This window comes from Quercus lobata, chromosome 4 (genome assembly GCF_001633185.2).
Source record: "Quercus lobata isolate SW786 chromosome 4, ValleyOak3.0 Primary Assembly, whole genome shotgun sequence".
NCBI lineage: Eukaryota > Viridiplantae > Streptophyta > Magnoliopsida > Fagales > Fagaceae > Quercus > Quercus lobata.
The window spans coordinates 49,504,265-49,648,443 of NC_044907.1; the positions used below are offsets into that span (position 1 = coordinate 49,504,265).

Sequence of the window (144,179 nt, forward strand, 5' to 3'; positions counted from 1 at the left end):
ACATTTACCTTGTATAATAGCAAATCAGACTTTGTAAAGCATGTTAGCCACTTTAACCAGAGAATGACTATTCACTCAAAGAATGAAACCCTAATGTGTAAGGTGTTCCCATCTAGCTTGGGGCCTTTGGCAATGAGGTGGTTCGATGGTCTGAGAGAGGGTTCTATTAACTTCTTTAAGGAACATACTAGAGCATTCGGTTCTCGCTTTGTTACTTACAGTAGGGTTCCTCAATCCTTAAACTCCCTATTGTCCATGACTATGCGAGAAAGGGAAACCTTAAAGACGTATTCTGATAAATACTAGGAGATGTTTAATGAGATAAATGAGAACTTTGATGATGTGGCTATAAGTGTATGTTAGCTCATGGACCGTATTGATGAGTATAAGTGGGTCGAGGAAGACCAACAGCAGGGGAAGGCTAAGGTGCTCCTTTAGGATAGAAGGGATTTTAGGTCAGACAGATACAACAGTAACCGGCTTCGGAGAGACTTTGCTGGACAATCTGGATCTACTGTTATTCAAGTGGTTAGCACGGTATTCTTAGAGCTAGTATATCAAGTCTTGGAAAAAATCAAGAATGAGTCATACTTTAAATGGCCAAATAAGATGGAAAGAGACCCCGCGAAGCGTAAGCAAAGTCTTCATTGCCAATATCACCAGGAGTGAGGACATACCACGGAGGATTGCAGAACTTTATGGAGTTATCTAGAATAGCTAGTCAGAAGTGGAAAGCTGAAGCAATTTCTATATCAGCCCAATAGGCAAGGGGGCTAGGCAGGATCGGGATCTTAGAGAGATACTTCTTCAAGGTCACCTTTGGGCACAATTAATGTTATTCTCGCTGCTCCAGGAAGGACCAGTTTTCATCCTTCTAGGGTAATGTCTGTAGCTCGGCCACCCGCCGAGGACTCTAACCCTGAGCCGAAGAGGGGTAGGATGAAAATTCGACCAGCATTGAGTTTTTTCAATGAACACAAAGTTGGAACCGTGCAGCCACATGATAATGCCCTAGTGGTCACCCTTAAGATAGGAGGGTATGATGTGAAGAGGATGTTGGTAGATCAGGGTAGCGGTGCAGAGGTCATGTACCCTGATTTGTATGAAGGACTAAGATTAAAACCTGAAGATTTAGCATGTTATGATTCACCCTTGGTGGGCTTCAATGGGAAAGTTGTTATTCCAAATGGCAAGATTAAACTACCCGTGCAAGCAGGTTTAAAAGTGGTGGAGGTGGACTTCATTGTGGTGGATGCTTATTTTCCCTACACGGCCATTGTGGCAAAACCTTGACTTTATACCCTGGGGGCTGTTTCCTCCACCCTACACTTGAAGGTGAAGTATCCGTTCGGGGACTAGGTCAAGGAGCTAGTTGGGAGCCAATTTATGGCTAGACAATGTTTGTTAGCTGCAATCAAAAAATCAGGGTAGAGTTAAGTCTTCGACCTTAGTTGAGCAAGGTCTATAGCAATCAAGGATCGCAGTGTCATCTGCGGATGTGGTGATGGAAAGGGCCAATTGTGAGGAATTAGGAAAAGTCATCATTGGTAGTGACGAGGAGAAGTTTTTCCAGATCAGAGATCAGTTGTCTCCTTAAAAGAAGGAAGAGCTGGTAGAGTTTCTCATGAGGAATGTTGATGTGTTTGCATGGAGCGCATACGAGGCTCATGGGTTGGATCCAAATTTCATTTTCCATCATTTGAATGTCAATCCATCTATCATCCCCAAAAAGCAATCACCTCAACGCTCGTCTGAGGACCATTCTAATGCCATCAAGGAGGAGGTGGTAAAGCTTAAATGGGCTGGGGCTATTAAAGAGGTGTTTTACCTTGAGTGGCTGGCCAATACTGTGGTGGTAAGGAAGAAGAGTGGAAAATGGTGAGTATGTGTGGTGTTCACAGATTTGAACAAGGCCTACCCGAAAAACCCTTTCCCTGTACCTCGGATAGATCAGTTAGTGGATGCAACTATAGGTCATCTTCAGATGAGCTTTTTGGATGCCTTTCAAGGGTACTATCAAATACCATTGGCTTAGGGTGATCAGGAGAAGACAATTTTTATTACTCCTACTGGAAATTACCACTACAAGGTAATGTTCTTTGGATTGAAGAATGCAGGGTCTACTTACCAGAGGATGATGACCAGAATGTTCGAGCCACAACTAGGCAAAAATATTGAGGTTTATATAGATGATATGGAGGTGAAAAGTAAGGTGGTGTCTGAGCATATGGGAGATATTGAGAATATTTTTGAAATACTAAGGAGGCACAAACTGTGCCTCAATGCTTCCAAATGTTCTTTTGGCATTGGCTCAGGTAAATTTCTAGGCTACATGGTCACTCACCGTGGAATTAAAGTCAATCCTGACCAGATTAAGGCAATTAACGATTTGCAACCTCCTCAGAATCCCAAAGAGGTCTAGAAGTTGACAGCGATGACTGTTGCTCTAAACCGATTCATCTCTCGGTCAATAGACAGGTGTAGGCCTTTCTTTCAGTTGTTGCATAAGTGGAAGGGGTTTGAGTTGATCAAGGAGTGTGCCCTAGCCTTCCAATAGCTGAAATAATACTTTTTTTGGCCACCTATTATGTCCCGGCCCGAGAAAGAGGAAGTCTTGTTTGCTTATATTGCTGTAGCCTCCCATGCAGTAAGCTTAGTACTGATATGAGTTGATAATGGAGTACAAAGGCTAGTTTATTATATGAGCAAGTCACTGCATGAGGCCGATGTTCGTTACCTACCACTGGAAAATGCCATTTTGGCAGTGGTGCATGCTACGCGTAAGCTCCCTCACTACTTCCAAGCTCTCATAGTCGTTGTTCTAACCTAACTCCTACTCCAATCACTACTTCGGAGAGCTGATTACACAGGAAGGATTGCCAAGTGAGGTACGATCCTAGGGGCTTTTGATATCAAGTATATGTCTCGCACCTCTATTAAGGGCCAGGTCCTCATTGGAAGAGGAAGGAGGAGATTAGAGCATGGATGAAAAATCAGTTGACGTGGTTTCCCTGTAAAAGCCTTTATCTTGGAGGGTATTTGTAGATTCTGTAGCAAATCAAAGAGGGTCTAGAGTGAGGCTAGTTGTAATATCTCCTGAAAAGATCATTACTGAAAAATCCTTAGGGTTGGGTTTATTAGCCACCAATAATGAGGCTGAGTATGAGGCTCTGTTGGTAGGGATGACTATGGTTCAAAAAATAGGAGGAAAAATAGTGGAGATGTTTTCAGATTCGAGGTTGGTTGTAGGCCAGGTAAAGGGGGAGTTGGAAGCCAGGAATGTGAGAATGCAAGGGTATTTGAATTAGGTTAGGTGCCTGCAGTCAAGGTTCGAGTCTTTCACCTTGCTGCAAATCCCTAGGAGCAAAAATACACATGTTGATTCTCTTGCTACCCTCACAACCTCCTCAGCGTAGAGCTTACCTCAGGTTATTCTTGTTAAGGACTTATGTAAACCTACTGAGATAAAGGGGGAGGAGGTCCATATTCATCAAATTAAGGTAGGATCTAGCTGGATGGATTCTATTGTGCTATTCCTTAAGGAGGATATCTTGTCTGGGGAGAGGGCCGAGGCTGATAAAGTGCGAAGAAAGGCTTCTCGGTTCAGGCTGTCCGAGGATCAAAAGTTGTACAAACACTTTTTTTGTGGGCCATATTTGCTATGCATACACCCTGAGACAGTAAAGCTACTCCTAGAAGAGTTACATGAAGAGATTTGTGGAAGCCACATAGGGGGCAGATCCTTGTCTCACAGAGCTCTCACTCAAGGATATTGATGGTCGAATATGCAAAAGGAAGTATAAGAGCACGTAAAGAAGTGTGACCAATGTCAAAAATTTGCCCCAAATATTCGTCAACCAGGGAGTGTCCTCAATCCTCTATCTAGCACTTAACCTTTTACTTAATGGGGTTTGGATATTGTAGGACATTTTCCTAGGGCAGCAGGGAATAAGAGATGGTTGCTGGTCAGCACGAATTACTTCACCAAGTGGGTTGAAGCTAAATCATTGGCAGATATCAGGGACATGGATGCCAAAAGATTTGTGTGGAAAAATATTGTCACTCGGTTTAAGATCTCTCATACCCTTATCTTAGACAATAGACTTTAGTTTGATAGTAGAGCTTTCAGTAGGTACTATTGTGACCTGGGCATTAAGAATAGGTATTCCACCCCGGCTTATCCATAGGGGAATGAACAGGCCAAGGTTGTCAATAAGGTCATAATGAATGGACTCAAAAAAAGGTTGGACAATGACAAGGATAAATGAGTAGAAGAGTTGCCACATGTTCTTTGGACATATCGTACTACCCCTCGTAGGTCAATAGGAGAAACCCATTTTTCAATGACTTATGGGGCCGAGGCAATAATTCCTCTAGAGATCGGATTCCCAACGCTGAGAACGAGTTCTTTCACTCCGAACAATAATGACAGGTCATTAGAGAAGAGCTTAGATTTGATTGAAGAGTGAAGATAAAATGCCATGATTCAATTGGCATATTATCAACAGAAGCTTAAGAAGGGGTACAACTCAAATGTGAGGCTAAGGCCATTAGCGCCTGGAGATTTAGTATTAAGAAAGGTTGTAGGTACTACAAAGAACCCAGCATGGGGAAAGTTAGGGCCCAACTCGGAAGGGTCGTATCATATAACCTCGATGGCTGGAATAGGTGCATATTACCTCGAAGATCTAGATGAAAATATTGTACCACATCCCTGGAATGTAAATAACCTGCGAATGTATTATTATCAATAAAAGTCATTTCTGCCATATATTTGTTTATGACATTATGCGTTACACCCATTATTTGTTTATATATTAAACAGAACTTTGGTAATGCCTGATTCCCCGAACCACTTACCTTGGGTTAATTAATACTTCTTATTATTTGTTTAAGTATTAAACAGAACCTTGGTCATGCTTGGTTTCTTGAACCACATACCTTGGGTAAATTAATAACTTTTATTATTTACTTAAGTATCAAACAGAACCTTGATCATGCCTGTCTCCTCGGACTACATACCTTGGGTAAATTGATATTTTCTCTTATTTGTTTAAGTATTATACAGAACTTTGGTCATGTCTAGCTCTTCAGACCACATACTTTGGGTAAATTAATACTTCTTATTGTTTGTTTAAGTATCAAACAAAACATTGGTCATGCATGGCTCCTCGAACCACATACCTTGGGTAAATTAATATTTCTTATTGTTTGTTTAAGTATCAAATAGAATATTGGTCATGCATGGCTCCTCGTACCACATATATTGGGTAAATTGATATTTTCTTTTATTTGTTTTTTAAGTATTAAACAGAACCTTAGTCATGCCTAACTCCTCGGACCACATACCTTGGATAAATTAATACTTTTTATTATTTGTTTAAGTATCAAACAGAACCTTGGTCATACCTGGCTCCTCGGACCACGTACTTTGAGAAAATTGATATTTTTTCTTATTTTGTTTAAGAATTAAACAGAACTTTGATCATGTCTGGCTCCTCGAACCACATACCTTGGGTAAATTAATACTTCTTATTGTTTGTTTAAGTATCAAACAGAATCTTGGTCATGTTTGGCTCCTCGGATCACATACCTTGGGTAAATTGATATTTTATCTTATTTGTTTAAGTATTAAACTGAACTTTGGTCATGTCGAGTAGACCATATACCTTGGGTAAATTAATACTTCTTATTGTTTGTTTAAGTATCAAACAGAATCTTGATCATGCCTAACTCCACGGACCACATACCTTGGATAAATTGATATTTTCTCTTATTTGTTTAAGTATTAAACAGAACCTTGGTCATGTCTGACTCTTCAGATTACATACCTTGGGTAAATTAAAACTTCTTATTATTTGTTTAAGTATCAAACAAAACATTGGTCATGTATGGCTCCTCGAATCACATACCTTGGGTAAATTAATACTTCTTATTGTTTGTTTAAGTATCAAACAGAATATTGGTCATGCATGACTCCTCGGACCACATACATTGGGTAAATTGATATTTTCTCTTATTTGTTTAAGTATTAAATAGAACCTTAGTCATGCCTGACTCCTTGGACCACATACCTAAATAAATTAATACTTTTTATTGTTTGTTTAAGTATCAAACAGAATCTTGGTCATGCTTGGCCCCTCGAACCACATACCTTGAGAAAATTGATATTTTTTCTTATTTGTTTAAGTATTAAACTGAACTTTGGTCATGTCGAGCTCCTTAGACCACATACCTTGGGTAAATTAATACTTCTTATTATTTGTTTAAGTATCAAACAGAACCTTGGTCATGTTTGGCTCCTCGGATCACATACCTTAGGTAAATTGATTTTATCTTATTTGTTTAAGTATTAAACTGAATTTTGATCATGTCGAGCTCCTTAGACCACATACTTTGGGTAAATTAATACTTCTTATTGTTTGTTTAAATATCAAACAGAATCTTGATCATGCCTAGCTCCTCGGACCACATACCTTGGGTAAATTGATATTTTCTCTTATTTGTTTAAGTATTAAACAGAACCTTGGTCATGTCTGACTCCTCAGATTACATACTTTGGGTAAATTAATACTTATTATTGTTTGTTTAAGTATCAAACAAAACATTGGTCATGCATGGCTCCTCGAATCACATATTTTGGGTAAATTAATACTTCTTATTATTTGTTTAAGTATCAAACAGAATATTGGTCATGCATGACTCCTCGGACCACATACATTAGGTAAATTGATATTTTCTCTTATTTGTTTAAGTATTAAACAGAACCTTAGTCATGCCTGACTCCTCGGACCACATACCTAAATAAATTAATACTTTTTATTGTTTGTTTAAGTATCAAACAGAATTTTGGTCATGCTTAGCTCCTCGAACCACATACCTTGAGAAAATTGATATTTTTTCTTATTTGTTTAGGTATTAAACTGAACTTTGGTCATGTCGAGCTCCTTAGACCACATACCTTGGGTAAATTAATACTTCTTATTGTTTGTTTAAGTATCAAACAAAACCTTGGTCATGTTTGGCTCCTCGGATCACATACCTTGGGTAAATTGATATTTTATCTTATTTGTTTAAGTATTAAACTGAACTTTGGTCATGTTGAGCTCCTTAGACCACATACCTTGGGTAAATTAATACTTCTTATTAAGGTTATGTTTGGCTCCTCGAATCACATACTTTGGGTAAATTGATATTTTATCTTATTTGTTTAAGTATTAAACTGAATTTTGGTCATGTCGTGCTCCTTAGACCACATACCTTGGGTAAATTAATACTTCTTATTGTTTGTTTAAGTATCAAACAGAATCTTGATCATGCCTAGCTCTTCGGACCACATACCTTCGGTAAATTGATAATTTCTCTTATTTGTTTAAGTATTAAACAGAACTTTGGTCATGTCTGACTCCTCAGATTACATACCTTGGGTAAATTAATACTTATTATTGTTTATTTAAGTATCAAACAAAACATTGGTCATGCATGGCTCCTTGAATCACATACCTTGGGTAAATTAATACTTCTTATTGTTTGTTTAAGTATCAGACAGAATATTGGTCATGCATGACTCCTCTAACCACATATATTGGGTAAATTGATATTTTCTCTTATTTGTTTAAGTATGAAACAGAACCTTAGTCATGCCTGACTCCTCGGACCATATACCTAAATAAATTAATAATTTTTATTGTTTGTTTAAGTATCAAACAGAATCTTGGTCATGCTTGACTCCTCGAACCACATACCTTGAGAAAATTGATATTTTTTCTTATTTGTTTAAGTATTAAACAGAATTTTGATCATATCTGACTCCTCGAACCACATACCTTGGGTAAATTAATACTTCTTATTGTTTGTTTAAGTATCAAACAAAACCTTGGTCATGTTTGGCTCCTCGGATCACATACTTTGGGTAAATTAATATTTTCTCTTATTTGTTTAAGTATTAAATAGAATTTTGGTCATGTCGAGCTCCTCAAACCAGATACCTTGAGTAAATTAATACTTCTTATTTTTTGTTTAAGTATCAAACAGAACCTTGATCACGCCTAACTCCTTGGACCACATACCTTGGGTAAATTGATATTTTCACTTATTTGTTTAAGTATTAAACAAAACCTTAGTCATGTCTGACTCCTCGAACTACATACCTTGAATAAATTAATACTTTTTATTATTTGTTTAAGTATCAAATAGAACTTTGGTCACGCATGACTCCTTGGACCACATACCTTGAGAAAATTGATATATTTTTTTATTTGTTTAAGTATTAAACAGAATTTTGGTCATGTCTGGCTTCTCGGACCACATACCTTGGGTAAATTAATACTTCTTATTGTTTGTTTAGGTATCAAACAAAACCTTGATCATGTTTGGCTCCTCGGACCACATACTTTGGGTAAATTGATATTTTCTCTTATTTGTTTAAGTATTAAATAGAACCTTAGTCATGTCAGGCTCTTCAAACCACATATCTTGAGTAAATTAATACTTCTTATTGTTTGTTTAAGTATGAAACAGAACCTTGATCATGCCTAACTCCTCGAATCACATACCTTGAGTAAATTGATATTTTCTTTTATTTGTTTAAGTATTAAATAGAATCTTGGTCATGTCTGGCTCCTCGGACCACATACCTTGGGTAAATTAATACTTCTTATTATTTGTTCAAGTATCAAACAGAACCTTGGCCATGCTTGACTCCTCGGATCACATACCTTGGGTAAATTGATATTTTCTCTTATTTGTTTAAGTATTAAACAGAACCTTGGTCATGCCTGGCTCCTTGGACCACATATCTTGGGTAAATTAATACATCTTATTGTTTATTTAAGTATTAAACTGAACCTTGATCATGCCTAACTCCTCGGACCACGTACCTTGGGTAAATTAATACTTCTTATTGTTAGATTACGTATTAAACAAAACCAGTCATGTTGAATGGCAAAGGCCTTCATTGTAGTAAGTTGATCAAATGGACACTCTTGAGCATCACTTAAAACATTTCCAAGTATATCTATGATCTGTTTGTGAACTAATTATCACCTACAATTCCTTAAACTTATTGATAAGTGGAGGGTTAGGTGGAGCCCGGTATGGATGGATGCTCTACCATTGTGTATGTTTTTAAAGTTAAGGGTATACTTTGTTGAGATTGTAGACTTAGAAGGTTTAGCCTGTCCTGTTGCTGATCATGTGGGATGTAGTAACTATGCTATCACTTATGCAGATAACTAAATAAGGCTATATCTCATTGTCACATTGATTAAGTGTGCAATAAAGTAGAAACTATGTTAGGATTTATACAAATGCCACAAATGTAAAAGAAAAGCTCATAATTATCATTAAGCTAAGCCTCAGAAAAAGGTAAATTGATTACAAAAGGGCTAGTTGATTACAAATTTTGGGAACAAAAACAACAATTCAAAAGAAAAAAAAAAAGATGAAGAAAGCTACTCTAAAGACTACTTTATTTTTATTACAAGCTTGTCTTTGGTTGGGGTATTGGTGGGTTAGGCAGTTGTTGCTGCTGAAGATGCTGGGCCTTTACCCTTGGATTCTTCCTTGGCAGAAATGGGGAAAGTTGCCAAAACCAGTTCATGGCTTTAGGAAACCACCCCTCCCTCGAAAGAATCCTTGGGTGTAGCTGGAGGTTTTGTAATTTCTGGAGCAACCTCCTTTGGATTTTCTTTTTCCTTCTCAATTGCGCCAGCTGGCTTTGCCCCTTTTGGAGGACTGCTGGGAAGAGGAAGGTTCTTGGCCGGTATCTCATCGATGGAGCTCGGATCTTTGGGGGCTGCATCATCCTAGGAGATTGAGGAGTCTGGTGCTCGGATTGTAGGGGGATAGTAAACATTCTCTGCTCTCCTAAGTGCCGAGAAGGCCTCAACCCAAACCAGGTTAAGGGCCTCATTCCACACCTAGAGGCAGTATGTTCTACATACCCCCAAGACCTCAGCCTTGAGGGCCTCCTCGGTCTCAGCTACCCCCACATTGTAGCCATCTTTGTTCGGCCTAGTCCCTAACTTTCTTAGCATCCTCCAGTTTTTTCTTTAGCACTTTTGTTTGGTCCTTGGCTACAACAAGCTCATCCTCGGCCTGACGAAGTTGCTTACACTGGGTCTCGGCTGGCCTTTTTGCCCCTTCCAGAGCAGCCTCAGTGCTTTTCTTCTCCCTGTCAGCCATGAGCTTGGTGTTCAGCTCCTTGATCCTTTTCTCGGCCACGTTAAAGGCCTCAACAATAGTAATATGCTTGCCTTCCTCATCCTTCATTTGTCGGTAAGTGATATTCACCAACTTCTCAGCCCTAAAAGTAGTTTGAATAGTTTGCAAAGGAAACGTAGCAGTGAGCAAAAGCATAAAAAAAAAAAAAAATACAACAAAGAGAAAGGGGACTTAGCTTAAAAGACTTATCATAGCGAGGTCTCTCTTTAGACCTAGAAACACCTCGTGTCTCTTCATGGTCCTTAGATCGGCCATGTCGTTAGGCAGTAGTAAGGCCTACTCTACAGTGTCCGCTACATACCTGGCCTTCCCTTGTTGGAAGTCCCTTATCAAGGAGTTCAAAGAGAGAGGGGATCCGTTTAACACTAGAGGGAGATTCCAGTTGGGAACCCTAGTGTAAAGGTCACGTCCCTTGTCCCTAGGTGCCCTATCACTTGAGGACCTCGTTTGGGTAGTCTTGGCTGCCTTGGCCCCTCTTTGAGGCTTATTCTCTTTATAAGGGGCACCTCGGCCCTCTTCCATCACATCCTTCCCATTTTGCTCTCGTTTCCTTTTCTTATCAGCAGGTTCGGGCTAGGGGTCATGAGGAGTAGAAAGAGAGGGGTGTTTAGCTTGACCGGCCACCTTGGGTGCCTTGCTTCTTACTTGAGACTCCATGATCTCTAGAAGGCTAGCCCTGGACTTGCGCTGTATCCCCATTGCTTCAAGAACACTTGTATCTTCTTAGATGCTGCTTACTTGGGCTAGAGAAAGGTGGTTAGAGTCGCTGACCTGAGGCTCTGGAGATTGGGGCTAGTTGAAAACCTCAAACTCGTCCTCAAAGTCTGAAACTTCAACTACTTGTTCCTTCTCCTTAATCGTTGGTTGGGAAGGGGTTGCCTCCTCCTCAGCAACGTGTTGAAATGGCAGCTCTACTTGCTGTATGCTTGTTGGGATAGGGTCGGGGACGAGGAAACTGGGGACTACTACGTTGATCCGGTGCAGGCGCGGGTCTCTCACCTTGATCACACACTTGGGTGCTTGGAAGCTAGATGAGAGTAGGTTATAGCCGAGGATAAGGTGGGTCGCTCTTAATTGCCCGTGGGTGTAGACAAAGATTTCTACCGTTAGTATCTTTGTCAAATTAGGTTTGTTGACAAGGTCGAAGTTCGGAGTAGTGGAATGCTTATCTGCAAATTCATCAAAAATCAAAAGTATTGTTAGAAAACAGCACATACAAAAGGAAAAGGTAAATTACGGGTACCAATGGAAAGGTTGAGTAGATAAAATGTTAGTATGGCAGGAAAGGGTACTATTATAGTAATGGACCTAAACCTAAGTACCCCACCTGGTGTACCCTCTCGTGTTGGGCAGTGGAGGCCATCATGCCACTCCCCTGAGACGATTAAATAATCCTTGTCCATTCCCTTGTTGGACTCAAGGAGGCATGATATGAGCTTGATTGCGGGTTCTCTTGTTTTTAAGTCTTATCCCTGCCCTGTTAGTTTATGGCGATTGTAAACCCAATTAACATTGTGATGGGTGAGATTCACACCCATCTTCTCATTGAGGGCGTCGACATTACCTAGGATCCTAAACATATTTGGGGCACATTGGGTGGGGGCTAATCTATGGGTTGTCAGGTAATCCTTAGTGACTCTGCCCATGAGGATTCTCATCCCTCCCTTTATGAAGGCAATCATGGGAATTACTACTTCTCCCTCCTGTCTCTTAGTGTGCCACTCCCCTTGTTTACAGTACCTAATGAAAACCCCCTGGGGAATTTGGTATTGAGACTTAAAGCTCTCTATACCTTCCGAGGAGTCTACCAGGTAAGCGAATCTACCCATATGAAATGAAGATGGGATGTAACAGAGAGACGAGGTGGAATTAGAGAAGCCGAGGAAGGAAGGGCTCTAAAATGAAAAGAGATGGAAGAAAAGGAGAAAATACTAGAGACTACTTACAGGAAAGAAGAAAGGCTCCTCGGACTAGATCTTTAGCTTTTAGAGTGCAAAAAGTGAGGTAGACGAAACTTTTGAGCAATATATATACGAAAGAGAAAAGCAAGCGGGAAAGTTCTCGCTTGCATTCCCCTAAAAATCTCTAGCCGTTGGATCCGCATCGCATCGTGGAATGTGGGGAACATGGAGCTACAAAAATTAATTGAGGGTGCATCCTGAATGCCAAAGCATCAGGAGCGTGCATTAGGTAGTTGAAAAGATGTCTGCGCAGACTGAGATGACTTATGGTAAGAGTAGGGTAATCGTGGTAGATATCGAAATCCTCCTTTCTTTTTGAGGAGCAAAAGAGGAGAATTTCGAGGGGCTATTGTAGAAATGATAGGCTCAGTAATGTATATTGGGTCATGGGCCTTGTTTAAGGACACTTAGTAGTTCGAGGACAAGGGAACATTAATGTAGAAGTGAGGGCTAGTAAATAGTGGAAAGTGACTATTCATAAGAGTTCAGGGAGGTGATCCAAGGACAAATTCCTCCTCTATTGTAACAGTGCAGAGGTCAAAAGGGTTGACTTGCCATCAAGAGCAATGTTCCGGGCAATTCCACTATTAAGGATGAGTATCAGGAAGGAAAGAGACATGGGGAAGGTAATAAAATATCTAAGGAAAGGTTGCTACCATCGCATTGAATGTTCTACAGCTAACTCTCTGGCTGCATTAATGTGGAAGTGATACCCGAACAGTGATTTTTAGCCTTACAGCTATTCCCAGAGATTTCAAGAAGGTGCTGATAGGACAAGGATCAGAGCCAACAACTTGATCTACACATAGAGGGTGGAGATGGAAGAAAGAGGATAGTATAAAAGAGAAAGAAGCCCCACAGTGGGAAGGGGGGAAAAACACTGTAACAACAGGAACTAGACTTGTAATCAAATCCAAAAGAAATATATATAAGAACTAATCTCCTCGGATTGTGCCGAGGACGATTTTCTTTGGATAAAACTAGTTTATCTTTGCTTTCTTGTCATTTGGATCCACTATAATTGTTATCCAACTCAGTAGAACCTAGTTTTCTAACTCACTCTCTACAAATTCATTGTATTGGGCTCGTTGAACCTAAATCCTTTTACCTTTTGGGCTTAGGAACCAAATTGTGTCCCTACACCTATAAATGACCTAATACACCCTAAACCTAAAAATTGACCAAAATACCTCCTATACCTATAAAATGACGAAATACCCCCGAAACCTTTATAATGACCGAAATTTCTCCGAAACCTAAAAATGACCAAAATTCCCCCTAAACCTAAAAAATGACCAAAATACCTCCGAAACCTATAAAATGATTGAAATACCCTTAAACCTACAAAATAATCAAAATACCCCTAAACCTTTAAAATGATCAAAATACCCCCTAAACCTTTAAAATGACCAAAATATACCAAAAACCTCTCAAATGACCACAAATAACCTGAAACCTCTAAAATTACCAAAAATACCCTAAAACCTCTAAAACGACCGAAATAGCTCTAAACCTCTAAAACAACCAAAATACCCCTTAAAATATCTAAAATGACCAAAATACCACTAAACCTATATGATGAACAAAATACACCCAAAGCCTCACAAATTACCAACATAGAGGTTTAGGGTATTTTGGATGTTTCAAGGGTATTTTTGTCAAATTAAAGGTTCTATGACTGGGCTTTGGAGTTTTGGGTCAGGAGGTTAATTCCTCTTATTGTAAGGAACTCGCATGCCTTCCTAGGGAGGCTATGTTTGTGGAGGATGCAGCTGATTTTTCTGTGGGCTTTGGTGAAACAGAACTGTCAGTTTATTTACCTCTGCAAACCATTGCTCTGAGTGCGTCGACAAATTCGAAAGAGTTGGAGTATGTCACTAAGGTATTGAGTATTGAGACTAAGTTAGATATTTCTGAGTGGGTGAAACACAGAATTCCTAGGTTTAGTAAATTGGTTAAGTTGTCAACGACTCGACATGAGAAGTTGTGCATTGTTCTCTTACAGAGGTTAGAAACTATGATGGAGGCAGCCAATGTATTACATAGGAAAGCAACGGGTAGCAAAAAAGTGGCTAAGTCAAAAAACAAGGGATGTAGAGAGTTGCAAAACTTGATTTGTTCGGTGAATTATGACAGGAGATAGAGGGTGGCCTTGTGCTGGTGTTAGTAGTTGGGGATATTGTTGTGTTTATGAAGATAAAAATGATTTCGTGGAATGTCAGAGGTTTAAATGATCCTCGAAAACGACTTGTGGTGAAGAATTTGTTGCGGGAGTGGAAGTGTGATGTTGTTTGTCTACAAGAGACAAAAATTGCTAGTATGAATAGATAGCTATTTTGTAGTTTGTGGAGCTGTCCTTATGTGGATTGGGCTGTTTTGGAGGCTGATCGAACTGCTAGTGGTATTTTGCTTATGTGGGATAAAAGGGTTTTGGATAAGGTAGAGGTTATGGTTGGTACTTTCTCTGTTTCGGTTAAGTGGAAAGGGGTGGGGGACGATTTTATATGGGCATGCTCAGGCATTTATGGTCCAAATGAGAATAACGAAAGGGGTCACATGTGGGATGAGTTGGTAGGTATTCAATAGTATTGGAGGATACCATGGTGCTGCTTGGGGGACTTTAATTTTGTTCACTTTCCTAGTGAGCGTAGGGGTGAGACACGTTTGACCCTGGTTATGGAAATTTTTTTTGAATTTGTTGAGGATCTTAACTTGGTTGATTTGCCTTTGGAAGGAGATAGATATACATGGTCAAGTGGTACTGATCAACCAGCGATGTTTAGGATTGATAGAGCTTTGGTCACTCCAGATTGGGAGGACCATTTCCCTGATGTTATTCAAAGGATCTTACCCTGTCCTATCTCAAATCACAGTCCAATTCTCTTGGAGGCAGGGGGAATGGCAAGGGGAAAAAGTTTGTTTAGATTTGAAAATATGTGGTTGAAGATGGAGGGATTTGTGGATAGAGTTCAATCCTAGTGGAATTGGCATTCCTTTGTAGGTACACCTAGTTTTGTGCTTGCAAAAAGATTAAAGGTTATGAAAGAGGACATTGTGTAATGGAATTGCCGAGAGTTTGGTAATGTAAAGCGACAAAAGAAGTAATTACTAGAGGAGCTGAAAACATTAGATGCTAAGGAAGGGGATTTTGGTCTCATTGATGGGGAGAAATGTCATAAGATAGATTTGAGGTCTCAAGTGGAGCATTTTCTTTCGTTGGAAGAAATTTCCTGGGGACAAAAATTTAGGATGTTATGTATCAAGGAAGGGGATAATAACTCCAAGTTTTTTCACAAAATGGCTAACTCCCATAGAAGGTTTAATAATCTGAGGACCTTGGAGGTGGATGGGGTGGTTTTTGAGGAGGAATCCGAGGTAAATAATCAAGTAGTACAATTTTATAAAAATTTGTACAAGGAGACTAAGGGGTGGAGGCCTTTTGTGAAGGGTTTGGAATTTGATCGTATTGGGGATATGGATAGGGTTTGGCTTGAAAGGAAGTTTGAGAGAAAGGAGATTCTTCAAGTTGTAAGTGACTTGGAAGGGGAAAAAGCTCCAGGTCCAGATGGGTTTACTATGGCATTTTATCATCATTGTTGGAGAGTAGTGGAGAAAGACGTCCTAGCAGTCTTTGAAGAGTTTTTCAACATTGTAAGTTTGAAAAATCCCTTAATGCTACCTACATTGCATTAATTCCTAAAAAGAATGATGCCTCTAATATTAGAGATTTCCGCCCTATTAGCTTGGTGGGGAGTGTGTATAAAATCTTGGCTAAGGTTTTAGCAAATTGTTTGAGAGTGGTTTTAGATCAGTTGATCTCTGAGACTCAGAATAGCTTTGTGGGTGGGAGACAAATCCTTAACTTAGTTCTTATCGTGAATGAGTGTGTGGATAGCCAAGGGAAGAGTAGGGTTCCTAGAGTCATTTGTAAACTTGATATTGAGAAAGCCTACGATCGTGTGAATTGGGAGGCTTTGCTATATTTGTTGAACATAATAGGCTTTGGAGTGAAGTGGTGTAAGTGGATCCGTACTTGTATATCCGCAGTTCAATTCTCTGTTTTGACTTATGGATCTCCAGCTGATTTCTTTGGTAGCTCAAGGGGTTTAAGACAAGGGGATCCACTATCTCCTATGCTGTTTTTGATCATGATGGAGGTGTTTAGTAGAATGTTGAGAAGAGTGGAGGGAGCTGGTTTGATCTGTAGTTTTAAAGTTGAGGGTAGTTGGTGTGGTGGGGAATGTGTTTCACATCTATTATTTGCAAACGATACTATCCTATTTTGTGATGCAGATGTGGAGCAAATTCTTCATATTCGGTTGTTGTTACTTAGTTTTCTGGCAGTAATAGGTTTGAAGGTCAATGTGCACAAGAGTGAAATGGTTCCACTAGGGGAGGTTGTTGATGTGCATGTATTGGCTGAAATTTTGGGCTGCAAAGTTGGATCTTTACCTATGTCTTATCTTGGCATGCCGTTGGGGGCTTCACATAACTCCCTTTCAATTTGGAACCCAATTTTGGAAAAAATTGAGTGGAAATTAGCTGGGTGGAAGAAGTTATACTTGTCTAAGGGGGGTCAATTGATGTTACTCAAGAGTGCGCTATCTAGTCTTCCTACTTATTTTCTATTGTTATTCACCATTCCTACTCATGTGGCTAATAAAATTGAAAATTTACAAAGGGACTTTCTATGGAGTGATAGCAAGACTCATCTGGTAGTTTGGGATAAAGTTTGTGCACCTATAGCCAATGGTGGCTTGGTTATAAGGAAACTTACTACTTTCAATAAGGCCTTTTTGGGGAAATGGTTGTGGCAGTTTGGAAAGGAGGAGGATCGGTTATGGAGGAGGGTGGTAGCTTCAAAATTTAGGGAAGATTGGGGGGGATGGACCTCAAAGTTAGGTAGGGGAGTTTATGGGTGTGGTTTGTGGAGAGGTATTCACATGAGATGGGAGGATTTAAGCAAAAATTGTCAGTTTGTTGTTGGGTTGGGGAATAGAGTGAGGTTTTGGCAGGATGGGTGGTATGGGGATCAATCTTTTCAATTGGCGTTCCGAAGGTTGTATGGTATTGCCATTGATAAGGAGGTTTCTGTAGAAGCTTCTTTGTCTAGGTAGGGGGCGAAGGAGAGAAGGATTTGGGATGTTCGTTTTATTAGATAATTTTATGATTGGGAGATGGATGAAGGGCTGCATTTCCTTCTTTTATTGGGAGCTAATACTTTTCCAATGGATGTTGGAGACCGTATGGGATGGAAGTTGAAGCCCAATGGGGAATTTGACATCCGGTCGTTTTATAATAAATTAAGGGATTCTCCCTCAATTGTCTTTCCTTGGAAAGCTATATGGAGAGCAAAGGCCCCTAGGCGAGTTTCTTTCTTTGTTTGGTGTGCAGCTTGGAATAAGATCCTAACAGGTGATAACTTGAGATTGAGGAGATTGGATTTTGTGGACTGGTGCATTATGTGCCATCACTGTGGAGAGACGGTCGACCACTTACTTCTTCATTGTGAGATGGCTTATTCGTTATGGAGCTTTGTCTTTATAACTTTTGGCTTGTCTTGGGTTATACCTAGATCGATACCAGATTTGCTTTTTGGCTAGTGGAATTGGTTGGGGAAGCACTCGTTTCAGATTTGGAATTTAGTTTTGTTGGGCATCTTATGGTGTGTTTGGAAGGAGCAGAATCGGCGGACTTTTAAGGACTTGTATAGCACCGGTAATTAGATGCTTGCTTCTTTTAGTGGGACTCTTTTTGATTGGTCTAGGGCATGGGGACTCACGACTAGTGACTCTCACCCTTCTTTTCTTAGCTCCCTTTCTCTTTTGTAATTTTTCTATTGTTTGGTTTTCTTTTTTGTTTTTGTTTTGTTTTCTTCTTCTTGTATTTTCTAGGTTTGCTCTATGTTCTTCATGCATAGAGTAGCCTTTCGTATATATATCATTCTTACTTATTAAAAAAAAAAAAAACGAGTATTTTGATCATTTTGTAGGTTTTAAGGGAATGTTGGTAATTTTTTAGGTTTTAGGAGTGTTTCGTTAATTTTTAGATTTTGGGGCTATTTTCAGTAATTTTCTAGGTTTAGGAGGTGTAGGGATATTTTTGCCCGTGGCCCAATTCGAGGACGAGGTTTTGTCTGAGGAGGAGATATCTTTGTCAAAAGAGACTGTGATAGTAAGTAGAGAGATCAGTCTTAGTCATAACAGCTTAAGGGGGTGGGCCAAGGATAAGCACATCCTTGGCTAACCAACGCCGAGGTTCGAAGGGGTTATCTGTCGTCCCATGTAACATTCCAGGAAGTTCCGTTGGTGCAGATATGTATTGCAGTGAGATCAGACTGGGGGAAGTCCTAAAAATATCTGAGGAGAAAGCTGCTGCCTCAGTATTAAATGTATTGCAGCTAACTCTGTGGAAGTGATGCCTGAACAGTGGATTTCGGCCTTACAGCTACTATATAAGGACTTATGGGGAGTGCTGATGGGACAAGTATCAACATCGACCGTCTGACATGCACGTGAAATGTGGAGATGAAAAGGAGAGACAGTATAAAAGAAGAGGACGACAATGAAATTGGGGGATCGATCAAGAGAGAGAGAATTACTGTAGCATCTAGAACTGACTTTGTAATCAAATCTGAAAGAAATACATAAGAATAGATCTCCTAGGACTTTGCTGGGGACGATTTTCTTCATTATAAACCTGTTCATTTACGTTCTCTTGTCATCAAAACCTATTTCCAAGTTAGTCTAATTCATTAAAGCCTAGTTTTCTAATCCATTTTCTACAAATTCATTGTTTTGGGCTTTTTGGGCCTCAGTCCATATACTTGTTGGGCGAGGAAACCCAACTTTGGTCCTTACAGGAGGTATTTCAGTCATTTTTTTAGGTTTTGGGGATATTTCGATCATTTTTTAGGTTTTAGGGGTATTTCAGTAATTTTCTAAGTTTTAGGGTATTTTGGTCTTTTTTAGATTTCGAGGTATTTTGGTTATTTTTAAAATTTTGGAGGTATTTCAGTCATTTTTTTGGTGTAGATTGTATTTTTATCATCTTATAGGTTTAAGGGGCATTTTTTTTTTCATTTTCTAGGTTTTGGGGGGTATTTTGGTCATTTTATAAGTTTCAGGGGTATTTTGGCCATTTTATAAGGTTTAGGAGGTATTTTGGTCAATTGTTTGGTTTCGGGGTTATTTTGATCTTTTATTTATTTTTATTTTTTTTATGTTTCGAGAGTATTTCAGTTATTTTTTAGGTTTTGAAGGTATTTTGGTCATTTTTTTAAGGTTTAGAGGATATTTTAGTAAATTTTTAGGTTTTGGGAGTATTTTAGTATTTTTTTAGATTTTGGGGGTATTGTGGTAATTTTTAGATTTTAGGAGTATTTTGGTCATTTTTTAGGATAATTTTGGTCAATTTTTAGGTTTCGGGATTTTTTTTTGTCATTTTTAGGTTTATGGGGTATTTTGGTCATTTTTTTAGGTTTAGGGGGGCATTTGTTAATTTTTAGGTTTCGGGGATATTTTGGTAATTATTTAAGTTTCAGGGGTATTTCAGCCATTTTTAAGTTATGGGGGTATTTTGGTAATTTTGTGGTTTTTGAGCATGTTTGGTCTTTTTTAGGTTTAGAGAGTATTTTGGCAATTTTAAATGATTTTAACAGTACGTTGGTCATTTTGAAGTTTTAAGGGCATTTTGGTAATTTTGATTATTGAGTAATTGGGTGGGTTGGGGTTTATCCAAAATTAATGGGTTGAGTTGGGTTTGGATTAGAAGTAATTAGTTAAATGGGTAAATGAGTTTTATGTATCCAACCCAATTAGGGTTATTGAATCATGCAGTAGTGAACTAATGAATGAGATTGAAAGTTGAAAATTCATTTCACTGTAAGCCCTTAAATTAGACAATTTCTTAATTTTTTTTAATTCTTTAACATTTTTACCTTTAAATTTTCACATCTCACGATTAGTATTACGTGGTAATTAAACCAAGTAATTATTGCAGACAATCCAAATCTTAAAAATTGTTTACTAGTTAGAATGGCGTGACATGGATGCAAATAGAATGTCAAGTTTGATGCTACCAGAGCAACAACAAATTTATGTAGTTCATTGAAACCATTATGGCTATCCCCCACCAACTCTAGTATAGTTTTTTTTAATAAAAAAATTCACATTTTTTTTTTGGGTGTAATAAGTAATAACTCTTGACATTATTTGGAAGTTAAGAAACCAAGTCTATTGTGACACTTTGCCACTAAATATATGGACGAAATAGTGCAGAAATTAGAGAGTGATGACTAATGACTAGAATTGAGTGAGTAAAATCGTGATGAGGCAAAATTGTGATGCAGCCATGTGCACAAACAAGGCTTGTCTAGCTATTATTACAACGAATTATAGAGGTTAGGGAATTAAAGCTTGGGCTAAAATCATTGGCAAATGTTCACTTAAAATGGTTGAAGCTCAAACTTTGAATTGAGTTGTGTATGACTGTATCTCTAGCTGGTCAAGAGGGATTGTCAAAGATTGTATTTGAAGGAGATGCTATATCACCATCTTGAAGTTTATGTCAAAATGCTCACAAATTTCTTGTTAGTCTTATGCCTTGGGAGATTGATGCTTAAGTAATTGGGCAGGCTCATAACCAAGGCTTTGTTTAGTAAGATTGTCTTAAAAGAACAACATGAGCTTAGCCAATATTGGGCCAATTATTTATCTTGTTGTGGGTTCTTAGGTTAGAGGAATCTCTCTCTCTCTCTCTCTCCAATTAGCTTATATCATGATATGAAATATGAATAGATGGGCCATGTTCTACATACTAATTTGAACTTATAAGCCACATAAACTATATGGCAAAAATGGCCCATTACCATCAATTTTGGAAATAATTTGCTCAGAAACACTGTTTCCGAACTATATAGCAATCTACCACTTTTTTGGGCCTATAGCGGCGTTTTCCTGAAAATTTTTTTTATAAGTCCCATAACAGGTTCAAGGGGCTCTATAGTGGCGTTTTTAAGCCCTATAGTGACGTTTTTGGGCCCTATAGCGGCGTTTTCCTGCAAAATTTTTTTGTAAGTCCCATAACAGTTTCAAGGGGCCCTATAGTGGCGTTTTTAAGCCCTATAGTGACGTTTTTAGGCCCTATAGCGGCGTTTTCCTGCAAAAATTTTTTTATAAGTCCCCATAACAGGTTCAAGGGCCCTATAGTGGCGTTTTTTAAGCCCTATAGTGACGTTTTCGGGCCCTATAGCGGCGTTTTCGGAAAAAGTGGTATTTCCCTAATTATTTCCGAAACAGTGATCTATTGCTAAATATTTCAAAAATTAATGCTAATGGGCCATTTTTGCCTAAACTATATACTAAAAGTTTCATTTCCAAAAAAAAAACTAATTGTCAGTTGGATGGGCCGTGTGTTTCTTCAAGGGGTTGGGTCTGGGCTAAAAAAAAAAAAAAGAGAGGCGGCCGACGCCCTTTTTTTATGCAATGCTTGGGTCCCACAGAATTGCAGAATTGCCCACAGTATTACAAATTCGACAAGCAAAAAAGAAAAAGTAATCAAGCTTATTGGTCCAGACTTCGGATGCACATTTTTTGCTAAGACTTTTACATATATATATAAAGTAGACTATTATTACGAATTCTACTTCTATTTTTGTTTTTTGGAAATGAAATGAACTACATTTACAAATTATTAGAGTTACCGGCTAAAGATTTGGTGAGTAAAACTAAAAAACTATGAGTCCTGAACTTGCAAAAAAAAAAAAAAAAATGCACTACAATATTCAATTATTCACAACAAATATTACGTGGCACATTTTATTACTGATTTTAATTTGAACTACTAAATTATTTATTTTTTTTAGAACAAAACTGGTAAATTATTTTTTATTAACTAATAACAACTTTTCTGGTAAAATCTACTTAAAATTTGTTGGGAAATTATTATAAATATATATCACATGTGAATATTTTTACTTTATCCCTCCTCTAACTCATAATAAAGTATAAAAAGGACAATTGCAAATTCTACTTGCTAGATTAGAACTGGCGAGTAAAAACCGAAAACTCGGAGTCCTGAACTTGCAAATTTCATATATAAAAATAAAAAAGATCGTCGATTAGTGGCCTTTTTTTGGATATTAAATTCCGAAAGTGTCCTCTGTTTTTTTTTTTTTTTTTTTTGGGTCTCGAACTAAAACCCAGAGAGTCAGTCGGCCTTTTCTTTTCTTCGTTCATCGCCCATTCCATTCCATCTTTTCCTTTCTTTTCTTTTGCATAACTTGTTGCAGACTCCTCTTTCTCTCTCTTTTTCACTCTCCTGATTCATCGATCGACCACCACTCATGACTCTGATGACTCCTCCACCCTTAGATGTAATTCCCAAATCCACAACTCTCCCTCTATACACACAATCTTTTCAATTCAATTCAATTCAATTCAATTGTGATCCATAAAGTCACAACTCTCTCTTTCGGAGCTCCGGATCCGAGTACTTGATATTGAATTCTTTTGTTTTTTATTATTTATTTTTTTGCAGCAGCAACAGCAGCCTCAGCCTCAGCCTCAGCCGCAGCCGCAGCCGCAACAGGAAGATGATGAGATGTTGGTTCCGAACACAGACTTGCTCGAAGGCCCTCAGCCCATGGAAGGTTCGATAACTTTCTGTTTTCTTCTGTTCTGCTTACGTTTTTCATTTTTTTCTCGCTCAATACGCGATTTTTGATTGATCCATTTTTTTTATTTTAGTGTATAAAGGGGATAGTGTTCACATTGAATTAATCTAATTGACTCGAATTTTGAATAAAAAAAAAATGTAATTTTACGATATGTTGTTCATTTTCCAATAATCCAAATCAATTTTATCTTTATCGTCGTCTTTAATTATAGTTTTTGAATAATCTTTTGACATTTAGTGTCACTTCCTAGACTTTACTTTTTTTTTTTTTTGATGAATACAATGAATCCTCCTCCAATCCATTAAATGATCGTAATACGGCGTGCCAGCCGCTCACACGGTTGTAAGTCACGTTTTTCATTTCTCACGATATAGTCCACAAAATGTGTAAAAGAGTCAAGCTTGCTTTTATAGACTTACACCCCCAAAGCAAATTGCACAAATATATTTGGCATAATTCAAGAACCTACAAATAGAACGAATGCAAAGGACCGCAACTCTGTAGCCGCAGATGATCCTTGTCTCTCTCCTCTAGACTTACGCATACAACACCAATCCAATATCATAATGCGTTGCTTTTGCGGTTATGGGTTCAAGACCTGTAGTGGTTGGAGGCTTTAGATGAGCTGTAGACCTAGACATCCTAGGTTCGATCCTCACTTGGAGTTCTCCTAGAATACTTGATGATACACAATTCTGGCGGGTGGGGTTTTGTATTCTTTTAAAATAAAATACCTATAAAAAAAAAAGAAAAAAGAGTGAAGACCTTACCCAAGGTTGTTTTCCATGTGAAAAAAGTGACCCTATGAGGCATTCTAGATCCTTCAATGCCTTGCATTGAACCTCTCAAGACATCATAACACGATTCAACTTCATATTTTCTACTTTAAGTTAAAGGCAGTGAAAAATTTGATCCTTTCCTTTAGTGGCTGTGAAATTTCATTAGAGTATAACAAATTAAAGAAATTCTCGATAGACTTCATTTTCCAATCCTGAACTCGTCTCATGAACTAAGGATTCCAGTACCTCACTCCATTGCCTCTTGTTCCTCTTAAGTACGATGTGACTAAGGCATTCTTGTTTGATGATAAAGCAAACAAATAAAGGAACAATCTTTAAGACAAGAATCTCCTCACCGTATGTCATACCAAAATTAGATTTGTGGGCCATTCTCCACCACACAATTAATATGCCTAGTGGAAGATTCCCACCCACCTCTAATACTCTTATTAAGGCTGACCTGATGAGAAACTCACACCATCTTCATTAACTAACTCGCCCCATCCTCCTTATTTCTCCACAAGCGAGCCTTTTCCATCCCAACCCTCCATGGCCATGTTCCAAGAAGAGGTTGATTAAAAGTGCCCCAACTTGTGAATACCCAAATCACCCTCCAATTCACCAAATGATACTTAGAAGTATCCCCTGCTCCTTCCCATAAATAGTCTCTTTGAAACTTTTCCAATCTATTGGCAACATGAATGTGCATTATAGCATACATTTGATTAAAGTAAGACTTCCTCCCTTTGAGAGGTATATCTTCTTCCATCTAGCAAGCCTTCTTTCTTCCTTCTCGATAATAGTATTCCAAACAACTTCGGACTTAAAATGAGAACCTAAAGGTAATCTCATATAGGTCATAAGAAGGCATCCCTAACTGTGAGATTAGATTTGACACATCACTTACACTACCGACCAGTACCATAACACTTTTGCTTAGATTTACTCATAGGTCTGAAATTGCCTCAAAACAAAGGACATACCGAACTTCAATATATATATATTTGGCTTTCTTTTAGGCATTCAAGTTTCTTGGAATTTAACAATAATAAAATAAAAAATAGTTATATTGTCATTTGGTGCCTTATTAACAACATGTAACACAAATTTGCAACTAGACAAATAGGATCATATGAGTCACCGTTCTCTTCTCTTTTGTAAAACCTAAAAACATGCAAACAAGTCGTGGTATGGTCCTTCACTGTAGAAGGCAGGGATGATGCCCAGGGTACACATTCAATCATACAAGGACTGCAATATATGATCTTTGGTTACAAAAGTAGGACACCCAATTCCATCAAATACCCTCTTGTTTCTTTCATTCATTAGATTTCACATAACACATAGAGGTATGGCTTGCCACAGGCTAGCTTAGCTGTTATGTAGCAATGAAATTGTCTTTGCTAACACCTCAAAAGCTCCACACAGATTTAGGCATCAGCCAAACTAGCCCAAACAATGCAAAGATTGACCAGATATCTGTTGCCTAAGAACAATGAAGTAGCTGGTGATTAATAGATCAAAGCTTCTTTTTCCCATATAACACCAATCAACAAATGCCTTTTGTGAAGGTTATCAATATTCAAGATTTTCCCTAGACCTGCACAAAGAGTGACGACACCTTTTGTGGTACCTTGGCTGTCCAAATGCTCTTCCATGGAAGGAAACCCATGGAACTCCTAAGGGTATTATAGTACAAATGAACCTCAAGCAACCTTTTTTTGTTTGGGATTTACAAGGCTCGGTACCTACCTGGCAAAGAAGAGCAGCTCAGAAAAAGAAGCAACTGATTCCAGTTCCCAATCTTGAAAAGTCTGAATAAAATGAGGATTCCGATGTTGAATCTTACCATTAGAAGGGTTACCTAGATAAGATGCTACTCATGCCTCCTCAAGCTCAAGTGTAATTATTGCTTGAGTGAATATTGGAGTTATCCAAATGAAAACTACCCAGCACAAACTCATAAAGACGTTAAACCATGTTTTAAGCTCCTGGATTATATTAAAAAACATATTGCTAGACATTTAGGAAAAAAAGCGGAACTGATGATTTTATTTATTTATTTTTTTGATAAGTAATAAGTTTATTGATATAAAAAAGGGGAACACCCAGTACACAATGTCTTCAAGAAGAAGTACAAAAGATTCAATATGTATTGTTTGATATGTGTTTATTGTCTGATACTAACAACTATGGTTGCTAAGTGAACTGATGAAATTGGAGAACTATATATTTGCAATGTAATCATTTAAGTTATTTTGGCTATTAGTCCCTTTTGTTGAGTACAAACTGCTACAAGATTGAGGATCTTATTCTTGTATTATAATTTCTAGGTTATCCCATGCTTTCTCCAGAAATAATTGGGCCTATGGTGTTGATATTTTAAGGGTTTATGTTTGACTTTCTATTTAAAAAAAAAAAAATTAATTTGATTGAAGTATACCCTTTGTTTAATTGATCCAAATACTCCACATGCATCAAATTTAAATCTTTGTACCAGGCTCAGCTAACACTAGTTATTGTAAAATACAATATTTGAGATGTATTATCTTAATTACTTTTGGCTTTGTACTTTTCTTTGTGTATGAATGGGAACTTTGTGTTTGACTATGATTTTTATGTGAATTATTTTAGTAGCTCAAGCAGAAACCACAAGCACAGTGGAAGCTCAGGCCGTGGATGATCCACCATCTGCGAGGTTCACTTGGACAATTGATAATTTCTCAAGGCTTAATACAAAGAAGCTCTACTCTGATGTTTTTTTTGTCGGAGGCTACAAATGGTATCTGGATCTCTCCATTTGTTACAGTAATTACATCCATATCCCTTGCGTTGGATTATGTTTGTTAACTGATTGTTGTGATCTGCGTTTAATTGCCCTTGGCAGGCGAATACTAGTCTTCCCAAAGGGGAACAATGTCGATCATTTGTCTATGTATCTAGATGTTGCAGATTCAACGAATTTGCCTTATGGCTGGAGTAGATATGCCCAGTTCAGCTTGTCTGTTATCAACCAAATCCATAATAAATACTCAATTAGAAAAGGTATACTCTCTCCACTGTTCTCATATAGAAAATTGATTTTTGTTTAGTATATTGATAAAATTGGACACTACTGTATTTTGTCCCTCTATGATCTTACTATCATATCCTGTGCTAGTGTAGAAGTACTTTGCATGCTTGTTTTGAACCTTGATGAACATTTTGGAGAGGATTTAGGATGGTATCGTACAAATTCATTTTCTGTGGTTGGTTGGGGCATCCACTCTTGTAAATGGGTCATCGTATACTAAAGAGAAGTTTTTGTGTGGGCGTGAGTGTTCATGAACTAGTGTGGCTTTATGCATCAAATATGGTAAGTGTATTAGTGGTAGAAAGAAAACCTCACCCAATTGCAACATTCTGTATAACAATGCCGCCCAACTGCTTAGGATGCATTGCTCCAATGTCAATGAACTGTGATTTGATCTGCATGCCTTTGTTTATTGTCTTTTCTACCAATTGCGAATGAAAAAGCATTGTGTCCTCTTGTCCACTTCTTTAGTGTACTTGGTCTCACCAATATTGCTTACAAGACCCACTCAGAAAATATCCCTAACCGAATATCAAAATCCTAAATTAACTTTGAAATGAAGTAATGCAACAAAAATAATAATTTTATTAAGGTGTTGGTGCATTTAACTTTCAAATTGCAAAGATTGAGGATTTCTCTACTTTAAAAAAAATTATGAATGTCGAGGTCTTTCTCATGTGTTCAATAGTAGACCGTTTGTTGTCGTTGATTTGAGTCTTTTGATGGTGAAGGTTGTTGGGCTACTAGGTTGAGGGCAGGCTTGTCTGAGTTTTTGCCTTGGTGGAAGCTTCATTGGAGGAGAGTGCTGGACATTTAGGAGCTGATGAGATTGACTAGATTTTTGAGAGTAGAGGTGGACAGTATTCTTTGATGTGCATCCTCTAGGGGAAACTGGTGGTTGTAGCTCTTTGTTTTTTTTTTTTTTTTTTGGGAGGGATAGATTTAAAAGATATGTAGTAATGAATTTATGCGACATTCCTAATGTCATTGATTTTACTAATTAACACCTGTGTGTGTGTGTGTGTGTGTGTGGATGGAGCTTAAGGATGTGTGTCCGCTTGCATGCACAATTGGATGGATTTGAACGATATGTAGTGTAAATAAATTTATGCTACATTCTTTTGTCATTGGTTTAAGTAATTGACACTTCTCTTTCTCTCTCTCTAGATGGACCTTAAGGATATGTGCGTGCATGTGCATGTGCATGTGTGTGCACAATTTTTATTTCTTTAGACCATTACTTTCTTCAAACAAAGCCTCGGCTAGTTTGTTGTTAGTGATTGGTTTTGGTGGGATGACTTCAAAGTAGTTGCCATAAATTTATATAAAGTTTAAAACTTCTTCCCTTTGGTGGCTTCATTTTGAGCATTCATATCACTAGCAGTTGTGAAGGTCATGGATATTCCAATGGAGGGAGGCAGCTTCACATTGTCTAATAATCTGTCAAGGTCCAGAATGGATAAATTACTGTTCTCCCCCATCTTTGGAGGATAATATCTCTCAGAAAGTGCAATGAATACTCCCATGCTTGCTTTCTGATCATTTTCCTATTATCTTGGAGTGTGGGTTTATACAGAAGGGTAGGAGTCCTTTTGGGTTCAAAAATATGTGGTTAAAAGCTGAGAGGTTTATAGACAAGGTAATGATGTGGTGGGATTCCCATAATGTTCATGGGTTGCCTAGTTTTGTACTTGTGAACAAACTGAAAGCAGTTAAAGTGGATCTAAAGAAGTGGAAAGACAAGGAGTTTGGTTATGTGGTAGGGAGGAAGAATTGTTTATTAGAGAGCATCCAGATGCTGAATGCGATCGAGGACAAAGACCCCTTTAAAATGCTGAAAGACTAGGCAATTGTAGAACTTGAGTAGAAGATCCTAATGGAGGAATTAAGTTTGAGGCAAAAATCTTGAGCACTATGGCTTAGGGATTCACACTTAGGAATTCATATGATACTGTGTTTATGACCTAACATCTACTCTCTGTGGATGATATGTTAATATTTTGAGGGGCTGAACCAGAAATGATGTGGCATTTGAAAAGTGTCTTTGTTATTTCAGGCTATTTTAGGTTTTAAAGATAATCAGAATTGGTCTTGGTGGGCAACGCAGAATGTAGAAGCATTGGTAGATATTTTGGGATGTAAAGTATCGGTGTTGCCTTTCACATACTTGGTTCTCCCGGCTTTCAATGAAGTTATATTACTTATCCAAAAAAAAGGGGTGGGGGAGGAGGTGCAATATTTCAAGGGTCAAAGAGCAACTTGGCCTGATATTATTTACATTGAGTTGTTAAAAAGAAAATTAAATGAAATAGAATAACATATTCTCATGCTAGCTGGATCCCTAATATGATAAATCCCCATCCACACTGATACTTAATGTGCCCAGCTGACTTTCAATGAGGTTATATTACTTATCAAAAAAAGGGGGAGGAGGTGTAATATTTCAAGTGTCAAAGAGCAACTTGGCCCGACATTATTTAAGTCGAGTTGTTAAAAAGAAAATTAAATGAAATAGAATAACATATTCTCATGCTAGCTGGATCCCTAATCTGATAAATCCCCATCCACACTGATACTTTATGTGCCAAGCTGACTTTCAATGAAGTTATATTACTAATAAAAAAAAAGGGGGGAGGAGGTGCAATATTTCAAGTTTCAAAGAGCAACTTGGCCCGACATTATTTACATCGGGTTGTTAAAAAGAAAAATAAATGAAATAGAATAACTTATTCTCATGCTAGCTGGATCCCTAATCTGATAAATCCCCATCCACTGCTCTCCAACCTCCTCACTTCAAATGCAGCAAGAAAAACCAACCCACCATTATCCTGCCTGCATGTTTCAAAGCCACCCCACTACCTGCCCCAAAGGCCAGGTCCTGCTCTTAAATGTCGCTTATGTCTGTTTCACCACTAATAGGACTTCTTGCAACCATGTTGCAACCACTCATCAAACACTGTTATTAATTCATGCTCTTTTTGTGGGAATTGTGGCTTAGAGGCTGTAGCAGTGTTGATGGGTGGTCTTCAATGAGAGTAGTGGTGGGCTTGGCACATTAAGGCAGTGATAAATTTCCTTTAATTTTGTCACAAAGATCTAAATGGGGGATGGGTGATTGGGTTAAATGCAATGGTGATTTATTTTGTAGAATGGATGGTGCTGATAGGTTTTGACAGTGGTTGAATTTTGATGGCACTGAGATGAGCTTGATAGTGTAGTAGGGTTGGTTCACCAACAATTTTTATAGGAAAGGCAAGACAGGCTTGCACCTTGATGGTCTTGGCTGACTTTTTGATTGAGGATCTAGTTTTGGCTTCTTCTCTGTGTTTCTTGCTACACATGTAATATGATTTTTATTTATCAGTATTCTATCTTTTCTTTTTGTATCTTCTATTTATTGCGTGGAAATTTAAATTTGAGATGTTTCTGTGGATAAAAGTGTCTATATTGAGCAATGAAGGTTTTGTCTTAGAGGTTAGTTGCAAGATTTGGTGCTGTCTGCTTTGTTTGACTTTTTTTTGCAAGAGCCTAATAATTAAGTGTTCAAAATTTTAAAGGTGTTGAATTCAACCAGAATTTACCCAAGTCTTTATTTTTAAGATCTGATGAGTGGATAAATGCACTTGGAAGCCCTCAATGTAATGCTTTTTAAAATTTCTCTATGTTTGAATCACTTAAAAGATTCTAATTTCTAAGTGAAGTATGTATAGATGGCGTATGTACTTGTTCTCTCTCTCTCTCTCTCTCTCTCTATATATATATATATATATATGTATGTATGTATGTGTGTATATAATTTCTATAATTATAAAAGAAGTAAAGCACCATAGAGACAGTGACTTGGTGGGTTACATAACTAATTTCAGTTTAGCTAATTAGTAAACCTATAATTAACTGAAAAAAACAGATATTGTTATATGGTAATTAACGCTGAGATCATGGCATGGTGACAAGGTTTGTGCTTGACAAATACGTTGAATGTAATACCAAGACATTTAGGATGCCAAGGACAAAAAATAATGATTATTTTGCGTGTGATGAATTTACCTAGGTTTTGAGAGCCCTCTCCTAGGGTAGGGTTGTGCTTTTTATTTCAAATTTTATACATGGTGATAGTTACCCTCCTTCTGCATCTTGCAGAAACACAGCACCAGTTCAATGCACGTGAGAGTGATTGGGGTTTCACTTCATTCATGCCTCTTGGTGAACTTTATGACCCTGGTAGAGGTTATCTTGTGAACGACACATGCATAGTTGAAGCTGATGTTGCCGTACGTAGAGTTGTTGATTATTGGTCACATGACTCGAAGAAGGAGACTGGTTTTGTTGGACTTAAAAACCAGGGAGCTACATGCTACATGAATTCTCTTCTTCAGACTCTCTATCATATACCTTACTTCAGAAAGGTTAGCATACTTGGTCTTGGTAACTTGCCTTATTGCTTTTATTTCACAATGATACTTCATATTTAATATAAATCTATAAATTTTAATTTCAGAATGTGTATCATATGCCAACCACTGAGAATGATATGCCGACGGGGAGCATCCCTCTGGCTTTGCAGAGTTTATTTTACAAGCTCCAATACAGTGACACTAGTGTAGCAACAAAAGAGCTGACAAAGTCTTTTGGATGGGACACATATGATTCATTTATGCAGCATGATGTGCAAGAACTTAATAGGGTTCTTTCTGAAAAGCTGGAAGATAAAATGAAGGTATACAGAGGTTCCATGGTATTGAACTTCTGCACTTTTTCTTATATGTTCGCTTTGGTGGTTATTTGAATTGGAAATTGTTTTGTTAACCCAGGGAACTGTTGTGGAGGGTACAATACAGCAGTTATTTGAAGGGCACCATATGAATTATATTGAATGCATCAATGTGGACTATAAGTCAACAAGAAAAGAATCATTTTATGGTAGATATTTGGGGTTACAGCGAAGTACCATATTATCATAGATGGATTTATGGGCCTTATGGAACCTTTTCATATATTAATTGTAGATCTTCAGCTTGATGTCAAAGGTTGTCGGGACGTTTATGCTTCTTTCGACAAGTATGTGGAAGTGGAACGTCTTGAGGGTGATAATAAGTATCATGCCGAACGGTATGGTTTACAGGTAAATTCCTCTGATATATTGTTGTTTCCTTGTGAATTTATGTTTTAACACATCTGCTTTTTCTTGCATTAACCTCTACTGTATAGTCTGTATTCATATCCTTCTTTTGGATTTCTCTAAATGTATCTGGGATTTGTTCTTCTTGAATTGGGTCACCTAATCCATAGATGTGTTTGCCTGATTGAAAAATCCTAGAGGAATGTTTTTAAAGAATGTTTCCAACTTTTTGACCTTTCAGGATGCTAGGAAAGGTGTTTTGTTCATTGATTTTCCGCCTGTCCTTCAACTTCAGCTAAAAAGGTTTGAGTATGATTTTATGCGGGATACCATGGTAAAGGTGAGTAATAGAGTGAATTCAAATTATTTTTAACTTTCATGGTATATTCGTTTGATTCCTGTTTATGCTTTGCAATTTTTTTTTCATGAGTAGTTTTGCATAAAAAAACTTTGGTGTCCAAATGCACAAAATAGAAAGAAGGAAAACAAGGGTATCCTCCTCCCCACCCCCTCCCCCTCCCCTGGGGAATTTCAGTTCCTACAGTTTGCTACTGGATGTGCATACTTGAATATTAGTTCACCATTATATTCACATGAAAATTAACTTGGCTTCTGTACTGTAGTTGGTATCATTGACAAAAGCATATTCTGGTTCATAATACTCAAGCCACATGTCTTCGGGGCCACATCATGTCATTTTATTTAAAAAGAAAAGCAGGTGGAAAAAAGTCATACTCACCATACTTTTTTTTTTTTTTTTTTTTTTTTTTTTTTTTTTTTAAATTTATCGGTAAGAATAATTTTACTGAGAAGAGACTTCATCATGAAAAAAACATGAAGTAGCCTAAAGAATTACAATTGAAGAATATTTGACCATGAAATTTTGAACCGAAGTACTATTTGTAAGACCCAAAGCAAAAGTCCACTCATAAAGAGAACTAATGAAAGATGCTAGCAATTGAGTTGCTGTGCACTCCACATCTTCAAAAGTACATCCATTTCTTTCCCACTAGATAGTCCATAGCAAACATAAGGGTACAAGGTTCCAAACAGCTAACCAACTATTAGAGCCTTCCCTTGGAATTTGATTCTAGGCTGTTTGATTTGGATTGTGTTGGACGGAACAAAATCGTTGTTCCTTTGAGGATACTGAGAAGACATTGGTAGAGGTAATAGATCTATGCTAGCGTAGTATTTTTGATTGGTCTTGGTGCCGGGGTTTTACGGATTGTTCCTCTCTTTTAGAGTTTATGTTTTCTCTTAGAATAGCCTCTTGATTTCTTTTTCTTTGTTGTCTGTCTTTGTTTTCCTGTGTTCATCATCATGAACACCATGTATTTTTTTTCTTTCGTTTTTTCATCAATAATATTAATCTTATTGCCTATCATATTTAAAAAAAAAAAAAAAAAAAAAAAAACTATTAGAGCCTTCAGTCCGCCATCCACTTAATAAATCATGCACCTTCTCCGGTAATACCCGCTGAATCCCAAACATCCAAAAAACATAACACCATAAACCTTAAGCCACACTGCACTGTATTAATAGTGGTCCACAGCCTCCCCATTGCATTGACACATGCAACACCAACTCACCATTGTATAACCTCTCTTCATAAGATTATCACAAGTAAGAATTTTCCCCAAAGCTGCTGTCCACACAAAAAACGCGACTTTGGAAGGAACCTTTTGCTTCCAAATACTTCTCCAAGGAAAGGACTGAGTACATACACCCAACAAAGTTTGATAATAAATGCTTACCTCAAAGCCCCTACTCTTAGCAGGTGTCCAACATATCTTATCCTCGCCAATACACCTTAGCGAGACTCCATATATAAAATCCCAAAAAACAGACAAAGGTTCTGATTCCCTATCATGAATTGCTCACAAGAATTCCAAGTCCCAAAAAAGAACCCCATTAGGAAACTGCATGAGATCAGACACATAAGCCTCCTTATCATTGCTTATTTTAAATAAATCCGGAAAACACACACTCAAAGGATTATCCCAACACCAAACATCATGCAAAAATTTCACTCTAGTCCCATCTCCAATTTGAAACTGAATGTAGCGAGAAAAAGTAGACCAACCACTACTAGTAGTTTTCCACAAACAAACCCCATAGGAGCTTGGAATAGACTTAGAGCACCAATCTCGTTCCTTAGTTCCATATTTAACCCTTATAACCTTTCTCCATAACGCTTCTTTCTCATACCGAAATCCCCACAACCATTTTCCCAAAAGCACTTCATTAAAGTATCTCAAATTTTGAAATGCTAGACCCCCAGAATAAGTTTCAGATTTTGCAAGATCATTAGAGCTTCTTGTCTTAGTATATAGGAGCTTAGAATATACAACCTCTTATAATTTTGGTCTCCATGGATGCTTTTTCTTTTGTCTCATATTTCTAATTACTTGCCTTTGAACACCTGTAATTGGAATTGCCTGTTCCACTTATTGGTGACAGATAAATGACCGCTATGAGTTCCCTTTGGAACTTGATCTTGATAGAGAGAATGGCAAATATCTATCGCCAGATGCAGATAAGACTGTTCGCAACCTCTACATTCTTCACAGGTATTAATATTCTTAGTTATTGGGTTTGATAATATGTCCTTTTCTTATCGGGAAAAATCTTTGCTTTATTTGGTAAAATTTTTCTAGACAGTTTCGTAGATGTAATGAAGTAATTCTTCTATTGGATGACATCTCGTGGGAATATAGTCTGGAATGCTGATGAACTGGATTAATGACATTCTTCAGTTTGTTTACTCATTAATTTGTTCTAATGAAATGAAAATTGCCCATCTTATTAGCATTGCTTCTTTCAAGCATTCTTCTGCCAGAAGTCCAAGAAGGGTATTGTTTAAAATTTGTTGATTCACTCAAAGTCCTTTAGACATTTGAATGTATGATCTAGATTGGTTAGCTGTTAGATGGAGAGTTTCATCTATATATTATGCTAAAATTGAAATACTAAAGTGGTGGTTACTATGTGTCTGTACTTATAATTTCTTTGCCTGTTCTAGTATATTATTAGGCAATTACTTGAACATTGCTACCATAATGCTATGCCCCGCACCAACTCTAATTAAACATTTTTCTCTCTATAAAAGCAAGTGAAGCCAATATGGATCTGGATCCATCTTTGTAGTAGTAGATCTATCTACATTCTTAGATAGTGACAGCTAAGAAGCATGTACACTCCAAACTATTTGTCATGTTTGTGTCAAACACTCAAGGGACACTATTCCCTTCGTGTCCTTAGTATGTTGGGAATATTTTTTTAATTTATAATAATTTCCTTTGAAAGATTTTAATAGTTATTTATTTTGAAAAATTATAATGAAATTGTACTTAAATATATTAATTAATTGTTGTATCCCCACCATGTTGTGTTCTAATTTTTCAAGAATTGCCGTGTCATTGTGTCTTGTGTTGTGTCCGTGTCCAGGTTTTTTTAGTGTGACAGTCATACTATAACAGGTTTTGGTGACTACTGTCTGTAGACTCTTTCTTCGTTGATGACCTTACCTATCTCTGTTGGAATGACATTTGTATAATTTTAAATTTTCTTTAGAGGGTACTCTTTTATTTCTGATTAGTTGTGTATTTTGTATTAGTAATACCTAGAGTTTCCCGAGACTAATGGATAAAACATACAAAGTGCACCAACGGCATATGATACTTTTGTGCTATTTCTTTCTTTGATTGCTTAAGATAATATTCATTGATGCATTTACAGATGGTAACATCCACTTTTCTTTCTTTACAGTGTTTTGGTTCACAGTGGTGGGGTGCATGGTGGACACTACTATGCATATATCAGGCCAACCCTATCTGATCAGTGGTAATGCATATCGAAAAATTTTAACTACTTTCAACACTTTCAATACTAATTGTTATCTCATTAAACTTTTGTTTTATATTTTTGTTTATGCAATTGACTTATTGACCTTATAAATGTTTACTCAAGCTTTGTTTGTTAAGTGGTTATGGAAATTCAATGAGGAGAGTCAACATTTTTGGAGACTTGCTTTTGATAAAAATTTTTGGAGAAGCATGTGGTGACTAGACCTTTGAAGTGGTAGTAAGACCTTATGGGTGTAGCCTGTGAAAAGGTGTAAGACCTGGATGGATAAATTTAATGTCAATATTTCTTCTACTGTAGGGTTTTGGCATTACTGGACCTCTGATTGCGAAGGACAGAGATGCATCTTCTATATTGAATTCAAGATGGGAGGATGGACCATGTAATTGGAATTTGAGATTCATTAGTGCTAAACTTACACATACAACTTCAATGGATTTTTTGTACTCGTCTCAATTTTGATAGTAGAGCAGGTCATATTAGATGGGATTTGAACAAAAAATGGTAAGTTTTGTCTGTTCTAACTATGAAAGGTTGAGGGGGGCAACTAGATGATGGTTTTTTTGAAAGAGCTTTGGGTGTAACTAGTTGCCTCAGAACGTAGATTTTTTATTTTATTTATAATTTAATTTTAAATTTTAAATTTTTTATGGACAACTACTTTGGTTAAAATTTAAACTGGGCAATCTTATTAGATGGAATGTGATTATGGTCCATTGAAGCTGTATGTGTAAGTTTAGCAGTCTGTGGATCACTTGTTGCTACATGGTTCATTTGCATATGAAATGTGGTCCTTTGTATTCCTTGCATTTGGGGTTCAATGGGTGATGCAAGAGAAGTTGATAGATGTCTATGCATGTTGGAGAGGGCTTTATGGATGCTAAGTCTGATTTGGAAGGTGATTCACTGCATTATGTGGACAATTTGGGGAGAGGAATAATTAATCTTTTGAAGGCGTAATGAGAGCTATTGTTGAGATGAAATCTATATTTTTACATTCTTTGTTCAGAGTATTATGGATCAAGGTTTGCATTAAGGAATACTTTAAGTTCATATCTCTTTGCACGAGTTAAGGATGAACTTACTAGACTGATTCAAGATGAAGGACCATTGGTGTATGCTTTTTGCAGATTGTAGTCTTAGTGGATGAAAGTGAAACTAGACATGGAGTTGATACCAAGCTGGAAATTTGGAGGGATGCTTTAGAATCTAAGTGTTTTTGTTTAAGTAGATAGAGTACATGGGGACAAGGATGGAGAGGTTGTAAAATTTGATGGTCAAGAGATACTAAAGAGTGAGTGTTTTCTATGTCTTTGATCAATGATTCGTAAGGATGGAGAGATCGAAGAGATGTGAATCATTAGATAAGAGCATGGTGGATGAATTGGAGAAGTGCATCAGGACTATTGTGTAATTGAAGAATACCTTCTAAGTTATAGGTAAAGTTTTACAAAAATGTTACAAGATCAGCTATGCTATATGGTATTGAATGTTGGGCTATCAAGAAGCCACATGTTCTAAAATGAGCATGTGCAAAAAAGAAAATATAAAAGTAAAATGAGCATAGTTGAAGTGAAAATGTTAAGATGGATAAGTAGAAATGCATAGAAAGATAAGATATGAAATAAAAAAAATTCATTAAAGATGGGTGGTTTATATTGATGAAAAGATGAGGGAGAGATATTGGAAATAGTTTGCTCATGTGCAAGGGAGGGGAATTAATGTACCGATAAGGAAGAGTGGTTTGATTCAAGTCGAGCTAACTAAAAGAGGTAATGGAAGGCCTAAAATAACACTAGTAGAAGTAGTATAAATAAAAAAAAATGTTAATTAAGTTGGCAATAGAGACTGTGATTTTGGATAAGAGAAAATGGCAGTGAACAATGTATGTGTAGACCTTGATTAGTCTATTGAGGATCTATAGTTGACCCCAAAGTTTTGGGACTATTTCTTTGTTGTTATTTGAATATTATACTATGTTTTGGTTGTCTTATAATTCTTTAGTATAGATTCCATGGATCTCTTTGATCTTGGATTGTATTTCTTTAGTAGATTCTTACCATCGTAGAGTTTTTTTTTTTTTTTTAATAAAATCATTCATTACTTATTAAAAAAATGGTTTAGGAAAGTTTTCAGCTACAGCCATTCTCATTCCTCCATAATGCTTTATCTGTGATTTACTTAAAATGAAAAAGTTCTTATTGATTTATTACACTGCTTGCTATGCGACTATACTAAGATGATAGCAGAGCAGATCCTCCCCCCCCCCCCCCCCCCCCCCTTTTTTTTCAAATGAAAGGGAAGATAATCTTTGCGGTGTTACTTCTTTTATCTTCATTTTTTCCTGGTGACTTCTTTCAGTGCTGGGTTTTAATTGGTTCAAGGTTTTTGTCATTGGTAAATGAAGTGAGCTGTGGATTCTTGGAACTGGAGTGATTGAAGATCATTCATGTTTTTTGATATGTAGTCAAGTAGCTTTGGTTTCCTTCTGTCAACGATCCTCCCAAATATTTCTTGATATTTCCATTGATTTGTTAGATGTAATACACTGTGATTTGTTGCTCTTAGGTTTAAATTTGATGATGAACGAGTGACAAAAGAAGATGTTAAGAGGGCACTAGAGGAGCAGTATGGTGGTGAGGAAGAGGTAATGTTTTTCTCCACATTGCTTCTATGTAATTTGTATGTTAGTGTATTCTAATTTTTTATTGATTTTTTAGTTGATGCATTTTCTATTATTTATTACATGCAACAGTTGCCACCAGCAAATCCTGGGTTCAACAACTCTCCATTTAAGTTTACCAAATATTCAAATGCATATATGCTTGTATATATACGCGAAAGTGACAAGGAGAAAATAATTTGTAATGTGGATGAGAAGGACATTGCAGAACACCTTAGGGTAAGGTGTTTGATACAGTTATTTTTGACTTGAAAGTTTTAATACTTCTTTGTCAACAAAATCTTGCTTTGAACATCACATACCAGATAAGGTTGAAGAAAGAACAAGAAGAAAAGGAACAAAAGAGAAAGGAAAAAGCTGAGGCGCACCTCTACACCATCATAAAGGTTACAGCTTCAGCTTTTGAAAACTCTTGCGTGTGTGTGTGTATACTACATACATACATACTGTCCTCTCTCACAGTTGCTGCTTTTTTCTGTTTATATGTATATACATCACTCATGCAACAGTATTCATTAGTTCCATTATTGCCTGTAGGTTGCACGTAATGAGGACCTACTTGAACAGATTGGAAGGGATATATATTTTGATCTTGTAGATCATGACAAAGTTCATAGTTTTCGTATTCAAAAGCAGAATTCGTTTAACCTTTTCAAGGTACTTTGCGATTTGTTATTTTTTATTTTCTATAAAAAATGTAATTCTTTTTGAATAGATGGAGTTGTGTCTGCTCTGTTTGGGTTATGATGTATTTTTGTTGACTTCTAACTGCATTTGACATCATATTTAAGTTGGCATGCCATGTTTACATGCAAACACACACACACACACACACGCGCGCGGGCGCATATACAAGTAGTTTGACTGTGCGACACATGGTTCAATACAAAATCATGTGTAAGTTAAAGTGAGATTTCACTAACACCATTGAAATTGAACAATAAATAGATAGTGAAATAAAAGAATCAAATTTACCTAAGTTATATGACAGGAAGCATATCGTGTTACACTAAATTTTCATCAAAACAAAAATTTATGGTAGATTAAAACAATATTAAAAATAATGAATTTTTTTAATCTCTTGAAACTTTTGATAAGAGATATATAATTGGAGTAGTATATTAAATTTCTTGGAACTTTGATAATAGATTTTCACATATAGTGAATTATCTTAAAACATTTAATGTACTTGTAGTGAGCCACATTGTAGCATGACATAAGACTCAACTTTCATTACATACGATATCCTTTCAGTCACTGTAGATGACATTTGGTGAAGTAAATTCCATTATAAATATTGATGCTTTGATAAATAAATCTGCTTATAGTAGTTTTCAAACCCTATAGGTTAAGTATGGGGTGGTGGGTGACTTGATTATCAATTGTTTAAAAAATATTCATGCAATAGCTCATTTTTAGATAAAGTTAAAATTCTGTTTTACATGTTATAATTTTTGGAGTAGATTTATTCCCTAACTCTAATATTAGATTTTTATAAGCTAATTCTGGTTAGATTTGGGGATCAGTATAGTTTCCTTTCCCTTTAGTAAGCGGGAGGTCTTGAGTTTGACTCTCAATTTGGCATTGGAATCTACTGATAATAATACTGATTACTGATAAGTAACATTTTTTCTTTCTTAGATCTTATAGTTGCTTATGATTATTCTGGATTTCTAATTGAGGTCAATCTAGAGCAACTGTTTTTTATGTTGTTTTGAATGGCCTCCATACTAGCCATATATTTTTCTCTCATATAAAGAATATTTAAGATTAACCGCAACAAGATATTCTATAGATATTGTTGATTAACTACCACTTGTCTCAAAAGTTTAAAATGTTAGTAAATGGTGAATTTAATCATTTACCCATTATTCTAACATTCTTCCTCGCACATGGGTCCAACCTTACCCTTAATAAATAAGGTCCAACACATGTGATTTTTAACCTTTTAAAATGGGAGGGAGTGTGCAGACGAAGTTTGAACACATGGCCTCCTACTCTTATACCATGCTAAGCTACCACTTGTTCCAAAAGCTTAAGCTGCTGGAAAATGGTGAATTTAATTATTTAATCATATTATTCTAACTGTTATTGTTAAACTACTTTTTTTTTTTTTTTCAAATTTTATTATTAGATTATAGTTTATTCTTAATTTTTTTTCTTATGCCATGCTAAGCTACAACTTGTCCCAAAAGCTTAAGCTGCTAGAAAATGGTGAATTTAATCATATTATTCTAACTACTATTGTTAAACTACCTTTATATTTTTCAAATTTTATTATTAGATTATAGTTTATTCTTAATTTTTTATTTTTCTCAGGAAGATGTTGCCAAGGATTTGGGTATACCAGTGCAATTTCAACGGTTTTGGCTTTGGGCAAAGCGCCAAAACCATACATACAGGCCAAATCGACCACTGACACCTCAGGAGGAAGCACAATCAGTAAGCACTTGTTGACTTTTACCTTCATGTGTCATGGATTACACTTGAGTAATGTTTTTTGAGTTGTGATTGTTTATAAATTTGTTGTTTGACCTCTTTTTGATCTGCTCAAAGACTTAGGATATAGGTCAGATACATGAAAGAGTATGAATCTAGGAAATATTGTAGGGCGTGTTGTGGGCATATTGGGGATGAAATCTCTTTAATAATGATTGAGGACTCCAAAGATGTCTAAGGAATGGAGGAAAACTGCTTCAAGACCAATGAATTAGAACAAAAGAGATTGAAGTTGTTCCAATTGTCATGGGGTAAGATTTATCACACTGGGAAGGTTTGGGGAACAATGAATGTGTATAGTTTAAGGATCACCACTGTTGTTTATCCTAATCATGGATGTACTTAGTAAGATGATTAAGAAGGCAATATTGGGAGGAAGGTTGTTGGGGTTTATTGTTGAGGGTAGAAGTGGCAGTGTGTTGAATAGGTCACATTTTCTGTTCATAGATGATACTATTATCTTCTGTGGAGATGACATGGAATGTGTAAGGGTCTTGAGGTGTATGCTTCTATGTTTTGGGTCAATTATGGGGTTGCAGGTGAACTTGAGGAAAAGTGAGATGGTGCTAGTGGGGGTTGTTCAAAGAGTGGAGGAATTAGCCATGGATTTGTATTGCAAGGTGAGCTCGTTACCCATGAACTATTTGGGTTTACCATTGGGTTCTTCCTTTAAGGCTTGAATGGTGTGGAACGACATTGTAGAGAGGATGAGAAAAAAGATTAGCTGGGTAGAAGAAACTATATCATTTTAAGGGTAGCAGAATCACTCTTTCAAAGAGTGAGAGGAAGGGAAAAAAGATTAGCTGGGTAGAAGAAACTATATCTTTTTAAGGGTAGCAGAATCACTCTTTTAAAGAGTATGTTATCTAACTTACCCAATTTCTCTCTTTATAATGTCAATTTTTGTAACCTCATTTTTTTTTTTTTGGATAAGTGAATAAGCATTTTATTGAACTAGACTACTTTGTGTACAAGAAAGTAGACACGAAGTGTAAAGAACGATAAAAGATTATGTACAAAAAGATAATGATGTTGATGCCCGGCTACCTCGAATATTTATCATCTAGGATCATGTTGATGCGCGAAGATGCATCTCTTTTTTTTTTTTTTTTTGATAGGTAATCAGAGAACTATTATTAATGAGTAAAAAAAGGAAGAGCACAAGTTGTTCATGATGATGAACAAGAAGAAAAAGATGAAACAAACAGCAAACAAAAAAGAGGGTAATCAGGGAGCTAATCTAAGGGAAAACATAAACTCAGAGAGAGAAGAAAAATTAGTAAAACCCCAACAACGAGACCACTCAAAAAGACAACGCCGGCATAAAACCTTTAACTCATCCAACGTCTTCTCATTGTCCTCAAAGGAGCGACGATTTCGTTCCAACCAAACAGTCCACATTAAGCACCTTGGAATCAAATTCCAAATATTCGAATTATGCTTCCCAAGCCACTGATGCCAATAAGATAACAATCCCGCCACCAATCCTGGCATGACCCAATGAATACCAAAAGCCTGAAGCATAAAAGTCCATAAAGAATGTGTAACAGGACAATGAAGAAGAAGGTGGTCCACCGACTCGCCCTCACAACAACACATACAACACCGATTTGCTAAAGGGCTACCCCTAAGCATGAGATTATCCAAAGTGAGAATTCGATCATGAGTAGCTATCCATAGAAAGAAAGCCACTCGCTTAGGAATCTTTAGTTTCCTAACATCCTTCCAAGGAAACAAAGAATTCGGAGTATCCCGAAACGCATGGTAGTAAGACCGGGTGTCAAACTTACCATCACCTTTGAGCTGCCACCAAAGAGTATCTCTCCTATCACCCCGAGGAATATGAGTCACCCCGAGGAATACGAGTTTGGATAAACTGAAGTAGAGAATAAGATGTAGCTAGCTCCCAATCTTCAAAAGTTCTATAAAACCCTAAATCCCTTACTCTAACAGTACCCCCTTCCGGAATCCACAAAACCTCAAAGATATAAAGCATCCTTGGCAGCTGAACACACATAGAGCTTAGGATAGAGATCTTTTAGGGTATTATGTCCAATCCACTTATCATACCAGAAGCGAATACGGGTGCCTTCACTCACTACAAAAGACAGATGCTTAGAAAAGCTCTCCCACCCTTCATTAAAACTTCTCCAAAGGCCACATCCATGATTTCTCTTGCAAACTTTCGTACTCCACCCTCCTTGACCCTCACCATATTCAAGTTATTCCCAAGTAGGAGGAGGATTGGAAGTGTATTTTAATATTTAGGACCGTTAAATTACCGATTGTCCCAAAAGCTTAAGCTATTATGAATTGGTGAGTTTAATCATTTAACCATAATTTTAACACTCCCCCTCATTTGTGAACCTAAACTTTCCCTTAATAAGTGGGAGCCCAACAAGTGGGAATTTAACCTTTTAAATGGAAGGAAGAGTGAAGATAGGGATTGAACTGAGGATCTCCTGCTTTTTTTTTTTTTCTTTCAAAAATCATAGTCCATTGAGAAAATAAGCAAGAGTAAAGACAAGGATCGAACTTAGAATCTCTTGATTTGATACCATGTTAAATTACCTGATTTTTTCAAAAAACTTAAACTATTGGGATATGGTAAATTTAATTATTTAATCATTTAACCACACAATTTTAACAAGGACCATAATGCGTTGTGAAATTGAAAGTCGAATGCTTATTATTAATGGTGGCAGCAAAATGAATGTTGTTTTTGAAGCTACTGTTGAGAGGTTGAAGCTACCAATAGAACCACATCCGAAACCATACAAGGTAGCATGGATAAATAGCACCTTTATTCCGGTAACAAAATGATGCTTGGTTTCTATTTCTCGTGGGCAATATAATGATTCTATATGGTGTGATGTTATTCCTATGACTGTGACTCATATTTTATTAAGTTGCCCTTGTCTTTATGTCCAAGATGTATATCATATTGAAGAGGAGAATACATATAAATTTATGTTCAATAATGCACAAATTGTGTTAAAGTCTATGAGTGCAAAACAACTAGAACAGCTAAGGCAAAAACAAAAGGTCAAGCCTAAGGATGCTGCTAAAACTCCAAAACAAAGAGCAATGGTGCCACAAAAGGGAGTTGGAGAGCTGGAGCAAGATGATAATAAGTTTGATCATGGGAAAGTTGATACCAAGGAAGATGTTGGTGTTCTTGCAATGGAGATCACAAAGCAGCAAGGCGAGCATAAAATTGATCTTGGAAAAATCAAGATGAAGGAAGACGTTGATGATACTACCATAGATCAATCTGAGAAAAGTTTCAAGTTGGATATTCCTTTGGTTATTGATTTCATCATTCCAAATGAATTTAATGATACAATGCGAAAGAAAAATTCTTTTTTCTTGGTGCTTCCAAAGGTGATTGAAGAGTTGGTGCAAGTTTCAAGTTTGAAGATCCTTATATTTCAACACTTTAAAACTCGAGGTCGTGTTTCTTCGAACCGGAGGAGTATGATGGAGTCATGGAAGATTAATATGCTATTACTTTGCAAATTTGCCTATTCAAGAATTATTATATTGGGTCCTCATGTGAAGTTCTATTGAAGTGAAAGTCGTGCCCTTTTAATGGTGTAAGTATGAGTCTTTTAGGTTTAAAACAGTTTTTAATTTATTAGTTATGGTCAGTTTTATATTGAGGGGCAAATCTGTAATTTCAGCAATTACTGAGAATTAAGGGTATTTTGGTAACTTTCTTGAATCTAGAATCTTCTAGGGTTTTAAGTATCTTGGGTTTATTTTACTTTGGGTCTAAGTTAGTATTTATTAGGTTTTATTAGTAGTCCTAATACTAGTAGAAATCCTATTACTACTAGTACAAGTAAGAGTATTTATATATATTGTGCTCAATCTATTAAAAAAAAAAAGAATGAGTTGATTAATAAAATTGAGTGTTTTGAGCAATAGGCATGTTGACCTTTGTTGTTTCTTTCTCTTTTTATTTTTTATTTTTTATTTTCTCTTCTTTCTTTCTAGGTTTATTGTTCACGATACTGCTCATGGGTACTGTTCACACAGCCCCTAAACAGTCCTAACTTCTCTTTAATTCTTCCTCTTTCTTAACCCTAAACCCACCGCAACAAAACGTAGACAAATCCCTAATTTGAACTACATCAGGCCCTTAAGGCATTATGAAATGAGTTTATGTCAAAATCCTTTTTCTTTTCATTTCCATCTCAACTGATCTCTACCCTTCCAATGAGCATAGTTATCAAAACCGAATTGGAGATTAACTCGAGTCACTCAATGGAAAGACTAGTTCATTGGTTCACTAGTTCAACCAGTGGTTCATTAGTTGAACTGTAAGTTTATTAATTAACTAATTAATATATTTATAATTATAAAAAATAGCTAAAATAAGGTAAAAATAGACCATTCATTTTAATTAAAACTAAAAGAAAAAGAAACATTAACACTACAATTTTTTTGATACAATTAAAATTAACACTACAATTAAAATTAACACTACAATTTGGAATAACCTATATCCCAATTTCCATCCATCAATAATTTTAATTGTATAAAAAAAAAAATATATTCCAGAATTAAATAAAACCATAATTTATAAAATATAAAATAATTTTAAAAAAGTTTATGAAGCAAGAAAAAGTACTTGATAGAAGAGATTAATAATAATAATAATAATGGACAATGGAGAGACAAAAATCTTAGCAAAATTTTCTTCATTGTCCTATTGCTAATGAGCTATGGTCTATGGTGTGGACTCTATTTGGTCTTCCATGGGTTATGCCGTGAAGTGTTACCAATTTACTTTCAAGTTGGCAAGGTTCCTTCGGTGGACATCAGAGAATTGATTTATGAAGGGCTGTACCACATTGTGTCTTATGGTGTATTTGGCGAGAATGGAACTCAAGATGTTTTGAGGGGAAGGAATGGTCTATTTTGGAACTTAAATCTCACCTTTGCCACACCTTGCTGGAGTGGAGTTTGTCCTTTAATCTTTTTCCTTGTTCTAATTTTTTAGAAATGCTTGATTATTGTAATTTAAGAGTTTGATGTACTGTTATCCATGTACACCCCTGGTGTACCTAGATTTTTGATTAAAACAATTCTGTTATTTATCATTAAAAAAAAAAAAAAAAAATCTTGACGAATTTAACTCAAAAAAAAAATAAAAGTCTTGACAAATTGACTATGCATGTTGGTTAGTGGGTGGGCCAGTACAAATTGACTATTTTACTAGGGTAGAAGCTAGTTACTATTAGTATTAGCCATTAGGCACTCTCAAAAAGTAAGAAAAGCATCTGACACTTCTGAAAAGTTTAAAAATTTGTTAGCAGCTTTTAGATTGGTTGGCTACTTTACGAAACCAATCATTCTCTTCCTTTCTTGATTTTCTTGATTCTTGTAATTTTTGTTGGTACACTCCCTGTGTACTAGGGTGTCCCTTTTTTTATATCAACAAAACTTATTACTTATCAAAAAAAAATTGTTGAACAGCTTTTGTTTTCCTTACCTTTAGTTATCCTATATGGTGAGCCTTTTATCTGTGGGTCAAACAAGTTACATTTTATTTTGTGGTCACATGGGTTAAAGTGGGATAATTGTGTAGACGGTATGAAAGTGTAAACATTTTGAGATATATCAGGGATCATGGAATTTCTGGTTAAACTGATGGTACAGTACGGTTTAATAACACTGCCAATGAGAGAGATTAGAGTAAAGAAGATTGAATAAGGATATTACCACCTATATCTCTCAATCATTAAAATCTCTCACAAAACTCACATCCCGACTCCTCAGTTCCCTGTCACTGTAACAAGGAATTAAATGAAGCATCTCACTATGATGAACAAATGTACAAGTCAGGAAAGGCCATCCTCAATAGTTGGTCACCACACCAAATATCATGCCAAAATTGAACTTGGCTACCGTCCCCTACCTTTAAGTGGATATAGTGTAGGAACCTTTTTGACCCCATGCTAATACCTTTCCATAAGCCCAACCATGAGTTCCCTGAACATTTTTCATGCGCCAACCTCCCTGATCTCCATATTTCATAGCTACTATCGAGAATGTACTTTTTAATAACATTAACCTTGCCCTTTTTGACAAACACAATTTCTTCCAACCTAATAATCTGTGTTCCATCTTCTCTAATGCTTAAACTCATCATACATACCACCCAAAGAAAACCTTTAAAATTTCTCAATTCTGTTTACCACACTAACAAGAATGGTGAACAATGAGAGATAATAAGTAGGTAGACTCCAGAATGTTCTCTTCAATAACATTAACCTTGCCCTTTTTGACAAACACAATTTCTTCCAACCTAATAATCTGCATTCCTTCTTCTCTATAATAGGATTTCAAACCGACTTTGGCTTGAAGGACGCCCCCAAAGGCATACCAAGGTAATTTGTTGGTAAACACCCAATCTTACATCAGAAGGTATCTGCAAGTTCTGGCCTATTCTGAACCGAGTACCACTAGGAACCATCTCACTCTTACTTTGGTTTACTTTGAGGCCTGTTACAGCTTCAAAATAGGTCAACACCATTCAAATATAAAGAATTAGCTCATAATTTGCATCACAAAATAATATTCTATCATCAGCAAATAATAAATGCAAGACACACAAACCAACAACATTGGAGCCCACCTTGGAATCCCGAATATAACCTCTCTCGTTAGTTCTCCTTAACATCGTATTGATGACCTCCACCAAAATGAATAATTAAAGGGGATAATGGGTCACCTTGTTTTAGACACCTCGAACTACTGACAAAGTTAGAGCCCCAGATAATATTGTGTTAATTAAAAGACAGATCAGACTATAACATGAAATTGGACTGAGAGTTTAATATAATTAGACGAGATGAGGATAATAAAATATGATTTTCAGGATGTATCAAAGAATGTTCACCCTAGTTATTTCTTTGTTCAATCATCCATAAAGATGGTCTAATCAGAAATGAAAATAATTTCTGTCATTTATCTTGTGAAAATTGTAATATTTGAATGGCTGATAATTTTTTTGGGTCTTGTCTTCTATATTTTCAAACGAAATCAGAGGAATCTTTCATCATGATTTAAAATTTCATATATCTAGATTAAATCCTTTTCGTTCATATTTTTTTGGAGGATGTTATCCATAGGATTAGGGTAGGATGGATGAAGTTTGTGAGTGCAGTTGAGATACCATGTGACCTTAGAATACTTATTAGGTTGACAATAAAGTTTTGTAATGTTATCCGGGTTGGGAGATATTCTTCAATGAGAAGCTCACCTTCAAGGAGAAGCCTATGGTGGTGATCAATGAAGTTCAAGAAGAAGTCGATTGGGTGGATTACGGCTATGCTTTACAATATTGATGTTGCGTGATCAAGATGTCATTTTCATAATTATAATTAAAATGAGAATACCATGGTGTGTGAGGCAAAATTCCAGATATGGTAGTCATGATTGAAGATATTCATTGAAAGTTTAGGTCGAGTCTATTACGATGGTTTGGACATGTGCAACAAAAACTGGTGAATGCATTATGGTTTTTATTTTATCTATTATTATTTTAAAAAAATTTTAAGAAAAATTTTATTGAAGAAAGGAAAGGGGCTGACATAGGCTGTGAACTGTCCCATTTCAAAGAATACATATCCAAAAAGGAGGCTAAAAAAACAAAAAAAAAATCAACAAAAGACATCAAAGGATGCCCCCCCAGGCACTCATCCAATTCTTATGCTCTTTGATTAGAAGAATAGGATTTTCAATTCCATCAAAGGACCTCTTGTTTCTTTCATACTACAAATCCTGCATGACACAAAGAGGCAGGGCTTGCCACACCTCAGCTACTTTGTGGCAATGAAAATGTCCTTGACAACATTCCAGAAGATCAATCATGGATCTAAGAATCACCCAAAAAAAAAAAAAAAAAAAAAAACAATGCAAAACAAATGACCATATATCTGGTGAATGCATTAGTGTGAAAGACCGATTTTGATTCAAATGATATTACAAGTTAGAGAGAGGTTTAAATTAATATGAGTGAAAGTTGCAAATTTGATGGGCATATAGATGATGAGGAGCGTGTTCCCAGATAGTTGAGAAAGACTTAAGGGAAGTGGGATTTTAAGTTGTACATCTATGAAGGCGGATTAATATTAATGCATTTGGTTTCTACGGCTTATTTTTTTGGATTTTGTAGTCCCTTTAGCTATTAGCTGATGAGGCTGGCCTGCTTTTATTTTTTGCTCTTTTTTGTTGCTTTGTTTCCTTTGCATGTGTGTTTCCGGTATATTGTTTTTGAGTTTTAATGAAATCACATTACTTATCAATATATAGCATTGAATTTGGTTCATCTGATTTTGTTATTTGATGGCATGATGATCTTGGGCTGGATTACTATGCATTTCCTTAAAATTTTGAGTAGTTTTTTGACAGACTGTATGAATCTAGCAGATCTATGATTTGTAGGACTTCTGTCTTTGAAAATTGGCACATCACACAGACATACTTCTAGCATGCATTTTGAAATGTATGGTGGAATTTCCTTAATTTGCCAAATTTATGTACAGTATTTTATATGTATTTTGCGTTTTTGTCAAGAAACTTTATATACAGCTCTTATGTTTGACCTAAAAATCATGATCTAAATAGTTCTGCAATTTATGGTTCAGCTGCATGCAAACAGACACTAAAGAACATATATTTAAAGTGTGTGATATAACTGTTGATTGTTCAGCTATTCATGTTCGTTTGATAACATGGTTGCCTTAGCCTGTTGATGGTAGGAAAATATGTATGTTTTATGACACTTTTGTGCATTGTAGGTTGGACAGTTGAGAGAGGTTTCCAATAAGGCAAATAATGCAGAACTTAAGCTGTTTCTAGAAGTAGAACTTGGGCAGGTAATGTTGTCTTTCATATCTGATGAGGTGATCCCCCTCTGGTTGTTTGAGTAGATCTTTTGATAAATATTATTGGAATTGGTTTATCATTGAGTGGCATGGATTCTCTCTTTTGTGCTGTTACTGATCTGCATAATCACTCAGGATTTGCAGCCTGTTCCTCCTCCTGAAAGGACGAAAGAAGATATTCTGCTATTCTTTAAGCTATATGACCCATCGAAAGAGGAGCTCCGGTAGTTTCTCTTTCCTTCTTCCCTCCTTGTTAGAGTTGCAGAAAGCACTCATGCTTTTCTTCTATAATGTCAGATATGTTGGGAGGCTTTTTGTTAAGGGTAGTGGTAAGCCAGTGGAAATATTGCCAAAACTAAATGAAATGGCTGGATTCAGTGCTGAAGAAGAAATTGAACTTTATGAGGTAAGTTTAACTTTTTCTTTCTTTCTTATCTAATTTCAGCTGTTACCTTACTCATCCTATTTGATATTCAGGAAATAAAGTTTGAACCTACTATCATGTGTGAACGCATTGACAAGAAGGTGACTTTCCGTTCGAGTCAGGTATGTTATAGACGACTAATTGCAAATGCTTTGCTTTGGGAATTTTTTTCAGATGTATTTCATGAATTTTCTGTTTGTTTGCTCCTTACCTTTTCTCTATAGTTGTCTTCTGTATCGAATCACTATCTACTTTCTTTATGGCCTTATTTTCATTTGCATTTTTCAGCTCGAAGACGGGGACATCGTTTGCTTTCAGAAATCCCCTCAAGTTGGAAGCAGTGATCAATGTCGCTATCCAGATGTTCCTTCATTCTTGGATTATGTGCACAATCGTCAGGTACAGAGTGAACCTTTACAATTCGGAGATCAGGATCTCCATGTTTTTATGCTACATGTTGAGCTTTTGCACTATTGTGGGTATGTGGTCTTCACGGTGCACCAACCTTGCATGCTGCATTTGCTTGTGTTGCCAAGTTTGAGCACTTGTTTTTTTAAAAGTACATTATCAATTCCTAAATTCAAACAGTCAGTTAAAATTCTACTATAGACAAGCCCAAACAATATATAACGACTATGGTAGTGTTTTGAAATCTTCTAGGGGGCTAATATTTGTTCTATGTCAGTAGAACTGGTATACAGTCATGTCTGGTTAATCCTTTGACTCATGCTTAACCAGCTTATGTATTGGATTGGGTTCTAGTTTACACCATTTTGTTGGGTCATAATGATGTTTTCCCGGTCTGTTTATTTCTGCCAGATTCAGGCGGGTTGGCAGGTCTTCTTTATAAGATTGCTGATTAGGATGCATTGCGCTGGATGTACTCATGTTTTGGTTGAAAATTTTCTACCCATACCAGACCTGTTTGATAATTGGTCAGGTTCAGATTGACACAATTTTTTTTGGGCCAGAAAATCCCTACCCAGCCATTTATATTCATTAGGTGGGGTGCATGTGGTGAGGTTTAGCCTGATGGCCTTAAGATGAAATGGCACTGATGCCAGACAACATCAAATGGGGGGATAAAGGGGAAAATTGAACAAAATAAAATGATAAACCCTAAGAATCTCAACTTGGGGACTTGCCTAGAATCAACATCAAGCAAAGAAAAATTGGGAATCAGTACCTAAGTTGCTAGGAATCAGAACCCAACAATTGAATTCTTCCAATTCAAAATTTCATTTCATCAAAGTCTCCTTCATAGAGTACATAGTTTGTTTATATAGAAATACTAAGCCTTATTTCTAATAGCCGTAGGAAACCCTAATTGTCTTATTACAAAAATAAGCCTAACTTTAAATAAAAGCACTCATAAACCTACTGGAGTACTAGGTCCTAAAATAAAATATCAATAAAAATACAATTGCCTTGCAAAAATAAGATAAAACTAAATTTATAATTAATTTCTTTTTGTGTCTCCTGCATCAGAGTGAAATAGAAAATGCAGCTAGTGACATTTTTGTGGGATAAGTCTTCAATTTGTGAAGCTAATCTTTGTGCAGTTATGGTTATTTTAAATTTTATTAAGGACGGTGAGATGTGGGTTAGTGGGAAATTTAAATGTGCTTGTTTTTGAGTGGGAAGGGATGAGCAGAATTTATTATAGTTTTTCTTACAAATTCCAAATTTAGGATTTTGAAAATTTGTATTTTTTACTTAGTTGACCTATTATTTAAACTTTTCTAAGACTTCATTAGGTAGGTTTTTATTTATTTATTTTTTATTTTTTAACAGCTGAAAAGTGTACATTATAGCGAGGAATCCTCTTGAAGAATAGTATAGATTTATAGAAAATGTCACATTTAAAAATTTTAATTTTAATTTCTTAAAATAATCTTATACATGCTATTTTGGATAATTTTACCGTTGTGGATAATTTTTTTAAGTCATAAAAATATCCTTGAACATTAATAAACATCTGTGGAAAATATATATTTTTGTTCTGAAATTAAATCTACGTTGTTAGTTTTTAAGAAAGAAAAAAAATTTAAAAGGTGGATTTAAGTATTAAAAAAAAAAGTATTAAAATAGCAATCATCACATATATAAGATATGTGAGAATTGGCTTTCCTACCTAAAAGATGAGAGTTAGAATTCTTGCTCTTGATGGGAGTTGAGATGTTAATGGTATTTAGAGTTCTCAAAGATTTTGTCAAATGAACAATGAAAATTTCACGAATTATGAATAGTTAACAATTCCATTCGAAATTCCTACTAACGAACTAATGGCTTCCACTAATCCATTCGCAAGAGCACACACGGTTGTTGACAATGTTGTTTTCCAGAGCAAAACCCACGGCTCATTCCTTTCCCTCCCTTTGCCTGCTCTCAAACAGACTTTTAAGGTTCATATACATGTTTTGGTTTCTCAATAGTGTATGTTTTGCTGGCACTTGTCTTAGTTTGAATTCTTATGGTGGTATAGGATATCATCGATCTAGTGATCTTGATGTATGCTAAGGGTGTTCCTGAAGTATGGATAAAAGATGCTTCCTGTAAGAGGGGTTCCCTCTATAATTTTCTTTAGTGTCTTCCATTTAATGGTGGATGCTTCTTTTGATTATGAGGGAGGGTATAGCTCTTTTGTCTACTATTCTTAACAGACTTATCAAGTTTGATATGCTAATTCTTGGAAGCTCATTATAATAAAAGGCTATGGTATGCATTTGGTGATGTGAGTTAGTGCTTTCTCAAAAAGAGATGTTCCCAACATCAGGTAAATAGAGAGACTAGCTTATGGATGCCTAAGGAAGGTTCACTTTTTTTTTTCCCCTCTCTTTTTACATTTTTATTATGCCATCTTTTGTCAAATTTTTATTAAGCGTCAAGTTCATATTTTCTGATGGTCTATGCACTGCAAGAATATTAAGACACTCTGCTTTAATATTTAAAACGAACTAATAATCTGTGTTCTGAAGCTAATGTTTTAAGTAGGGAAGATAGAAAAGTGCTGGCATCTTAGAGATGAATTATTATAATATAACTATTCTATGAGATTTATTTTTCTTTTTCATTTCTTTATTTATTTATTTTTTCAATTCATTGGATGTAACTTTTACTTTAACTTTATAAATAATTATCAATAGGTTGTTCGCTTTCGATCTTTGGAGAAACCAAAGGAGGATGAATTCTGTCTTGAGTTGTAAGTTTGTCTTATACATGGAACTTTCTCTGCAGCTATTTTGTAATTTGTATTGGGTGAATCAGTTAATTAGCATGTGTTCCTCTTTATCTGTAATTTTCTAGGTCAAAACTTCATGATTATGATGACGTCGTGGAAAGAGTAGCCCAGCATCTTGGCTTGGGTGATCCATCCAAAATCAGGCTCACATCTCATAACTGTTATTCCCAGCAACCTAAACCCCAGCCTATTAAGTACCGAGGAGTGGAACATTTGTCTGACATGCTAGTCCACTACAATCAGGTAATTTATCATATGGGTTTTACCTTGTTTTGGACTTGTGACCCTCATTTTTTCCAATGTGACTCAGTGGCTGATAAAAGCATGTATTCTCTTTTCTTCCTAGACTTCTGATATTCTCTATTATGAAGTATTGGATATACCCCTGCCAGAATTGCAAGGCCTAAAAACTTTGAAAGTTGCTTTTCATCATTCTACAAAGGATGAAGTAAGTGAAGATAACAATTGATCTCTTAGTTATGTTTTGGTTGTATCAGCCTGAGTTCTGTGCCACTTAACGTGTTACTGTTGTGTTGCCAGGTAGTGATTCATACTATTAGATTACCAAAACAGAGCACTGTGGGAGATGTTATTAATGACCTAAAGACGAAGGTAATCTTGCAGTTTTTTGCATTCCAAAACTGGACGTGTGATTCAAATTTTAATCAATCATACTTTCTTATCCCCATTGTTGCTATTTACCAAATTCATATGCATCAGAAAAAAGAATTTTAAAAAAAAATCTGTTTGTTGCGACTATATTTGGAACAGGTAGAGTTGTCTCATCCCAATGCAGAACTCAGATTGCTTGAAGTTTTCTATCACAAGATCTATAAGGTAAAGGATATTGTTCGAATTTATATTCTTTCTGAATGGAAATGTCTAATTGTGAAGATGAATTACTTCTCCAATGTATCCAGAAGCACGTGATGATAAAATTATAATGTACCTTTTGAATCTCTTTGTTTCCTGTATGGAAGCATTTTACAAGTTATTGTTTATTTTACTCATTATTTCAACTCACTAAATGAATGCATTTTAAAATTTCTTGTCAGTAAATTACTATATGAATTAAACAATTGTTGATTAAGTACTCAACTCATGCAACTACAAGTTTTTTGGTTTGAGTATTTAAATAATTATTTCTAAAATTTGTAGCTATCTAGCTTGGTTGTCATCGAAATGGTTATATTTGGTTAATTGTTCCCCATTGCTTAATGTGGTGTCTTTGGAGGGAGAGAAATAGTAGGTGTTTTGAAGATAATGAGAGATCCATATCAGACTTGAAGTTATTTTTTAGAACTTTATTGGATTGGTTGGTTGCTTTGCAAAACCAATCATTCCCTTCTTTTATTGATTTCCTTGATTTTTGTAATTTTTGTACTTGAATTGTTGACCCTTTGTACACTCCTTGTGTACTAGGGTGTTACTTTTTTGATATCAATAAAACTTGTTACTTATTAAAAAAAAAAAATTTGTAGCTATCTAGCAGTTGTAGAAGATATTTTCAATCCCCAAATTTCTTTTGTTACTTGGATTCCATGTGAGTCTAAATAGTAAATATTGGTGATAAATGTTGAAATGGTGTTAAAAATTTACTCAGAGTTGATCTCAATTATTTTCTCAATACTTGTCCAAATAATTGGTGTTTTATCCACATTATTGGTGTTTTCTTATATGTTCCTCTGTAACTGTTTATGGAATTCATCAGCTTTGAATTTTAGTTCTTCCTTCTTTTTGCACCCTGAAGCATATTGAAGCATGTTTGATTCTATCCCTATGATTTTGTTCTCTCTCCCCCCTCAAGCCTGTTTTCCTCTTCTTTCAGGTTCTTCATTGAAGTGGCAAGTTTGTACTCTTTTTTTTTTTTAGATTAATGAAATACCAAGATTCCCTTCCATATGTTATAAGAATTATTTCTTCCATATGCAATCCTCCTGTTAACTTCTCAATACTTGCATCCTGAATTGTAGTGATAATGCAGGATAGAATCAGTACTATATTAGGATTCTTGAATAGGTTTTGATGTTGAGGGGTTTAGGTAGGATTAGGTGAATAAAAGACTGGTTCTTGAATTAATCTTGAGGGAATTTAATGGTTGTTTGGTGATGAAACAACAAATGAACAAGATACAAAGAAAGATAAATTGTTGGCAATCACACTGTCAAAGCTTAAATATGCTACTTGAATTTTATTAAATTCTAGTGGCTCCGATGGAGTTCAAGGGCTTTCTCTCTGCTGGGTTTTACTCCAACGGACCCGCGGTGGCTCAGATTGGCTGTCCCTTCACTGGGTTGAGCTCCGAGGACTTCGCAGTGGCTCCGGGCAATACTGTCCAGGCAAATTCTCATACCTCGAAGGGCAGGTACTTGGCAGACAGCCTTAAGGGACTATCCGGTGCGGGTTTCGTGGATTTTGGGGTCAATAGTGTGGATAAAGTTGGAAGTGTGAGCAGTGAGCTTCTGATACAAGGGGTGGATAATAAAGGAACCAGGCAGATGGATGATGGCGAGAATGGGCAGCCCAATTCAGCGATGATGGAATTGAAGTCAGGATGTGGCCTACCTGTTTTGGGTGTCTCAACGGTGGAGGAAATGGCTCTCTCAGAAGTGGTTTTGGGTGAGGAGGAGAATTTGACAGTTTGTAACCCATTGTTTACTATTATCCCTCCGGGGCTGGCTCTGACGATGGAAGTGCACAATGATTCTGAGATGTTGAAAAATTCTGAGGTATTGAATGTTGGAAATACTCTGGATGTTTCTAGTTGGGTGAAGAACAGAATCCCAGGCTTTTGTAAAGTGATTGGGCTTTCTGCGAATCGTGATGAAAAATTGTGTATTGCTTATCTTCAAAGGCTAGAAAGGGAGATGGCAGTTATTAACCAGCAACGGAAGAAAGCTAATGCTATCCAAAAAGCAGCCTCCTCCACGGGTAAAGGGAAAAGAGAGTTGAGGAATCTAATCTCAACGGTTAACTATGATGGGAGATAGTGTGTTGTTAGTGAGGTAGAGGGAGTTGTGGGGCCTTATAGTCTTTATGATGCTGAAGATGATTTCTTGGAATGTTCGAGGTTTGAATGACCCTCAGAAACGGTTGGTAGTGAGAAATTTGTTGCGTGAGTGGAAGTGTGATATTGTTTGCCTTCAAGAAACAAAGCTGGTTGGTATAGATAGACAGCTGGTTTGCAGTATATGGGGCTGTCCGTATGCAGATTGGGCGGCTTTAGATGCCGATCAGACGGCTGGTGGGGTTTTGCTTATGTGGGACAGGAGGGTTTTAGAAAAGTTGGAAGTTCTAGTGGGCTTATTTTCGGTGTCGATTCAGTGGAAAGGTGTGGGGGATGGGTTTATTTGGGCTTGTTCAGGGGTGTATGGCCCAAATGATAATAATTTGAGGGGTGATTTATGGGATGAGTTGGTTGGTATTCAGCAGTTTTGGAATGTTCCTTGGTGCTGTTTTGGGGACTTTAATGTTGTCCGCTTCCCTAGCGAAAGGAGGGGTGGGTCTCGTCTTACTCCGGCTATGGAAAAGTTTTCTGAATTTATTGATGATTTAAACTTGATTGATTTGCCGTTGGAGGGAGGGAGTTATACATGGTCTAGTGGCACTGTCCATCCTTCTATGTCTAGGATTGATAGGGCTCTAGTGTCTCATGATTGGGAGCATCACTTTCCGGATGTGATCCAACGTATTCTTCCACGAACTGTTTCAGATCATTTTCCTATTCTTTTGGAGGCAGGGGGTATGGCGAGAGGGAAAAGTCCCTTCCGATTTGAGAATATGTGGTTGAAGACGGATGGGTTTGTTGATAGGGTTGACTCTTGGTGGAATCGCCATTCTTTTTCGGGCACACCTAGTTTTGTGTTTGCTAGAAAATTGAAAGCGTTGAAAGAAGACATTATTCAGTGGAATCGTCAAGAGTTTGGCAATGTTGGGCGTAGGAAGAAAGAATTATTGGGGGCTTTAGAGGTTTTAGACGCTAAGGAAGGGGTTCTTGGTCTCACTGAGACGGAGAGAGTTGAGAGAAATGAAGCGAGGTCGCAAGTTGAACAGCTTCTTTCTCTAGAGGAGATTTCGTGGAGACAAAAATCGAGAATGTTGTGCATTAAGGAGGGAGATAATAATACTAAGTTTTTTCATAAGATGGCTAATTCTCATAGAAGGTCTAACCACCTAAGTTTCTTAGAAGTGGATGGGGTGATCTATGAGGATGGAGCAGAAGTTGCTGCTCAGGTAGTTCAATTCTATAAAACCCTTTATCAAGAGTCTGAGGAATGGAGACCTTTTGTGGAAGGTCTGGAGTTTGACCAAATAGGGGAGTCGGAGAGAGTTTGGTTGGAGAGGAGGTTTGAGAAAGATGAGATTCTTTCAGTGATTAGAGATATGGAAGGGGATAAAGCCCCAGGTCCAGATGGTTTTTCTATGGCTTTTTTCCATCATTGCTGGAGGGTAGTAGAAAGAGATGTTTTGGCAGTCTTTGAAGAGTTCTATCAGCATTGTAAGTTCGAGAAATCTCTTAATGCTACTTTTATAGCTTTGATTCCTAAGAAAAATGGTGCCTCCAACATTCGTGATTTCAGACCTATTAGTTTGGTGGGGAGTTTATATAAAATTTTGGCCAAGGTCTTGGCTAATAGATTGAAAATGGTGTTAGATCAATTGATATCTGAATCTCAAAATAGTTTTGTGGGAGGTAGGCAAATCCTTGATTCAGTTCTTATTGCCAATGAGTGTGTTGATAGCAGATTGAAGAGTAAGATTCCGGGGGTGATTTGTAAGTTAGATATTGAGAAAGCTTATGATAATGTGAATTGGGAGGCGCTTCTGAAGTTGTTGAAGAAAATGGGCTTTGGGGAGAAATGGTGTAGCTGGATTCGTACTTGTATCTCGACAGTGCAGTTCTCTGTTTTGGTTAATGGGTCTCCAGCTGATTTCTTTGGCAGTTCTAGAGGATTGAGACAGGGTGATCCACTGTCTCCCTTGTTATTTTTAGTTGTGATGGAGGTGTTTAGTAGGATGGTGAAGAGAATGGAGGGGGCAGGTTTACTTAGTGGTTTTAAGGCAGATGGTAGGAGGGGTAGAGGGGAATGCGTTTCCCACTTGCTATTTGCGGATGATACTATCTTGTTTTGCGATGCAGAGGTGGAGCAAATCCTTCATGTTCGGCTGCTGCTTCTTGGTTTTCAGGCTGTGACTGGTTTGAAGGTTAACGTAGCTAAAAGTGAGATTGTTCCTATAGGGGAGGTAAATAATATGCAGGCTTTGGCAGAGTTTTTGGGTTGTAGGATTGGGGCCTTGCCAATGACGTATCTTGGTATGCCGTTGGGAGCGTCCCATAAATCCCCTTCTATTTGGAACCCTATTTTGGAGAAAATTAAACGGAAGCTGACAGGGTGGAAGAAGTTGTATTTATCTAAAGGTGGTAGGTTGACACTGCTTAAAAGTACGCTTTCTAGTCTTCCCACCTATTTCTTATCTTTGTTCACCATTCCTACACATGTGGCCAACAAAATTGAGAAGCTTCAAAGGGACTTCCTGTGGGGTGATTCTAAGATTCATTTATTGAGTTGGGATAAGGTTTGTTTGCCTATTGCTAATGGTGGTTTGGGTATTAGGAAACTGACCACTTTCAATAAAGCCTTACTAGGAAAGTGGCTTTGGCGTTTTGGGATTGAGGAGAATAGGCTTTGGAGGAGGGTGGTAGCTTTGAAATTTGGGGAAGAATGGGCGGGGTGGACCTCTAAGTTGGGAAGGGGTGTTCATGGGTGTGGTTTGTGGAGAAGTATCCGGATGGGTTGGGAAGTTTTTAACAAATATGTCCAGTATAAGGTGGGGGTGGGGGATAGAGTGAAATTTTGGTCAGATAGGTGGTGCGGAGATCTCCCTCTCCTTTCGGCTTTTCCAACCTTGTACAACTTTGCTGCAAACAAAGAGGCATCCGTAGAATCATCTCTGATATGTCAAGGAGCAGGGGATAGGAGAACTTGGGATGTTCGTTTCATTCGGGATCCTAATGATTGGGAGGTAGATGTGGTGGATGATTTCTTTCGATTCTTGGCTTCCTATGTTCCTTCTGTGACTAATGGTGATCGTTTGAGATGGATCTTGACAAAAAATGGAGATTTCACTAGCCGCTCATATTATCATAAGTTACATGGCTCTTCTTCCATTGCTTTTCCTTGGAAAGGTATTTGGAAGGTAAAGGCTCCTCGGCGTGTCTCTTTCTTTGTTTGGACAGCCGCTTGGAATAGGATCCTCACAGGAGATATCTTAAGTCTCAGGGGCTTTGATTTTGTTGACTGGTGCATTATGTGTCGTTGTTGCGGTGAGACAGTGGATCATTTGTTGTTACATTGTGGAAAGGCTTATCGGCTATGGTGTTTTGTCTTTAGGACTTTTGGGATTCCTTGGGTTCCCTCGCGTACGGTGCAAGATTGTCTGTTTAGTTGGTGGAATTGGTTGGGAAAGCATTCATCTAACATTTGGAATCTAGTTCCGCTTTGTTTGATGTGGTGCATTTGGAGGGAACGCAATCGGCGGACGTTTGAGGATCTGGATAGATCTGAAGACCAGCTGCTTGCTCTCTTCGCTGGTTCCCTTTTTGATTGGGCTAGGGCTTGGGGACTCACTTCTAGTGACTCTATTCCTTTTTTCCTTAGCTCTCTTTTTCTCTGTAATTAATGCTTTTTTGTTTTTCTTTTTGTTTCTTTTCATTTTTGTACTTTGTTTTGCTGGTGTTTTTTTGGCATCTAGCAGTTTTTTGAATATATTTTTCTTACCTATCAAAAAAAAAAAAAAAATTCTATCTTTCTATGTTAATTTTATTGACTACATAGAAGCCTTTATATCGGCTATTGCCCAACTCTTTTCTAGAAAGGATAGGACTCCTAAGTAACCTTTTCTTAGAAAGACTAGGACTCCTAATAACAAAGAAAATTAATTAAGATTGCCCTTACGCAGCCTATTCCCCAAAAAAAAGAAAAAAAAAAAAGAATTTACCAGATTGCCCATATTTTAGTATATCTTAATTAAAACTGAACTAGCAACTTTCTAACCCTAATAACTATTAAGACTTTTTTTTGCTAAGCTAATAACTATTAAGACTTAGTAATAACTAAATTAGCCTATGAAAGGTTTTAGGAAGACTCCACATTGAATTGAATATTTTTTTTCCTCAACTCTTTTCTGGCTGCATCACTACAAAAGATTTCCCAACATTGAGCCTAGGTAGGATAAAGTGAGAGAGCATATGTGATGGTATAGATCACATTTTACATAACAGTTTACAACATCAAGCATGAACCAAAAATAGTATGGGCTTCAAAACCTTTTAATTCTTCTGTTTCGTCTATAACATAGAAATGAACCTGCTTTGTTAAACATAAGGGTTTTACAATATTACATGTATAAAATTTTCTGTAATTCTGCGCCTGTTGATTTGCAGATCTTCCCACTCAGTGAAAAGATTGAGAATATTAATGATCAATACTGGACATTACGTGCTGAGGAGGTAAGTTTACTTTTCTGCTAGGCAGGTGCTCAAATCAAAGTTATAAATTCTTTACTGGCGTTTCAGTTTGGTCAGAGGAAATGAAATATTGAGGTACTGGTCAATACAGGTGTTCCATTTGGGTTATAGCTATAATAATCTGCATATATATATTTATATATATTGTTGTATGTTTGTGAACTTAAAAATATTTTTGTGTATATATAAGTTGTGATAAGGAGTCTTCTATATTGGAGGTGTGCATATCCCTAATTGGGATGTTCAGTTCTCTAATCTGTCCAAGATTGGGAGTTGGAGACTTTGACCACTTTTATGGATCTGATCTATTCCACCTCCATGAAAGGTGAGGGTCCTGATAAACTTTGTTGGAGAGTCAGGGTTTTGAGGTTCGTGGGTAATACTTTTCCCTCTTCTGGAATATTGGCACATCATTTGCCTAGAAGATGGTGTGGTGATCAAAGGTTTCCCCTAGAGTAACCTTCTTTTTGTGGACTGCCTTACGAAGATTTTGTCTTCTGACAATTTACGGAAGATAGGTATTATTGTTGTAGAGTGGTTTTGTATTGTAAATGAAGGGGACCCAGTGGATCATCTTCTTCTTCACTGTCCCGTAGCGTATGAGCTATGGACATAGGCATGGAGTTTTTTTTTGTCTTTCTTGGGTTATGCCTCAGAGGATCCTTGAATTATTAGCAGCTTGAAGGCTCCTTTTTAGACACACAAATTTTTTGAGGTCCGTGCTGCATGGCATTATGTTGTCTTTAGCGGGAACAAAATGCGTGATGCTTTGATGGATGTGAACAGCCTATTATTGAGATTAAATCTCTCTTTTTTCATACTCTATGGGAGTGGAGTGTTGCTTTTAATCCTTGTCACTGTCCTAATTTCTTAGACTTGCTTGAGCATTGTAATTTGAAAGATTGATTGTACTGCGCCTCGAGCACACCCCCAATGTACTCGGGTGTTTCCTTTTTTGTTCAATTAAATTTCGTTACTTATCCCAAAAAAAATTAGTGCTTTTATTTTTATTTTTTTGTGGACTAGTCTTATGCCTTGATTTGAGTTTTGTGAAACATGATATGGAGATAAGACCCTGGCCTGATGTTTGCTCCAGAATTGCCTGTACAAGAGGTAGTTAGGTGGCCATAAAATTAGAAGACACCTTATCACTTGCTAACTCTCCTTATTTAACACATGTAGGATAGTTGAACTTATTAATACTCTTTTGATGCATGTAGGATAGTTGAACTTATTAATAATACTCTTTTGATGCATGCTTGACACCTTGGAGTATATTAAGAGGCATTTAGAGTTATGGTATAAGTACAATGAAGCAAGAGAGAGATTAATTTCATGAGTGGATTCCTTCTCCCCACCTCTTAGCATGTGTCTTTGAGATGGCTTTTATCACCTGATTTGCCTTAGGCTGACCAAATAAACTTGAATTGTGTAGTGAAACTAGTGTCATAAATTTGGTGCTTTTAAGTATGCTGAATGTCTACTTTGTTTGTCCACATAAGATTCTAATCTTGATTGTTTGCTGCCACAGGTTCCTGAAGAGGAAAAAAACCTTGGTCCTCATGATCGCTTAATTCATGTTTATCATTTTATGAAGGACACAGCTCAGAACCAGGTGGTAAGTACTTTTGGATCACCATGGGATGGTGTTATTTTTGAATCGCATGTGCTATGAATTTGTTTATCACTTGGTTAATTTAGATTTTTTTATTCTTGCACCAATTAGGGGAATACATTTTTTGATGAGTAAAAATTAATTTTATTAATAATTTAATATGAAGAATTAGAAAAGATTCATAGGATGTGCCTTATCCCACTTCTGGAAGATTACAATCTCAAATTTAAGCTATATTTTTAGAACTTGAGGGGATATTTTCTGAAACAGCCAACTAGTCATACAAACATCTCAACATGGACCATGTGATGACATGGTTTGGGCATTCAATACCATAAAATGTTCTGCTATTTTGCTCATGCCAAATTGTCCACAAGATGCACAATGGAACAGCGTTCCAAATTTTAGAACTATAATTTTTTATTGATGAAATCTCCCTTCCAAATTCTAAAACTATAATTTTAGAAGGTGCTTAACTGATTCCCCATTATTCTTGCACATGCAACACCAATATATTGTCCATTGTTGTTCATACAAAGAAACCAACCTTTAGAGCTACCTTTACATCTCATATATTCCTCCCAGGAAAGCTGACCTCTGTTTAACCCCCAAAAGCTTCATTAATGGACTTATGGCTTCTTTTCTTTTCATGGTCTCGAAGATATTTGATGCTCGCCTTGTTTAGAAGGGAAGTTAAAGTGTCAAGGAAATTATTCATTTACACCAACACTTCATGAACGGACTTCAAACTTTACTGCTTCAATTGTCTCTAAGATATTAGATCGTTTGCTTGTTCAGAAGGGAATTTAAAGTATCAAAGAAATTATTCTTGGACTCTTGACTTTCAAATTTTGAGGTTATCAGCTAAACTGCTGACTCCAGCTGTGTCCACCACTCAAATAAGATGCAACTGAAGCGTTATTATCTACTGCAATTGAAACAATTTAGGAATTCCCTAGGCTTTGGGGCCTTACATGTCCCTCCTCCTCCCCCCCCCCCCCCCAAAAAAAACCAAAGAAGAAATAAAAATATGTTTGGAGCCTCATCAAACTTATTAGCAATATGAATGGACTTTTAAGCCAATGAGAGGGTGATGTCATGGGTTTGAGACTCACTGTGTGTAGAATACAAGTATAATGCAAATGTTAAATAACAAAGACTATTTTATTTTATATATATATATAAAACATAATATTATTAAAAAATTATCTAAAAAGTCAATGAGCTCCTACTAAGACATTTCCTCTCCTACTTAGACATTTCCTCTCAAGTTATTCTTTGTTAGAACCTTATTGGACTGGTTTTCAGTGTGGAGAAACCAACCCTTTTTTTCAATTTTGGATTTACTTGATTTATGTAATTTTTGTATTTGATATGTACACCCTTGTATACTCCGTGTTTATTACTTATCAAAACAAATGTATATATATATATGTGGAGGGTTAGGTGACTCAGGTCATGGGTTCTAGACCCATTTTATGCATGTCTAACTTACCAATAAAAAATTATCTAAAGTTGTGAAAATTACATGCTCACAAATAAATAGGTAAAAGTTGGAAAAAAATTAATGTGATTTTTTTTTTTTACTAATGTTGAGTGGGTATAGTTTGCTTATAGAATGCTAATGATATTTAACATGAATTAATAAGCTTTATCACTGAACTATAAAGTTGACTCAACAATCACTATTTGGCTAAATAAAGTCAGTATAATTTTTTTTTTTTTTTAAATTGTAACTTATTAACAAAAGCTAATAATCAGGAACTTACAATATCCACACCTGAATACAATGCAATAGATAATAATGGCAGAAATTATTCCATTATATAACTCGTAGCAAAAGTTAAGCAACAAGGTGTCATAAAACTAAACGATAAAAGATCTGTTGTCAAGCGAAACATATATGTATATATATTATGTACATGGATAAAACAAAATTGTAAACAACAGTAATGCATAGATCTTGAATTTTGCTAAATGAACTTTTGAAATCTTATTCAAACTTAATGAGGATAACTTTGGTGTAAAGTAGAATATTTATGTCAGTGGTGTAACGTAGGTAGTGTTTTAAATTTCTTAGAATTTTAATAAAATAGTTTCAAATAAAGTAACACTTGGAAATGGCATCATTTTGATTATCTGGAAAAAAACACTCAACAAAAAACAAAACAAAGCTCTTATCCAATAATATTACGTTACATGGCACATAAATGAAGTGGCCTTTTATATATATATATATATATATATATATATATATATATATATATATAAAGTCTAATTCAATGTTGTGACACTGGCGGAATCTCAGGCCTTCTCACCTAGACATCAATTTCCAATATATGTAATTGGATATATTTATTTACTTTGTATTGTTTTTTGGATCTTACAGCAGGTTCAAAATTTTGGAGAACCATTTTTCTTGGTTATCCGTGAGGGTGAGACATTAGCTGAAGTTAAGGAGCGCATACAGAAAAAGTTGCAAGTACCTGATGAGGAGTTTTCTAAGGTATTTTTCTCTTCTTTAAGTCTTCTCAGTTACTGTCTTACCCAGGGACAGACTTATTTTGTGTCCATCTTGTTTCCTAGCATGTTACTTAATTTTGCTTCACATGACTGTTTAACAGAACACCATATTCTTATTTTGTTGTTGAATGTAATCTCACTTTGTTCCCCTTATGAACATTCTTGTTCCGCTCAGTGGAAGTTCGCATTTTTGTCTTTGGGTCGTCCAGATTATCTCCAGGACTCTGACATTGTGTCCAGTCGGTTTCAGGTCTCTCTCTCTCTCTCTCTCTCTCTCACACACACACGCACACACACACAGAGGACAGGTATGCACATGTTCTCCATCCCACTCAACATGCCCACAGTGGTGTCATTTACATGTGGTTTTAATTGTCTGTCCTCATTTCTTTTTATCACTTTTCAATTTTCAGAGAAGGGATGTTTATGGTGCTTGGGAGCAGTATCTTGGGTTGGAACACACTGACAATGCTCCTAAAAGGTCATATGCAGCTAATCAGGTATGTGAATGCCTTGGAATATTTTTAAACAGGTATTATGTTGAGTTTGGAAAGTGTTTCAAATGAAAGGAAGAGAAAAATTATCTATAGTGTTGGATACTTTCGTGCTGAACATTCATAGCCCTTACTAAATTGACCTTGACACTGTATTCACAGCCCTTGCTAAATTATTTTTCCCTGATAGAAAAATGAGACCAAATTGAAGTAATAAACCTTCGTGAATGAATAATTGCATAAATTAAGATGACAATTGCTTACATCTGGTACTTAAACTCACACCTCACTGAACCATAGTGTTAGTAGTGGGTAGTTATAATATGAACAATACACCAATTGGTACCAGCTCCCTCCCTATTGGGTAAGGTATGGAAGTTTATAATCCTTTTGGATCATGAACAATGTTTAAAGGAGAATTAATAATCCAATTATATGTATTAACTATGCAATTTTGTATATACTTGAGAAAGTTTTGGACTTCTGGGCACCTCCCTGCCCAATTTACCCTCCCCACTTTTGAAAAGGAATGACAAAAGTAATATGGATGAAGGTAAAATATAAGTAAATATTTTAGTAGTAATTGGAGCCTTCGCAGTGACTTCATCTGGATTTTGCAGAATCGTCACACATATGAGAAGCCAGTGAAAATCTACAATTAGAAAAAAATGGATGATTCAACTCCAGTTCATTTGATGAGCCAACCTCTGATGGAAGTGCAGCTTTGTGTAAAGAGTGATTGAAGCACAATAGAAGCTTGAAGAGTGATTGAAGCGCAATAGGAGCTTGGCATCAGTTTTCACAAGAGTAATTATTGATCTGATATGTATATTTTTCAGAGCTGGGAAGAGAGAGAAGAAGAAAGATGGGGGGGCTGGGGGTTAGGAGGTTTTACCATGAATCTGTTTTCTGTGGTTGAGACTGCTCTCCCTCTTGCAGCTTCCCAAATCTAGGGTGATGTAGGTATCATTTCATCTTAAATTCCATTGTAATCTAGTACATAAGATTTTGGGGTGGGGAGGGGATGTATAGAGGTTATAGGTGTGTTAATGTTAATTCCTTATTTCTGTCTGATTATCCTGTTATGTTGTCTTGCCTAGATGCATAAGAAGATCAGGGATGTGTATAATATTTAGTCTGATTTTGAGGATTTGTGTAAACGGAAACTATTTAAACACCACTCATTTGCAACCCCGTCTAATTCAACTAGAAGAATCTTATTTGATGTTTTTACTTTTTACCAATTCTTTGTGAGTGGCTCATTGTTATTGTGTCCTTACTGTCTATATACTGGTGCATTTCTCAAGCTCACATGATTCGGGCTGCATTATAGTTCATTCTTGAATTTTTTCTACTTATAAACTGGTTGGAGAGAGAGAGAGAAAGAGAGCAGTGCACTAGGTTTATAACCAATACGGCAATACCAATTCTCCCTTGTGTGTGTGTTTGTTTCTCAAAAAGATTAAACCAAAAAAATGCTGTGGTATAGTGTGACAAAGTTTGCGTCTCTAGACTCTAGGTTTATTACTGTTTTTAATGGAATTACCACCGAACCTAATCCCTTCAGGTGGAGAACTCTCCCACGTGTTGCTAACTGATTGATAAAAACTGTTTGCACCTGACATTCTAATTGACGGTTCGGCCTCAGGTGGATCAAGCATATAAATTGTCACATTTGCATGTTAAATTAACAAAAAAAAAAACATATATGTTTATAAATTTAGATTTACACATCACTCAAGAATATAGTCACAACAACTACAATCGGTTGAACTAAATATATCAATAATTTTAAATCCACTAAATAGTACACAAATATTGGTAATTTATACTTGAAACTCTACATGATTTATTATAGATGATATTATTATTATTATTTTATTTATTTAGTTTCACCAAGTCAATTTTATATAATTCAAGACAAATATTTTCTTTCATTAAGTCATGCGTAATAATCTTTTGAAATTGTATTAATATATGATTAATATTCTTTATACTTTTTTTTTAGATACTATCCTATTTGAAACCTAGAGGTTCATTACATGTACCGTTTACTATATATCATGCAAAGACATCAAATTTTTTTTTTTTTTTTTGGGTAGATAGGATTTGAATATAGGATCCCTAATGTCTCCTATTTGATAATAAAAAATTTTACCTGTTGATTGTGGGGGAAGATTGAGTTTAATAACTAACTTGGCATAATTTTGTAAATAATGAAACACCACCACCCCCCCCCCCCCCCCCCCCCGGCCCCCCAAATTTTTTTTTTTGAAGAAAGTAAAGTTTAATTTGCAAAAAGAAAAATGATACTTGGGGGAAGTATTTTTAAAATAATTTATTTAAAGATAAAATAATAAAATCAAAGAGCTACTAAATAATGTGCTAAATTTTAGGAAAAGGAGGTGAATGTGCACGTGTAGGAAGGAATGGGATGAACATTAGTTGGTAATTAAAAAAAATAAAAAAAATAAAAATCTAAAATTTTGGATTTTGAAACTATGTTAAGACTTAATTGAGCCTATTTTTTGCACTTACTAAGTTTTCATGAGGAGAATGTGAGGGGTTCCGTTCCTTTATTAAGAAATTTCATCATACTCTTCGATCACACAAACCCTAAGAGCCCTGTTTTCATTTTTATTTTCATTTCACATTTAGTTCCTACACTCCGACTTCGAGCTCAAACAACACAAAAACTTTGAATTAAAGTCCATTTTCACAGCAAACGCCTTCTGCTCGTTAGTTGTTTCCTTTTGTGGTTGGCGTAAACAGCGCCAAGTTCAAACTCTTTTCTCCCACACCATCTTTCATCTATCAATATCAGGTAACAACTTATTCTCTTTTTTTTTTTTTTTTTTTTTTGTTTCTTGTTATATCCTTTTGTTGCATTTTTAGTAGCAGTGTAGTTTATTCATTTTGTGAACAGTTTTCAACTTCCTCTTTCTTTTTGTGATTTTATTTTCATTTTTTTTTAACTCAAAAAATATGGAAGTCTACTTTAAAGAAACATCAAAGTTGTTATGTGCTCGTGTAGTTATAGAGTGATGATGCTGAAAATCGTCAGTAAGCCGCATAATACTAACGTGCTCCAAACAAGACCTGCGAAACATAAACAAAGAAGAACCCTAGGAGAAAACCGGTGCGGTATTGGCCAAAGACCCTCCGAAAGTTAAGTTAAAAAACTTTTCATAACTCTAGAGTACCAGAACTAGGGTAAATTATGCGTGCCTTGATTTGTGAGAGTCTTGGGGTTTTTATAGTAGTGTAGGATTGACATCCGTACTTTGGTTAAAAAGATGTTTCCTTGTAGGAGAGATCCTCTCTAAGTCGCGTATTTTGCGGAGTTCTTTCCTTATAGGACTCTCTTGATTAGGGTTGAGTGTGGTGCACAAGATATTTCCTTATATGTTTATGCGTGTAGGCCAAGTAAGGCCATGTTAGGCTCATCAAAGGTTCTATACCCTTCAACCTGCTTGGCGCATTCCGTCTACTTCTTATCCCTGTCTACCTATCCAAGTCATCACCTTTGGGTGCCGGTTGACCAAAAAGGTGTTGTTGTCAGTTTTAGGATGGGACCGTCGATCTTATTCTGTCATTGCTCGCGCTACGGTCGTGTTGGTGAGACTGACGACTTTGGTAGGGTCGTCGCCTTCGTCTAACATGGACAAATTTACCAGCGCTGCAAAACTTCTCTTATCATAGAGTATCCCATTTTGCGTGAGCGGGTTATTGAGTATCCCATTTTGTGTGAGCATAAGGAGGAGAGGCACTACAAATTTAGTGTATATGCACGTCATTTCGCTATTCAAAAAGTTAATTCCTGTAATACTTTCTTAAATTCTTTCCAATTTGATTGTACACTTGATCAATGGTTAGATGACAATCGTAGAAACCTATGGTCCCCCACCAGAGACTTTGTGCTCTTCTGGGCAGTGGCAATCGCAATCATAGTCGCAGTCGCAGTGGCAAAAACATCCTATTAATTATGCTATGAAGAGAAGAAAGACGCTTAAGGGTGGAAATGAATATGAGGTGAAGCTTTTGGACGCATGTATGAAATGCATATTGACATGAGGGATTCTTAAATAAGGAATTAAAGAGATGACTTTTTGGTCTTAAATCACTTGATTTTTTCTGTAATCCTATTTAAAAAGACGTGTGATTTGCCTCAAGATTTAAAGAACATTTATTATATATTGTCAAATTCTTCCGCATCCTTCGCCCATTGGAAGGTTATAGTCTTTGAAGCATGGGTGCGGATTCGGATTTGGGTGCAGGTGCAGATGCGGGTGCAGGACTAAACAATTTTTTAAAAAGTAGGGTGCGGGTGCGGCGGGGTGCGGCAATTAAAAAATTATTAAAAATATTTATATTTATATTTTTTATATATTGCTAAGCATATTTTTTTTATATAATGGTAAACATATACCAATTTAAGAGTAATGGTAAATATATATTAATAAATTTAAAAGCATATTTATATATATTATTATAATGTTTACACAACCCCAATTTTAGCCCAATAACATATTTATAATATTAAATTATTTTCCTTCAAAAAAAAAAAAGTAATGAGGTGATAAAATCAAAGTATTAAAGAATAATAAAAACTGATGGGTAAAGGCGATAAAATCAAAGAATCAAAACTTGTATTTTAACTATTTTCACAAGTTCCAACATTTTCTATCATTTTTACTTTTCAAGTCCTTATCTCTTATACCAATACACCTATTCAAAAATCTATACACAGTTCACAACTTTCTCCTTGCTCTCTCTGTCACAGTTTTAGGTAAGTGCACATGAAGCAGGCGTCCTTATCTTTCTCTCTCTCTCTCTTTTTTCCTTCTCTCTCAAGGCCACATAAAGCAGAAGAATGGAGGCCAACGAAATGGTGGTGGCCTGTTTCGGCTGGAATTGGCCCGATTTGGCATGAATCTGAAAAAATAAAAAAAAAATAAATAAAAAAAATAAGGAGCACGGAGGCGCGGTCAACGGCATCATGCACCGCAGGCCGCATCAATGTGCGTCAGGTGTGGGTGTAGTAGCCTTAGAGCCGCACCTGTGCTTTCTAGGTTATAGTTAACCACCCTGCGTTTTGGAATTGGGAAAGAAGAATAGATTTCATGCATGAAACATGGAGTAAATATAAACCGTCTGTTGATGCACCCACAGCTCATTCCTTTACCATCTCTCAAACAGACTTTTAAGTTTCATACACATGTTTTGGTTTCTCAAAAGTTTATGTAATTTTTCTGTCACTTGTCTTAGTTTGAATTCTTATAGTGGTATAGGATATCATCGATTTAATTATCTTGATGTCTGCATTTGGTGATGTGAGGTAGTGCATTTGGAGGATAGACTGGAGCTTAACCGCAACAATTTGGTTTTGAAATGGCTAGTTAAGTAGTAAGTTTTTTTTCTTTTGGGCAGTCGGTTAGCTTTTTTATTTATTTATTATTATTATTATATAAATGAAGAGGAACATAGAGAGACATATGGTAAAATGGACGTGTTACAAGTTATGGAAGAAAACTTTGGGTTTTTTCTTGTCTAAAATTTACTCTACCTAACTTCAAGCTATAGTGTGATATTTATATTACAAAAAGTGTCTTAGATCCTTTGAATTTACTAGTAGTGGGATACAATAGTAGAATGCGAATTTTCTAGTAGTAGGATACAATAGTAGAATGCTATTGCAAAAATTAATGAATTATTGCTTGGTATAATGCTTTCTCGAAAGGGAAAATTATTAGATACTTCGAGAGTACTATAAATGCATACTCCCCCCTCTTACATGAATTGTGGATCCCACCATAAATTTAATTAGTGGGATCTACAGTTATATGTTAGGGGGGAGTACACATTTATGGTATTTTGAGAGTATCCAATAATTACCCTTCTCAAAAGATAATTTTTTTTTGAAAGGAATGCTAGAAAGCTTTCATTAAACGGGATTAAAACCCAAAACAGATACATCATGTAGGATTTGAGAAGCAATAATAGGGGGAGTATCCTCCACCCAAATAATACAGTCAGATATGTGCTTGGCATATTTGGCCATTTGGTGAGCTGCCTTGTCCTCGCCTCTGCGAGTGAAGGAAGACTTCCATGCTTTGAACTTGGATTCCTATGACTTTATACCAGCAATTAAATGATGGACTTGGATTGGGCCCGGATCATGGTTAGCAATGGCAACCCTGACAGTTTGGGAATCCCCTTCAAGGATGATCTCTCTAAGGCCTAGCTCCCATGCAAATGTCGTGCCAATCTCACCTACTTTGGCTTCAGTCTCAAGAGCATCAAGTGGATTTGGAAGTAGTTTGCTAAGAGCTCCCATAATTTGTCCTTTGTCATTTCGAACCACCACCCTGATCTCATAGTGTCCAAGTTCTTTAAATACAGCTCCATCAACATTGACCTTGTACCATCCAAGAGGAGGTGGTCTCCATAAGCTGGGGTCATGGGCTGAGGAGGGTGGGAAAGCACACATAAGGTTTGGAACTCATTTAAGCAGGCTCGTGATGTTTCAAAAATCTGCAAAGCGGTTCTGCCGGTTTCCCCATGTCGAACAGCATTCCAGTGTTCCAAAGGGACCATGCTAATGCTGCGAAGGTTTCAAGGTCTTGGCTGGGCTTTGCCTCTTTAACACACTAGAACAAGTAGGAAATTTGGTGAGTTGGCAGTGAGGCCTGGAGCTTTGAGATTTGCCATTTGCCACATAGCTGTTGCTAGTTCACAGCCCCAAAACACATGTCCAGCTGTTTCTACTCCCCCACAAATGTCACACTCTACTTCCAATGGGATTTTACGATCTTTGAGTTTAGTTTTGGTGGGGAGAATATCTTTGCAAGCCTGCCAAATGAAGTTTTTTATTTTGTTTGGGCAGCGAAGTTGCCAAATTGACTTCCATAGTGCTGTCATCCTAGTGTTGCTCGAACATTCTCCCACTTCAACCTTGGTTAGTTGCTTATGGCTTATCTGGTATGCACTACGGACTCAGAAAACACCATTGGCAGTAGCGAACCGTAATCTCTGGTTCACAGGAGACGCACTCTCTGGTTCACAAGAGACGCAGAGCTTAAGGGAATAGCCAAGATGGATTCAGTATCATGGGGCAGAAAAATAGAATTAACCAGTTCAGATTTCCACACAGCCCTCTCCTTGTCAATTAGAGTTGAGACCTTTTCATTGTATAATAGGGGGTTTATGGGAGTCGTGATTTTGTAAGTATCAGGCTTGGGAATCCATTTATCCTTCCAAATCTACACACTCTCACCATTGCCAATAGACCAACGAATTCCTTCTTCCACCACACTCTTAGCAGCCATAATGCTTCTCCAAGCACAGGATGGTCTTTTACCAATCTGAGCATCCAGGAAAGACCAGCCAGCAAAATACTTAGCTTGGAAAACATGGTGGAAGAGAGAATTCGTGTTTTGGAGAAGCTGCCACCCTTGCTTGGCTAACAGAGCGAGGTTGAAAGCTTTGAATACCATGCCTCCAACACCTTTAGGCTTACACAATTTATCCCAAGAAACCATGGATATCTTTCTCTTATTAGACTTTTTCCCCCACCAAAACTTGTTGATCATAGAGCTGAGATCTTTGCATAACAAGTCTGGTAACTTGAAGCAGCTCATGGTATAGGTAGGAGTGGCTTGAGCCACTGCTTTGATGAGGACTTCTTTATTGGCGGTGGACAAGAGCTTTCCCTTCCATCCAGCAATCTTTTGGCTGAGCTGATCTTTGATCCTATTATATGCCTTTTTTTTCCTCAGCCTATCAAGGATGGAAGGCCTAAGTATCTGTCATGCTGCTTGATAACATGAGCCCCAAAAAGGTTTTTTTATTTCAACTTGATCAGTAGCTTTGGTATTTTTGCTGAAGAAGAGGGAAGTTTTATCCTTGTTAATTTTTTGACCCGATGTAGCCTCATAGTCTTGAAGGACATCCCAAATACGCTGACATTCACCCATGTTGGCTCGACAAAAGATTATGCTATCATCCGTAAAAAATAGATGAGATAGATGCGGAGCCCCCCGACATATGGAAATTCCTTTGATATTTTCCAACCTCTCTCCTCTTTGGAGCATCGCCGAAAGACTTTCTGCACACAACAAAAATAGAAAGGGTGATAAGGGGTCCCTTTGGCAGATACCATGAGAAGGGATGATTTCACCCTTTGATTGTCCATTGATTAGCACAAAATAAGAAACAGAGGTTATGCAAATCATAATAATAGATATCAGCGATCATGAAACCCCAATTTCTACATTATTCTAGCTAGGCAATCCCATTCTACTCTATCAAAGGCTTTACTCATGTCTAACTTGATTGCCATTAGACCTTCTTTTCCTTTCCTTTTCTGATTTTTGTGGTGCATTGTTTCGAATGCCACTAGTACATTGTCTGTGATAAGTCTCCCAGAGACAGAGGCACTTTAGGATTTGCTAACAACCTTAGGAAAGATTTTTTTAAGGTTGTTTGCTAAGATTTTGTCCAGAATTTTGTACATTACATTGCACAAGCTTATAAGGCGGTATTCAGTGATTTTTTGTTTTTGGGATGAGGCAAATGTGGGTATCATTTAGTTTTGGGGGCATTTCACCAGTGTCCAGAATATTAAGTACACAATCAGTTACATCTTGTCCTACAATGCTCCAATATTTTTGAAAAAAGAGTGGAGGCATACCGTCTGGACCTAGGGATTTGATGGGGTGCATTTGGTGAAGAGCTTGTTGGACCTCATCAGGCTAGAATTCCTTGAGTAGGGAGTCATCCATCTCACCTGTGATCCTCCTTTCAATGGCATCAGTTATTGGGTTGAATTGTGAAGGTTGATCAGATTGATAAATGGAGGAGAAATAGTTTAGAACAATGCTCTGGATATCTTCATCACTCCCCTGCCACACTCCATTGTTGTCTTCTAAACCCATGATTCTATTTTTCTGTCTTCTTTGAGAGGCTATAGTGTGAAAGAACCTGGTATTTCTATCCCCACTCTGATACCAAAAGGATTTTGATCTCTGCTTCCACATTGTGGACTCACACTTGAGAAGCTCATTGATTTCCCTCCGAAGGGTTTGGATGTTAACGACATCTTGTGGAGGGAATTGCGATTCTCTAGGCATTGTAATTGTGATTGCTTCTCTTTAATCTACTTATTGAGATTGCCGAAGACATTTTTGCTCCACCGCTCTAATTGATGTTGACAATTATTAATCTTCTCCTGGGTTGAACTTCTTCCTCCAAAAGGATTTACATGTGGCCAGGCCAACTCCACCACATCACAACATCTCTCATCCCTAGCCCACATTGACTCAAATTTGAATAGGACTTTACCCTATGCCTTCACTGAACCGGGATAGGGTACAAAGCTAAGAGACAATGATCAGACGAAAACATAGACCTATGATGGACTTTGGCTTGCTGGAAAAACCCAATCCATCTATCATTTGCCACCATGTGGTCTAGTATGATTAGAGTGCGCTAATCACCTATTCTTCCATTGCACCAGGTAAATTGCTGCCCAACAAACCCCAAATCCCTGAGCCCACAGTTGTCAAGAGCATTTCAAAAAGCTTCCATCTAGTTGGTGTCTCTTTCAGCCCACCCACAATTTTCATCAATGTGGGTGATCTCATTGAAATCACCGAAAACAACCCAAGGCATATCTAATTGGACGTTGAGGGCTTCCAAAAGTTTCCAGGAGCTTGAACGTTAGGCCGTATCAGGGTGGCCATAGAAGCCTGTAGCTCTCCAAGTTATATTCAAGCTTGCATCATGAACAATGACATCTATATGGGAATAAGAGTAACTTTGGACCCGGACATCAGCATCTTCTCTCCACATAAGGGCCAACCCTCCACTTTTGCCATCACTAGGGACAATTAAAGCTTGTAGGTGCTGGTTGATTTCGTTTTTGTGCTTCTTCATCTGACTAATGCTTGCCTTCGTCTCTACTACAAAGACTAGCCTGGGATATTCAGCTCTCACTAGATCCTTGAAAGCTTGAATTGACTGAGGGTTTCCAAGCTAAGGTTGTCATTGGGCTCGGTGGGGCTGCATCATAGCCACCACCACGTCGCCATCCACATTGGTGTTGTTCTCACAGGATTTTTTTTTTCCTTCACAATCTATTTCTCCTTTTTTAACTTCTTTGAGTGTGGGACGTTTGGATCAATTTCCTGAGGCGGGTATGGCCCGGTCTTTTATTCCCTATCGGATCAAACTTTATAGTTGGCCCATCAGTGGTTTTGTCTCTTTTTATGCACTTCCAATAGGCTAAGTTGGGCCTAGGGGCTTCAAGGGCCCAGCCCACTTCGTAGTCATAGATCATCGCTATTGGTCCATCATTAATTATCTCATTTGCCAGCCTATGTGTAATGGATGAAACCTGATGGTTGTCTACTTTCCCCAGGTCTTCTGACACTTTCTTCGTTTCCCTAGGAGTATGATCTGATGTCAAAGTTTCTTGTTGATCATCCATTTCCAACATTTGAATTTTCAAACCTACGGTTGAGGGGTTGCTTTCAATGGTGGCTATGTCAGGCTTTTGAAAATTTTGCTTCTTAGGCTGCTTTGTTTTTTATGGATGTGATATATTGGTTTCTGACAACACTCATTTTCTCTCCACAGACACAGTGCTCGAGGGGGTAGGTTGGGTCACGTGAGGTACAAGCCAGTAAGTCGACTTCAAGGACTTGTCCGAGTTTGCTGCCAGTCTCCATCCCTGTTTCCTTTGTTCTGCTTTTCAGAGGGAGGTTTGAAACTTGAACCCAGAAAGGTAACCACTTAAGGTCTATTTCTTTAGGAACTAGGTCCCTAGAGAACTCCTGCAAGAGCACCAAGTTTTTCTCAAAGCTCCACAAGCACATCTCAAGAATCCTCTTTTTGTCCTTTGGATCGCTGAACTCCACTAGGAATAGATCTTCCTCAATCTCAGAAATTTGGACAGGCTTGTTCATTCGCCACAGCATCCATGTAATTTTCCTTAAGGCTTCTATGTTGATGCTACATTGAGTGAGGATCTTCATGACAAGGCAGTTTTTGCCTATTTCTTTCGTCGTTCTCGTGCTATTATCTCCTAAAACTATATCCTCATCCTCGTCCTCTGTAAAAGAGAGCTTTTTCCAAAGTTGTTCTAACTCTTCAACCATCACCATAATCTATATTACGCACTTTGAACTCGACCAAAACAAACTCAAGAGTCTCACAGAGAGACGACCAAACACTTGCAAGTAGCAAGAACAGAAACACGCCTCAACATTCTCAGAGCTAACTGAGCCCGAAGGGCACCTCCTTCTTAGAAGATAATGCATCAATACCTTGGTAGAATACTTCAGACGATGCACTATTGCTTGTCTTGTATTGGATATATATATATATATATATATATATGTATGGAATGCATTAAATAAGAGATAATAAATGAGATCAATTAGAATATTAGCATTAATGAGTGTCTTTTTTTTACCGTTGGATTTACTTAAATCTAATAGTTTTAAAAAAGTGTAACTCTTTAGAGTTACACCAGGTATAACTTGAAGCCATCAATATATATATATATAGGGTTGGGTTTAAGTTATATCTGGTGTAACTCTAAGTAATGTTACATAACTCAATAACTTGTTATTAAATTCATATTTTAAAAATCCAACCGTTGAATTATATGTTCTATATGTTCTTAACATGCATACCAATTTTCATGCTAATCGGATGTAGTTTACCATTCGATCCATATACTCATCTTTTATGCATTTTTTTAAACTATAAAAACTTGAATTTAAATAATTGATTAATGACATGACTATTGATTTTTTATCATTTTTAAATATTGAGTGATGTAATATTGTTTAAAGTTACACCAGGTGTAACTTGAACTCAACCCATATATATATATATATATATATATAATAGTTTTATCATATAGAGAGGCAACAATTTGGTTTTGCAAATGGCCAAAATGGCTAGTTAGGTAGTAGTCTTTTCTTTTGGACAGTCAGGCAACTTAATAGGGGGCAACAATTTGGTTAGCGAAAATGGCTCGTTAGGTATTTAGCCTTTTCTTTTAGGCAGTAGTTGCTATCGAATTACATTGTCAATTCGGTTTTTATAATGCTGAATTGCAGTCATTTTTGCATTTGTCATCTCAAATATAACTCAACAATTAGACATTGTTTTACCGAATTATTTCTTTTTTTCTCTTTCCACCAAATAACATCACCTATAAACAATATTTCTTTCTCCTTTTTTATGGCTATTTTGTATTCACTCCTTTGCTTTGTTTTATTTTATAAATCTCCATGTCATAAACAAAAAAAACAAAAAAAAAAAAAGTTTCTTATTTGATTTTAATTAATATAATATAAGATTATATGTGATAAAGAGTACTGAGATATCAGATATGTGATAGAATCAATACACAATAAAGCGTAGATGTTGATGTTGATTTTGATTTTGATTTTGGCTGCAGCAATAAATTAAAGATGATGGTAATGTGTTCCAAACCTTAAGTTTTTCAGAAAGAAGATGTCCGCGAAGTGATTAGACTGTATATAATATATAGACAGACATACAGAAAATGAAAGGGTAGTTCTTCCTTTTTTGTGTGTGAATGCAATGCATCATACGTGGTATTTATTTGGCACTAATTAAGCTAAGCTCCCCAACCACATTTCTCCTCAACATTGCAGAAATCAAGAGAGGGAGTGAAGTGAGCTAGAAAGCACAAGCCTCAAATTTGGGTCAGTATGGTGGTCTTTCTGTTGCTAAGATTTATTTACTCACCACCTCCATCACTTTTCATCATAGCCATGTCAGTTGTGAGCCCAACATCATTGGCTTATCTTGGGTTCTCGGAAGTAACAGGACAACACTTGAACTACTCCAAATTTTGGGATGTAAATTCTTCCAAATCTGCAAGAAACCAAATTAAACTTTCTAGTAGAACAGGCATGCTCATACTCTTATACTCCAGCATTTCTTGCTGCTTTCACATCCTGTGCTTTTCCCACATAAGTATTTCCTATCTCTATTGCTTGATTCAGCTCTAGCCCTTCATTACTCTAAGAGGATATTTGAGGTACAATCCCCCCACCCTCTGTCTCCTGACTCTCCTTCACATACACACAAGTTTATTTTGTATAATTATTGTTACTGTTTTTAATACATTTTTTAATTATATTTTTACATAATTAAATTTTAAAATAAAATAATTTATCTAACTACTGTAACATTAAAATTTTCAAAACAATCGATTTTCACATAAATCGATCACTGATACATAAAAACACGGCTAAATTTTCTCAATAAAAAATTGACAATTTTTAAATTTTCAACAATTATTACACAAAAACCTAAGAGCCTTACAACTCAATTCATACCGTAGGTTGTTACTTTATCTCATCTCTTCAAATTTATCTGCTTCTAGTTTTATATTTATTTTGACAATTTTTTTTTTACATGCATTTTGACAATTTTAAATTGTACTATTTATGTCGTTTGGTTTGACCTACTTTGTCGTTTGGTTTTAACTATTTAAAAACGGCTTTTTGTTTTTTGGACAAAGCAAATAGTGAGACCATCATCAAATCCTACTCTATAATCAATCATGTACAACTATTGATTGTCCAAAAATCGAGTTTTAAATTGAAACTCAATTTTTAGAAAATCGAGTTTCAAAATAGGAACATTTCCCTAAATAGTTTCAGACATGAGACATTTTGCTAAAAAGTTTTGGCGAAAGGGGCAAATGCCCATTTTGGCCAAAGTTTGGATGCAGTAAGGGTTTTAGTAGGTTTATTTGCACCTTTTTTTATTTATAAAAAAACATTGTGCTTATTTTGGTTAACGGGCATAATTTATTCAAATTGTAATAATAAAATTATTATTATGTTTTTGGGATTTTATTTCAAGACATACGGTTCATATGTATATATGTGTGTGTGTGAGAGAGAGAGAGAGAGATTTTTTTAACAGTTAATTGGTGAAGAAAAGTTATGTGAGGATTTTTTATTTTTTATAATTTGATAGTTATAATAGTTTAGATATATTTAAACTGTATGCATCTCCAATGAAAACATTAGGAGGTGACAATTAAGCTCTAAGCCTCTTAGCACTAGAGGATGTAATCCTAAAGTAGGTAAAACACTACTCTTTGAATAGAGGTTGGCAAATTAATTTTTATCCAAATCAGAAATGATTAAAGTATAATTAAAAAAAAAAAATTATGTGAACTCTATGGTACAATATTGTAAAAATGATACATCTGATCTAATTTGAGCCTAACCTTTAATACAAAAATAATTGCAGATTTTTATTCTGGATTAAAAGGGGGGAAAGTAAAGATAATAGATGAAAAATTATTAATTGTTTACATATATTTTTTTGAGAATCTAATTAGTTATATTTCTCTTTGATCTTTCATCAATGAAAAATATAATTTCAAATATACCAGATTTCCAATACAAAATTTGTCCAATTCTCACATGTGAGAAAACAAGGTGACAAGTTAACTAGAAAGTAAGGACATTTCATTTAGGGTATCGTACCCGTATCGAATATAGGATACATCTAGGATACTTTTGCAAGCATGTCAACCGTTTCCCTCTTTTTTTTTCTCTCTTTTTTTTTTTTTTTTGAAAAATTGCTAGTGTAAGGACTCAATTTGTATCGATCCCAAACTCGTATTGGGTTCAAACGCTAAAGGCTCAAACAATAAATTTGTAGAGCGTGGATATAAAAGAACTAGATTAACTTCAGAAGAAAAACGATTAAACTTAACGTTTCTAGATGGATTAATACAAATATTACTATCAATTTATCCTTGAAACAAGCTAAATTCTTTATTTCGTAAGATTTTCTTCTAAGCATCCATTGTTTAGAAGTTCCGATCCCTTTTCTTAATGCATTCTTCCATGTTATATACTGCCCTCTTGGTGTCATCTTCACCACACACGTGTAAGTTGGATTCAGGGGATCCCTTCCTGTCCCATCCAACACCTCCTGGAACCTCCAACTAGCAGCTGTAAGGCTACTTCATAACTGTTCAGGCATCACCTCCACATTAATGCGGTCAAAGAGTTGGTTGAAAGACAATTAATATGGAGGCAGCAGTTGTTAAAGATATTTGTTTATCTTTTCTTTCTAACCCTTGGCCCCATGTCCCACCTTTAGTGGTAATGTAGTTTCGAAGTGTGTTTGTGACAATACGGCGTTCAGGTCGCCCTTGGACACATATTGCCGAGAAGGATTTTGTCCTCGGACGAATACTGGACCCATCTCATGTGATATTTACTCCTCTTTTCATTTGGTTCCCCTTATAACCTTATGTGGGCCTCCTCAGATGGTTTAACGTCCTCGGATGGACCACAGGCCTAGTTAACATGGTTTTAATAATTATTAATTAACTGTCCCCCATAGCTAGATATAGCTGGAATACGGGAGAGACATGTATCTTTTATTTCTTTTTAGTTTAAATCTTGAATACTTAACTAGTTATTTTTTATTTACTCTTTTGGATCTTATTTTGGTTTATATTCTAATTTCTAAATATCATATATTAGTCATGAATTCACTTTATTATCCATTATTTCTCTTAAATTGATATATGTATAACATTATATGAAAAAAAAATAAATGCTTAACAATATTTTAAAATATCCCCCTCAAAAAAATATTTAAAATATAAATAAAAAATATTTAAAATTAATTAATATGCGTATATCTCTGTCACGTCATGTCCTAATTTTCCAAAAATAATGTATAGTCATGTCAAAATTCAATGGTGGATTTGTCAAAATTTACCTCCAATAAAAAGATATTGAATAAGGTTGTACTCTTATGTTACAACTAATTTTGTAACTAAATTTTTTCCTTTAGAAAATATGTAAGTATTGTGTAATATACAATATTGTATGTGTATTTTACAAACTATATTTTGAGTTTGAAGCAATGATTTTGTTATAAGTTTGGAGAAGCTCATGACTGTTATCCAGAAAAGATATTGATGTCTTACAAACAAAAAATAATAATGATAAAATAAAAAATCCGTTTTTTTATCAATCTTCTTGGAAAATATAATGAATGAAGTTATGTTATTATATTGAAAAGTGGAACAAATAGTAATAAGAAACTTTTTAGAAAATCACATACATATACAGGCAGCCATTTAGTGCTTTGTCTAAATATTTTCTTTGATTTTGTACTTGGTTAAATACTTAAATACTCATATTTTACAGGTGCAATTTGTTCACGAATTCAGTGGCGGGATGGCACTTGATTCTGCAATTTCTATTTCTCTTAGTTATTTCTTGTCAGCTGCAAGTATGATTTATGCCCAACACTTATCAAAAGGAATCTTAGAGCCGCCAGTTGATTTGAAGTATCCTGGAATTTTTTTGTTTCTTATAGGAATTAGTGGTAACTTCTACCACCATTACCTCCTCTCCAAACTAAGAACAAAGGGTGACAAAGAATATAGGATTCCCAATGGTAGTTTGTTTGATTTTGTGATATGCCCACACTTTCTTTTTGAGATTATAGATTTCTTAGGGATCTCATTTATGGTAGTTTGTTTGATTTTGTGATATGCCCACACTATCTTTTTGAAATTATAGATTTCTTAGGGATCTCATTTATCTCTCAAACATTATATGCATTCTCGTTCACTGGTGGTACTATTTTGTACTTGATGGGAACGAGTTATGCCACTAGGAGATGGTACCTCTCAAAATTTGAAAATTTCCCAAAGGATGTTAAGTCCCTCATTCCATATCTTTTCTAGAATGTTAAACTCAAGGGAAAGCATGATAATTTGAAGATATATGTAACTTATCGTTTCTAAATTCCTACTGTAAAGATCTGTTGTTTGATAAGTGGGCACCTTAATATCTTATTCGAATGAAGTCTTTCATGACAACCTATTTATAGGAGTTTATGTTTAATGATTATTTCATCAATAATTTTCTTTTTAGTGTAGACAAAATTTGATCTCATGTTCTTTATTCGACAAGAAAAGACTTAATGTACCAATTGAGATAACTAAAATCGAAGGTAAGTATTGACGTATCAGTTACTTGAATTTGATGTATTAGTTCTAATTCCCAAATTGTTCGTGTTTTTTTTTTTTTTTTGAGAGAAAGTTTCAATCTATGGCATCCACTCTTGATGATAACTCTTTATTATCAAACCGAGACATCAATCAGTTTTTTATGTAGGCAATTGAATTGTTCGTGTTCATGTTCATGTGAGGGAAAATTAGAAAAAAGAGAGGTGTATGTATAGCTATAAGATAAGTAAGCCAAAAATAAAATACAAATGAGTTATAGGGACCAAAAAAGGCGTATAGAGGAAAACAGCATGATGGAAACAGAGAGAAACGACGACCCAAGCATTGAACGTTCCAAATAAATTTAAAGATCATCACCCTGATTCTCCTTCTAAGGATTATCATGAACTTGGCCTCCAAAGCCCAACAGCTATTCTTACATTGACAAACTTATAGAGGACATTCTAATCCACCACCAATCCATTGATGTCCAAACCCAGCATGCACCTTAACCTAAGTTCATGAATCAGCCCAAGCCAATAAGTTATAATGGCCAACCCATCTAAACAATATATCATAAGCTTAAATCAAATCATCATATCAAAAGTTATAGCTAGGTAAAGATTTTAAGGCTAACATGTACCCGTACAAATCTAAGCAAATCACTAGTAATTTTCACTAATTAATTATAATTGGTTTGTATAAAGATCGAAAACCAAAGAACTTAGGCTTTTGGTTGACTAGACCAATTTGTCAAGTCAAGTTATTCTCCCTATGGAGGAGGAGAAGATGGCCACACAACAAACTGGAACCATTTTTGTGTAATAGGCACCTATCATAATTTTAATCCATTAGATTTTTTGTTCCGTTAACCAAAAAGGGGTAAAACAAAATATTATTATCACCTAAAGTGACTGAAAACAAAAAACAAAAGTGAAAATGCTACACCTAACATATGATCAAAAGTAACTCCGTGTCAAAGGGGGAGATTGTAAGGTTGAATTTAATCAAGAATCAACCATTTTGTTGGCTTTATTCCGTGCCAATTTGCTTGTTACATAGCATTTAGAAATCCTGTATTTAGGTGGAAATCATGTAAGGGTAGTGTGTGAGAGAGTGTGAAGAAAAGCTCAAGAGTGTGCAAAAAAGCTCAAGAGTGTGCATTCAAGCAGGGCCTCATGACTGGATCTCGCGACTGGATTGCGGCTGACAAGTCGCCAAAGGAGGCACACGTGTGAAACATGCAGAGGAGCTGAGAGGTCACACCAGCTGGAGCACTACAAAATAAAACTTCCAGTCTGGCCAGGTAGTTAGCTTGCGACTCATACTCGCGACTCAGTCAAGTTGCGAGGTCAAGTCGCCAGACCACTCTGTTTGGGAAAAACTGACTTTTCGCATTCCAAACACACTCCAGTATAAATACCCCTTATACCCACGTATTGTAGAGAGCTTCCAGAGCGAATTTTGAGAGAGAAACCCTAGAAAAAACAAGATTGACTCATCCACAATCTTTATACTTTGATTCTCCAAATTCTTCTACTCTCACCTTCTCTATTGATACATCCTTGAGAGATACATTAGTCAAATCCTTATCTCACCATACTTATATCTGTGAGAATGTTATTTGGTGCTTGTGAAGCAGTTAGGAAGGGACCAATTGATATTAGTTGATGCTATGAGCTATAGCGGAATCCAGTAAGTTAGAGAAGACAAAGGTTCGGCGTAACCTCGTTGGAGCAAGAAGCTTGGAGGGCTTAGGTACATTGGGTAGATTAGGTTTGGAGGGTCTTCTGCTGTTCATGTATCCTAACTTTATTTTCTAGTGGATTATTGATCGCTTGGAGGGCGGCAGAGATATTTTACACCGAGGACTTCGGTTTCCTCTTCGATAACATATCGCTGTGTTGTCTTTGTGTTTGCATCTCTCTTTCCTTAATTTTTGCCATTTAATTTCTGTTGTGGTTGTGATTTTATTTGGTTTAGATTGTTTTATCAATTCTGTTTTAGCTTATTTTCATATTTCGCACATACATTGTTTGATAATAAGTTTGAATTGGTAATTTGTAATTTGGGGTTTAAACGTTCAAGGTGTTTTACACACTATTTGAACATTCATGCTATTTTCTAAACTGTTTTTTTATTTTATATCAGCTGGTCTTCCCAATGATGATCGAAATTGGCCTCCATTTTTCCCCATAATTCATCATGATATAGCGAACGAAATACCAGTCCATGCACAAAGGCTGCAATATTTGGCTTTTGCAAGTTGGTTAGGTATGAGAGATCATATATATAAAACATTTTACATTATTTTACTTGTGTAAGTTGGTTCTGCTCAAGATTTTTTTTTAATCTCGATAAATATAATGATATGGAGCTCTTTGTGGAGTATAGCTTCTTTAATTTAGGCGTCTTCACTTGGTCCCTTGAAGAATTGGCTACTGAAACTTAAGAAGGAAAAAGAAAGGTCTAAATTTTATTCTAGACCAGAATTACCCATGTTAGGTTTTTAGTAAATAAGGAACAACATTTTTTTTCTTAGAAGAACAAGAACAACATTATAAATCATATGATTGAGACATTTTGATTATTACAAAATTGTTAGGTTAGTTTAACCATTTTTTTTTTTTAATGAGAAGGATAAATATATATTTTTAATAAAAATCTTCTCCTTTCTTTTATTCCTTTCCCTCCTACTGCCTAGATGCTCTGGTGGTTGGGTTTTCATCTAAAATTCAGACCCTTTGACTTACAAGTAGTGCCAGCACAAAATAGAACTAAAAGTCAATGAACTCAGGTCATTTGTCTTTGATTAATTTATTCTTCTTCTTAACTCTTAAGAAATCTACGGATTAAGGTCCTCCAACTTGATACAGTGGGTGTGGAGAGCTAGGATTCCATTAGAAATCATTTAGATTGAATGTATTGAAAAGTAACTTAAGAAATGTGTGGTCATTCTATCATCATATAAAAAGTCATCAATATATAATGACAAAATGTGTCATTTCTATTAATTGTTCCACACTTCAAATACCTAATGGTTCAAGGTTCAACCATGATTGACTTGTCACTGATTTCAAATGGTTGCTCTGTCCCTTTTAATCCATAGGGAGAGGATTCTGTTATAATAGTATATCTAATGACTAATGAGTTACTAATGTTTAGATGAGAAATCGTTTGTAATTTCTCTCACACAACCACTATGAGAAATGGACACAATAAATCATATGATTGTTAACGGTACGTCAGTAACCAGAGTCAGTCTATCACTTAGATATGCATTCCAAATTACCAATACAATGTAAGTTAGAATGTATAGAATTACTCATCCAAGTATAGAAACTTACCACAATTGCCTTGGTCCTTAACGCCAGTGACAGCTCCCTTTTTCCTCCAATCCAAGGAAGTAGGAGCATCATCCCAAGATTGCAACTTTTCCTACATACTCCCACTCAAAAGAGTGTTACTCATCTTGTTGAAAGGCTTCTTCACGTTCGACAAATAAGTCTTCTTGAACTCTTCATTGTTTTTAGTTATGTACTTCAAATTCCTCTTGAAGTTCTCGAACCTCTTCTCAGCCTCCTCGGCGTGTTTGTACACCCTTTTGTGCTCTTTCATCCACTGTTGGAAGAGCTCGATCACTCTTTCCTCTGTAGGAAACTTGTCCTGCTCTTGACCCAATATAGAGTACTCACTCGGGAGACTAAAAGATAGGCATGTTGGTGAAGCCCAGATCAAGAACAGTATAGCCAGTTGAAACTCTTGGGAACCCATTTTCTCTAGTGGGTTTCCAGTGATGTTTGATTTGATCTTTCCATGTTCTATATAAAGGTAGACATACAAGGCTGTATTTCCAAGCCTACCAGTCAGCTCAAGAACACTGTATCTTTTTTGGTCTGCCCTTGCATATTTTAAATTTTACTTGTATAAATCATACACATCATGTCAAAAATAGACCAAAATAACACTGCAATAGAATTCCATAGCAATATTACTATTTCGTGGGCATTTTGGTAGTTATAAACGAGCTGCAATACTTTTGTAAATAGAGTAAAAGCCATTGGAGTTGCTATCTGAATACTTGACTATCTATTTTTCTTGGCTTACCGAATTGTTTGGGTGATTTTGTAGTTCTCGTCTGCAATTCAGATAGTTTGACTACTGAGTGGAAGACCAAATAAATACAAAGAGATATGTAGGATCTAACAGTGAACCAATCAAGGATTGTTTTGCTTGGACTGGTGGGTTTGTTAGATAGATGAATTTAATAGGCTCATCCAATAGACACGTGGATGATTAAATCCAGGTCCACGCAAAGCACAAGGCCCGGATGGTCTGGCCCAAAAGAATTATAAAAGATAATATTTTTTTAGGGGCTACTGGTAGAGAATGTATGTCCCAAAAGATTAAAATAAAAATTTAGGTATATTATGCTACTAGTAATGTTCTACACTTGATTCTAAAAAAATAAAGATTATCAAAAAAAGTAATGTTCTACACTTCTTGCCTTCTACTACCACAGGAGATTACTTTTTGCTTCACAATCCAAAAGTGGAATCTTGATTATGATGATGATGATGTACTCATATTTTTGCCTATATAATAAAATTGCAATGGATAATTTGTGGGTGGCTTTGTCAACACCAACTTTTTCCTTTAGTTCTTGGGGTAAATTCCTAGTTGATACTATTTTGGAAGGGTATATAAATAATCCCCTTTGTAGATATAAGATAAAAACATGATCCCATGCATTATCTAATATTTCGTGAATTATTGGTCAGTAACTTTTATATATATATAATTCCACAGTTAAAATAATGAAAAGAATAAATTTAAACCTTGAACGTTTTAGCTTAAAACACCAAAATTTCAGTTATTTACATAGCTATTAAGGTTAGTGTATGTATGGTGTCAATGAAACAAGGGAAAATATTAGTGTGTTTGGCTCTAACTTATTTCCCTTTTTATTTTTTATTTTTTATCTCAACCTTTTGGTAATAAACTAGATTTTAGTGTTTTGTATCTTATATATCACATTTATAATTTCCTAATATTGAGGTCTCCTTAGTGATTGGTTTTGCACTACTTCATCTTTGATATGTCTAGTTGCTATGAAAAGCCTTTATTGAGTGTGAAATTTATATGCAACTTGTACATGATTGGGTTAACTAGTTGCATGGTAGCATTTTTCTAGTGTGCATTTTGGGGGGAATAACTCGATGTTGTCATAAACCTGCTTGTATTTAAATATTTCAAATCCCAAACCGTAGTGTACTAGTAATCAAATTGCTTATAAATACTCTTAACTTCTAGGACAAATGACAACCATCCATCTTCACATAATCACTAAACTAACAATCCATTTATGTAGATTGTATGGGAGCTGTACACGCATACATTGGGCTCCCTACTTGCGTATTGCACTACCGGGCAGCATATTTGGAGGGCCGAAGTGCCATTGATATACTTTTGGATAGTGGAGGGGCATCATCCCGAGCGGGTCTTCCGTCAATTTGGGATGAAGCAACCAGTTCCAGAGGTCGTGGATACATCGATCGACCTTCACAAGATATCTCTCCGGGGTAAATGACACAAGCATTGGGTGGTAGAACATGCTGCCCATATTCAGCAATGGGGCAATTGAGGGCAACTTGTTTGCGCTGCCCCTTTCCTGGACGATGATATGACGTACCTCGTTGAGTACATGACATGGTACAATGGTAGCACAAGGCGGTACATAACACTAGAGTTTGCGTACTGGGAGCTCATGGTGAGGCAACAATTCCTGAACCTTTGTTGAAAGCATTGTTTGATTAAATATCTTCAGCATGTTTATCATGTATGCAAAACTTCACAACAATTATTGTCGTTAAATCTCTATGAGTTTATCTTTCATTATATTTTAAAGTGAGAAACATGCTATGATTTAAGTTCTTCATAAATAAGTGAATTTGTAGTATCCAAATTCCAAATCACCTTGATATCTGTAATATCCAAAAATTACATTATGGGAAAAAGCTGTCAAGTACTATAAGTTTGAAACATAAGTTACTGTAAATGTAACGCCTAATGCAATTCCTATCAAATATTTGCCTTGCCTTATATTAAAAAGTTGTAAGGATTCATCCTTGCTTGGGATTTGAGGAAGACATTGGAAAGAACTTGGAATTACTTGACTCTTGAGAAAGCATATGAATTGTACACTTTTGACATTTTAAGTTTAAAGTTATTTCATTTTCGACCTTTTAAAACCCTTCAAGTTTCATTACGTTGTAACCAAAATTACTTTTAAGTAAATGAAAAGATAATTTCACATGACCCCCTATTATAGTTTGCATCATACCTGTGTTCCTACTTTTGTGACACCCTTGTTTTGCAGGTTCGGACGATGCTTAGGTCTTTACAGAGGTTCGACCAAGGGTCCGACATGTACAATGACCTTAAGTTTACACTAGAGGTTGCGGACGAGCTGGGTCGACTTAAATTGCCGGATGTGCTCGCGGAAGCATCCGAAATTCATACACAAGCCCCGGGTCGCAGCAGGCGAAGTGGTGGGTCTCGAAGGGGTGGACGCCGTGGAGGTGGTCGAGCTAGTCCAGGACGTGCGACCGAGCCGGAACCCATCTACGAGGAAGGGGATGAGTCGGGTGCAGAAGAATCATGGCTTCAGGGTGATTGGGTATTGTCTGACGACGGCGCTGGGCCATCCTACACTGCCAGTGATGTTGTTGGGCCATCCCACACTATGTCCCGTGGTGCTAGCCAAGAGTATGAGGCCCCTCGATAGTCCCCCTGTATGTCGCCTCCAATGTTCTGTGGATTCGCCCATGATGTTGGATGCATATTTGTCCCCACACCAGTAATGCCCACCCCACCTCTAGTTCATGCGGAGCCCACCATGGGACCTTTACCTTCAACCCCCCACGAAGAGGTTGTACAGATTGAGTAGATATTGGGTGCGGACATTCAGCCGGTAGAGGCTTTGTGGAGATCGCGATGCCCTCCTGCGCACAATCCTGATTGCAGGACCAGTGATGGTATGTAATTTGTCTACACTGCCATTATCTTGAGCTAATTGTACCGTGCATTTGATTGAATATGTTCATTTAATTAAGTTGTTGTGTCTAATGAAATAGGTAAGATGAGACTTGTGAGGGCATATGGGCGGAAACGAAAAGGTCATTGAGCAGTCAGATAGTGTGTGCTTATACTTCTTGTCTATAGGTGATTGGAATAAGCATGCAAAATGTTCTAACTGGGGAGAATCTTGGTGGCTATGCATTTGTTTGTGGATCATTGCTTGGGAAGAATATTGGCTTTCAATGTGTTTGTTGTCAACAAATTGAGATTTTGGAGAAAACCCAGAAGGTGTATTGTATTTACTGATGTATTAGGAAGTTTTTCTGGGAATTTTTTTTCTAAATAACAATAAATATTAAAAAATTTAGTTAGTTGTCACGTTTCAAAACAATGTTGAAAACTAGCATCTCGAGTGTCTAAAACTCGAGTTTCAAGATAAAAATCGAGTTTTTAAGTCTCGATTTGTAAATGGATTAGTTTAAAGTGGGAAAAAATCAAGCTGAAAATCGAGTTTTAAAGACTTGATTTCCATAAATTGAATAAAAACGCCGCTATAGGGCTATAAAAAGTCACTATAGGGCTTAAAAACGTCACTATAGGACTCCCTAAACCTGTACTTACAAAATTTTTTTGCAGGAAAACGCCGCTATAGGGCTTTAAAACGTCACTGTAAGGCTTAAAAACGCCACTATAGGAAATTTTTTTTGCATAAAACTCGAGTCTTAAAGACTTGAGATCTATGTGGCATTTTCACACTCGCAAAGCGAGTTTTTTGGACTCGAGTTCTAATATGGATCTCAAGTTTCTAAAACTCGAGATGCTAGTTTCCTTTATTGTTTCAAACGTTGTCTAACTAACTATATACAATTCTTTTGCACATCTAATTTGCACATTACCTCGTTTTTCTGGGCTTGGACTTTTGATTGCAAAAGGACAAATGTGTGGTAGGTATTCATTTGAAGCCAAACTTTCTTGTTTTTTGATATGTTGTTAGTTGGAGTAAAGTGGGTTCTAAGAGAGATTTTATGTGGCATTGTTGATAAGCAAGAAGAAGTAATTTGATACTTTTGGTAATTTCCCTTTTTGGAATGCTGCCATTGGAATTTCATGAATGAGGAAAGTGCATTGTTCTCTTATGGTCACTAAGGGTTGAAAACAAGTTAAATTCTCCTTTGTTTTCTGCACATTGTGGAGGCAAGAAGAAGGAAGATAAGGTTTAGATCTTGTCAAATTTCGGTCGTTGAGGTGTCCAAAACCCCTGATTCTAAATTGGGTTAGCAGAGATTTTGTTAGATATCTGATAAATTGTGAACTGCAAGCACTGGTTGCAACATGTTTGAAGAGTTTGAGGTTCAAATTACATGAAGGAGACTAAAATTGATGCAATTCTCTCATTTGGAGAAAGAACATTGGAGGTCTAAGAAGTAGGTGTATTTTAACTGTGTTAATATTGAGGAGAGGAGGTGGAGATGGCTGCAAAACTCTTGTATTCTTTAGCAGATGACAATCAAGACTTGCAGAAGCAAATAGGATGCATGACTGGGATGCTTCAACTCTTTGATCGTCCCAATGCCCTCACTGGTAGGCACATTAGCCACAAGAGGCTTCCTCCTGGTCATAATGGTTTCTACTTTCTAACGCTTTCTTTTCTTAGTTATAAGTCAAAAAATCAGGAAATATATTTAGTGGTATTGTTACTAATTTATGGCTTTTCTTTGCAGATTCTTCATATATCAGATGTTGAAGTTAGAGAGACTTCCTCCTACTCATTTTATGTATTCATTATCTTCACCCTTTCTGTCTGGAACAAATTTAGATTTTGGTCTGAATATTTTATCTGATGTTTCAGGTAGACTTGCTTCTTTCTTTCTGCTCAGAGATGGGGTTTACTTCGGTAATTCTTGTTGGTCATGATGATGGAGGCCTGCTTGCTTTAAGGGCTGCACAAAGTGTTCAAACATCAATGAATTCTTACAACGCGAGTAACCATCTTCCTTTTTTATGCCGATTAAATCTTTACACACCAAAGGAAAAGGGGAAATAGCGAATATTTTTAATTTCACCTTTCAGGCAGAAAAAGGATCATATCACTAGCTTAGAAATATGCAATTAAACCAATAATCTTCTTAGATTTAAAAAAGAATGCAAGGCTGGAGCTATGGTCTCAATTCTCAAATTATGGCCATATATCCGTGAAACTAGGCTATAAAACGTACTAAGCAGCTTGTGAGCAGCTCAAGTTTCACTTTTTATGATGTTAATTTGGGATCGTTTATTAATTAACTGAACCAAGCTCAATCTCAATTGGTTAACAAAATAAGCTTGTTCAAAGCTATTCTTGGCTTGATATGTTTATGAACGCTAAAGATAATACTTTCAGTGGTTTCTATATGTTACTATTTTTTTTTTTTTTTGGTAAAAAATGCGTCTGTATATGTCTTGTTTTATAAATACTATTGCTAAGTTTTTATAAGCATTTGTATGAAGTTAATTTTTTTAACCAATTTAACAGAGCCCATGAACAAGCTCTCAAGTTCCTTCAGGAAATTAACAAACCAAGCTTGAACTTCTACACAAGTCCAGCCTGAGTTCTTAAGCTCTTTTTTACATGTTTGAACTCCTTAGTTCAGTTTGGCTTGTTTACAACCCTACATGAAACAATACATGTTCAGGGGTTTATTGCCCAGTGGTTGTACCTGCCATGGCTTTTGGTAAAGAAATGTGAAGTAAGATTTAGTTGAAGTATTTGATTGAAGGGTCATAACCATATGGACTAACCAAATGAGAAATTTTTTAAAAGATGCGGTATTTTTTAATTGCATTTATTATTATTATTAATGATTGATTGATTGATAAATACATGCTTTGATTCTATATTTTATTTATTTATTTAAAGTTTTATTCATTGATTTGTTAGTTACACACACCTAATGGGGCGGGCTTTAACCCACGACCTTGACCTCTATCTAGATCTTATAAGGGGAGGGGGTGCCAATTGAGCTAGGGCTCATTGGCAACAATTGCTTTATTAGGTTTAAAAACAACTGTTAGTACATTTTAAATTAAATATGTTAAAACTCAAAATAACTGAAAATGAATAAAGAGGTGAGTTATAATAAAAGTTGTTAAAAAAAGAGTTGTTAAAGAAAGAGTTACTTGTATATAAGTTAGATTAAATAAATTAATAGAAGTTTTCTAAATTAATAAATAACATGTAGGTTATGTGAAGGGTTGGAAGACTATATATACGGCTATGCTATGGGCTAATTTCATATCAAGAGTGAATGAAGAAAATAGTTAAAAGCAAAGTGTATTGTGTGAGAGAGTGAATTCTATAATATTCCTAAATACTTAAGAAATTTCGGGCCAAAGAAAGGTGTTCTTCTGGTGGAGCTTTGGGCTTGAACACTTTGTGCAGAAGCTGTTCTAGCCATACAACATTTGTTGGGCTGTTGTATCCTGGGGGAGACAAGTCAGAGAAGGTCTGCACCGGTTACAAAGTTTAGCCAACCAAAAGCTTGAATCTCCTTAAAGAGAGCGAGTGTCGTGCCTCAGTCCAAATAGTGTTGTGTAATTTTTCTCATTGAATTAATAATATTCAGAAGTACTATTCAGTTTCTTATTGTGTTATTTCCATTATTATTGTGTTTGCACCAACAACAACCAATGGAGAGAAATCATGACCAACTAAGAAAATTCTTTAGTTTTAGAAACTTGTCATGTATCAAACAATAAATGGATAGAAATTCTACTTTTCTGAGATTAGGAGACAACCAATTGATTGGGTTGCACATACATAGGTGCCCACACAGACTACACCAAAAGCACCATATAAAAAGGCCAGACAACAAAGTCTTGTGGATATTCAAATATTTGATCTCTCACTAGTGCCTAATATTTCAAACTAATTCCCAATCAGGATGTAACTGATTCTGGTTAATAACTTTGTCTTGCTGATTGGGTTGTGTTTAGACTTTCAATTGTTGCTATTTGCAAACCCCATCTGTTTCATGCTGTTGTTTGTTGTGTATCTTTCTGAGAATTTTTCACAAGGAAAGGAAAAGAATGGAGCTTGCTAGTACTGCTAATGCAAAGTTGCTGCATGAATGTGGAATTCTTCGTGATAGGCTTCAAGAATGTAGTGTTAATTTTCTTGTTGAAGAGGAAGATAAATTAATTGTGGACACTTCATCACCATCTGATGCAATAGATCTGTTGACAACATCTGACAATAGAATTGGTCTCCTACTAGCAGAGGTATCTTTCAAACCTTGAGTCAGTGCTCTCTTTTGTTTGTTGTAATGTCCTTGGCAATATAAATTTTGAAGACTGGTGTTAAGAGATTATTTTGGGTGTGAAACTTTTTCATTCTCTGTTTCTCTGTTTGTGTGTGTGTTTTGCTAAGCAATCAAGCAATCAAGCAATCAAGGCATTGAATTTGTTGAGAGAAAACAAGGACCAGTTTGACCTGGTTATCAGTGATGTTCAAATGCCAGACGTGGATGGTTTTAAATTGCTTGAGCTTGTGGGGCTTGAGATGGACTTACTTGTCATTAGTAAGCGAGGAACACTACATGATCTTTTATATATTGGCATTCTTCAGTGAAGATTAAATTACTGAAAGCAAAAATTTGTTGTAGATTAAATAGCTAGTTTATTTATAATACTAACTTTTGTAAGATATTTATTTTTTCCATCTCAAACTCTTCAATTATATGGAGTATGATAGTTTGATTTCCAGAGAAGAAGAAAAAGGATAATTTCAATAGTCCATGAGTTTGTTGCTCTTTCAAAAATTTTACAATGGATTTTAAATGGCTAAATTTAAAAATCTCTAGAGCTTGTGGTTGGATTGTGGTACCCTCTGCAGCATGCAGTTACTTAATCAGGCTTTAATTTTAGTTATAAAATCTTTAAATTTGTAGTGTTGTCCATAAATGGCGATACCAAGCTTGTGATGAAGGGAATTACCCATGGAGCTTGTGATTATTTACTGAAACCTGTTCGAATTGAGGAGCTGAAGAATATCTGGCAACATGTAATCAGGAGAAAGAAGTTTGATTCAAAAGACAGGAATAATTCTGGCATTCAAGAGAAGCTTCATTCTGGGAGTGTTGAAGGAGGACCAGGGTCAGCTGGGACACTTTTGTATCAGAATGGGAAGCTCAATAAAAAACGGGAGGATCAGGATGAAGAGGAGGTTGAGGAGCATGATGAAAATGGGCCTGATAATGATGACCCATCAAATCAAAAGAAGCCTCGGGTTGTTTGGTCTGTGGATCTGCATCGCAAATTTGTTGCAGCTGTTAATCAGTTGGGCATTGACAGTAGGTTCTTCACAACCACTCTACATTTATTTATTAGGCACATATTGAGTCTGTGAGACTTTTTTCCAATGTTAATATTTCAGCCATGTAGTTTTTCTTTTAATTTTTTATTTTTATTTTTATTTAATATTGCTTTGGATGAAGAGGCTGTACCTAAAAAGATTCTAGATTTGATGAATGTTGAATAGCTTACAAGAGAAAATGTGGCAAGCCATCTCCAGGCATAGATTCTGATTTTTCTTTTTCTCGGTTTAATATGAACTAAACTTTTTGATCCCAGGAAGCTTACTATTCTGCTTTATGATTGCAGAAATACTGGCTTTACCTTAAAAGAATCAGCTGTGTGGCAAACCAGCAAGCTAATATGGTGGCAGCCTTAGGTGGTACAGATGCTTCCTTTTTGCAAATGAGTTCTCTGAATGGAGTTGGAAATTTTCAAACCTTGAATGGATCTGGGCAGTTTCATAACACTGCTTTCAGATCCTTCCCTCCTAGTAGGATGCTTGGTAGATTGGGCACATCTGCTGGTCTGGGTATTCACAGCCTTCCTTCTTCAGGAATGACTCAACTGGGTCATTCACAAAACTCAGGCAGCTCCACCATTGATCAGGTTAACTTCTAGCAGGTCATAATTCCTGGAAACCATAATGGGAGTGTGCTTCAAGGAATGCCAATGTCACTACAACTTGATCTGCCACAACATAATAAAAGTGTTACCCGTGTGGGCCGTGTCAGAGAGCTCTCCACTGCTGTTGATAATACAACAGTTTTCCCCATTTCCAGTGGCCTTCCAGATGCAAGAATGACCATTGGTAGCTCCAGCAATCCTCTTCTTGGTGTAACAAACAACACCTTGATGTTAGAAGGAGCCCCTCAAGGAGCTCAAACTGGCAAAGTATTTGGAAATCACTCTTCTGTTTCATTTGCCTCTTTAAATTCAGAATTATCTTCACCCTTGCCCGATTACAGAAGATTGAATGACAACTGGTCAACTGCTCAGTCATCTGGGATCCAGTCAAATTCTTTTTCATTAAATGACACTTTTAAACAGGCTACTATGCAACCTGGTAACTTGAGGGACAATACGTCCACAATGGCCTTGCAAATTGGGTGTGATCCATGTAATGTTTCTTCTGTTTCTTCAATTTCCACTCAATCACAGGATCTGAGGGCAGACGTACAATGCCGAACAAATCTGATCAGCAGTATGGTTATTTACTATTTAAAAAAATTTAAAGAAACTGTACTACATTCAGAACTGGTGTTGTCCTTGTATGTATACATATAAACTGGGATAACTGTCCAGCAGATTTTTGTCTGGTTTAGTCTTGGTTTGGATATGCTAATGATTATTAGGGAACAGGCTAGTGATTTGCATGTTCACTTGTTTCTTTTTGAGAATGTCCCGGTGCTCCTACCCAGGCACCCACCCACCCCCACGCACAATTTACTGGTTTTGCTGGTGTACTGACATCATTATTACTAGCTTGTGAAAGAAAAAGGGGTAGTTTACTCACATTTTTGCTAACTAGGTTTTGTTTGTTCTTGTCGTTGGCAACTTGGCTTGAAATGGCTGATGCCTTCTAGCCGTTTCCATCTTTATCTGACATGTGATGTAGTCTTTGAGTGAATTTAGTGACAATTTTCAACCATATTAATTTCCTGTGATATTTTGTGGCATTTCTAGGATACAATCCATAGTGTATACTATGCCTGGGCAATGCAACTAGTGGATGCAGAACTTCGAGATGGTGCTCTCTACCCAATATGGAGGCTAAGAGAAATGCAACAATTTGGAGTCCAAGCCCTCATCTCGTTTCTCAAATTCTCATCATATTGATAAACGTTGTACTACTTAAATTTCTCCTTTTTTTTTTTTTTAATTTTTTTTTTCCTTTCCTTTGGGTCTAAATTGCCCTGGATTTTGTTTCATAGCCAGGGAAAAAAACTGTAGCTGATGTCTCCTATTTATTAATGACCAAACAAAGAAAATGGGTACAATGCATTATTCATGACAATTTCTCAGTCTCATTTATTTATGTAACAGATGAAAATGTAACTACCAATTACCAAATAGTGGGTTGATCTCTACAAAACTGAGGAATGTGCCATTTTGGACTGAGAAAGACCATGATTTCAATTACGTACACGATAATAAGTTGTGTATTTACCCATTTAGAAGGAAGCCATAATGCCATATACTTCATGCCTCACAGCCTAGTAGTAATTTGTGTCTTTTCTTTAACTAAGTAATTAAGGATTGGAAGAGGAGTAGAGTAAAGTATACTTAGGTGTAAGCTCTAAACTCATCTCAAAACAATGAGTTTAGGGACACAATTTTTGTCATAGTTTGCAAAAGCGGTTGACTTAAGCATATATTACATTTTCTTGTTTTGGAACAACAGAGGGTAATGTTTTTTCATACTATGCCCAACGCAAGTCTATCTTTTTGTATTATGTAAGTACACAATAATGGACTGAAGTGAACCAAATAAATCAAATACAACCAAAGTTGACTGAATAGGATAAAATGGAGCAAATAGAACCTATTGGACCGAATAAGACCAAAGTGGACCGAATAGGACCAAAGTAGACAAAATGGACCGAATAAGACCAAAGTAGTGCTGAAACAAAAATAATAAGGTTACTTGCCATATATACATATCTTATTGAATACTGGAACAAGAAGTCATACTTTTGCATTCATTTACCCGTACGCTATCTCGTCGGTGCATTGACTTCATCATCTCCCACAACATGAGCTACCACTTCATTCAACATGTTTGCACTCAAGGTTGCAATCCTCCTTGCGTGGTCACGCTCCTCAATGTCAACTTCCAACTGATACCTCAACAAGGTGTTCCTAATGTCTCCACTGCCATAGTTGGTTCCTTCGCTAGGAGAAGTGCTTGGTGGACTTGAGGTCGACATGTTCGGAGTTGCCCACGATGCAGACGCACCACCCTACACGTCCATACCATTATGATGCAAATACTCCATGTATGCAGCTTCTGCTTCCCTTCGACCTTTATATGATTTGTGATTAGCGTTTGGAAACTTATGAACTTGTCTGCTCACATCTAGCCAATTGTCGTATATGCCTGGAACACGACCGTTAAACACAACATAGGTACGTCCCATCCCACTCTACAAACACGCAATGGTGGGAAGTCCTTGCACCAGAATGGTGGATGCATACCTTCTTACTAGCGGAGTAGGTCTAGGTTTTTATAGACAAAATGGGAAGAGAAACTTGATTTTTGTGAAGTCGAGTTATGATTGCATCTGGATTTGGAGTGCATTTGGATAAGCCATAACTCGATTATAGTGAAATCGAGTTATGAGTAACTTGATTCTTAAATTGCTGAGTTTCTGAATTGCCATCACATCAATAGATTGCTGTAAATGTAACTCGGCCACCTTGAAGTCAAGTTTTTAAGTAACTCGACTACATGGATATCGAGTTATGATTCACTACCCATGGACCACATATTAGAACTCATGCACGTGTCTGGCTCTTTTAGTTCTGAAAAGCTTCAGTGTGTGGGTTCTGAACAAGAAAGCTTGAGAGGTGAACAAAGAGTCTAACCGTGTTGGCATTTTCCTCCTCACCAAACGTGCTACAGCTGTGGTCCCCTTCTTCTTTGTTGTGGCACATCTCCCCTGATAGGTATATCTTCAATTTTGGAAAAACTGTGATTACACTTGGATTGGCACTTTAGTATAATGTGATTACCTTCTTACTATGATTCTGACATTGTGTGTGTGTGTATATATATATATATATATGCATGTATAGATATATCTATATATTAACAAACCTACCTACCCATATATGATCAGATGTATATGTATGTATGTATGTATGTATGTATACACACACACACACACACATATATTTATATATGTATGTATATGTAGATATATCTATATATAAACAAACCTACCTACCCATATATGATCATATATATATATATATAGGTATGTTTATATATAATGTGTGCATTTTGTTAGAAATTAAAAAAACTGTCAATACTTTTTCAATTCCCGAGAATTTTTTTTCCAAAAATGATTAATTATTGTGTGCCTTTAGGACACACCTTAGCAAAATCCTATATATGTGTGTGTGTATGTGTGTGTGTGTGATAGTGACATTGTATACATACATACATACATACATACATATATATATATATATATATATATATATATAGAGTAATGTATGTATAGATACCTGTGAACATATATATAAACAAACATACATGTGAATTCCTATGATGATGATATATGCATTCATCCATAGGTATCAACAATGATATAACAAGCAATCATGGGTTTAATTGTCTAGCTCTTTCAGTTTTGAAAAGCTTCAGTGTGTGGGTTCTAGAAAAGAAAGCTCAAGAGGTGAACAAGGAGTCTGACTGTGTTGGCATTTTCCTCCTCACTATTGCATCCTTACCAAGAGTGCTACAGTTGTGGTCCCCTTCTTATTTGTTGTGGCACATCTCCCCTGAAAGGTATATCTTGTGTACAAACGAATCAAGTTTGTTAGGAATAATTAGGATATCATTATATGTGCGTAAAGATTAATTACTGTTACGTTAACATAACCCCCTATCTTCTGCATGATAATCGCAATTAATTGTCCTTATCTAGGTCTGCCATGGGTCGTCATTGCTTCTAGGTTTATTACGATGGGGAGCAGTATTTCCATGACTTGCATGGGCTGTCCTATAGAGGCGAGTCAGTGAAGCAGAAGTTCATTGAGTTGAAATGCGGAACACACTTGAGAAAAATGCACCAGAAGATAATGGAAGCTCTAGGGTTGGACAGGGAGTCACATAAGATATCTATCGTGTACTGTGACCCCCAGTTACTTGTGAATACTCAGGTTTTCTACAACTCAAATCTGTTGGGTTGCAATGTTGACGTGGACATGATGTGGACAATGATTAAGCGGACCCCCCAGTTCATAGTGTCTGACCTGTATGTAACTGTTGAGGCTGTTGGTTCCATGCTGGTGCAAGTTCGCAGCATGGCAGTGAGGTGGAAGAGCCACACTCATTTTTGCTTGACATGCATCCTTCCTTTGCCGATGCCACGCCTTTGCCCTACAACACTTAACCATGTAATGCGGTTGATGATTTGGACAACACCAAAGAAGCCGAAGTGTTGGTCGCCACCCAGACACATGATGTGGGAGGGTCTAATCACGCATATGAACATGTCCAATCCTATATGGATGGAGGACTTGATATTGATCCCAGTCGAGATGTGTACGAAGAGTTCATTGATAATGATGGACTGATGGACAATCCAGAGGTCTTAGATAAGCTACAGGTCGAATAGAATGAGGAGGCTTGCCCTAATACAGTTTCTATCCCAGAATGGTTCACATCAAACACATGGGACAATATTAATGACCCATCACCTTCATTGGGTATAGGACAGCTTACAAGTTAGCATAAAGGTGACCAACCATCGAAGGTGATGTTATTCAAGAATAAAGCCTCTGTTTAGTATGTGTTGACCCTCTACTCTGTGGAGCATAATAAGCAATACAAAGTCATCAAATCTGACACCAATAGGCAGGTGGTGCGGTGCATACATGAGGCATGTCCATGGTCAATTCGGGCTGTTTGCAGCAAGAAGCACGAGATGTGGGCGATTAGTAAATGTAAGGGTCCCCACAATTGCACATCCCTCCAGGTAGAGACCGATGGACGGATGATGGATTCAAGGTTCATTTCCATTGCACTTGAGCAGTATGTATGGGAGGACATAACCCGATCCATAAAGGACATGCGTAGCATGTTGCATGTGAAGCACGGGCATGATGTAACTATGTACAAGGTTTGGGAAGCCAAACAGAAGGCAGCTGCGCGTATTTACGAGGATTTTGATGAGTCATACATGGAATTGCCACGGTTTCTAGCGGCATTGTCCGATGCAGATTCGGACACTGTAACTTTGTTAAAGTGCGACCCTCGTGTCCCGAGGACTTATATATTCAATTCCATGTTTTGAGCTTTCGATCCGTGTATTAGAGGGTTCAGGCATTGCAGGCCGGTGATAAGCATAGATGCAACGCACCTTTATGGCAAGTACAAAGGAAAGCTGTTGATAGTAATGGAAACAGATGGTAACAGCGAGGTTTATCCACTCATGTTTTCCATTGTTGAAAGCGAGAGCACTGAGACATGGGGATTGTTCTTGGCATGCCTACTGACCTATGTTATAGAGTAGACCAATTTGTATATAATCTCCGACAGGCATCGTGAGATACAATCATGCTTCGATGACACCACTAGCGGCTACTTGGAAGCGCCTTTAACCCATCACCGGTATTGCCTCTGCCATTTAGTAAGCAATGTTAACACTAACTTCAATAGTGTGGCATTGAAGAACTTGGTATGGAAGGCAGCCACTACGAATCAAGTTAGGAAGTTTGAAAACACCATGTATTGCATCAAGAATGTCAATTCGGATGTGTACGACTATCTTAAGTCTATACTTCAAGAAAAGTGGACACTTGCACATGACCATGAGCATCGATATTTGGCAATGACAACCAACCTGTCAGAGTGCTTTAATGGGGTACTTAAGGGCACACGTAGCTTGCCCATAACCGCAATGGTGAAGTTCACATTTTACAAGGTGAACTCGTACTTTGACGATTGTCGAAACAAAACCCTAGAGCAGTTGGAAGAGGGGCAACAGTGGTGCAAATATGCGTATGACAAGTTTGAGGAAAATCAAGAGAAGGTGAAGCTCCATATGGTTAGAAGGATGAGCACGCAACAATGCTTAGGCTGTGTTTGAATTGGGTGAAAACTGTTTCCGGAAATCATTTTCCGTAAAACCGGAGTGTTTGGCTGTCACGGAAAATATCATTTTCCGGAAAATGACTTCCGGTTGACCAATATTTTCACCTTTGACCCGGAAATCATTTTCTCCCCTCATTTTCACTTCAAATTACTTCCAGAAAAAGAGAGAGAGAGAGAGAGAAGAGAGAGCCTAGATCAGAGAGAGAGAGCCCAGACGAGCGGCGCGGTGCACGATCGCGATCGATGAGATCGCGCTGTGCGATCGTCGATCGAGCGGCGCGATCGATGATCGCGATCGACGAGCGCACTCGTCGGACGATCGCACCACTCGTTGATCGACGAGCGGCGCGATCGACGAGCGGTGCGCATCCGACGAGCGGCGCGATCACGATCGTCGATCGCGCCACTCGTCGGACGCTCGTTGAACGAGCGTTTTGTCGGATTTGATGCATTTTCTGGTAAAATGTTTAAATGAACCAAACACCAAAATTAATTTTCCGGAAAATGAATTTTGTGACAGCCAAACACATGAAAACGTTTTCCTTTCCGGAAAATAGAATATTTTTCGGAAATGGTTTTACGCGAACCAAACATAGCCTTATATACAGTGGAGACACAGTCTTTACTATTGTCTACTGGCGGGGGAGCTCACACCCATAGGGTTTCTCTCATGGACATGACATGCACGTGCGGGAAATGGAAAGCAAACAAGATCCTCTTTTCACACTTAATAGCAGTTTGTGCCAAGTACAACCATGATGCAATGGAGTTTATGGATCGTTTCTACTGCGTTTCCAAACAGTATCACATCTATGAGCCGATTTTCCAACCACTAAAAGATAGGTTAGAATGGCTGGAGCCGGAAATGAGATGGATAACGAGGATAGGGAGTTGCCAACCTCTTTGTGGATTGAGAACGGACCAAAGTTAAAGTGTGGGTTGTGTCGCCAAGAGGGTCATAACCGTCGTAGGTGTCCGACTCGAAATGTGGAATCAACAAGCCGTGGTGCTACATAGCAGGTAACGACTACAAGTCATAGTAACGAGAGGGGATATATCATAACTTATTCTTCTTTAGTGTTGTCAATTATTCATACAAGTCATAAGTTATTCTTACAAGTCATGTATTGCCAACCTCTTTGTGGATTAAGATTCTTGTAGTAATGTGTAGATTGGAACCATGATACTAAAAGATGGTTTTAAAAGATGAGTAAAAGATGCGGTATTGATGTATTTTTCGTTGTACTTATGCAGATATGGGATTTGTGGCAAAGAGACAGTTGTTGTGGTGCTAGTTGAACTCAAATCTCTTTTTGTAAACTATGAGAAAACATCATATATATGTAAATGGTTGTACTTACATTGGGAACAACTTGGTTCAATGGTTTCAAATGTATAATGGCTCTTTATTTCCTTTGTAGATTGTATGGATGATTTTCTTACTCACGTGGTTGTTTAATGAAGGGATGATTTGGTTATGGATGTGGTTGGAATTGTATGGATGATTTGATCATGGAAGTGGTTGGAACTATATGGATGAGTTTTTGATGGAAGTATGGTTGGGACAATCAAGTTCAATTTTATGATGAATAAACAGGGAAAATGCATGGGGGCGAACAATCACTACATGAGTTAAGGTTTAAGGCTTAGTAAGCATGCTTCAAATAACTCGATATCTATGATGTTGAGTTACATTTAAATAACCCGATTATTATAAAATCGAGTTATTTACAACACCATTCTAGACACTTGGATCCCTCCTAGATTGCACCTGGATCAGTCCAAAGTTTTGGGCTAGATGTGTAGGGGCAACAAGTAGTAACTCGATCCTTTAGTAATCAAGTTACATTGCAAGATACCTGATTATTACAAAATCAAGTTTCATTGCGTTCTATTGCATATAACTTGATCATTATACCATCGAGTTATGCATAACACACTTCTGGACACTTGGATTCCTCTTGGATTGCACCTGGATCAGTCCAAAACTCTGGGCTAAACGCGTATGGGAAACAGAGAATAACTTGATATCTTCGTAATCGAGTTAAGTTGCAAGTAAACCGATTCTTTTATAATTGAGTTATATTGAGTTCTTTTGCATGTAACTTGATATCCCAATAATCAAGTTATTCACAACACACTTCTGAACACTTGGATTCTTCCTGAATTGCACCTGGATCAGTCCAAAATTCTGGGCTGGATGCGTATGGGAAATAGGGAATAACTCGATATCTATGTAATTGAGTTAAGTTTCAAGTAACCCAATTCTTTTATAATCGAGTTACATTGATTTCTTTTGCATGTAACTCGATTTCAGAATAATCGAGTTTTTCACAACACACTTCTGGACACTTGGATTCCTCTTGGATTGCACTTGGATCAGTCCAAAACTATGGGCTGGATGCATATGGGAAACAGGGAATAACTCGATATCTTCGTAATCGAGTTAAGTTGCAAGTAACCCGATTCTTTTATAATCGAGTTACATTGAGTTCTTTTGCATGTAACTCGATTTCCCAATAATCGAGTTATTCACAACACACTTCTGGACACTTTGATTCCTCCTGGATTACACCTGGATTAGTCCAAAATTCTGGGCCGGACGCATATGGGAAACAGGGAATAACTCGATATCTATGTAATTGAGTTAAGTTTCAAGTAACCCGATTCTTTTATAATCGAGTTACATTGATTTCTTTTGCATGTAACTCGATTTCAGAATAATTGAGTTATTCACAACACACTTCTGGACACTTCGATTCCTCCTGGATTGCACCTGGATCAGTCCAAAATTGTGGGCCAGATGTGTAGGGGAAACAGGGCATAACTCGATATCTTAGTAATCAAGTTACTAAGTAACTCGATAACTGTAAAATCGAGTTATGTGAAAGTTATGCCTTAACCCAAAATGATATAAGTTCACCATTTTTGTAGAATCTACAGAAATCGGTTCTCCCTCTTTTCGATTGCTCTTGACACATCTGGTTGGAATTGAAGTTTTCCTACGTAAATTCTTCGAAGACTTTATGCAGTAAGACTCTTTTAACCGTTATTGTATTTTGAAATTGCACATAGTGGTGCGTTATTCTCCAATTTTTGTTCTGAATTATGATGAAATTGGGTGTTTGGCTTTGAAATGCTTAATGGGTTAGGTAGTATGAATGTTGTTTGCTTGTGTACTACTCTGTAGTTGCGAAAAGTACATTATATTTTGTTGAAAACTAAAAATCTGGAGCTGATAATGCATGCTTAGCAATTTGGGGATTTCATGATTGTAGGTGCAAATGTCAGAATTGGTTAATGGGCCCTTGTGTATGATTGTGGGTGTAACAGATTGTGAATACTTTTTAAAATATTAATTAAATATTTTTATTTTTATTATGCGTGTCTATGCATCTTGCTCTGTAGGATTAGAGTGTGGATATTGTGTTTATCTCTTCGTAATGTGGTTGTTGGTTCTATTTTTTTGTGAGCTGATTGTGTTTCCACTACTGACCACCAGTTAGTTATGGCTCTGAGGAGGACTAAGAGGGGAAATTCCAAAGCTGAATTTGAACTTGAAGTGGCATTTGATCGATTAAGGTTCCATAAGCATGCAAATGAGCAAACCTTTGAAACCTTGATTCAGTATAGGCGTATCTGGGGAGAGAGGCAAATCAATCTAGATGAATTGCATCCTTCTGTCCGTGAGAATCTATAGTCTAGGCATTGGCTGTCTTTGTGTACAAACATACAACCCCCTCCAGCTGACTTGATTTGAGAATTCTATTTGAATCTCTCGATGCATGAGGATGTTTCCTATGGTCACAGTGTGACATCGTGGATATGTGGTGTACCGTTTACAATAACTAGGCAGGTAGTATCCGATGCTCTTGATGTACCTATAATTCGTAGGCCTACTTATCCATACTCTGAGTCTCCTCGTATTGATGATGTTATGGATGTTCTTTGTGGAAGATTAGTCACTCGGGGTTTTGACCCAAGAATTAGCTCAAGTGAGTTAACTGAGCTTAATTATATCTTCTTTGGGATAGCTTGTCACAACATCTTCCCTATCTCTCATGTCCATACAATCCCTATAGATAGGTGTTTCTTTCTTTACGCCTTCGTCACCGATAGTTCCATTTGTTTTCCTTCCCTTTTCATTGAAACCATTGTGGAGGAGCGTAGCAGCAAGTATAAGAGGCATGGTTTGTTCTTTCCAGTTTTCATCCATAGGGTCCTCAAATACTTAGGATTAGAGAACTTTCCTTCCCAAGAGTTGGTCCACATCCTTGCCCCCATAGGAGCCAAATTTTTGAAATAGCGAACTGCCCAAAAAAGTTTGTCGACCCCAGTGTTGGTTCATCCAAGAGACCACAAGTACGGTCTACTACTGGAGATATTCCAGATGAGGACATGAATGGGGATCCCATAGCTGCTGTTATCGAGGATGGTGATGATGAGGTAGATGTTGACACTGCTGCTGTAGCGCATACATGCCCTCCTCCTCCCTTTCTTCGTGCTATGATGGAGACCATTATAATGACTCAGGCAGCCCATGGGCAGCTTCTAGATGGTCTTCTTGCCGAGGTTACAGCTTTGCGAGCGGACTTAGCTGACTATAGACATCTTGTTCCACCTTCTTTACCATCTAACTCTTGATGATTGCCTTTGGCAATACATAACAGATAGGAGAAGTAGGGATTGTAGCTTAGGGGGGAGAGTAGTTTTTGTAGCTTCCGTAGATTATATGAAAGTTATTTAAAGTGATTTTCAAGTATTTGTATATTATTATATGTACTCTTCAAGGTCCACAAACATGGTTTTAATTTTATGATAATATGACCATATTCACAACGTGTGATGACTTTTATATTGAATGATCCTTTTCTTTATTTTTTTCCTTCAACTGGAATGTGGATAAGGTAACCTCACTGATAACATATGCATATTTGAAGAAAAACTATAATCATTGAAATGATAACAGAAAGGAACCTATCTCATCAAATGCATTATTGGTTACCTCTGCAATGGCTATACCAAAAAAATAAAAAGAGATCATAAAAGAAGATTAAATAGATACTAGCCTCTGAGCATGCACATGCTCAGAGGCTCTTCTATTTTTTGGGTAAGGGTTAAAATTGAGAGACTGAAACGTGGGACATACTAATAAATGGCTTGCATTTTTGGATTGGGATTTGGATGCTTCTACTAATTTTTACAATAGGGAGTATCCAATGACTTTAAAATTGACAGACTATCATTATCAATACTTATATTGTATTTTATAAGGTACGTAACAATTTTTATGGAGTTGTAAATTAAAGCCGACTTTTGTTAAAAGAAATGCTCTTGAAAAGATCCTAAAATTTAGTAACTACCCATCCACGTTTTTATTATATTTTTTTTCTTCCTTTTTGGTGTTGTTGATGTTGTTATTTTTTTCAAATTTTATGTATGGCAGTTATCATTTTTTGTCTAATCCTAAAATGTCATTTTTTAATCCTAAAATTTAGCCATTTACCACACATCCATAACATAAGTCAATTAAAACTTAAATTTTAAATTTTATGGCATGAGATACACGCTATTTTTGGTGTTGTTGTTCTTTTAAAAAAACAATTAATAACATTTATCAATTTTTACGCACTAATACATGTTATACTTTTGGTAAATGTTATATAGATTTATTTTAATAATTAGTACCTATGTTTCCTGTCACTGATTATCCAAAAGTATATATGTTTCCACTTCTCCATCCATATCCTTATATTTAGACACTAACATATCTGATTTTGAAAGAAAATAAAAGGCTAAATTCTAGGGAAATTTAAAACATTAAGGTGGGGAATTGGTGTGACCCTATCCTTATTTAAAAGTTTATCAAAAAAGAAAAACTTCATGTTTAAAAAAATCCCATGTTCTATCCATGTACTATTTAAAAAAATCCCACCGTTTAAAAAAAGTTTCAAAACTATTTTCTTTTGTGAAAAAAACATCTGACGTTTTCCTTTTTTATTTATTATTTATTTTTTATTCTCTTCTATATTTTGGGGAAAAAAAGGACTCCTACTATAAAGCCACTACTATAACTTCTCCATCCATATCTTATATTTAGACACTAACATATTTGATTTTGAAAGAAAATAAAATGCTAAAAAAAGTTTATAAGAAAAAGAAAAACTACACGTTTAAAAAAAATCCAATGTTCTATCCATGTACTATTTAAAAAAATCCCACTTTCTATCCCACGTTTAAAAACTACCCGACCACCCTTTTTTTCTCAAATTCAAAGTTTAAAAACTACATAACTGTTTTAATACTAAAAGTTAGCCACTTACTACATATCCATAACAAAGGTGAAAAAGAGTATAAATTTCAAATATTTTTATTTTACGGTGAAAAAGAGTTTAAATTTCAAATTAAAAAGAGTTTAATTTTCAAAGATATCAATTACCCTTAAAACTGAGAAAATGTACGTAACATTTTTTATGGAGTAGTAAATTAATAATTATAAAACAAATGTAAATTGAATTTCACATAGAATTATACAAATGATAAATATAATTTATGATACAACAGAAATTTGTTTACAAGGATGATAGATAACAACCACTTCATGTGACGTTTCAATTGGGTAACTATTAATACGATACATCAAATATATAATAATACCCTCTAAAAAAAGTGGCATAAATTACATTTAAAAAAATAGCGTAAATTACATGGAAAAACTTGTTTACATAATACCCTTAAAAAGAAATTATCATAAATTACAATAGAAAAAATGTAGCATAAATTACCACTTCAAGCATCTTAATTCCCTTAAAACCCAACCCCAAATTGACCAATCATGCACACATTCGCTCCAGCTTGCAATGCCTCCATAAATTCCTTGGTCTCAGACCTTGTAATTGCAACCAAAGTGTTCACCAAATCTATAACCCAAAAACTAGAAAAAGTGTTAGCAATTTAAAATTACATTAAATATTACGTTATTGGACCAAAATAGAGAAGAATAATATATAAGTACCTGCACGCATAAGTAGAGAGAGTCTTGTTGAATCGAATCTTATCCAATACCTACACATGTAAATGCAAAACCAATAAGTCTTAATTCTCATCCAAGTTGCTTAATTCCCTTAATAAAATACCGTAAATTCCAAAAAAAAAAAAAAAACACTAAAAAAAGTAGTTTACCAATATTCTTTTTCAAGCAGCCATTTCAAGCACAAACCCTCCTATTTAAAATCTCGAAGTCAACCACGATAATAAGCCACCGTGAAAAGATAGAACTTAAAAAGTTGTTGTCTCTGACAGTAAAAGTCTTCAATCTAAAGAAAAATAAAGGAGGATGTAGAGCTAAATTAGATGCCTTCAATCTAAAGAAGAGTGAGAGATAGAAGGTGAGATAGAAACTGGCAGTGTACGTGAGTTTGTGGGTCTTAAAGCGTAGGATTTTTCATTTACATATTTATCCACATTACTTGAAAACTTGTAGGTGGGTATGATGAGGGTATTTTGGGCAATGTATTAGTGAGAGTTAGAGTTGCATTTTTACTAGATTGTCCTTTAGTTTTGTCTCTACTTGAACATAGGGGTGTAGGGGCATATTTGAACTAAAATATGAGGAATCCAAACAGGAGAAGCTTCTTAAATAATAGTATAGATAACAGTGAGGTCAAGAAAATAAACACCGTGATAATAAACACCGTGAAGTTTAATGTTTTGTGAAGGACCAAACACAATTAAACAGATATAATAGTGAGCTCAAGCCACCAACATCAAAGTTCTGAGAGCAAAGTGATGCTTTTAACCTCTAAATGTTTATGGGACGCGATTGTTTGAGAGCTCAGTTTCAGGGTTCAAGATGGCTTTACCATGTGCAATCCCTTCTAACTAGCAGTCATGGATTATGGGAAGAGCGTTTTGACTAGCATCCTTGAAAATGACCAACAATAATAAACACCCTGATGTTTAATGTTTTGTGAAGGACCATGCACAATTAAACAGATATAATAGTGAGCTCAAGCCACCGACATCAAAGGTTTAATAGATTTCAAAGTTAGTTCTAGTTGGGCTTCACTTCAGACTAGCAAGTCTTTGATTTAGCTGCCATAATCGAACGTATATGACCACGATGTTTGATTGAATAGTCGAGTAAATATGTATTCCAAATCTGCAGTGTCACATTAATTGGCTACGATTACAAGAGATATTTCAGTGTTTCAAGCTGTGGGGCTGCGTAATTTGTAAGAGTGATGGTTCTGAGAGCAAAGTGATGCTTTTAATGTTTAATGTTTAATGACCAAAGATAACAAACACCGTGATGTTTAATGTTTTGTGAAAGACCAAACACAATTAATTAATTAATATAGAGAAATTTCAGCGTGAAAGACCAAACACAATTAATATAGCGAAGTTTCAAGATGAATAAGTTCGAACTTTGAAAGCACGTCACCAGCCTGCTGTTGTAGCACCAACTATAGTCATATCAAACTCCTTTAATGATAGATAACAACCGCCAACAGACGCGGCTGTTCAGCCTAGTCATGTTTGCAATTTTACACGTGTTGCTCAACAGCTCGACACTGTTTCACACCCACACTCACGTGAATACACAGTTGTGCAATTGGATGCATAGATGTCCCATTTACATCTAATGTTGTAACTACTACCCACCTTTGATGTGACATTGGGAACATTTAAAATCCTGTTTATATAGTGTTTTTCCAGCCTGTATTGACATACCAAGCCCTAATAATTGAAATTGTAATACTTGGACCATGAAATGAGGTTATAAATGCACCACAATAATGATCTTCTTTCTACCCCACTAACTTCGTAGATTGACAAAGCTATGAGTCGCAACACCTCAACATCAAATCATATAATGTAAAACAAGTTTGGATCTACTTCAACAAATGGATATTACAAGTTCCAACAGATCAACAACTACAGACATACACACACCACTATGGAGGGAAATGGGTTGGAAAGAAGAGAGATTTCGTTAATATGCCAATATACACGTATGAGAGTTTTGGAAGCGTCGAGCACATCATGGTCGGCAAACCTACAAAACTAAGTACAAATACCACCGCAATAGAGTTCACCATTGTAGAACCATCATGGTCAACCCTATACAAGAAGAGGTGTGAGTTGGAGGTGTATTGTCGATGGCACGGGTTACGAGTTCCTAAAGCACGCTTAGCCGAGTTACCTAGAGATGAACTTGCCAACATACTTGCTCATCTTGAACAAGAGAACAATCAAATGCAAAGACGATTAGACCGTTTTCACGCAATCCAAAAAGCTAGAAAATATCTAAAGGGGAAGGTGCAAGAGCGAGCCATCAAGTCTATTAATAAAATTATTGTGTTAGATAATGAAAGAGATATTTCAGACTTCTCAGATTCAAGCAATGATGATTTCCAAAAATTTCTACCTACGAACATTAGACGTTGTTGTTAATGTCTACACATTCTGTGCAATACAGAATGTTGTTGTTAATGTCTGACAAATGATGATTATGTACGTTCAACTTTTACAACTCTAAAGATTAACTATTCATTATTTTTGGCTAAGTTTATATGAAATCAGTCTCTCATTTTTTCCCAGCTATTCTTTGTTGCTACATATGATTCTTGTGCTTTGGTTGGACAATGTCCTCTACTTTGTAATGTAGGAAAAACATTAGGAAGTGAAATGTCACCAGTTAAATATGTTGATGTTTCCAATATTCTGTCTGTGTAATTTGAAATGTTATACACATAACACACAACCCAAATTAGATTTATTGCACATTACTTGTAGGAAAATTTAATAGATTCAATACATACAGAATCATCCAAACCACATAGACCAACCACACATATGATTCAATAATACAAATAATTCATTTATATGAGTTATTTAAGTCGCTGTATCATATACCCGTATCCGTGTTTCTTAGTTTTTCCAGTATACTACTTTATATAGATACATTACATACAAACTCATCCAAACCAGACTAACCACTCATTCACTAAAAATCCATATGGCTCACACAACACACTGTCACAACGATATTTGGTTTACTTAGAAACAAGGTAAAAGCTTAAAAGCCTGATCAGCCTCTAAAATGTTTCATGTTTTGGTTATTGGTTTGCTGTAGCATTGCTCTAAAGCTCCTTAATGTTGCAATTGTAATGATCGGAAGCCATTGATGTAAACCTTGGAAGCATAGTTTTCTTCATATAATTTTACATTGATGTTGAGACAATGTAACTAAATTTTGTACCTGCAAAGACTCCTTGAAAAGTTTCTAAGGGAATATGGGGATAAACTCTCTAGTGTTGCTACACTCACTGCTCGTAATAGTAGCATTTGGCAAGTGAGGTTGGAGAAGGTTAACACAACTCAGCACTGTTCAGCCAAGTCATGTTCGTAGTTCTGCATATGCTGCTCAACAGCTCGGCACTGTTGAACCCTGTCTAGTCATATCATCCACGCTCATGTGAATACACAGATATGTAACCTTTTGCAATGCACTGTTTTCAAGGATGTAGAGGATCCCTCAAAAGTTTAAGAAAAATTTTGGGGGTGAGCTATCCACCAATGCTGCACTGATGTTTGCAGTTCTGCATGTACCACTCCACAGCTCAGTACTGTTGAACTCTAACTACAAGTACCCATCCATACTCACGTGAATACACAGATGAGCAACCCTTTGCAATGCACCAATTTCGAGGAGGCAGAGCATCCCTGAAAAGTTTATGCATCAATTTTGGGGGTGAGCTGTCCACCATTGCTATATTGAAGTTCGCAGTGCTACCTGTGCTGCTCAACAGCTTTGCACTGTTGAACCCTGTCCAGTTATATCACCTACATGCATATCAATACACAGATATGCATCCTTTTGCAATGCACCGTTTTCAAGGATGCAGAGCATCCCTGAAAAGTTTATGATACATTTAACACAGCTTGACATTGTCTCCTCAAGTCATGTTAGATGAAGCACAGAAATGCTGAATAGTTTTCACGTGAATAAATACGCAACCTGTTTTGTAGTACACATCACCAGCTCGCTGCTGTAGCACAAGCTATATCCATATCAAACAGTTGCTTTAGCGAACCATATGCACCAATAGACACCACTGTTCAGCCAAGTCATGTTCTCAGTTTTGCATGTGCTGCTCAACAGCTCACTACTGCAGAATACACTATCGAGTCATATCATCTTTATTCACATGAGTACTTGCCCTTGCAAAACTCCTATATAAAGTCCCATTTACATCTACCATTGCAAAACATCTACACATACTAATCTGAAGTCACATTTTCCAATGTCAACGCGCAATTGGATGCTACCTCGTTTTCCAGATAACTATAGAAGGGAGAGAGATTCTGATGAGAGGGAATACTATGCCGGACTATAACGGGAGTGGAAGTTTCACGTGAACGAGTCCAACACTCTGCACGATGATCTCGTGCAACTTAGAGCGCCTCTTGTTGACCGTGTCTCACTCACATTGCCATGGCGAAACATGCACCAATATGAGCGTGCCGTGGCTATAATAAAAAAAGGGAACAATCTTATGATACTTCGTAGGTGTAGGTATCACATGCTACAACTTGCGGAAGAGCTGGCCGCCACAACCAACAGGCAACTCACCTCACTGGAATGTAACAATGTCCTTAACTACGAGGACTACTTGTTGGAATGAATGCCTATGTGGTGTGTGTATTATGTTTACGAGTTATGTTAATAATGTTAGTAGCGTTACTATTCGATATGTAATGTATGCATATTGGTGGCATGGTGTAAGAATATTTAAGTTTTCTGTGTTATGCCGTAGGTGCATATTGAAAAACATCATGTGTGAGAATATTTAACTTTTATGCATTAAGTGAGAATAATCAAGATTAAGAATAATGTGCATGCTCCTCACAATCAATAATAAGGTTTACATAGTACAAATGCAACAACAGTAACACACATACATCTAAAATATAATTAAGGAAAATAGTTCTCCAACAAAGTCCAATTACATCACGACATGATTACTATTCATCTGACATCTCCACGTCTGACTGATAAATGGGATCAACAAGAAGTGATTGCATGTATTGTGCGTGCTCGTACAACTTTCACTCCACTACTCTCAAATCTCGACTTGGGTCCGATATCGATTAAGACGTATCTTCATTCAATTATTTTCTTCTCTTATACAGTTCAATACTTTACGAAGTTCGTCGATCGTGTCTCTTGGCATCTGCGATGTGAGTCGCCGAGGCACTGGCAAATTATAACCAACCAACTCATCATAAAACATTTTTTGTTCACGGAGTAACCAAACCCACTCCTGTCTCATGGTATTGTGAACCCTTGCACTATTTCGCAGATTTGGATTGATTGGATAGCTGAACTCATCTTCCCCCAATGCCCAGTAACGACCCATAGCAGTGAACACATCGCAAGGCCTATAGATGAAAGGGTTGCCAGAACCAGACATTGACACTGAATACAATAACATCAAATGATCAAGTTAACAGTATGCATCAACTATTGGTAAATAATGTAATGCTACATAAGATGGTACACAATAAAGACATTCATAAATTTGTGTACTATTACATGCTAAAATGAAATATTAACACTCACATTTGACCATAAACATTAGATGTTGTTGTTAATGTCTACATGTTGTGTGTAATACAAAATGTTGTTGTTAATGTTTGACCAATGATGATTATGTACATTCAACTTTTGCAAATCTAAAGATTTTCATTTTTTGTCAATAAAATTTACACCACCAAAGACCTAATATAACCCAATGTACATACATAACACTCATCACCCAAAAAATGTACACACATAACACTCATCACCCAAAATCACACCAATTTACTCACTTCACACTCATTCAACCAAAAAAATAAAAATTTAGTACAATATCAAATGAAAATACCATTGCCATAAAATTCTGGTGTGAGTTTTTTACCTGAGGTGATACAAATTTCAGTTGAGTCTGGAAGCAGCTGTGGAGTAGAGTGGAATTCAGTTCAGACGGAAAGCAAGACACTCTGAATGGGAGAAGTGAAGCTATAATACAAGAATAACTCGATTTAAAGGAATGTGAGCTTGTTTTATAACTCGACATTAAAGTAATCGAGTTATATTAAAACAACAGAAAAGGCTATGCCTGACGCCAAGATAGTCTGAAATAGCTATAACACTATATAACTCGATTTTAAGATAATCGAGTTATTCAGGGATTAAAAAAAAAAAAATGCCACGTTGGCTGGCCAGCATGGCAAAAATCTCCACTAAACTCAATTACGTAAGCATCGAGTTCTTCACAAAACTCGACTTTGGTATTATCAAGTTACAAAAGAGGGGCATTTCCCTAATTAGTTTGAGAAAGAGGGCAAAAGGCTGGATTTTTTGCGCAAAAAGGGTATTTGCCCATTTTGGCTAAATATACAATGATCATTCAATGCCCTAGGAGTACGCAAGAGACAAGAATCCTAGATATAGCACTTGGGACTCTTCTACCCCTTTTGTTGTGAAGGTAAATATTGGTGCAACTATCAGTGAGGAGAGATCGTGTATAGTAACAGTAGTCATACATCATAAAATAAGAGCATCATCGCATGGACATAATTAACGTAGACCAAGACCCTCTAGAAGTAGAAGTCAGGGTAACACAATTATTGGCACCAGAGCTACGAAATTGGGATTCAAGTATGTCAATTGCAAAGAGACGCTATTATTGTGATTACAACACAACAAAACTCCACGTACTATCCTCACTATGCAATTAAACATATTGTTGATGACACCAATTTGTGCTCTTAGACTCTCGAAAATGCTAGTGCTCTTAGAGTTGAAAGTTCCTACGTTTGATGAGATTTTTTGAATTAGTAGTTGTATAGGATTTTTATTTTATTTTATATAAGTTATAGGATTTGTTGAATTAGTGTTATAAGGATTTATTTAAAATATAATAAATATTCTAATCTTCTTATCAATTATTTATATTAGTGAAAATTGATATAGTTGTGTGAAATTATTGACATTGTAGTAGGACTAAACTTGAGTATTTTTATTTATTTATTTCTGGTTATAAGCTAGCAATTCCTTATTTATAAAATTATTATATATTTATTTTTTTACATTAATAATTAATAATTTATGATGTCACAGTTCGACCATCAGTTCGACCTCGGTTGGATTAGAAAACCAAAAATCAGTACCTTTTTCAGTTCTATGTTTGTTCCAGTTTTTAAAACTATTTCATAAAGAAAGATAAGCTTCACAGGGTCTGATTGGAAGAAAATGAGAAGGTTGCGGGTTACGCTATTTGGACCATTAGTTTTTATTTAGGACCCAAAGTAGGGACGGATACAGAGTTAGGGAATGCGAAAGTATAAGAAAAAAGAATCATGAAAATCCAAATAAATATCTATTTAATTTTAACAAAATATTAACAAAGACCAAAAAAAAAAAAAAAAAAAATTTATTACTTTTGTAACGCATTATAATCAACGGAGTCAATATCATACTGGTAGTCATATCGATTTGGTCAAGGAAATTAATAAAATGTTTTGATATTGGTTAATGCTGATGTACCATTTTAGAATTACCGATATGGTGACACTTGTAAAGTTTGTTGAGGGGTATGTTATCATCATTTGTTTATTCATCTTCAACGTTTGAAGTTTAGTTCGTCCATATTTGTTCAATTTTTGAGTTCTCATCACTTTTTCCTCTTTGTTGTATCATTTGTGTTAATCACTAATGAATTGGCAATGGGAGATTCTTGATTAGATCTTACAAAGTTTGGACTTCGTTGCTAAGGTTTTTCGTTGGTATTTGCATTCATATCAAATTTCAATGACGTGATATTTTTTGTAAATGTTTTTATATATTTTTTTGTTAATTTTGGAATAGTGCAGCAAAAAGAATTAATATACCATATTAGATTGTGTATATATTTTTTTTCTTCCATACCTTTTTGTCATTTGAAGGTGCATAAAAAATCTTAGCAACTATATAATTTTCAAAACCATTCTTTAGATTGAATTCATTCAAATAAAGTAGGAAAATCCTTTTTCTTTTTTTCTTTTTTTCTTTTTTTTTTTCCAAATCATGTGGGATTCCTTCTCCAATATCAATAGTTTTACAATAATTTAAATAAGTTGTACCTTAGTTTGTTTTTCAGTAGTATCTCTTGTAGATTTATTTAGGATTTTCTTGGCATCTCGATCAAAATTCACAAAATTTGTTTTGTCAGTTGCATAAAAAACTTCAATTTGAATCTTGTATCTAAAGTAGTTTGCAGTTGTATAAATATAGTAGATATAGTGAGATGAATAAATTATAAATATTTGGAGAGTATGTAGTTGATGTGAGTGCCTCTAACCTTGGGATAGAAAAATTTGTTTTTGTTTCACATTTTGCACACCAAAATGATTCTGCTTGTAGTTTGACATTCCTTTCACAAAGCATGCACGAAATGTAATACCAACCTATTGTTGTATCAATATTACTTATTGTTACAATACTTTAGTAGTTCACATCTTGCAACGAACTTTGAAATTAATATGCATTTTTTTTTAATGTAAATAATATGATGTATTATTATTATTATTTTTTAATGTAAATGATGAGTATAATTTGAAATGATTATCAAACCTGTTTCGTAGGATCTCATTCAATGCATTTTATCTTTACTATTGTCTTCATATTCTTTAAAGATAAATTCTCCCATGAAAATTATTTTGCATGTATTTTTGGTATTTCTTGTATAGGATCATGTTTTTGACCAGTCCTATCATTGAATTTTTTTAAAGAAAATATTAAGTAAATGAAATTTTGTGAGATAGTATATGCTATTTATTAGACTTATTTGTTATTATAAATTTTAGAAATATGCACTTGTCAATTATTTCAGCAACCTCAAGGTTCTTAAGATTTATATATATTTTTGTTGCACTGGTCAATGACAAAGAGAATTTGTTTGCATAAATTGCATAGAACATTATTAATAGACAAAAGCGTATTGAATTGAAATTGGGGAAAAATGAAGACATGATTTCATGAGAATGAGATTTTCTAGAAGTATCATCTATACATGGGGGAGGAGGAAGAGAGTTTGTAAATGGGTAAGAGTTTTGGTTTTGATTTACACATGGGAAGGGTTAAGTTTGGGTCATAATGTGTAAGGTAATAATTGGGCTTTGATTTTTCATAAGGTTTGATCTATTTTTAAAAGGTAGTTCATTTTGTAGAGAATAACTTTTGGTCTAATAGTAAAAAGAAGTTACTATGATCTATTGGGTAACAGTAAAAAAAACTTAATAAAAAGAGGTAGAAAAAGGCTAAATTTATACAATAGTAAAAAGAAGTTACTATGATCTTTTAGCTAACAGTAAAAAAAACTTAATAAAAAAAGGAAAAAAAAGGCTAAATCACATATTTCATACTATGAAATAAAAGTATGTCCAACTCTTTGACTGTCTTCCACTCATTGATAGTGCGATATTAAGACATAGTGTGAGCAAGTGTGTATGCATGTGTGTTGGTACAAATACAATAATAATGGAAATAACACAACGAGAAATTGAATAATACTTCTGAATATAATTAACGTATAGAAAAAAATTACACAACACTATTTGGACTGAGGCGCGACACTCGCTCTCTTTAAGGAGATTCAAGTCCTTGGTTGGCTAAACTTTGTAAATTTTTGATACCTCCATCCTTCACCTCCCCCTTGCGCACGTATCTAGCCCAATATCTGAGACAATTCATATTAGCCCATTAATCACTACAATTAAAAAGAATAAAATAGTCTATCTCCTTTTCAATGTGGGATTAAACATTTTCACAACTCCTCATCTTCCATATTCACTCCCACATCTTTACATTTATGTTATAACATTTATTCATTTTAATTATTTAATATTAAAATGCTCCAACAATGTCTCTTATAAATGATTTTAAATTAAGCCATGGTAGAATATAGTTTTACATTGCACACCAAATATTCTCTCTACTCATATACCCAAAACAAAAACTAACCAACCAAATTACCTAGACCTAAATCATATTTAAGCCTCAAATTTAAAAAGAAAAAAAATTACCCGTAGGGGTTTCAGTGTCTTAATGATAATGGGAGGCCAGTATAATGGAGGTGGTGACCCCTCAAATTCCTCTTTTTCTCTCTTTCAAATGTTTTGTTAGTCTAAGGTCTTTTATTTTGGTAATATATAGTGAAATAATGTGTTTTTATTTAATAATCCATAATATTTTTGTGTCTCTCTATCTCTCTCTAGAGCCTTATCTTATTAGTTATTACTTTTAGTCCTCACTTATTTTATTTTGTTTTTTTTTTCTTAAAAAAAAAAAAAAATACTAAGATAGTAGGTATGCTAAAAGATATGAAGAATAGTGAAAGGTTTTATTGTTTTAGTATTTAAAAAAGAAAAGAAAATAATAATAATAATAATAATAATAATAATAATAATAATAATAATAATAAGTAAGGACTAATAGTAATAATTAACTGGATAAGGTCCTGGAGAGAGATAGAGAGAAACAAAAATGTGTGGATTGTTAAATAAAGTGCACTATTTTTGTCACGACCCAAATCCATGGAACATGAATTTAGATGCATGACTAACTTGCTAAACTTATATAATTCCATAAACATAATTAATCCAAAATAAATCAATACTCCAAAGACACAATACTCTTAAAAACATCTTACAAAAATCTAAACTCCAAAAATTGGATATAATCTCTACTATAACAAAAACTTGAATTACAAAATAAGGTAACTAAAATTCTATAAGTCTTCAATTCATACTGAAGTTGCCTACAACTTTCATGCTCTACCTTGCACCTTACAAAGCGACCCAAAGGTTCTATATTGCTAACTACACTTTATCTGAAAAATAGTAATTGAGGGGGTGAGCCACACATCTAGTAAGTAATTATACAGAATACACAACAGAATAGAGTCAAGCAAAGCACGAGTATTTTGATTTTTCACAAACTCATTCAATGATATCAAAAATAATTTTTCCAAAACATATAATGAATCACTTAATACGTATGTAATCGCATCTTAAAGTCATTTGAAATCACATACATATAATTGATCAGAGCACAGTTTCACATATACACATCACATATTCTCACATACAATCTTGTGAGCGGATACCAACATCTAACCCTTGCTGGTGAGGGATCAACACATATTCTCACATAGTTTCACATATACACATCACATATTCTCACATACAATCTTGTGAGCGGATACCAACATCTAACCCTTGCTGGTGAGGGATCAACACATATTCTCACATACAATCCTGTGAGTGGATTTACACATATATCTGATATATCTGATCAATTCTAAAAAAAAACACTTATTTTGAGTCACATATCACAAAGCAAAGTTTATACAAAATATAATAATTTACTTAGTATTAACAATTTCCTTTCAAATGCAAAGGCATATCAAAGATCACAATATCGAATAGAACATAAATCAAAGGATGCTTGACTTTCTTAAGGAATGAATAGAGACTAAGGAGTTTATGTAAATATATTACAATTCTTAAGTAAATTTGAAAATTAAATTTGCTAAAAGGAACATTTTAAATACTATTTGGAGAACAGGAATATGACCTTGAAATCACTTGGTTTTAACAAATTTAAAGAACAAGAACCTTTTTAGAAAACTTACATTGAAACTCAATTATTTATGGAAAATAGTTTAGTTTAGAAATCATCTTTTAAATGAGATTTGGACATTCAAAACTTATTTAAAATTCGAAGTATTTATTTAAAACATTATTTAATAGTCGAAATTTCTCTTTCAATGATACAAAAATACTTTTGACAAACTTTAGAAAATATAAGCATGAAATACAAAACTTTTGAAAACTTTTAACTTCTAAGATCCTAATGGACAAAACTTGTGCATATTATGCATAATTACTTACAGCACTTGAATCACTTTGAAATTCCAGTTGAAACACCTTCCAAATAGTCTCAAAATACTCTTAAATAGGACCTATAATCAATCATAGAAATATACTTAATATCTTCTACAAAATATAAAGCTTAAAGAACTATACAAATAGACTCACTAGGATTATACTTTGCTGAACTAATAACACTTTTAACACTAAATTAATGTTTCTCTATCCAATGATATTCTAACCAATAATATTCCATTGCATTAATCGAAACTCATATTGCCATGAGTAATGCAGTAGCAACCCTTTAGGATTTAATATATAACCCCAATGCAAACAGTGGGCCGAAACTAATATGATCCTGTTCATGAATTTAACATTCATTGACCTACAGATTTAATATGAGAATTTGGTATGAAAATCTAAAATCTGTCCTTATCCTTTTTAAAATATTTGTAGACGTGTTGAACCCTTAAATGGTTCATTGTGTTTGGAAAAATAGTCAACACCTAGGCAATAGAGTATAGACTATTAAAGCTATCACTCCATCCATCAGAGAACCTGGACTTTTGACAAAATGTGAGCAACCTAGTATGAACACTATGCAGCCTTATTCATGGTTTAATAGCATAATCCCAACGGCAAGGAAAACGGTGGCAGCATTGTTGACTTATTATATATATATATATATATATATATATATATATATTTATCCTAATGAAAACATAGAAGTCGTGCCTTTGTTCATGGGTACACAACAGCAAATCTAACCGTAAAATGTAAGTAGAATTTTAGGACCAAAATCAAATTTCTGAACAATCTAACATCACAACTGATTCCAAGATAACCTTATAAACTTTTAATTCTTTGTTTCTAATGGTGAGAAATCATACCTTGAACAATCTGATTGCCTCTTCAATTGTATGTGCTCTAACTCCAAGGAAAACCTCTCAGCCTCTTTGATAAAACCCTTTCTATAAAACCCTAACGGTCTCTTCCTCTATCCTGTAGTTTGAATTAGAGATGTGGGCTTAGTGGGGTAGTGGATTGTAGTTATTAATAAAAAGAATACCTATGGCCCATCAATTATATTTAAAAGAAAATTTAATAATAACCTCAAATAAAAGTATGCGGGGTATTACAATTTGGCTTAGTGGGGTAGTGGGCTGTAGTTACTAACAAAAAGAATACCTATGGCGCATCAATTATATTTAAAAGAAAATTTAATCATAACCTCAAATAAAAGTATGTGGGGTATTACAATTTCACTATATATAACCAAAATAAAAAAACTGAGACTAACAAAACATTTGAAAGAGAGAGAAAGAGGAATCTGAAGGAACACCACCTCCGTTATACTGGCCTCCCACCACCCTTAAGACGCTGAAACCCCTATGAGATTTTTTTTTTCTTTTTTCTTTTTAAATTAGGGGCTTAAATATGATTTAGGTTTAGGTAATTTGGTTGGATAGTTTTTGTTTTGGGTATATAAGTAGAGAGAATATTTGGTATGCAATGTAAAGCCATATTATACCATGATTTAATTTTAAATTGACTATAAGACACATGCATACACATTTTCCCACACTTTATCTTAATATCGCACTATCAAGAGTGGAAGATGGTCAGAGAGTTGGACATACTTTTATTTCATGGTATGAAATATGTGAACACAATACAAATTAGTTGATTTTCATGGTCCCGTTACTCTTTTGCATTTATTCTTTTTTTCATGATAAAAAAAAAAAAAAATCTTACCTTAAGAAAGCTACATAAATACAGTGAAGCTATTAAACTAATTTTTAATATCTCAACATATGAAAATAATTTTTTTTCCTTAAAAATTGAACTATTTTTAAAAGTATTATACATTTTCGTTTTATCGAATTGGGTTTTTCTTAATAACAAAATCACGAAATCAATGAAGAATAAAAAGCCAAAAACAATGTCTATACATATCTAGGAGAAAATGGGCTTTTTCCCTTTTTTTTAAAAAAAAATCCAGCATTTTGTCCCCTTTCCCAAACTAATTAGGAAAATGCCCCTGTTTTGAAACTCGATTTTTGGACAATCGAGTTATAACAAACTAAAAAGTTAAAAAAAATTTCTAGAGCTCGAGCACCATGAACTCAAGTTCCATGTGTTTTTTTTTTTTTTTTTTTTTTTTTTTTTTTTTTTTTTTTTTTTTTTTTTTTGTTTGCATTTAGGGAGCCCTATAGTGGCGTTTTAAATAGAACTTGCGCTCCATGAACTTGAGTTCCATGAAATTTTTATTTTTTAAGTTTGATTGCCCCATACTCGATTTTCTACAAATCGAGTTTTACATTGAAACTTAATTTTGAGAAAATTGAGTTTCAAACAGGGGCATTTCTCTAATTAGTTTGGGAAATGGGGCAAAATGCTGGATTTTTTGCGCGAAAGGGGCGAAGGCCAATTTTCTCCTACATATCTATACTATATATAATAATGGAAGTTTTGAAAAAAAAAAAAAAAAAAACTTTCTTTCTTTTCTGAAAGTTCCTTAGAAATGTCTTTGGCTACTCAAGAAACCTTCATTGTCAAACATGTATCTAGGTCAATGATCCTAAACCCTGCAAGAACCAAATTTCACATTTAGTGTTATAAAATCAGATAAAAATTAAATCCCAAATCATGTTTTGAGATTTTCTATTTTCTCATGACCAAACTTTTGAGGCAGACTTTTTATTGTCTATTGGACTGCAAGATCAAATTATTATGGGCTGCACATAATAAGAAAAAGTGTGCTAAACATAATATTTGTCAAAGCCAAACAAAAATTGAGAAAGGTTCCACAACAAAAAAGAACCATTGAGTCAAAAAATATGAAAGTAGTAATTGGAGTATAATTACAACGTATAATCTATTATTGTTTCAAAACAATCATAGGTAAATATATTAAACTTTGGTTTTCTTTACTTCCTTTTTTTACATAGATTTAAACAAATTTCAAATGTAGGAAAACTAAAATGTCAAAGATAAACAAAATATGAAGAGGAATATGTTCAAAACATGAAAAGCCAACCGCATAATAAAAATTATCACATCCAAGTTCATGTGTCAAGAAAATAAAAAGAGGCTTGACAAGATTAAGTCAAATTTTAAAGAAAATATTGAAGAGATTGAATAAAATCAAGTTTTACCATCACAAGTTGAAATTTTTTGTGAAACTAATTTGAATGAAAATTATTTTGAAGTCAATGAGGAAAGGAGAAAGTTTGGGTACAAACTTGTTTGTAGGTTAAGGCTATAAGTTCCATTAAAAAAATATTAATATGGCGACATATTTTGAAAATGTATTCATTGGATTACATGTTGTTTATATTCTTAATACACATGCCAAATTTCTTGTCAATTGAATGTTATGTAATATTCCATCCATAAAATTATTTTTATAGAATAATTTTAGATAACAAAACTTGTAATTTAAAATTTTGATTTATGTCGTAGTTATTGATCTTTGATCCTCTAGAAATTTTGCAAGCATGAAGGATATAAGAATAAAATGTAATCTATGGTGGTTTGCCGAAATTTACATCTAATTAAAAGATAGTAAGTGAAATTGTGGCCTTAACGGTATAACCAAATTTGTTGTTAAACTTTGTCCATGAGGAAAATGTGGATGCTCTTAATATAGTTGGTGAAAATTACATCAAAGTAAATAATTGTGAGGTAGAAATTGTAGAGAACATTGTCCAAAATCTTACTGAAACCAAATCAGATGATTGCAAATCTAGCGCTCAAGTTATTTTTGTGGTAGAAGATATACTAAAGCTTGTTGATTTTTTTTGGGTTGAAATATTTGATGTGATTCTTGTCCCTTATTGGGTGTATATTTTCAATTTCATGAAAGCTAAGGAAAGAGAATCTAAAGTTAATTTGTTTGCTTGCTCAATTGATAAGTTGTAAGTTTGGAAAGAAGACAGGGGGACTCATGTATTCCAAGTATTTGTTTGCTTGGCATGGAAGATTTCAGATCTCAATTATCAACTTAAGGACTTTTTTTTTTTTAATTTTTTTTTTTTAAGTGGAGGGATTTGATGTAGGATGAAATTTCCAATTTAATTTTTGTAATTTATTATTTTTGGTAATTTTATGTAATTTTTAGGATTAGAGTTGTTATTTCCATAATTTTAGGTGTCTTTAATGTTGTTTAGTCAAATTAGGGTTTGGTGGGTGTTTTCCTATCCACCTTATTATTCATTTTAAATATTTTAATACATTGTAGTGTCAAAGGCCATCAATAATAATTCATATTTAATTTAATAAAAGTTCAGACTTGTTTCAAAAGCAAACATGTTATGCTTCTTGTGGCTTTCTCACCCTCATCAAATTCTTATCTATAATCTACTGAGAATAGGTTTATGACTAGACTCAAAGTTATTAGAAGAAAACTAAATTACTGGTTGTAATGTTGTTATAATGTTTCTTTGTTTAAAATGTTGGTTTGAGATCTCATTGTTATCATTCCCATTTTAGATTTTTTTTCTTTGAGTTTTGCTAATGAGTGCCCTTAGGGCACTCATTAATAATCCACTTTAGGAAAGTTTTGATACCACTTTTATGGGAAATGAAAAAAGTTGTCAAAATATTAATTACCTTTTTTTTTTTTTTTTTTTTTTTTTTCATAAAAACTTTCTTTATATGGATTATTAACCAGTTCCTTAAAGGCACTCGTTAGTATTTTTTTTTTTTTTTTAGTAAACAGTAATATTTATTAGAATTATTTAGTTCATCATAATATGCGGATTTTGATGGAAAGATTTTATTATCATTCCTGCGGTTTGCTTCATGCTATATATTTATGGGAAACGTAGCAACTAGGCTAGCTTATTTATTACTTGGTTCCAATTTCGATGATACAAGTAGCAAAATAGGTTTTTTGTATGCTATAATAAATTTAACATACATATAGTGAAAGAAGGAGCAATACTTATAGGTGACTTGATCTGTCACCGTTGGGGTACCTAAGCCACCGGATAGGAAGGTCTCATGGCAATGCCACAAACACCTTCTGGTGCTTCAGTATCTCTCTGAATCCTCATGTAGCCACTCTCACCCCAGGTGGTGCCCCATGAATTCTTGATTAACCAGTACTTGGTACCATCATCACTCATTCCATACCCGATTACAGTAACGGCATGGTCTAAATTGGTCCCGCATTCTCCTGTGAAAACTCCACTGGAATAGGACTGAAAGTCACGACCATAAGCTTCTATGGCAACTGAAACTGGGTGGTTGGCCACTGCTTGTAGTAATGCCTCCTCACTATTGTAAGGTACGTCTTCGTATGAACTTATCTGAGCTACAACATTAGATGCCATTTGCTGGTCACAAGTTCCATCCATAGCCTGATATGGGTAGTTTTCCTCAGTGGCTAGTCCTTTGTTCTGTATTATATATGCAAAGGCATAATCAATGGAACCTTTATTGCAGCCATTATTGCTTTCCACACAGTCTACTAGTTGTTGCTCGGAAAGGGAGATTTTGTTGCCATTTTTGATCTGGGTGACCCCCTCTACTGCTGCCACAGCCGAAAAGGCCCAGCAAGATCCTACATAGGAATCAATCATAACAGAAATCTTGTTAGGACAAAAATAAATGCAGCGAATAAGGCTAAACTAGGTTTTAGTTTCATACAACGTTATTATTCTCTTACCACACTGTTCTTGGTTTTTGATGGGGGTAACAGCTCCTTTTTCTCTCCAATCCATAGTTGTTGGAATTTCAGTCAGGTTTTCATATCTGAATGAGGTTTTGGGTGAACTGGGCTGGGAGGAAATCTTGTATCCAGTACGAGTAGCAATGAATTCTTCAGTTGTTAAGTCTGCAAATTCATTGACGCTTAACTTGTAAGTGCGATTCCCTTCACTGTTGACTTTGTCTATGTATTCAACATTGTCCTTGAATATCTTGAAACGCTTTACCTTCTCAGCATCATCTTCGTAGTTGCGTCCATACTTAGCCATCCATTGTTGATGTCTCCCAACAATGGAATCTTCAAGTAACGTGCGGCACATGGCTTGATATGTGGAAGTCTGCAAAATCAACAAGAAGACTATGGTAAGTTTTTTTCCATGTATTAAAGCCATTGTTTTACAAACCCAAGAGAGTTCTTTGTTAATGGCTCTATGTGATTGATAATTGATGAGAAAGAAAACACACATTTACCCTATTTATAGGAGATTAGCATCCCCATTGTGAAGTGTATCTTGGGTTGGAATGGGACCCCTTTTTCCCATCGTGCTGGGCAAGTTAAAGTAGACACTTGAATCAGACGTGTTAAGGGGGTCAATGTGCAATTTTATTGAACTAAATTGCTAAAATTAGTACCTATTAATATACTAATATTTTTTTAAGCCACCCTAGTCCATGTATAGCTCCATGTGTGGCTATTGTTCTTAATGGATAAGAATGAACTCCAAAGTTCTGCCAACCAAATTTCAAGTAAGACCTATCTTCTAAGTTGTTTCCAATTTTTGTTTAAAATTTTTTAAATGGCCAAGCTGATTGTTTGGGGTAAAATAGATTGATTGGACTTAATTTTTTTTTTTAGCTTTATTATTGTTAATTTTTTTGTGGGACTAAATTTTTTTGGGCTTGTATATTTTGTTTTAGATTTAATCTATTAATTTTCATGGCCTTTAAAATGTGGAAAGTGCTAAAATGAAAACTACAAAAATTTTATAAATTGCTAATGTGATGAGTAGTTATTAATAAGTAAAAAGTGATACAAATGTGCGAATCAATAAGAATTTGTTACCTTAATAATTTGTAAAAACGTTTGTAACTATAACATCACTCTTAAAAAAATTGATGACATTGTTAAGGGAGGCAATGTGTAATTTTATTGAACTAAATTGCTAAAACTAGTACCCATTAATATACTAATATTTTTTTAAGCCACCCTAGTCCATGTATAGCTCCATGTGTGGCTAGCTATTGTTCTTAATGGATAAGAATGAACTCCAAAGTTCTGCCAACCAAATATCAAGTAAGACCTATCTTCTAAGTTGTTTCCATTCGGATTCTATGCACGAGTGTTCTGGATTGATGCTTGTGATTGATGACTAACGATTACTAAGTTGTTTCCATTCGGATTTTATGCAGGGGTGTTCTGGATTGATGCTGGTGATTGATGACTAACGATTACTAAAGTCTTATAGAGTTTGACGTATCATCAGTTAATTTGGCTTTCATTAGCTGTAGCCAAATTATTATTTAAACTGGACTTTTGCTATACGGCTAACTGCTATGTCTGAGTGGCTATTGTCCTTTGTGGGGAACACGAATAAACTCCCAAGTTCTGGGGACCGATCATTGATAAATGAGGTATTGCTGTCAATCCATTCATGTAAGTTGTTTCCAACTTTCCACGCTGACTATATATGCAGGGTTTTTTTTTGGACTGATGATGATAATTACCGCTTCTTGCAGTTTTTTCTTTCCCAGTTTTCCAATTTTACTTTTCCATTTCACATTTGGTTGTCATCACTCATCACGCAATAATGATAAAGGGACTTTTATAGACAATGTAAACTAAGAATATTCAATTATAAAAAGTATCTCAGTGATCAAAGATACAATCCAACAACAGACATCTAGTTATTAATCAAAATTCAATAAGGAAATTGTTGGCTTTACAAAGCCTTGACTTAAAATTCAACAAAGTACTCACAAGAAAAGAGAAATGAAAATTTTATTAGAGTACTTCAAATTCAGAAACAAAGAGATTAGGTTACTACCTTGAGAGCTCACTAGAACTTTTTCTCTCACACACTTTCACATCATACATCTATCTCCTTTTATAGGATGAAGTTCCAAGAGCTGTCATTATTGTCATGACTCTTTGTTTCATAACAAAAAATTCTAGAATATGGAAGACTCAAAGACACAAATGTTATGGAATGACAATAGACACAAATAGTTATGGAAAAACAAAAGACACAAACTGTTATGAAATATCAAGAGGCACCTTTTGGTTTATCACTTCCAATAGGAATAGACTAATTGGGCATGAAACATATAATCACAATGCACGAACCATTCTTTTATGTTTAAGGAAAATAAAAGCAATTGACCTCAGCCAATCAAGCATAAAAGAACAAACCAATGACTCACCTTGCCCCACCCATTCAGTTATTGACCTCCTCCAATCAAGCATTAAACCTCTTTGGTTTTATGTTGCATGGCCATCTTCAATCCTAGCACAATGTTTTTCCCAATCCTTTCCAACATCCCAAACAAAAACCTAGTTCCCAGTCAATACCCAACCCACATATAGCCACATCAAAATCCCATATAGCAGTTCCTTTATGTTCTCAAGTAAATTAAGGCCCAAGAAAGACCCAGTGATGCTCCTGTTGACCTTTGAGACCTTCTGATTGCCTTGGTTACAACTTAAAAAGACAAACCCAGCTTATCCAAAAAAAAAAAAAAAGACAAACCCAAATAATGAGCATGGAAATCCACGTCTTGGTCCGATCCTATAATTGCATAGAGCATATGTTCTTGCCATTGGTTCTCATGTCCCTCACAAGGATCAAGAACAAAGAAGCTTTTTCAACCCAAACCATGTTATGGCTCAAAGCCAAACTTATTTTTTCTTAAAATTTGATGACAACTTAAATTTGCAAAACCTTTTTTTTTTTTTTAATTTTTTTTTTCCAATGTGCTGCCCATGTTCAAAACACCATGTCACCATCGATGGATAAATTTGATGGGACGAGTTGTCCTACAATTTATTTGAAGATGTATGTGAGGTACCTTCAGCTACTTGGAATCAATAATGAACTATTGGCCCAAATGTTGTAGAATTCATTAATAGGCATATTAGACCTTGCGTTGGTTTTGAATTTGGAAAATTTGAAGATCAATAAATGGTAAGACATGCATAGAGTTTAGCAAGTAGAATTGTTACATTACTCAGACTGAGGTCACCAAAAGAGATCTTGATACAAGAAATATTCTCTATTTTCATTACAAGTTGCAAGGCAAATGCAAATGCAAAAAAAAAGACTACAAGGACCTACCTCTCCCCTATCTATGATAATGATGATATTGCGCTAATTGTTTTTGGTTTTGTTTGTTTTATATCTTAATTCTTTCTTAAGAGATGTATGACAGCATATTCTTGTTTTCTTTTCATGGTATTCTGGTTGATGGCTTCAACCATTAGATTCTCCCCTATATAAAAGGTAGTATTTCTGCTTGAATTCAAGTAATTACAAATGTATAAACATTTACGTTGCTGTGTATTAGACTTATAGAAGGATGAATTATATTGAAGAATGTGAACACTGAATAATGCACTAGTAGTCCATTTGTAAGAATAAGATAATTGTAGCTTAGGTAATTACTTAAAGACACTTTCATGGTAGTGCCACAAAGCCCTTTGGCGATGTTATCTTGTTCTATTACTAACTAGGTGGTGATGTGTTATCAATTCTATTGTAGGGTTGTTTATTGGCTAGGACTTAGGCCGTAGCTTTGCACCTATGCTATAAGGCTATAAGCTGCAATTTTAGCAACTAGTAAGTTGTCCATGCGATACATGAATAATGTTATAATGTTTTATGTATATTTGTTTTTGTAAAATATTATACATATATTATAGCATATTTATTATAAAACTTTGTTAGTAATGAGTTTATCATAAAAAGTAACAATTATAAAGTGCATAAATATATCTATTATAATTATTTTGTTCAAGTAATGAGCAATAATTAAGACAACTTTAGAGTAATATTGTATAATAAAAGTTGATAAAAGCATATTAATTCATTCTATATTATTGATTTTTATTATGTGATGTAATAAAAGCTTCATTACGAAATCATTTTTTTATTTTTATTTTTGTTTCTTCAATGCTTTGTTATTGCGGTATGGTGACGCTTGTTATTATCTTCAGTTTCTCCATCTTCAATGTTTGAAGTTTAGTCCGTCCATATTTGTTCAATTTTTGAGCTTTCATCACTTTTTCTTTTTTTGCATCATTTGTGTTAATCACTAATCAATTGGCAACGGGAGATCCTAGATTGGATCTTACAAAGTTTGGACTTTGTTGCTAAGATTTTTTGTAGGTATTTGCATTTATATTAAATTTCAATGATATGAAAATTTTTTTTGTAAATGTTTTTTATTTTTGTTAATTAATTTTGGAATAGTGAAGCAAAAAGAATTAATATAGCATATTGGATTGCGTATATTTTTTCTTTTTTCCATACCTTTTTGTCATTTGAAGGTGCATCAAAAATCTTAGCAACGTTGTAATTTTCAAAACCATCCTTTAGATTGAATTCATTCAAATGAAGTAGGAAAATCCATTTTTTTCCTTATTTTTTTTTTCAAATCACGTGGGATTCCTTCTCCAATATCAATAGTTTTACAATAATTTAAATAAGTTGTACCTCAATTTATATTTCAGCAAGATTTCTTGTAGATTTATTTAGGATTTTCTCGGTATCTTGATCAAATATCACAAAATTTGTTTTGTCAGTTGCATCAAAAATTTCAATTTGAATCCTGTGTTTGAAGTAATTTGCAATTGTGTGTGTATATATATAATAGTTATAGTGACATAAATATATTATAAATATTTGGAGAGTATGTATAAAATAGTTATAGTGAGATAATTGTTTTTGTTTCACATTTTGCACGTCAAAATGATCCTGCTTGTGGTTTGACATTCCTTTCACAAAGTACACACAAAATGTAATACCAACCCATTGTTGTATCAACGTTACTTATTGTTGCAATACCTAGCAGTTCATATCTTACAATGAACTTTGAAATTAATATGTATTATTTTTTTAACGTAAATAATATGATGTATTATTATTTTTTTACGTAAATGATGAGTATAATTTGAAATGATTAACAAATTTATTTTGTAGGATCTCACTCAATGCATTTTATCTTTACTATTGTCTTCATATTATTTAAAGATAAATCCTCCTATGAAAATTGTTTTGCATGTATTTTTGGTATTTCTTGTATAGGATCATGTTTTTTACCATTCCTATCATTGAATTTTTTCCAAGAAAATATTAAGTTAATGGCATTTTGGGAGATAGTATATGCTATTTATTAGACTTTCTATTATTATAAATTTTAGAAATATGCACTTGTTAATTATTTCAACAACCTCAGGGGTCTCAAGATTTATATATATTTTTGTTACACTGGTCGATGATAGAGAATTTGTTTGCATAAATTGCATAGAACATTATTAATAGACAAAATCATATTGAATTGAAATTGGGGGAAAATGGAGACATGAATTCATGAGAATGAGATTTTATAGAAGTATCATCTATATGTGGGAGAGGAAGAAGAGAGTTTGTAGGAGGGTCAAACTTTGATCATAATATTTAAGGTAATAACTGGGTTTGAGTTTTTCATAAGGTTTGATCTACTTTTAAAAAATAGTCCATTTTGTAGTAAATAACTTTTGGTCTAATTGGTCTAATTGTCAAGAATAGCTTATATTTGATATAATAGTAAAAAGAAGTTACTATGATCTTTGGGTAACAATAAAAAATATTTAATAAAAAGAGGTAAAAAAATGATAAATTTATATAATAATAAAAGTAAGTTACTATGATCTATTGGATAACAGTTTAAAAAAAAAAAAGAGGCTAAATGCAACATGAGAGTGCCTTTTTTTAAAAAAAATTACTATACTGTACTAATATATACTAGTATAATTAGTTAATTACTACGTATATACTATTGTACTTTTTTTTAGGAGTTAAAAGATGAATTGAACTCATATTGTATTTTGTAACTGGTTAAAAAAAATATAAATAAAAATACACCACAAGCCATGTGTCTTATGACTTTTGTTGTGGATGGGTGAAAAGTGAATCCTTTTCACTTCCCATCATAGATTAGATTACTGATCACAGTACACAGATTTAAAATTTTGCATAGAGATCCACGGTAGTCAAACCAAGGAAAGTAGAGGGGGGGGGGGGGGCAATTTTTATTTTTTATTTTTTATTTTTTTCCATTTAACCTTAAATCTCTAAGAATTTCATTAGTTGTTATGTTTCAGAACTATCTGGGAAACTAGCATCTCGAGTGTTTAAAACTCGAGATCAATGGTAGAACTTGAGCTATTAATCCTTGAGTTCGGGATTTTTCATATAGTTATGTGGACAAATTTTCCACTTGGAACCACTTTTACCACATAGAAGTCAGTTTATAATACTCGATTATAAAGTCGAGTTACAAAAACTCAATTTCTGAATAATCAAAATCACTCAAACATGCTTTCAAAAATCTCACTCATACACCCAAAGCACTCACTCTCACACTTTCAAACACGGTTTCAAAAAACTCACCTAGACACCCAAATTACTCACTCTCACACTCAAACACTCTCTTCCTTCAGACACCCAAACCCTCACTTTATTGGAGACGATCTCCTCATCGGCGGCCACTCATTCAGACACCTAAACTTTCACTCTATCGGAGACACTTCTCTCATCGGCAGCCAAAAAACCCTCAATCAAAATCCTGTTAATCTTACCCTTTTGTCAAAATCCCTCCTTGTTTGTCTCCTTTCAACATCCCACCAACGAAAGTTTAGATTTTTTCCATAGGGCACCCAAGTTTCAATTTTTAAGGCATGTTTTTTCATTTCCATGTTCATTTATAGTTGGGCCCAATTTCTTTGTTCTTCTGATGGATTTTATTTGATGAATTTTATTTGGTTTGTACCCATTTTTTGTTTCATTAATTGTAACCCTAGAACCTCTACTAAAAAGCCCCATAAGAATATTGTGGGACATGTTGAATTTTTTATGAACAATATTACATTGGAATATTTTCATAAAGCTTGGTGGTGATTCCACAATAACTCTAGGTGGTGAAGTTTAGGGTTTGCTAATTTTTGAGTTTTAGTTCGGTGATTTTGGTTGAGGATTTAGTGGTGGTATGAGAGACCTCGAAAGTTGAGTTGCCTCTCAAAAAAGAGAGAGATTTTGGGATGTGCTTTTTAGGGCACCTCTCTTTTTGGGTAAACAGTATGGAGTTGTCACTTATTTTTTATGTACAAAAAATAAGAAAAACTAAAAAAAAAAAAATACAATACATCTATGAATTATTCCTCTATCATTGATTGAATAAAAAATATACAAGTTTGAAAATTTGAACATTACATGGCTTTGGGTCCTAGTTACAATCTACCAAAATACATGCCTTTTTGTCCTAGTTTCAATCTACCCAAAATAAATAAAGACATGACTAGATCTACTTAACCAGAGACCTAAATTCGGAGGCTAGGTTACAGAATGGGAAGGTGTTAGGCATCCATTCTGACCAGATAGAGTCTGGTCTTCTAGACTCTAGTGACCAATATACCATTTTATGCATGTTATGAATGATATGTTGAACATGTGAAATAAACTACTTACATAAAACCATTTATGAATGTATCCTCTTTTTTGTTTAAAAAATTCAGATCTGTTTTAATGATTAAAAAAAAAAAAAAAGATTCTGGCTTATAAAAAATCAAATCTATTTTTGTATATGAAAAAGATTTTTTATGAACAAAAAATTTAGATATGTTTTTATTTAATAAAAACAAAGTCTTTTGGTTGTTTTAAAAATAAAATTCAGATTTGGTTTTTTATTTGAAAAAGATTTTTTATGAAGAGGATCTCATTCACAAAATAATTTTATGCTACATGAATTAAACAAAACAAACAACAATATATGATCCCTTTCTTTATTTCAAAAATCTGCATGCATTTAAAAAAAAAAAAATCAAATCTATATCTAAAGAAGATACAAAATCCGTTTTTATTTTAAGAAAATTTAGATCTACATCTAAGGAAGATGTAGATCCATTTTATTTTGAAGAAAAAAAATTTAGATCTACATCTAAGAAGATGTAGATCTGTTTTATTTTGAACAAAAATTAGTTTAGTACATGCAGATCTCTGAAACTAAGAAACATATTATAGTTACAATAAAAGAATCAAGAACATATTTTGATATTCTAAATTAACAAATTAGAATATGAATATTTAAAAGAAGAAAGTATGCACCATCATGATTAGAGGAAAAAAAAAAGGGTTAGAAAGCAACCTATTGCATGAGCACTCTTCTACTTGAGAGGATGTTTTAGGGTTCAAAGAAACTTGTTCAGTTATCTTTGAAACCTAAAAACCCTAATTCTTGTGACAAATCTCAAAGAGGATCAACTAATCTCAGCAATTTGTGAGTCTCAAAATGTATCCCTCTTAGAGTGTAAAAAAAAAGGTGCTAAATTATGAGGTTCAATCTCAATTTTTAGAGGCCTGAGGACTCTAAAAAAAGGTACAGACAATTAGGCTTTGAATCTGGACGCATCCTTTTGCGAAAAGTTCGAAAATGGTGTGCCTTATCATCACCCGAAGGCCATTGGGCCAAAGCCCAAAACATGGAAATTCAACCCTTTTGGAGTGCCATTCGGCACTCCAAAAAGTGCCGAATTGGCTCTTGGACTCCAAACGTTCTTTCGCGTTCGGGTGCCATTTGGACTCCTCTTTTAGGGTTTTTTGACCGGTCCTTGTACCTAGATGCATTTTCATCCTTCATCTATGATTTTTTGGATAATTCAGGCTTTTTAAGAACAATTATCTTGTGGATAAATCCCTTAAAATAAATCTTGATGAAGTTCAGATTATACACAATCTTATTGTTATCCAATCATCCCTTTTATTCCTATGCATGCAATCCTACTTTAGACACTGATTATCAACCAATCACAAAATTATCTAATTAATTTTAATTGTTCAACCAATCAGAATTAATTTGATTCTAAAAAAAGAAAAATCAGAATTAATTTAAATTTTACTAACTAGAAATCAACTCTTGTTTTTCTTGCAGGAAATTAAAAGAGGAAAAATCTCCTAAACTTCAATTTTCAAAGGACAAATCTCATAACAAAGTTTCAAAAGGATAAATCTCCTAAAACATTTTTCAAAAAGGAAAAATCTCCAAAAATAAAATTTTCAAAAGGACAAATCTCCTAACAAACTTTTCAAAGGATAAATCTCCTAAACAAAATTTCAAAGGGACAAATCTCCTAAAAAAATTTCAAAAGGATAAATCTCCTAAAACATTTTTCAAAAAGGAAGAATCTCTTAAAATCAATTTTTCAAAAGGACAAATCTCCTTAAAAATTTTCAAAGGATAAATCTCCAAAACAAAATTTCAAAAGGAAAAATCTCATGAATAAATCTTCAAAGGACAAATCTCCATGATAAAATCTTCAAAAAGGGATAAATCTCCTACACTTCAATCTTCAAATGACAAACCTCCATGAACACATCTTCCTAAAAGGAAAAATCTCCTGAATAAATCTTCAATGGAAAAATTTCCATGAACACATCTTCATGAAAGGAAAAATCTCCTGAACCAATCTTCAATGGACAAATCTCCATGAGCACATCTTCATGAAAGGAAAAATCTCCTGAACCAATCTTCAATGGACAAATCTCCATGAACACATCTTCATGAAAGGAAAAATCTCCCAAACAATCTTCAAAGGACAAATCTCCACGAACACATCATCATGAAAATGAAAAATCTCCTAAACAAATTCCCATGAACAAATCTTCAAGGGATAAATCTCCTATTCAAATTTTCAAAGGACAAATCTCCATGAACAAATCTTCAAGGGATTAATCTCCTATTCAAATTTTCAAAGGATAAATCTCCATAAACAAATTTTCAAGGGATAAATCTCTTATTCAAATTTTCAAATGACAAATCTTCAAAAAGTGATAAATCTCCTACCCTTCAATCTTCAATGGATAAATCTCCATGAACACATCTTCATAAAAGGAAAAATCTCAAGAATAAATCTTCAAAGGACAAATCTCCATGATCAAACCTACAAAAAATGGATAAATCTCCTACAATTCAATCTTTAAAGGACAAATCTCCATGAACACATCTTCATAAAAGGAAAAATCTACTAAATAAATCTTCAATGGACAAATCTCCATGAACACATCTTCATGAATGGAAAAATCTCCTAAACCAATCTTCAATGGACTAATCTCCATGAACATATCTTCGTGAAAGGAAAAATCTCCCGAACAAATCTTCAAAGGGCAAATCTCCGTGAACACATCTTCATGAAAATGAAAAATCTCCTGAAAAAATCTTCAAAAGGCAAATCTCCCAGAACAAATTTCAAAAAATAAATGATGAAAAATTTTCAAAGGACGAATCTCAAAATGATGGAACAATAAAGCACTCATCATTTAAAGTCTAATTCCAATTTTTGATCTTTGGCAGGTACTTGCCCCCAAGTTCCTAGGTAGAAAAGGCCCTTGGTTACTTTCCATTCAGATTGAGGTAGAGAAGCCCCTTGGTCGTCGCAATCCAAGATTGAGATAGAGAAGCCTTTCAATCTCTCCAGGTTCTGAGGTAGAGAAACCCCTTGGTTACCTTCCATTCAGATCGAGATAGAGAAGCCCCTTGGTCGCTGCAATCCAAGATTGAGATAGAGAAGCCTCTCAATCACCCCAAGTTCCGAGGTAGAGAAGCCCTTGAACCTTGATTACCTTCCATTCAGATCTAGGTAGAGAAGCCCCTTGGTCGCCATAATTTTAGATTGAGATAGAGAAGCCTCTTAATCGCCCCAGGTTTCGAGGTAGAGAAGCCCCTTGGTCGCCGCAAGTCAAGATTGAGATAGAGAAGCCTCTCAATCGTTCTAAGTTTTGAGGCAAAGAAGCCCCTTGGTTACCTTCCATTTAGATCGAGGTAGAGAAACCCCTTAGTCGTCACAATTCAAGATTGAGATAGAAAAGCCTCTCAATCGTCCCAGGTTCTGAGGTAGAGAAGCCCCTTAGTTACCTTCCATTCAAATAGTGGTAGAGAAGCCCCTTGGTCGCCACAATCCAAGATTGAGATAGAGAAGTCTCTCAATCGCTCCAGGTTCCAAGGTAGAGAAGCCCCTCGGTTACCTTCCATTCAGATCGAGGTAGAGAAGCCCCTTGGTCATCACAATCCAAGATGGAGATAGAGAAGCCTCTTAATCTCTCTAGGTTCCAAGATAGAGAAGCCTCGTGGATAACTCCTATTCAGATCAAGGTATAGAAGCCCCTTGGTCACCCACACATGCAGATTGAGATAGAGAAGCCTCTCAATCCACCCTAGATTCAGACTGAGATAGAGAAGCCTCTCCATCACCCCAGATTTCAAGATTCATTTCAAAATTATCAGTTATCAAGTAGGTTGAGTATTCACAATTCTCATTTTTTTCAAAACAGCAAAACACTTCTTCTATGTTCCAAGGTTTTAGGTTCTAGGGTTAGCTAATCTTTGAAAAGTCAACCTCGATTAATTCATGGCTGCTATAATCAGTGTCTTTGTTTTACATTGATATTCTATAGACACTCGATTTTGCACCCATAATTTAATCTTGAAAGACGATTAGAGTGACCATTCATATACCCAAAATTTGGAGTTGCATTACATGCATTAATTCATTTATTGGATATTATAAAAATGATCTTGAGATTCTAATGGTCGCGATAGTATGTCCGATTCCCAAATTAGACCGTCAGATTGAAAGATATCATAAGATCAAGTTTTCACGGTCTGCATGCATTGTATGGGGTGAAGCCGATCACGTGTGATTAATCGAAATTAATTTTTATTGGTTAATAATTAAAATTAATTAAATGAATTTATGTGATTGGTGGAGTATTTTTCTTAAAGTGAGATTTGTTGCATGGGATTAAATCAAATAAGCTGATAATATTTAAAGATTGTAGATAATTAAGCTTTTAGGATAATTATATTCAAAATATTTATTTTAAAAATCCTAATTATCTCATTGGAATGAGGTTTATCATGAAAATAACTCTTAAATTCGTCCAAATACACTTTTAGAGTTGGACAACACTTCAAGAACGTGCTAATCAAGTAACAGATTTCAGATTCACGTTCCAAGGCACTTTTGGCATAGTAGAACTCAAAATTCGGACTAGGCTATTTCTGGAAAAGTTGTAGAGAATCGAATTTTCCTTCTGCTGTCAAAATTTCAGCTTAATCCGACGTTTGAATAAAACGATATTATCAAAATAATGAAGTTTTTTCTGATATGAAAAATCAGCTTACTCTTATCCAAATCTCCTTTTTTTTAGGATTTTCCCTCATACGTTTTTTGCTTATTTTTTTCAGCATTCCATCCTCTATAAATAGGTGATGCCTCTCAAAATTCAGCTGAAGGCTTTTGCTTTAGGAACTTCTTTTTTGTAAGTAAAGTATATTAGACTTCAAAAAGGTGAATAAATTTCTTTGAATCCTAAAATATTCTTTCATTAAAAGAGCACGCTCATGCAAGAGATATTTTGTTTTTCTTCTTTCTTTTCTTCTTTCATTAATGTTGTTTATTGTTTGATGCATGAATATGTTTAGCATGTTTTTATTATGTTCTATTCTTGATATAGTTACCATGCTTAAATACTTTGCTAGAATTTTCTTTGCATATTCCTTAGATGATTGTTTTTTTTTTGTTTTTTATTTTTTTTTATGAATGTGATGCGTGCGAAGTAAATTCATCGTATGAATATGGACCCTCTTTCAAAAAGCTTTTTTTTTTTTTCAATTCATAAAAACAGATCTGATTTTTCTTGATAAAATCACATTTTTTTTTTTAAACTTTACACAAAAACAAATCTAATACTTTTTTACAAAATCTTATTTCCTTTATTAAAAAAAAAAAAAAAAAAAAAAGCTCTGATTTTTCTTGATAAAATCACCTTTTTTTTTTTTTAACTTTACACAAAAACAGATCTAATACTTTTTAACAAAAATCTTATTCTTTCTTTTACATAAAAACAGATCTAATTTTTTTGCAAATCCAATTTTTTTATTCACAAAATAGATCTTAATTTTCTTGAAAAGAGGACACATCCATTAGGAAAATTTATTTAAATTTATTTTAGTCAAGTGTCTGTCATAATATATCATTCAACATCATGCAAAAATGGTATATTGGTCATTAGAGTCTAGAAGACCAGACTCTATCTAGGCGGAATGGGTGCCTAGCACCTTCCCATTCTGTAACCTAGCCACCGAGCTTAGAGTTTTTGGATAGGTAGATTAGTGTTTTTTCTATTTAATTTTGGTAGATTGTAACTAGGACCAAAGTTTTGTATTCTTTTACATAAATTGTAACTAGGACCCAGAGTCTTGTAAGGTTAATTTACTAAAGTTGTACATGTCTTTATTTAATAAATGACGTTCGAAATATTTTGATCATGTAATTTGTATTTATTTATTTATATTTTTTTTTTTGTATAAAAAATAAGTGGCAACTCCACACCACTTACCCAAAAAGAGAGGTGCCCTTAAATGCACCCAAATCTCTTTTTTGAGAGCACCGATTTTTTGCAATCTCTCACAATGATGGCCTTCTCTCTTTTCTCACAATTTGATGCTTTCTCAAAATCTTATCTCTCCTTGATGGATTTCCTTCCTACCTAGCTTGATGGGGTGAACTATCCCTTTTCCTTGATGAACTCTCTTTCCTAAACTTGATGCCTAAACTTGATGAACTCTTCATCTTTTTCTTCTTTTGAACTGGTCTCATTGTCTTCATTGAGGACCTTACGAAGTGGTGCTGAATCCATAAGGTCAACACTTCCTTATCTTGAGATTTAAGCATGCATACTTAATTTTCCCACCCAAGGTTTAAGTTTTTAGTGGGTTCATTGAAAAACAGGCTAACTATTTAGAGGCACAAGTTGGCTAGCAATGGATAATTATTGTAATAGGTGTCAAACAATAATGTGGGTTACCAAAGGTGGCCTCCTATCTCTAGTGATGCTTTCTTGCAAGCACAGTGACTTAAACTCTTTTAATAAATTATTCTTGGAATAGAAGTATAAATTCTCCAACGATGTGAAAAATTCTATAGAGATTGTGATTGAGTGTTTGTGGTTTGAGAAATTTGGATGAATGGATGAATTTCTTTGATTGCCTTTTAGGACCATTTCTTATCATATTTTGAATGTTTAGCAAAAGTCCTTACATGTATTGAATGAAGTTAAATCCCTCATTGGCCCAAATTGATTGGTAGAGCAATTAATCATCATGATTTGGAAAAAGTTTTATCAAATGGATCTTCTTGTATTCTCTTGAAAAGAAGGCTTCTGAAAAAATTTTGGAGTCTTTGATAGGGAGGCTCTGGGAAAATCTTGGAGTCTTTGAAAGAACAAAAAGGGTTTTTAGAAAAAGGTTACTAAAAAGGCCCAATGCCCCTAGTCTAATGAATTGAAATCACTTGAAGGCCTAATGCCCCTAGTCCAAATTTTTTTTTTTTTTTTTGAAATTTTTTTTTTGGTTGTTTTTTGAATTTTTTATGTACATATGAACAACATGATGAATCAAATGCATCTAACACGACATGGATTTTATTGAGTAAATGACCAACTAGAAAGCAAATGCTAAATAAACAATAAAACTAAAAAGTTAATCTAAAAACTTGTAAGATGAAATTCAAGCAAAGTCTGGATGGCTGGCCTATGGTGGCAAAGTGATGTGAACCCCGTCAAGAATAACGAGACCCAACAACGAAAGGGAACCCAAGATCGTCCTATGGACAGATTCAAATGGGAGACCTCGACCGGTTGTTTATGACAAACAAGAACCTCGGTATAAGGAAGATGCCACAAACGGTGGTGGAAACTCCGTTTGATAAGTCGAGATGAACGCCACGGGAATTCCCGATAAGCTCAAGTAGTTCTTCAAAGAACCAAAGAGAATAAACCTCACAAGTTTTATCAATGATATCTCTAAAATGTTTACAGACTTAGATGACTATTTAAGGGCTCCTTAAAACTTGACAAACAAGAAAATATATTCTAAAATAACTCCTAATTGATACCTAACCATATTAGGAATAAAGTTTGACCTAAAAAGCATTAAATGCACCTAAAAACAAGGAAATAAATCACCTAAACCCTAGAATAACGTTTTTTACATAGACCCAAAATATTTCATGCCAATTCTTAGCCTTGACCGGATCCTTCTAGAACTTGAATCAAGGTGACGATTTTTTGTTGCCCACATGGATCTTGCTCGATAGGCCTCCACGAATTTGCTTGAGCCCATAACTCTTGGATGAGTCTGTTGAGTACATCCTTGAACTTCTTTGCTCGTGCTCTTGTAATCGGCCCAATTGGTACTTGAACGAGATCTTTCGAAGCGGTGCCTTGATCTCCATCATTCCCCTCCTCTTGAAAAGGATTTGCCCTCAAATCATCACCTACATCAAAAGGACTCAAATCAATAACATTAAAAGTGGCACTTACATCGTACTTACCAGGTAAATCTAGCTTGTAAGCATTGTCATTGATACACTCGAGGACTTAGAAGGGACCATCTCCTCTTGGGAGCAATTTAGAACATCTTTTCGTCGGGAATCTTGCTTTTCTCATATGCAGCCAAACCCAATCTCCGGGTTCGAAAACCAGTTTGCGACGTCCCTTGTTGGCTTGTGTGGCATATTGCTCCGTTCTTCGCTCAATGTTGAGTCTTGCTTTCTCATGAATCTGCTTCACAAAGTCAGCTTTCTTTTTGCCATCTAAATTAACGTGCTCTGTCAAAGGTAAAGGAGATAAATCCAATGGAGTTAAAGGATTAAACCCATACACAATTTCAAATGGTGAAAATTTGGTAGCAGAATGAACAGCTCTATTATATGCAAACTCAACATGTGGTAAACATTCTTCCCATGTTTTGATGTTCTTTCTAATGATTGCCCTCAATAGAGTAGACAAAGTACTATTTACTATTTCAGTTTGACCATCAGTTTGTGGATGACAAGTAGTGGAAAACAATAGCTTAGTACCTAGCTTACACCACAAAGTCTTCCAAAAATAGCTCAAGAACTTAGCATCTCTATCCGAAACAATTGTCCTAGGCATGCCATGTAATCTCACAATCTCTCTAAAGAACAAATCAGCAACATGTGAAGCGTCATCCATTTTATGACATGGAATAAAATGTGCCATTTTAGAAAATCTATCCACGACCACAAAATTGAATCTCTTCCACGTTTAGTCCTAGGCAATTCTAACACAAAATCCATTGAAATATCAATCCAAGGCTCACTAGGAATTGGTAAAGGAGTATACAAACCGTTGGGCTGCACTTTGGATTGAGCTTGCCTACATGTGACACATCTACCACAAATCCGTTCGACATCTCGTTTTATGTGAGGCCAATAGAAGTGTTCCTACAAAATAGCTAAAGTCTTTGCAACTCCAAAATGTCTTATTAATCCCCTACCATGTGATTCCTGCACTAATAACTCCCTTATAGAACAATTAGACACGCATAGCTTATTTTCTCGAAATAGGAATCCATCAAGCTTAAAGAACTTACCAGAGGCGATTTTCTCACAAGCTCGATATTCCTCACAAAATTGGTGGTCTTCAGCATATAATTCTTTAATGTGTTCAAAACCAAGCAATTTTGCATCAAGTGTGGAGAGTAAGGCATACCTGCAAGAAAGTGCATCGGCGACTACATTCTCCTTACCTTGCTTGTACCAAATGACGTATGGACATGTCTCTATAAACTCCACCCATCGCGCATGCCTTTTGTTTAGCTTGTGTTGGCCCTTCAAGTGTTTCAAGGACTCATGATCGGTGTGAATCACAAACTCCTTAGGCCATAGGTAGTGCTGCCATGTCTCTAAAGCCCGAACCAATGCATACAACTCCTTGTCATAAGTTGGGTAGTTTAAGGCTGCCCCGTTGAGTTTCTCGCTGAAGTAAGCAATTGGTCATCCTTCTTGCATAAGAACGACTCCTATACCAATACCTAAAGCATCACATTCAATTTCAAACGTTTTAGAAAAGTTGGGCAAAGACAACAAAGGTGCGTTAGTCAGCTTCTCTTTGATTAATTGAAATGCCTTCTCTTGTTCTTCTCCCCACCAAAATCCAACGTTCTTCTTGATCACTTTGGTAAGCGGTGCGGCTAAGCTACTGAAGTCCTTCACGAACCGCCGGTAGAAACTAGTAAGTCCATGAAAACTACGAACATTACCTACACTTGTGGGGCTCGGCCAATCTTGGATTGCACGTACCTTCTCTTCATCAACCTGTATACCTTGTGCACTAACAAGAAATCCCAAAAATACAAGCTTATCGGTGAAAAAAGTGCACTTCTTTAAATTAGCAAACAACCTTTCTTTCCTTAGCACATCTAAAACGGATTTCAAATGTACTACATGATCGTCTATGTTTTTGCTATAAATGAGTATATCATCAAAATAGATAACA

The 144,179-nt window shown here is 35.6% G+C and overlaps 3 protein-coding genes and 2 pseudogenes across 8 annotated transcripts; 4 read left to right on the forward strand and 1 right to left on the reverse strand.

Annotated features, from left to right (window-relative positions):
- The first annotated feature begins 882 nt into the window (after window positions 1-882).
- Window positions 883-1,293, forward strand: LOC115985398. Its single transcript, XM_031108339.1, has one exon. It carries the CDS (start codon window positions 883-885, stop codon window positions 1,291-1,293), a length of 411 nt encoding a protein of 136 aa, XP_030964199.1.
- Window positions 1,294-22,393: 21,100 nt separating this feature from the next.
- LOC115983684 (ubiquitin carboxyl-terminal hydrolase 12-like) lies at window positions 22,394-66,852 on the forward strand. 6 transcript variants are annotated; one of them, XM_031106417.1, is made up of 32 exons: window positions 22,394-22,560; window positions 22,725-22,836; window positions 26,277-26,424; window positions 26,530-26,687; window positions 30,856-31,121; window positions 31,214-31,432; window positions 31,527-31,635; window positions 31,722-31,837; window positions 32,076-32,174; window positions 34,298-34,407; window positions 35,606-35,680; window positions 38,270-38,348; window positions 38,457-38,603; window positions 38,690-38,770; window positions 38,922-39,041; window positions 40,704-40,826; window positions 49,697-49,774; window positions 49,919-50,007; window positions 50,081-50,189; window positions 50,261-50,329; window positions 50,496-50,606; window positions 53,354-53,409; window positions 53,514-53,691; window positions 53,795-53,896; window positions 53,989-54,060; window positions 54,220-54,285; window positions 60,893-60,958; window positions 62,508-62,594; window positions 64,981-65,097; window positions 65,290-65,364; window positions 65,528-65,614; window positions 66,229-66,852. In XM_031106417.1, the coding sequence occupies exons 1-32, from the start codon at window positions 22,531-22,533 to the stop codon at window positions 66,268-66,270; spliced, it is 3,396 nt and encodes a 1,131-aa protein (XP_030962277.1). In that variant the 5' UTR covers window positions 22,394-22,530; the 3' UTR covers window positions 66,271-66,852. The 6 variants fall into 6 exon arrangements, with proteins under 6 accessions (XP_030962277.1, XP_030962280.1, XP_030962282.1 ...); XM_031106420.1 differs by having other exon boundaries at window positions 64,984-65,097; XM_031106422.1 differs by having other exon boundaries at window positions 49,928-50,007.
- Window positions 66,853-78,292: 11,440 nt separating this feature from the next.
- Window positions 78,293-82,516, forward strand: LOC115983978 (annotated as a pseudogene).
- An 11,287-nt stretch (window positions 82,517-93,803) lies between these two features.
- LOC115985399 lies at window positions 93,804-97,042 on the forward strand (annotated as a pseudogene).
- A 28,629-nt stretch (window positions 97,043-125,671) lies between these two features.
- Window positions 125,672-127,024, reverse strand: LOC115983708 (zingipain-2-like). Its single transcript, XM_031106447.1, has 2 exons — window positions 126,530-127,024; window positions 125,672-126,424 (listed from the first exon to the last, which is right to left on the reverse strand). The coding sequence occupies exons 1-2, from the start codon at window positions 126,960-126,962 to the stop codon at window positions 125,838-125,840; spliced, it is 1,020 nt and encodes a 339-aa protein (XP_030962307.1). The 5' UTR covers window positions 126,963-127,024; the 3' UTR covers window positions 125,672-125,837.
- Between the last annotated feature and the right edge of the window lie 17,155 nt (window positions 127,025-144,179).

Coding starts and splice junctions, on each gene's coding strand:
- LOC115985398 (XM_031108339.1), top strand. CDS start 883: ATGTCTGTAGCTCGGCCACCCGCCGAGGACTCTAACCCTGAGCCGAAG.
- LOC115983684 (XM_031106417.1), top strand. CDS start 22,531: ATGACTCTGATGACTCCTCCACCCTTAGAT. Junction 26,425..26,529: donor TTTGTCGGAGGCTACAAATG/GTATCTGGATCT, acceptor TGCCCTTGGCAG/GCGAATACTAGTCTTCCCAA. Junction 65,098..65,289: donor CTGATGAGGAGTTTTCTAAG/GTATTTTTCTCT, acceptor TGTTCCGCTCAG/TGGAAGTTCGCATTTTTGTC.
- LOC115983708 (XM_031106447.1), bottom strand. CDS start 126,962: ATGGCTTTAATACATGGAAAAAAACTTACCATAGTCTTCTTGTTGATT. Junction 126,425..126,529: donor CAAAAACCAAGAACAGTGTG/GTAAGAGAATAA, acceptor ATTCCTATGTAG/GATCTTGCTGGGCCTTTTCG.